Source organism: Ptychodera flava, chromosome 5 (assembly GCF_041260155.1).
Source record: "Ptychodera flava strain L36383 chromosome 5, AS_Pfla_20210202, whole genome shotgun sequence".
In the NCBI taxonomy this organism is placed as follows: domain Eukaryota; kingdom Metazoa; phylum Hemichordata; class Enteropneusta; family Ptychoderidae; genus Ptychodera; species Ptychodera flava.
In genome coordinates, this window is record NC_091932.1 from 11775441 (window position 1) to 11898602 (window position 123162).

The following is a 123162-nucleotide window of genomic DNA, read 5'->3' on the forward strand; positions in this document are numbered from 1 at the left end:
ACTAATCGCTGCACTGTCACTGTTTTCGGTGCCTCGGCAAGCCGACGTGATGTCCTTTTATGGCGCAACTTGGCTGTCGTTCTGTCTCTTATTCATGTTCTGAAAATCTCTCTCATTGAAAAAAATTGGTGAACTTGAAACGGTCAGCGGGGGATTACTGCCATATATTTCACCCGGGAATCTCAGTGCAGACGAGTTTCTCTCTCCCAAAACCTGTAATAAAACCTACAAATGTCAAAAAGTCAATAGATTTCGATTAAAAAGAGGTCTCTCGATTATTGTTTTATCTTCCGAATCTCCAGCAGGGCTAGATCAGTTGAATAAAAATCTTTCGGGAGCTATGTTATCGCTACGGTCATATTTATTTATTGGAATGAATTCGCTTCATTTCATGGCTAGATGCATTGAGGGGTATGCGGTAATACATCCACATCAAACTGCGAAATCTGATTAGCTGGGAGAAGTGACCCCGAGCGTTCTGATTGGTCGGCTGTCGTGACCCCAATCACATACCGGGAAAGCAAAAAGATGTGCTTGTTTGCCACCTCAATTGGGCTGGTTATGACGAAAACCATTCGGTGTTCTTTAATGATCAGCCTTACTCTAGGCAATATTGCTATTAACTGCATAAGGATGCAGCCTGACTTAACAAGCGCAATGAAAAAAATCCCCTTCGCCTTTCCGATGACGAGACGAGTGTTTCCGATACCAGCCGATGCAAGCCCTCTCCAAAAATATAATGTATTTGCATTAGAAAGATAGATGGCGCCCTCGCATCGAGTGTTTTATGTCTGATTCCTCGATAACAGCAGAGAAATGCGGCTTTCCTCAAAGCTGACAGACCCACAATCACATCATCTCCGTTTGGCCACCTGCTGTACTCCAATATCGAAATGCAGTGCGCGCGCCAAACAACAATAAACGGCGGCCTGCAGATCAAAAATATGAACCGTTTGGCCATCGTACAGGATTTACGTTTCGTATTAAAAGGGAGAAACGTAACGTCAAGTTCATGTTCACAAACGAAAATGAAATCAGATGTTTACAAGATCTCCATATCTTAAGGTCATGTCATCGACACTGGAGGGAAGTGGAGTGGGCATTTTAGCACAATTTCCGGTTGTGATTGCGATGTTGATTTTAGTTGGTATAAATCACTTGTCATGGTGTCTGTATGAAATAGATGCGCGCGCATACTATATATATATATATATATATATATATATATATATATATATATATTATATATATATATATATACATATATATATTATATATATAAACCGTGTTATTACGTTCAGTGATATAGATTCGTAGAGTAAGCTTTACGTAAGCTGTGATCACATTGTTTAAGTTCGTTTTTCGAAACGATGAGGACTTTTCAAAAGGACTGACACACGCCGTATAAGTTATTAATTTATAATTATTTTGTCCAGTTCAAGCTTGTGCTTGTCATTCTGTGACATCAACTTTTTTGACATATATATTTTAACCTCCGCCGCTTTAACTAGTCTTTCTTTCCTTCTTAACTTCATGTTAATGTCTTTTATAAAATTTGACACACATCTAGGAAATATCGATGTTGTCTGGCTCTTTAAGGTGGCGATAGTCTTTTGCCGCCAATATATGATGAGGTGTATCGTCGCTATGAAACGGTCCTTCGGATTTGAACGAGAAAAAAAAGACAATCTGGCGTAAATTAGCTGTCGCGATTTCCCTTCAAGACTGAAATGAAAGACCGCACTTAAATCGAAGCTATCATTAAAACAGTGAGCCCACCTCGTTCGCTTTTGATTTAAACAACACGGCACCAAAACAACGCCATTGTGACACCGCCACTTTTCAGTATTTTTTTTGCGGTCGATTCATTAAGGTATATAAAAAACGAGCATTCAGGGAAGGTAGAGCCACGTTTACCGCTTTTGTCGTACAATTATCTCGCAGTCGTTGATGAGTTTCTGGACGATCGGTGAACCCACTGGGAAAGCAGACAGCCAGGCGGGCATATCAGGCGTGAGCTATGGGCAGCGATTCGTCGCGCATGTAAATGAGAGACTGTCACGTCTCAACCGCCGACTTCTTCCTCAGACAGCAAGTCAATTCTACACGCTAATGACAACCGTTCTCAACGGGGGTCGTGCAAAGAGTTTCTGTGCTAAAGTGTCCAGAAAATCCTAGTGCTTAATATTTTTTTTTGTTTCTCAGGAACATGACGTCATGTGTCAGTTTCTGAGTGTTGTCGGTAATGGATTGTAGCGGCAATTCCTAATTGCTGGAAAAAGCGACGGAGACAGAGGAAAGCGATAACTTGTCTACAGTAACACTTGAGAAACGGGTAAATGTGATCTGTACTCTTTCTTTTAATTTCAAAGAGTGAAACCAATCGAATCTGACTTCACCAAGTTGAAAAAAGACACTTCCATAGCTAGGCCATTATCCGTGTGGCCCGCTTTGTTTTTCTATTCTCGTATTCTCTTTCACTGTTCACGTGTTTTCCCTCTTCCTAATTGTTTGCTGGTTGTTTCAGTTTAACAGCAATCAGCGTGCTATCACCATGGTGACATGCCAGCGCGCCGTGTAACGGTGATGCGTTGAGCCTGAAACCGTGAAATTCATCCTCATATTTGGAAATCACATTTCACGCAATTAAACCCACTCCCACCCGCCCTACCTATAACTAAAGCTTGTCTGATATCATATAGATATTGACAGAAACAGTCGCTGTGAAATAACTCTCACCGGCAACATTTTATAGTTTAACTACGTCACTTCCTGTGAAATGGGTATCTTTGAATTTCGTATTACAGCTCGTCTCCGGTATTTTTTTCGGTTTTATGATGTGAGCACTCGTCCTTATTTATCGTATTCATATTTGACTGTTCATATGTAGAAGAATGAAATAAATATAAAAAGCCTTGTCTAGCAAAATCAACAAAGTCCTGCACGAGAGGAAGCATAAATGTGAAAGTGTGCTTCAAGTGGCACTAATCAAACGCAGAAGAAAAAACATATTTTTGCAGTTCATTATGAGCTTATGCCAGGTTTTATAACTAAAATCGATTGAACAACTAAGGAGCCGACGCTAGGTTTCTAAATTCGCAACGGAACCTCAACATGGACAGAATAATATTAACATAGTGACGTCATGCCATTCAGGCGCAAGTCATCGCACTCTTGGGTTCGATAGGAAATATTGAGCCCTATGCAATCGCCGTGTTTTGGAAATCGCCGCAAAAACAGTCAAATTCTTTCAGGGCAAGTGTCAATTTCCAGTGCCACAACAGGGTTGGCGACAGTTTCAAAACGAAGATGGCGTAAGGCGGGAATATTGTCAGAATTCATCGAGATGGTCCCTGTTTGTCTTTCTCCGTGTATTTTGTACCGGAATAAACGGAGAACAGTGTAAGCATTTTGCTTTCGTGACAGAACCAATCAATGATATGACTCGGCAGTCTCTTTCAAAACACCTTGTATAAATGCACGATATTATTGATGTTCAAATGTGCTTTCCCGCCAAAACACTGCACTAGTAACTGCGTCAAAAGTCTCTTTCAGTCGGACAGCGTGCACTAATCATACACACGAAAAGCGCGCACTCTGTCCGCATAGGAAATAAATGTCAGCTGCAAAAAAGTCGTTCTGTTAAAAAAAAGTGTCATTGATACTCTCTTTCTGCGAAAATTTTCATTTGACTCCTACATTCTTGATTTGAAATGATCGACGCTATAAACTTTTCTTTCGTGACTTTAGTTCTGTTGATAAACACTGCAATAAACAGCGAAAAGGAGACGAACAGACACATGTTCCTACCGACCGCGTTTTGTGTGCAAGCTGCCGAAGTCGACCGACAATATTTATATATACTCTTTCCGGCAGGCCGTATTAATTTTGAAGCAGGTGCCTTACGCACCGATGATCTGATTTGTTCAAGCTTTGATAGGGTCAGCCACGCCAAGGAAAGAGTAACGTCCCGAGCGTTATTCAACGAGTGTGTGGTTTATTTTGGATAATAGCGTAAAGCTGTAGCAAAACTTACCGTAGAGGCATTACTTGAAATCAATTTCCCATGAGGAGGGCTTTGTTTTGTTTCAAATTACTACAATTAATCAATCTAAAAAGTTGATATGTTTGTGGTAAAGGATCATTCACGATCGTCCAATGGGAAATATCTCATTAGTACTGTTGTGTGATTGCTTGTATCGTACTATGTCAGTTGTTCTTCGACCTATTGAATGTCCGGTAGAGATTTCCAACATTTTAAATCGCATCGCATTCTACACGCATAGACAATGTGTTGACAGGACGAATTCCGTATAGGTGTTTTGACATGCATAAACTTGTGATTGACGTACAAAACAATATGGCGAAAAATCATCAAAAGTTATACTTTAGTTTGTAGTTCGATCCTTTGAGAACGAAAAACCCAGTCATACTGACATGCACACGTCCGTACACCCACACACACATTCGCCAATGCAAATATATAGATAGATCTATAGATAGACAGAGGGATACATATATAATACATATTATATCATACCAGTATATAGATGGCGCAAATGCAGTGACCTGATTGGTCGCGACGTGAAAAGAACCGTGGCACATATTCGCGATATACCACGGTTGGCAAATGCGCGAGCTACCGGCAAGAGCAAAAATCCTCTTTTGAAGTTCCATGCCAATATTTAAATATACTGGTATGCTATATAAGCAATAAATCACACCCATCGATGGTATACCACTCGATTTTGACCAGTTCATTCCATATATGCACTCGCTATCGGTCGGCATATATGTCGTGAACTGGTCAGAATCTCTGGTATACCATCGCTGGGTGTGCTCTATTGCTTAAATACATACATACATACATACATACATACATACATACATACATACATACATACATACATACATACATACATACATACATACATACATACATACATACATACATACATACATACATACATACATACATACATACATACATACATACATACATACATACATACATACATACATACATACATACATACATACATACATACATACATACATACATACATACATACATACATACATACATACATACATACATACATACATACATGCATACATGCATGCATGCATGCTTGCATGCATGAATGCATGCATGCATGCATGCATGCATGCATGCATACATACATACATACATACATACAGACAGACAGACAGACAGACAGACATACAGACAGACAGACATATATATATATATATATATATATATATATATATATATATATATATATATATATTCTCTGTCAGACAATGTATATCCCATTATCGTTATCAGGTCAGAATTAATTTAAGCGGACTTATAGTATAGCAATTAGACATTACAAACGAATAAAGGATGATGGCCAAGCAAAAGTTATCATTTGCCTGGGGCACTGCTGGCAAATGTTCCCGCCGGCAAGAAAGCACGGTGCCCGACATTCACGTCCCCTCATTAAATAGGCCAGTGCACTTAACTTGACAACTTAACGAGAGGAAGTTTTAGAGGGGTATCGACACCTTTTAAGAATTTCCTTTATGTTTCTTATCGATGAGGTAAACTCGCTTTCAAATTATACAAAGTTTAGCACACGAGTAGTCGTGCATTATTCGCCGCTGGGCCTGCGGCCAACGCTACAGAAATGCAGTTCCGGTTATTCGGGGGGGGGGGGGGTTGTCGTAGGGACCGCTACCTAGGAGACGGATAAGAATTGCCCGGATGTTAGGGCACAAAAAGCTAAAGACAATAAAATGGCACGATAGCAGCTATTAAAGTGTGAGATTTTGCATAATCGGTCATTGTTTTATGTGATGATTGTCGATCTAAAACTTTCATCAAATATAAAATATGTACGAGGAATAAAATGCACAGGATTATATTTAAAAATATACAGTGGAATACTTTTTAAAGTATTATTTTTGCATAAACTTCTGATATTTTTCACATACATTTCATATGAGGAATACTATTATATGATTTCTTATACGCTGTTGTTAACGTCTTTCTCTACCTGTAAGATCGTGTTGTGTATATCTGATATCACATGTCAGGGTACAAAGTAGAACACATTGCCGGACCTTATCGTATAATAACACAACTTACTTCAAGTACAAAGTCATAGTAATAATAACAATTAAAAAGAATATATATATATATATATATATATATATATATATATATATATATATATATATATATATATATATATATATATATATAAACGAGTAATCCTTAAAAAGGTTTAGGGATACTAGTGTATCTCGTCTCCTCTCGATTTTTTCACACTTGGCGATAACGAGTTCTGCTGAGAGTGGATATGTTAGCTGATAGGTTATAGTTTACACGTTTGGTGTGACGTAATCAATAGGAATCATTAGATGAGAAGGTTGGATAATTTATAGTGTACAAGCGTAATGAGTTATCAAGGGATAGATCCGTAACCCGAATAACAAACTTAAACAGACCGAGTGGTTATATAGGTGCATACAAGAATAACTCAATGTTTTTGGCATCGCATGGCATTTTACACCAGTCCTTAATCCAATGCCATTGGAAAGGCAAGATTGCTACCGCTGCAGTTAGAGGGGGGAGGGAATAATCTGGAACTTTTGGATTTGTTATGGCCATTTGACGCTATCAAGCCCAACATTTTTAATGTGTATCGGAAATAAAATGCATTGTACATTTATCGGGGGTTGCGTTCTTATATTGGAAGAAAAATCAGAGCATTTTTGCATGTATTGGAGTGGATGGGTTTAGATTTGTACCCGTCAGGCTATGGTTCTACTTTGGGTTAAAGAAGGTCACACGCAGGGCGGGAGAAGTATTGAGTTTACCCACAGTTCGGTGATACACCTATACCTATGTCTCGTTCTATACATCTATACCTATGTCTCGTTCTATACACTTATACCCACTGCTCGTTCTATACACCTATACCTATTGCTCATTCTATTAACTTATACCTATTTCTTGTTCTATACCTATTTCTCGTTCTATACACCTATAGCTATTACTCGTTCTATATGCCTCCCAAGAAGGAGTAAAGCTTATTCATGCCTGCACACTTCACCTTTTCTGTGAACGATATATACCACCAACGATGGCCAATCGAACGGCTGTTTTAGTTTGAGTTCTGCCTTCCAATTGTCATATTTGTAGGTTTTTTCCATTTTAGTTCGGCACAGATGTAAAAGTAATGCTCTTACCCGCCCAGTTCACGAAGCCAGGGCAGAGAGAAGGTTCAGGGTCGTATCGAAAAGAAAGTGCGCTGCAGAAATATTGATTTCGTGAGATACAGCTCGAAAACCCCCTTTCATAATTTAAAAGGAATGTACAATGTGTGCTGTCATACATGGTTAACGTGTGTCAGTCAGTACGGCTATATTGTTGACTTCGCTGTTGTTTGTTGTTTCTGTGTTTCCCTTTCGGGGGGAGATTGGTGTCGTCGACGGTAATAGAGGGGAAATAGCAACTGATGGGAGTTGCCGTGGTGGCTTTTGTTTTGCCGAGATAATTGCTAAATCGTAACCAGCCATTAAGTGTCTCCACCTGTTTGTCGATTGTGGACAATATAAAAAAGGTGTATTGATATGGTTAACCGTTTCCCCCGTCCCCCGCTTGTACCACCCGTGTAGCTATGATGGGTCAATCATTGCGCGTGATTGCACCCACTCTAAGAGGTGTTGCAATTTTAGCAGTGTGCAAACAACCCGGCGTTGTTCTGTCTGTCTTTTCAAAGTCGCCGTGTGATGGGTTAGACCGCCGTTGTCCACTCCTCGCCGCGAGATGTTTTCTCTGTTGAAACTGTACGCACATCACCGGCATTGAGTTTAAGGCGGTCGAAAAATAGACATAAGCCGCGTTGAGTGCACACTTTTTTGTGGTCATTCAAAAACGCTAATTAAGTCCAAACTCTACCGGGCCTTTTGTTTCTCAGTAAGTAGTAATAAGTCAATTATGTACAATTGAACTGTCTTTACCTTTAAGTGTTTTGTGTAAATCGCGAGAAAAATTGAGCATCGACGCTTTTTGGAAAGTTTATTGATTGGAATAACAGACGCGGCGAAAAATCAGTCTAGCACAAAACGCGATTTTTGTCCATTTCACTTTATTTTCTAGTCATCGCTTTTGTTCACTTTGTTGTCTGTTTCCTTCCACCGATGCAATTTCACGGGAAACTCGTTCGTTGCAGTCGATGGCGGTGGTTTTCTGGTCGCATAAAGGGCGCAATTATGTGAATATGGCTGAACAATGAGATTAAAGCTCTTTCTCGTCTCCTGCAAATTTGCCAGCCTTTTTTCCCTCAGTCATTGTACTGACGGCGAGAAAGCGCGAGCCGGCTGGGATTTCTTAGATGTGGCTCGTGGTGAAAAAAAAAACACTCCATGACTTTCGTTTCTTCTCCGCCATGAGCAAGCAGGTGCATTTGCTTGTTTGATTCTCTCCTTCCCTTTTTTTCACAGCGGCTGTCTTCGTGTCTTCCTTACACATCTTTTTATCATTAACCCTTCTTTCTTTCTCAGTGATATTTTAGGGAGAGAGATAGAAAGAAAGAAAAAAGCCTAACTAGCGACACAGTCGCCAGATAAAACAGCTCAAGGCAGCCCTTAACAAATACCTCAAAGCTACAAAGTCCATAGTTAATCTAAGATAAGGCCTTGTTCAATTGAGACTTCGCCGCTGTCGCATTAGTGCCCGTGTAAATAGTGTTTAAAGACATAACTGTCAGACAAAGATGGGAGTAGATAAAAGCATTTATCACAGGTTTCATCTCTTCTTCGCTCTCTGCCAAATATGCAAATGTCCTCTCCCCCGAAGCGTGTTGATGGTGCCGGGCGAAGGGTTGAGTTAAATAACAGTTGTGTACGCGCTGTCTTTCACACTTTTGACACGATTTGACTTTGGTTCGTTGTCAGCTCAAGTTACTGACGTTCACTTTTCTCCCCAGCTCTATCCCCTCGCGGAGGGAGAGAGGGGGACTGGGGGGATCTGTTTCCTAACCAAGCTTATTATGCTCACCTCAGCTTCTCCTCGGGCGAGATTCTACACCTGAGTTCAGATAGGGCAATTTAGAACAAAACGCCAGACTGAGTTATTTCACCTCTAGATGTGTAACAGTTCAAAGATCAAATTTGCGCCCTCCTCAATGAAGCAGCGTCGTAACTCAAAAATTACAATGGTACGGCGCCGAATATTTCAGGATGTCACCTGACGAGGAATCAATGGAATGTGTGTGATTCAATGAAAATGAGATGGGGGAATGGATACTGTGTAATTCACCTTATTCTGGCATATATAGTCATATTCGTTCATTTTCACTCATACGCCACTCGTTGCCAATCAGTTTACGGTAAAATTCGATAGGGGAGAGATATTCGAACTCTAAATTTTTATACAACTTTTTTGGTCTACCATTTGTGGAGACTCATTTTGAAGCTTATGGCACAAAAAAATTTGTCTCTGGTTTATTTTGTGAAAGGAAGGACAAATAATAATTATTTTCAGTTCTTTACTAAACAACCACAGGGGAAGAATTCCAAGTGTTTGTGAATATTTAGTAATTTATTTCTCCAGTATTGAATTTTGACACTTGATTTATATTCTTGATTTCACAAGTTTGAAAGTTTGGGTCTTTCAACTTCGGCGCGTTCTACCGCGTTCTACCGCGTTCTACCTGAAGAGACCTGATCAAGATAAATTTGCCAGTAGAAAGACTATGAGTGAGTCTTCCAGTAATGTTGCAAAAAAGCGGAAGTACATGTTCTTCTTAACTCATTTGCCGGCGAAGAAAACAACCCAAACAACGATCGCAGAGTCTGGAATTAGTACAGGTGGCTTTGAAAATGTGAGACGATCGCCATTTGACCTGCTCAAACAAAAAAAACTGCGAAATACAGTCGATACGACTTTTGAGAGTAAACTCTTTGAAAGATTCCTGATACCCCGGGCCAGTACACGTAACACTGAGGCATTAACTGTTTTTACATCGAAAATTAAAGGACAGTCAATATTTCCGCGAGTTAATGTTTAAGTTAGAAGTAACTCCGGTTTGAAGACGAGCAATATCATCGACATTAACAACCCCTCCCCGGTGCAGTAATAATGAACCAAGCCTTGATAAAAAGCTGGATCAACTTCGACTAAAATTCTAGAGAGCTGCGAGAACGGTACACGTTGACCGCGGCGTCTCTGAACGGCGAAGAGAAAGCAGTTTTAATTAATTGACAGCGGGCAGAAGGGAGACTGTGCGAAAAATTATTAGCCATATATATCATGGAGACCTTGAGATGGATTGTCGGCACCGAGACAGACGGAGATGCATCGGTCATGTTGATTGTTCTCGGTTCGGCTTTCTCAGCGACTGCAAGGACAACTGCTTCACCGAATACTCTTCCAGGATTATCAATGAACGCCCACGATAAACCGTTCAGCTCCTGTGCCCAAAGTGAGGCAGAAAATCTATAGGGACGAGGTGAAAAAAAACCCACCTAGGTCTTCAGTTATGAAAATACGTGATTTACTTTTTTCATAGATTTTTGGAACTCTGTGATTGCTGCAATTAATGAGAGCCAGGTTATGAGATCTTTATTTTATTTCCGTGTTACTTCTGGTGAAGTATTTCTGGCGATTCTCGCCGACTAACCACAAAACGTTACGGAACTCAACTTGGTTTGTCTTGTACTGTATTTCCGCTGCTCATTCCGAACACCCTCTAACGATAACTTCAAGTCATTTGTACACTTCTCAATAATGTCTTAAAGTAAATCAAAACACATTACTCGCAAATGCTACTTGTGACATAAGGGAGTCTGTTCAGGGTAAGATGACATTTCGATCACAGAGACAGTCTCAACCGTACAGCGCGAATCTGACTTAAACGCTGACGTTATACCTATACGCCGAACGTCATATTGTATGCGTTGGTGGCGTTGAAACCCACTTGTCAAACGCTGACAGGTAACATCAATATCTAGAATAAGGAAAAACGTAAAGTCGTGTGTTAATATAATATCTTCTACTTCATTAGTTTTATCAGCAAGATAGCAACCTAATAACAGGATATTGATAACGGCTAACAAGTGCTATGCAAATTTTACTGTCGCTGAGCTGGTCAGTTTCTGAATGCGCAAAATTCGCTGACTTTTTGATGTTAGATTGTCAAATAAATTGGAATCACGAATGTTATCGTCTCGATCAAACGAAAGCAATATGTACATTATATCCTTATGATCTGAGTGGAAACATTTCCTGTAAAACTTATCGCACTCTACGTCAAACCACATTGGGTTTCAGCGGAATTCTCATCAAACAACGCGGAGGCACAACGGCCTCTTTGCTAATTTTAATCAAATGTTTGCACACTGATGTCAAAAAAGACGAGAAAATTGACGTGTGATATTCATTAAACCGAAGCTGTCAAAGCCCGGACTTGCGAATGACTGGCGTGTTTAATCAACCATGAAATATATGCACGGTGGGAGTTTTTTGCTCCATTTTTCGCGCGCACGTGATCTCGCGCAAGCGCGCGCGTCTCCTTTGGTTGTTTGTTTCAATTTGCAGTGATTTTTGCGTGGTTATTTTTTGTTGGATTTCATTTGTTTCTTGATCGATTTTGCCGGGAAGAGCGAGCAAATGGCCAACAAAAAGTACGCCTCCAATTTGTTGTAGTATTAATGCCTCGATTTGTTACGTTGAATAATGATGAATTGGCAACTCTCTAGAGTGTATAGCCCCAAAACTCAGCAAATCGTTCACCGTTTGATCGCAGTTCGAGGTGCATCTGGCGAACTCACGGCCCGGGATATTGATTTTTGAAACCAATATTTAATCTTATATCTGCAAGGAGCAAGCCTGAAAAGATGTGCGCTAAGAACAATATTGGTTGTGCAACGGAAGTCAGTGAAACCGATCGAAATTCTGTGACCGAAAAAAAAAAATTCTTGGAAAAAAATTATATACTCACAGCTTAATTAAAGCGTGAATGAAAAGCACAACAAAGACGCATTCATGGATATTTACACTGTATGTATCAGCCCTATTACGTTGACTTGTTCGTGTAGATTGTTACCCAAACAAAGAAGGCTGAGAAACACACAGACCTGATTACAAATTTCACGCATTCAAGGGACATAAAAATAAATATGACACGTTCGCTAACTTTTACTTCGACAGACATGGTCTTGGTCAATAAATTTATCGCTAAATTTCTTACCAAATTTATATCTTCCTTTAAGGGTAAGTTATAACCATAAATTTTCCCCCAATCTCGACTGTAATTGAAGCAGCGGGAGTGTTCTTTTAATTTTTCCTGTGGCGAAAAAATCAGTTCAGTAATTCAGCGTCGGTGTGCGGATGGGAGTGAGTTATGTTGCAACCTTAGCTAAATTGCAGTTGTGGTCGCTACTCAACGGTGGAAAATAATTATTGTTTTAGCACAGCGCTATAGCGTATCAGGAGAATGCGTGTTACAGTCTCCAGGGCTACTTTCCCTAGGTAATTAGTCCTACGCAAGGTGTCAAGCATACCTGCGGGGCAAATTACAAGTATAAATTAAAGTATCGGGCCTTAATGAAGACATTCGCACGTTTCGAGAGGGCCCCATGTATTTAACTTACGCCTTTGTCACGTGATCTTGGGGAAAATAGGCCTTTAAGATGGAAGAATGGTATTTCCATTTTCACGCCGTAGCAAGGAGTTTCTTAAACTTTTGCCTTTTTTAAAGAATGATGAAGCGTGTTTTTCCTCCAATCTACGTACCACATAAAGGGGTCAACTGCGGCGGCGAAGGTGTCAGTTTCATCAGCGAACAATTACACGGCGCATCAATTTTTCACGTTCAATTAGCTCTACTAGCTTATGGAAGAACTATTGTTGCCACTTTTTGCTGGAGAGTGACTTCTAATTCTGAATATCTATTTTGGTAAATAAAATAACCAAAAACAAAAAGCAAAACACGAGCATGTAATTTCAAGAACATGACGGAGTGATGTAAGCTTCCACTGATTTATTAGAGTAAGGCAGACTGGAGTGATGTACAAAACAGGTGTTCGCAAAAATACCACACGTTCATGTGAAAGTGCTGCAAATTGAGTGTCATTCTCGGTTAGGGAAATCTATCTCTGCGAGAGCTAATTCGGCGATGTGTTGCAAGAGTGAACGTGGGGGCTGCTAAAAGCACAGGGAAACAGTTTTGACCGGCTACGATAAATAAATGGGAGAAAGTTGAAAAGGGTGACATGGATAGTGGATTACTACGAAAGCGATGAGGTGGAGAAAGATGTAAAAAATAAAGTAACTTTATCAGGATTTCGCTCAGGTGACTTGTAGGGTCGGGGGGTCACGTCCGGCCGGTCATTACCAACGGTGAAATATTTGGCGCAATCGTGTTAAGGACTTTAAGGAGATGGCATGACAAATAATACATGGGCAAACACAACGGTGTGCTCTACATCATCAAATCCCGTCAATTATTGACATTCGTTCTCAAAGTCGTTTGTACAGCTTTAAATTCAATAAATGCTTTCCCTCTCTCACCCGCGCAAAGGTAGGAGCTCCAAAGAGACCCGCCTCAAATCTCTGTGGGGCTCATTCCAACTTATTTACGATTGGCGCAGTGCTCCGCAGCAACCCATCAACAGTGACCTCGAGCTCGTAGCTCTGAACCCGGCCAGCTCCAACCTGTCAACCGGAGCCTCCTTGGGGATCTTGCTAATGTAGCGTTTAACATACTTCAGGAAGCAACATGAATATTAAACGTTTGCCCAAGACCAACATCTCAACTAGTGAGCACACATTCGCCGAGAGTGGATACTTTTGTGGACAAATATTTAGCGTTCACGCCTCTGTCATGTTTATTTCTCTCCATTGGACCGCTGTAGCTAGGCCCTTTCCTGTCCTCGCGCCGCTGTCCAAAAATAGATCAGTGGATGAAAGAAAGTATAAAGTTTGCTGAAGAATGTTGTTTATGGGGGGAGCGAAGACGGGCACACACAAGTGGAGGGTTATTACCCATATGAAGGGATTTGTGAAAAAATATACCCTACTTAAGTGTCGGGGAAACGCTATACCAAAAAAATTACAGAATGTAGAAGTGCATGCGACTATCATTGGCAATAGTTATCTTTTTTCCTAACCGACTTTTTTCCCTAAGTGTTCGTGTCAATACGGACCAATTGCTATGTAGGGCATTGTCTCGCTCCCTCAAACAAAAAATGCCCAATGCGGTAGTCAGAGTTTACTTTTCTCGGCTTGCTCACGAACTGTTTACCAAATTCTGTTTACTTGTTACATTAGCGCTCAGAGCTGCTCTTTGTGAAGACACTGTACAGCGTATCCAGCTTTCGTCCTCCTGAAAAAAAACTACATCTGCGCTAATTTGTCTTATGACGACGAGGAGAGAGCTGTGGAAAAAAAGGCGATCGTTTGCTGGAGTTCTCCATTCATTTGACGCGTATCATTGTTGCATGTAATACGCACACACATAAACACGTCAGTACTGGCTTATTCATTTCACCCATCACTGTGTTTGCATTTGTAGACTGATTTTTTCTAATTGAGGTGATTTTCTGCATTTCCTGCCCCGGAATACGGTTGAATCACAACAGCTTTTAAACAAATTTCTTCACAGCGTGTCACTCCATACGACTTTCATCGTGCATACATGTAACGCGGACTACCTGCAATCGAAGAGCCTTATCACACTCCCATAAGTAACTCGGGTAAATTTCTGAGGAAACCTGGTGTCGGAAAAGTCCACGCATATATAGTCTTACAAACCGGAGTGTGTATTCTTTCTCCCTGTCAAACAATGGTGTTTTCCAGTGGCGTTTTTATTCGATGATCCATTCATTAAAGCTGTATACGAACGCTGGGAAAACACCGGGCGCCATTGAGAGTGCATGGCGCTTTCAAACTGCGCTCGTTGCAGAGAAAATATTGCCGAGAAAGTCATTACACCAGAAAACACACAAAGATAAAAGGGCTGGGTTTCTCAAACCGTAGAATCCTTTAAATATGTGAGGCTTCAATTGTTGGCCAGTGTCTAGGGCTTTATGGCCAGCTTATTACTACAAGCTCGCCTGAATAGAACAATTAGTCTTCGTTTTGCTTGTCAATGCTAGAAGACCAATCCACGATTGTTTAGGTGTGTATTCACTGCATAATGGTTACCTCGCTTGTTAGTGTTTTTCTTTACTCGCCCTGTTCCATTTTACACGCTGTCCAATATCTATCTAGCCGCCGAACGCCACCACTGCCCCTGATTCGCGCTGTTCCCCGACAGAAAGGGGAAAGCGACACAGTGATATTGGACAGCAGGGTGGATTTCTGATAAAATATTTGTGTCGATTTCAAATCTGAAAAGCGCTGAACACCGACTCGGTCAAAGAAACGCATTCATTCTGTAACCCGCTGGATAAATCGTGAACACGTCATACCATCGCATGTTGAGAGAGTGAGTATCGATATATATTCCAAGACAAATTTGACTTTCTATATCTTCCCCTGTCGTCCTGCCTCAAATTCAAATGACACCGCAAGGACTCACTGACATCATCAAACGCTCTCATTTAACATTCTGAGGAAGAGGCAGTTAACTAAACACGGCGACATGTTCGCGAAATCAGCGGTGACTGTTTAATTAAAAGCTACCGCTCCCGGCCTGCTATCACGACAAGAAATTTGACTCTGTGGTTTTCTCAAAAAGGTGCCTCATCTCTTTCCCTTTCCCGTTTCTCATTTACGTTTGAACTCGCTCGTCAATATAACATTAGCAGTTGTTTTATCGAGATCGACCAGCAACTGGCATCCTTTAAAAACGCACGCACGCATTTACCGAGCGATTTCTATGGCGAACATATTTAACAAAATAATATGAGGCCAAATACAAAGAGTCTTTTCATATTAAGCGTTATAGCTACATCCTGAATTGGTACGAACGAGAGTGGATTGAGGAAAAGATACAGTATTTAGCCGATGTAGAAGACAGCGGGGTGCCCAATACATTTTATTCCGAGCTCGGTGGCAGTGATTGCCAAAAAGGATTGATCGTCAGTCGAAAAGCAACTAATAAAGCGCCATAATAGAGTAATAGGCAACAACACACCGCTGATCTGAATAAAAAAACCCTACCTGCTTTCTAATTGAGCCTTTATGCTACAGAACTATCTATTCCGCGGGAGTTAGTCTTCTGTGATGAATGAAATATGTTACTTAATACATTTCAAGCGATTTTTTAAAAAGAAAAGTGAAAAAGTCGCGGATATGAATGGTGTAGCCAGTTCACGTCTTTTAATTTTGCCTCAGTAAAAGAGTTGACGGACTCTAATTAAAATTATCAAAAAGCATCAATGCGAATGGGAAGCGTTTTTTATTACGCCACAAAGTGACGATAAAATTAATATGTCGGGCTTTGAGAAACGTACCTGGGTGAACGAGACCATTAAATGTACTCCACAGGATTTGGATATTGCCAATACTGCGGCAGAGCGCCAAAATGAGTGTCATCTTGGATTGATTTTTGATGCGCGCGTCTTTTGTGTATGTGCGCCAAAAAAAAAAACCTGTTTGCGTGCCCAGTGTTATAGAACGTGACGTTCACCGTTCGTTCCCTGAGAGCGACTCTGCCCTCCGCGCATCCGGGTCTAGTCGTTAGCTTCGGCGTGGCCCATAACGAGGCTAACTGTTATGAAAATAGGGCTGGATAAGCCACTAGCCAGAAAGACCACATCATTTGTGCTTCAGTTGTGTCGGTGAGGACTCGCGCACACTAGTGACTCAGACGCCGAAAGTAGGATTTTTTTTTTCGTGTTGTTTACCTCCAAGCAGCGTTACTCATGATTGACATGAAGGTATGGTAGACAGTTACTTATACGTGTTTTCTATACTTTAGGGTTTTTTGTAGCTTTTGAGATGAGAGCTCTGCTTGTTTATCATGCCCAGTATTGGTGCCCTTTTGCCCGTGGTTTTACCTTTAGTTTCATAGACAAATAGTACCATGGGCTGTGGTTCGGTGATCTTGTCGGTCGGGTTCAGTTGGCCGTATTCGCTAACGCCCCGCCCGCACCGCCTCGCCTGCCGTGTCTGTTGGTACAGTAAACCCCGAGACTGTAGAACACGCCAGGGTGTCGGTATACCATACATGTTTGTAACCGTCGGCGTAAGTTTGCGAAATGGAAAAGCACATAGGGATCAGGTGGAAAAGGCAAACTTTACCCGACCGATCAGTGCTCGATCTGTTTGCTCACGTCGCCGTTGGCGGTGCGCTATAGTCTGATAAAGTAAGTTCAGACAAATCGCTGAAGCTTATCTCTCATGGTGTACCAGTGTACTCTGAGCACCGTGTATAACAAAGTCCCTCTCGCAACTTACCCCACTGGGAACAGAGTCCCTCGACGCTATTTTGTTGTCGTGAAAACATCTCTAACCCATGATAGTGTATTTTTTAACACTATCCTTTCTGCTTGACGCACAAGCCGTTCGATGAAGAAATGGTTCCCCCCCCCCCCCCCGCTCGTCCGAACAGAGACCAAGCTATTGTGACCCTATCGATATTTGTATGCGGATGTGGAATTCATACGACAACGAGAAAGGAGGACGTAACTACCCGCCTGGAAAAAAAACGAGTCATTTTACAGACACAAACATCGAGCAAATCAATGCCTTTTTTCTACCAAGGATGCCCATGTTTTTCAAGAACAAAATTCTATTGAACGGTAATTCATGAAAAAACCCTCGCTGGTTTGTTATTCAGAATTTTGTTGACTTTACCAGAAATTTACATGAGAAACTATTTCCAAACGACAAATACGCGGGTTTTGTTTTTACAATCTACTATTTGAATAAAAACAGTCTTAACTAAGCAGCAAAGAAAACAACGGGGAAAAAGAAAGAGAGAGAGAGAAAAAAGACTAAACCAATGAATTTCATTTTCTTCCGGACCGAAGCAAGGCGCATTTAGTGTATGTCTAGCGTTTAATGAGCTCGGCATTTTTTGCCAAAATTTCTGATAATCTCTTCACAAACGACGGAAAAAACTGTGTTTTTTTTTCGGAAGATTTCTTACAGTCGGAAATCAGAACGTGGCAGCTGTTGAAAACTGAATTACATAACAATTTGGACAGGGTGAGTTTTTTTTTTTCCAAGCGAATGCTATTCATATCTATTATAGATTCCAGAAGACATAATTACCGATGGGCAACAGGTCAAAATGAAGCCATACATCTGCAGTGACTGATACGAATGTTATTGTGCAGCAATAATAATGAACTGCCGTTCGCATCCTGACTTCGGTGTACAGGGCTAGGTAAATTACGAGCCCCAGGTCAGAGGTCACCCGCAATATATATACTGCGGACGTTTATACTACCCGTTTCGCCTATGAAATAAGACATCACTTCACGAAATGTAAACATCAGTTACTCACTCATAAATATCATACAGAGCAGTAACCTTGATACCTGTCGTTATTGCGCCAATATGTTTTCTGTTTGGGACTCAACCAACACACCGAGGCTGTACCTAGTTGAGTGTCCCCGTAGCTCGTTTCTGATCACCCCTCTCTGAAAAGGTTCTCTATCGATATCCTTCTGTTCAGAACGTTTAAAGACGGTCCGGCTTTCCTGTGCACTTAAAGCAATGTTAAAAGATTCGTTATACTGGCACTGAGCAATTTGCCACATCTGTATGCACTCTGACAGAATTTAAGGTGTACAAAATCATGAACGATGCGTTTCGGGTTGGAGAGCTCTGCGGGTTTTGCATGAGTGCGAGAGGGCTGTAACGAAAAAACATGGAAAAACTGACGATTAACTGACTGAGTTTGAGTGTGTGCCAGCGCATAACTGTCCCTGACAATCTTTTGCGGACACTTCATCAAACGAGGTAAGAAAACAAAAACATCTCGCCAGTTCCGAGACAATTGGAAGACGCTTCAACCTGAGACAAAGGGGGTTTTAAAAACAGAAAAAAGGGTGGTGATTCTTAGTGGCAATGCTTTGACTAGGCAATGAAGCTTGGAACAAAGGCCGAATCGCCTCGCTTCAAGTCCTAAGTGAAAACCAGTGTCGAAATTAAAACACGGCTTTGCAATTAGCAGGTCGGCTGGCAACTGGAGCCGTGGATTTCACGTCCACTTCTAAGACGCCTTTCAGGTTAAATCCTTGGAACATGAAGAAGGAGATAGCTGAGTCGGCTTCCTGTGATTTTCAGGAGAATTGAAAAGACGGGGCGATTTTTTTTTCACTTTCAAATGTATTCCTTTGTTTTATTCTGGTTTCATTTGGGGATTTATATCCAATTTGTACTAAAACAATGGCTGATAATTAACGCACAATTGATGACTGTTTGAGTTGGCAAGTCAAACACATATCGGTTTCTCCGTACACAGAATAAAGTGGGATCACCCATCGGGATAATGGAAAACCATGTCAGGCAATTGAATGGAGCAAATAGTTGTCAACGCCGAAGAACTGCGATGTCCAAAGTGTCAAATGATCACATGTTGAAACTTGTAAGACTTTGCCTCCTCCTGGGTGGAAAAAAACGTCCCCACCCCAACCTCCTCATAAACGCTTGCTCCTCCTTCCCACCGTTAAGTTTTCATCCGCAACTTGCGCCGGCCACACATCGCAAACTTTGGCAAGAATGGTTTTTATTAGGGCCAAGTGTTTAGATAGGTCGCGCAGCCCATAATGTTCCCGTTGGCGAGCCTATTTGTCGTGTTAAATATCCCCTAATTACATTGTAAGTTTGTGCTAATTTGTAGGCACTGAGGCTGCTATTTGTATTCCGGCATTCGGTGTGGCAGTGATACAGCCACACAAAAAAACCCGAGTCCGTTGAATAGATTCTTTGATTCTACTGAACAGACCAACATGAGTAGCCCTTTATGAGTTTACATAACATGAATCATGCTGTACTGGACATCTATAGAAGTCAGTCTAAGAAAGAGAGCTTGAACAGGTAGCTCAAGACATCGCCGTGCTTTGTGAAAGAGCATGTTTAAAGTTTGCAATACTTTCCCTCAACCATCTCTGTCTGTCTGTCTGTCAGTCTGGCTGGCTGTACTTTTCCTTAACCATCTCCGCCTCTCTGTGTCTCTCTGTGTGTGTCTCTCTCTCTCTTTCTTCGTTTTTTGATAAACCCATCCGTGCGTTAAAACTCAATCAGTTATTGTCGAATGTCACGCGTACCATTGATTAAGCTAGTTCCTTTTCATCCATAAACTGTGAACAACTCCTCAATTAGGCCTTCTAACAATCTAATGACCGATTCCTTCAAATTGGCATCACGTGACATCCTGAGTCTTTCACTTCAAAACTGGGAAGATAATGCCTCACTTAAGGAAACAAAGCCCGTGCAGACACTGTAAGGCACCCATTCAACAAGAAAACAAGCAGTGTCTTGTGGTCTTGCAGATGAGACCATGTCTCAAATAAGAGCTTGTAAGAGATCTGAGAAGGGAAGAAAATAAAACTAAATTTACAAGTCTTAGATGTGTCTCCCACCAAACGCCCGAGCGTCCCTACGTAATCGCGTAAAGTAAGAAAAACGGCCCCGTTTTCAGAAACTTGGAATCTACGAACACAAAGCCCCGGCCATTAATTACCCGGGTTTTTAGTTAATCCGAACGCTAACCAAGTTTTATTGTTCCTCAGGGGCTGTGTATATTTCCAACAACAACTTCATATATTTATTTATTGCATTTCTCTGAGCGAGGAGTCCTCAAAACGACACAAGGTTTTTTTTATGATTCCTTGTAAAGACTCGTCCAAATTGTCAAATAAACGCAACATATTTTGAACGGCATAATCAATCAACGCGAAAGTCCAAAGGGTCAGCTAGCCTCTGACAAGCACATAAATTTTCGTGTAAAAAACCTGTCAATTTAAGTCGTGTCATTTATCTCTTCCCCTTAAACAGGCATTTGTGTGAGTTTTCAAGATCTAAGAAAAAAGGTAGATTGTAATCAGCAAGCTTGTTTGAAAATGCCGTGAACAGTTCTAAAAATCGATGACGTGTCTGAATTACCAGCTAGCTTTATTTTAAGGTTATTAAATGTGATATTTCAAAAATAAATGATGTGGTATAATACAGAATATTTATAATCATGCACATTCAATAAATGTTTCACATACACACACACACACACACACACACACACACACACACTATATATATATATATATATATATATATATATATATATATATATATATATATATATATATATATATATATATATAATTTGTAAGGGTAACGTTTATTCTTTTACGGCCACAGTGGACTCAATATGATAGCGAGCATGAGACACGAATATGGCGAAAATTGTATACCCATGAAATTGAAACGAGAATTAGAAAATAAATACCATAGAAAAACCTGGATTATGATTTTATCCGTAACATGGAAGGTGTCTGTTCCGAAAGGGATGCTGGGAGCATGACAGGGCTTAAAACAGTTGAGATAAGCCTTGAGCAATGTGTAGACTCATAGGCAACAAATTGTCTTTTCGATATTGCCCTGTTATATCGAGTTCCTGATTGTGTGTATTTACACTGAGCGATAAATCTTTCGACTCCAGCGAGATGGTTTGTCCGTTCGATTGGAAGTATTTTGTTTACTCCAGTGTTTCTCGCGTCTCCGGCAATCAATGCACGCGGCTTCGGTCCATTTTATCACAGACAGGGGAACATTTTTCGAATACTTTTATCGTGTGACTTGCTTTAAATTTTGGAAAACACGTGCAGTCTAAATTCGTTTCTATCAAAGGCAAAATGTAAGGAGGCGCGGGTTAAATTTTCCAAACTTTACTGGACGCTACTTAGATCTTTTATTAAAGGATTTGTGTGCGCTGAAAAAAAGGAAAACGAAAGAAAACACCGCGGTATTTGAACTTGGCGGCTGACGCAATTTTCTTCAAAAATTGCTGGCATAATTTCCAGTCATCATCAAAAGGTGCCGGGCTAGCGTTTCCTATTGCCTTATTTACTGGTTCATGGGAGACCAATGTTCCTCAAATCCCTTACAGAAAAATAGAGACCTAGATTAATTTAGAATTAATGATGTGAAGTGTGAGGGAATGCCGTCCGCGGCTGTATCATACCCCATCACTGAGTCACACTCAATATTGCGTCCAGTTGACTCTCAATGTAAAGAGGAGAGGGGGACATTAAGATAATGACAAATTGAGTTAAAGTTACTCAGTCATTTGTTCCTTCTTTCGGTTATCTTTGATAGCTAAGCAAGGAACGCCAACCGGTGAAGCAGGATCTAACTTTTTTGGGGGGATTCTTGCTTTTGCCTCTCTCGGCGTGAGCCCGCTTTCCATATGCGTGTGGTCCGTTCAATCCGCTTTTCGGAAGGCTTTGAAATGGATCACCCGTATGTGTCACTGCCCTTGCCTCATTTCATATCAAAATTCATTTTCTTGGCTAGATTTCGTACCAGCCCCGATGGGAATTTTCACCCTTCTAGCGTCCAGTGTTTCCAAAACAAGAAAAAGAAAAAGAAAACAAAAAAACCAAACAAGTCTGCAAACAAGAAGATTGACCATCTTCCTTAATTTCACTCGAAGTTGCCGATGTCTTCGGGGACTGAAAAGTCGATTTCAGCTTTCGCTCGACAGAGATAGGGATCTGTAATTCCTAAACGCAATCCAGCCGTTCAAATTTTAGTTGTGTTTAATTTCAATTAGCCGCAACCGTATGAGGAGACGTGATTGGTCGGCGTTTTGGCTTTGCTTATAAAACCTCACTCTGTTGTAGACATTGTTGCATATTTGTTCGCTTGAGCGTGTTCATTTCTCTGCTGCCCCTAAATCGTCGCAGCTGTTGGCAGAGTGCTACATTTAGTAAGCGCATACGTCATCCGTTTCTCAAAATCACCCGAACCCTTTTCATGTCCTCTCAACAGTTCGTCTACCGTGACCGCTTAAGAAAATCGCCGGAATTTAAGCCAGCCCTTGAATTCATAGGTCTTGACGGAATTAAGGAACATGAACTGGGAGATTCATTGTTGTCTCGTATTTGCTTTGTCACATCCATTACAAAAAATAAACGCTAAGTCTATTTTTGGTAAAAATACACGTTTCCACAGAATGGCTTATTATCCCAAACTTGAGATTAATAACAACAAATCTTCTGATGTGTTATAAAGTATTCTTTAATTACAGGGCTCACACAGTGTATCCCAAAAGTTTGCATCGCAAGATAACTTCTCTGTAACAAAAAAAACCCCGACTTTTAGACCTTGAAGAGTTGAAAAACAAACCTAGCAATTGGTCATCGATCGGTTTAAGACAGATGAAAAAAGTCCAAAAGTATGCTTTGATTCTTTCAGCTGCCCCTAAATGCTAGAATAATAGAAGCGACATGCAGCCACTCAGCCCGGGGTCACCCCCTTTTCATGGGCACACAACTCTAAGCCCCCCGAAGAGTGGCTGGAAAACTTCCATGCTGGCCGGTTTACCGAATTTTGACAGGGAAGTCTTCACGGAATCAAAAAAAGTAAGGTCAGTCGACGTAATGCCTTAAAAGGAGAACAGTAGTGTGTGTTCTCTCTCCCGGGGTCACCCATCTCACTGAGTCATGATACTGGCTCTTCCAAACCACTTCTTCAAAACAAAGCCCATTAAAACCAGCGCGTTTCAATTCTCATGGCGTCGCCACCACTCTTTTTTTCCATTCGTCTAACGCAACTATTAATCATCAGGTATGGTGTCCAAATTTATATCAGCGTAAAAAAATAAAATTATTGAAATTTACAATATTCAAAATTACAGTTGAATGTTGCCTGGGGTGACGAGTTAACACTGGCCATGTCAGGCGAACTTTTAGTTTCCCAGAGTGAGATTTTTGGGTTTATGATCCACGTTTTTTGTTTGATTGGTTAGTGTCGACCTGGTATTTAAAGATTTTGAGTTTGTAGCTGCAGACGTGGCAAGGACATTTCAATCGAAACTGGTTCTAGGATTGATCAAAGATTAAAAATTTGCTTCCATCTCTGTGTGAGATGAAAATTTCGTCAACATGTCATTAGTCTGGCTTTTGAATTTTTAATGAGTGTTAATTTGTCGTGCCATTTGATGTGCGAAAACAACTATGAAAGACGAGCTGACGGGTTGTAATTTCTCATTGCATATTTTTATTACAATTCTCCATTCCCAGGCAGCAATACAAACACACTTAACATGGATAGACGATTCTACCTTCTCTAGTGATAATATCAAAAAATACCGGACACAGAAATGTTGCTTTTTAAAGAGGTCAATTTCAATCACTGAAATGGACATCGGGAACGCGATATTGTTCAAACGAGGAGAAAGGGGAAAATAGACAGTAAAAAACCAATCTATTAGACCGTGGAAAAATGTCGCTTTGGTCGCTGCAACTTTTGCTCTACGTTTAAGATATCATGATCAGCAGCGAAATTTTCACATCATTCCACACTTTCCAGATCATCTGTATAGTGTTTGTGAGCGCCATTTCCTTAGATTTACACAAAAAGAATCGATATATTCCAAAATTCATCAGCAATCAGCCGAGGCTCACCGAGTCCAATTCAAAATAAAGAAGACCAATATTCCGCCATATTTTGCCGTCTGTCTTGTTGTACTGTAGAACACAAAACGGTTATCTCTGGGCCAGAGAAAGGGCAGTTTTCACCAATAGTGAAGGTGATATCTTCAACCATAGTTCTTCAAAGACAATGCTGTGTGAAAAATGAAGGTTGATTACCCTTGAATTTGGCGAAACATGCGCCGCAGAAGCACTGTTCTTATTTACCTCTCGCCTTCGTTATGGTGCGTGAATTTTTGCAATGGCGCTCCTGTCCAGCATGGAACCAATTATCCTCGTTAATGCAGGCATTTTTTACGATTACAGCGTAAGGAGCCAGAATACATGGCTCGAGTTGTTTGTTTTTGAAGTACTTTGTTTGTGGGCGAAGGGAGTTTGTTATTTAGTTTGATTTTCATATATAGTGGTAGAGTACTCGCCAAAGTTGTAGGGCCTTTTTATGCTTTTGGCTTAATAGTGTCACCCTTGCCGCACATTCTGTATGGTTGGTCGTAGCATTGTGGCAGCAACTGTATCGTTTTGTTGTGGTTTCTTCTCGTTTTGTTTTGTTTTGTTTTGTTGATGGTCATTCCTACCGGCGATTCTTGCTAAAAACGGTAGTTCATCATTTGGGAACGACGATTTTTTCCCGAAACTATGGACAGGCGGACGTAACGTGAAGGTAAAACGCACTAGGTAGCGACAACTTTAATAGCATAGTTTTCTTGATATAGTCATTTCCAAATTTTACTTCTGGTAATTATAACGTCACAACTATGCAAAAAATTGTCAGATTACCGTTCGAGAACCGAAAATTTCCATCTCGATCAATTTTGGTGAAACCAATTTTCCGAAATAGATTTTAGGTTTCAGTTTCAACGGCAGACAACCAAATGTGTTCTGATGGCGAAATGTAGAGGGTAGCAGAGTCCACCAGGAATTTTGAGTTTTTTGTGCATACGCTGAGCGTGTGTCAGTGTACATAATATGGACTATATTCTTGCCTCAGCTTATCCGCAAATACTTTGATATGTTAAAAACAAACACATAACCAGTGGGGGCTGGACAAATTTACCCACTGTGGCGTTGTCTGTCGCAGTCATTGTTCTCCATTCAGCTCCTTTCCTTAACGAATTCGCTATTTTTGTCCGTCCAAAGTTCTTTGTGCTGGACACATTTAGGAAAAAAAGTCCAATGCCACGACTGCCTTTTTGAAGACAAGGAAGCGATGTGCTGTTCAGAAACTTGAAGTGCGGCTAAAAGTTGATGCTTTTAACTGTGAGAGAGACACTTGAGACGGAGTACTTTGGACAAAAATATGGGATAGCAGAGGTGAAATCTACAACTTCTTGATATTTGGACTGATGACGATGTGGGTACTCAGTCTGTGTTGAAGTGGCCAATACCACCGATTCAACCCTCTGCCGAGACTAAGCAAAATCACATTGTTTAGACACCGCGCTAACGTTTCAGGAGAACCCAAATTACTTCTGAACATATAAACAAACTTCAAAAATCAACATTTTATTGGCTGGGAAAATAATCAAGCGTCGCTGGGGATGCGAGCGGTGTGTATTTGGGTTTGTTGGTCTCAATTGGAAAATGGAACTGTTGGCGCGTCTGAGGCTGTTCGGGCAAAAAATGTGGCCGGCATCTCCACCCCAGTAATTTGCCATCAAAACATCGTCGGAGTAATATTACGAAGTTCTTACAAAATGTACCCCACTTCTCTATCAACAACAAAGCCTCCAAAACACGCTTAATAATTTTTTGTTTGCCCGGAAGATCAAAGGAAAGTCCCTGGCCGTTTTCTCTGTGCAGTGACGGGAGAGGGCGGGAAAGTGCGATGAAGCGCGCCCTATTAGCGGAGACAGCATTGAGGGGGAACAGGCACACTTAGGCGTTTCGAAACACTCTCGCTTCGGTTGCCACCCAAAGGTAGAGACGGATCGTTTAATTCGCAACTTCTGATCGCTCGGCCGGACAGGGCTCCTCGTAAAGTTGAAAGTTATACCGATGCACAGGTGAAAAAGGGGTCTGTGGACGCCGCCTACCTCCCTTTACAGACTCTGTGAATTAATTAGTTCTTTTTGGACAGTAACTAAACGCGTTCCTTGAATGGCGTGTTTTTCAACTCAAACAAATAACCATGCATTGGGGAAAAATGGGGCAGGATGAAAAAGAAAGTGAGGGTAGCAAAGAAGGGGGAAAGGCGGGCAGAGAAAACAAGGGAAAGTTAAAAGTGCGGGAAATTCCTGGCCAATAGCAACAAAACCCTTCACTCCTAAAGAGCATTTTAGCGACAAAAGTTTCCAGTTAAATTGTTTCCACTTGTTACCATGGAAACCCAATTTAGAAATTAACTTACTTTTTTAGCGAAAGTCGAAACGGTTAATGCTTCTAGTTTTAATTTCATACATCTGAGATGCCTAGATCCACTCTCCCCTGTTGCGTATGCAAGTGTTAATGGAGTGCATTCAATATGTGTAAACGAAAGCAACGTAAAGGGAGTTTATTTGCAAGTTTTGTATCATCAAAGCTAAAAAATCTAGAGGTCTGGCGAAAAACTTTGCGTTTCAGAGGAGCTGAAACTAGCGTTGGAGAACTTTTCATCTTAGCGGAATTACATGTAGATATACAACGATGGCGATAGGTGATTTCTAGGGGCAGTTGAGATAAGGAAAAAACACTGTCGTGCATGACATTTGCTTTCAACACTTACGGTGGGATGGGCGCAACCGCATGGCTGTATCTTCGCTTCGCATCTCATCATTTGGCGAGGCACGACACCCGATATCGCTTCGGATCTCGCCGTTCATCGCGCTACAGTATCAAACGAAATCAGTTACACCACCGTGTGTAACCAGAGAAGACGTATAATTATTTAAAACAGGCATCGCAACTACATCGCAATTAGTTGGCTAGTAATTGCAGCGGCGCTGCCGACTCAGGCCATACATTCTCCCGTGAAGAAAGATGGATACTTGAGAAGGCAACGGTGAATCTGTACGTGGTTTCCAAACACCAACCGCACCCCAGCTCGCATTGCGGCATGGGGCGCGTCCCGGCGCTGAACTTCCCCGGAAGTTGTTGATTTTCTACGCAAATAGCGTACGTCACCTTAAAGTGGACAGTATGGGTTTTCGCAGGCCACTTTGCACCTTGTTGTAAAATACCCGCAATCAACAATTTAGTTTATTTTGTAATTTGCCCCGGACGCTATGGGTGTTAATATGATTTAGTAGCGTTAATTGCATGGCCTGTCTTTAGACAATAGTATGGGGTAGCCGAATTAGTCGCATCGCGACAAGACACCACGCCGAGAGAACTGTAACTTATCACACCCGGGTTCACAACACAAACCACCCGGCAGCTATCAACAAACAGTCCTTCAGACTCGAAACAATCTCCTACGCGCTGGGTGCAGAATCTGACCGAACGAGCTGCCACGGTAAGAAAAAAAGCGCCCTACTACAGCCGGTCCTCAAATCCGCGCTTGTCAAACTCGGGGTGTTACTGTGTTGAGTACAGGCAAGCCGAGAAAATGGGGGCTTGACTTGCCAATAGACAGCGTCTAAGTCACGCCCTCTGTGGAGAATAGCACTTGGTCATTGACGACTACCTTCACACAGTATTCCGAACAGACTATCAACTGCTCCGCCCTCCTATTTATTGTCAGCGAGCTATTGGGTGTGAGATGGCAAAACGAGAGAGGATTTGTTAAGTGGGAGGTGTCAATCATTTTAAACGCCCGTAATTTATTTACACACTATTTGTTAAACACTACCGAACCGGTGTCGGCCAATAAGAGCCCCTACGTAATTGCGGAATGATTTAGTACGCTAGACATCGAGTTAATTAAAATATGTCCCGCACGCCATTCACAACATCCCCGCGTAGTAAAAGGCCTCTGCAAAAAGGGGCTGGGCTATCGGCACCACAAACACACCGATCTGCGCTGGAGGAGATTTCACTCGTAGCAATACGTTGCATGCATCAGCCTAGTACTATATGCACCAAACCGGTTTATGTGACTCACCGTTCCTTCACAAAGACGAGTGAGCTCCGAGCCCGGCGTCTCTTTTTTTCTACGGCTATTATATCTGCTCGTCGCCTTGAGGCGGTATTTTGATTCGAATAGGACTCGATTCCGAACAGGCACTCCAGTTTGAATCAATCGACTATCACAAACGGGGAATTGACCTCCACAGACAGTCAGTTCAGTGTACACTGTGTGTTGTGTTTTTGTACTAATAGCGTGACTGTATACAGCCATTCGATTCACCAAGTCGACGGACTTCCACCACAATCACCCATGCTGCAACTTAAATGACCAAAAGCGGGTTTGCCAGACCCCGTCAACCAACCTCTCCAGCCGTCTGACTGACTGAGAGGTGCACCCATCCAGCATTTATTATGGCCCAGGTAGGAGCTTATTAACAGCAAGAGAGCTCCCTCCATCAGCCTGCATTAGCCAATAAGTATATAAACCCGAGCGAGTCGGCGGCGCACAACCACAGACGTTTCAGTCAGCCAAACAACTCAGTACACTGGTTTCCAGTCTCCCGGCGGCATGCCCTCAGTCCACGGCTTAATTGACTCAAGCTACGGCTCCGAGGTGCCTGCGCTTTTTCCACAATAATCCTAACGTTCTATTTATCCGCGTTCACTACTCCGCTGCCATTCATTCAGTGTGTCTGAGGGAAGTAGAGAAGCGGCGGCCGGAGTGACTGGACGCGGATATTATTCACTGCGGACCTTTTTCCTACCCTATTCTCGTTCAATGTGTCGTTATGCGGCCGGTGCGTCGCCACGGTGAAAAACGCGGACAGAAAATGTCCCCCCTTTCACTGTGATGTGATGTTACCAGCTCCGACGACGCACAAAATGTACGCACAGACTTAGATTTGCTGTTTTTAAAGACGCATCGAGGCGTTGATCGTTCCAAATTTCACTGCACGGGCCAGTTCATTATGTTTTAATAACAGAGCCATTGAAAACAGAGCTCAGAACACGAGAACCAACCACCAACAGTGTTACCCGTGATGACATTGCTTTTTGTATGACAACAAAAACAACAACACAATCTAAGACTCTCATTTGTGACATTTATTATCTGTGTCTGTTTTCAGGTTTTTTTTTGAAATTAAGTTAGTGAATGTTTAACCACATTTTGCTAATACGATCTTTCTTTCTCTGCCTTTTTTCCAGGAACGGACAGATCTTGTAACGGGCCATCGATCCGGGTTTACGGCAGGAACAGTTGGCAATTCATCGTCATCCTTTACGTCGGCACCCAGGCTCTCCCACACACCCACCACGGATTTCCAACCCCCATACTTCCCACCACCCTACAATATACCCCAGCAGCCCTCTCAACTGGACTTTCACCACCACGTGAACACAGACCCCTACTCACACCTCAACACCCTCCACCAACCCCAGCAACACTACCACCAACTCCAGGCCCAGCACAGGCCCCAGCATGTGCTACGACACAGGGAGGACGCCGACCCGCTGCACCTTCAGACGAACATGCACCCGGGCATGCCACAGCTATCGGCATTGGACGGGCGGCGGGACTACGGCGGGGTTCGTCGCCCTGACGTGTTAGTTCACGGCGGTCATCACGGACTCGGAACCCTGACACAGATCTTCTACTTCACGGCTCCGGACTAACCCATGGACTCGACTCGGAATCTCAGGTAAGACTGAACTTTTCGCCAGCTTCAGCAACTTTAGCTAAGCTGTTTTCTTTTTGATTTGATTTTTGTCATATTTCGGCGTCTCACTTAGGCCGCTGTGTCTGTGTAAAATATCCAAATTTATCCAAATCTGTCTCTCAAATATTGAAATTATGCTATTGTTGGAACAAATTATCGGTCGATATGACCTATTTTCTTGAGCATTATCCAAAAGCAACCGTTTTCGACTGAAATTGCACCGAAGCTTCGCAAAAAAAACCGCTCATCCTCTCTTTCATTGGTACAGCCTTGTCCGTGTGTCGAGCTAGAAAGCTGAAAGTCTCTTATTCTGATATTTCATAAACGTTGGTGTCCAGACTTAGGTTCGTATCTGTGGTGTCATATTTTTGGTAAACAACCACAACAACAAACAGGCTTCGTCTAACGCCACATCCGCATAACTGCATAGGTAATTCAAGCTGTCTTAATTTACAGAAGTTTGAACCGTCAACGTTTTCGAATCTGAGTCATACATCCCCGAACAGAGTGCAAGCAATCGCGGAAACCTTGTTTTCAGACTGGAAAACGTGGATGTAATTATAGGTGGGACAGCGGACGTCGAGGCTGGGTGGGGTTGCTTGATATTTTCAAGCGAATTAGACAAACGCGGTGGAATTCAGCGGGGCCGGGTTGCATATAATAGCATAAACGACGAACAGTTTGTCGGTAAATTGTTATCGATCTCGAGCTTAGCTTCGAAAACAGAAGGGAAAAAGGTCTCTAGCGAAGTGGAAACAAAACGAACGATCGAAGCGGTGTTGCGCTGCAAATTATGCATCTTGTCGCTTCATTTCAACTGGCTGCAGTTTTTTTAGTCGCGATATAGCCAGGGATGTTCTGTCGACTGTCGCCAACTGTCAGCGTCGACGTGAAGTTTTTTGAGATTTCGTTGCCCAGACGTTAGCTATATATAATTAGGGTCATACACAATATGGCTAGGTTGCTGCTATGTTTTGCGTGTGACAGTAAACGCTGTCAAACGACATCGACTGAAAAAAAGGACAACCGTTTCAACGCTGTCATCTTTGACGCGAAATGTTATCTGGGACGGCAGCCATGTGAACTGATATTTTCGACCGTCTTTGCAAACAGCTTTCGGCCGTTCTCGCTACATCGGCGTTTCGTCTCAGTCCTTGAGATTGCTAGCTCGATGAAAATAAGCATAATTATTCGACTTCACCCTTATGGCTTCATTTTTTTCCTTTGATTTTCAAGGGTGATCATTCGTAATAGGAGCTCCTATGTTCACAAGCGATACCATCAGGCGCTAGCAAAGCAACGGGTCCCCCGTCTGGTGAATAGACACACCAAGCAACCAAAACCGTCTCGACGTGCGCTAGTTTACTTTTTGATCCCGGCGATACCAGAACAGTATGGGCATAATCAGGCGACAACGGGGCACGGCGGGATAACCACTGGAAAAATTCAAATTAATAATATCAGACATCCCCCAATCGACAAAACTTGTTAGGGCCATTTTCACGTAGTAAGTGATGTCAGACCCAAATTATCCTGCACTAGGGAGTTATTTGGAACCGTTCTGTGCGCATCAACAATTCTGATACAACAGATAAACACTACAATTCACACCTCGTGAAAATATCTAGCAATTTGATCATTCGATTTCTACCCACTACTGTTTGACACTCTCATAGAATGTTTATAATTCTGTGGACAGATGTTGGCCGGTATTAAACGACTGTTCGGTTCATAACATTGGTTCAATCTATGTGCAAGTCCCCCCTTACACCATTGTTCCTATCCCCTAAATAAAAATGTACAGAGCGTTTAGACTCTCAAATATTGACTTATACTTAAGTTGTCATTTGTTCAAGTCTTCGGCGATCGCGTTTAATTGCCCCCTCCGACACGAACATCGAAACTAATCGCTTGAAACATCTATGTTATTAATTCTGGCTCGCCAAGGGTTACCTCCATTTTCGCTGTCAGTTTAGATTCGGTTGCGTTCGCCATTGCTTACCCCTTTTATCACTTGTCTAGCCGACAGCCGGCCGATTGGAGATTGTTTATTTGTATTTTGTTCGGGGAGTGAGTTTGTCGTCATAGTTTAAATCGCCAATATAAAACAAAATCAGTATTTTTTTGTTTTCGAGAACGGATCGCAGCTTTGGTTTAACTTGCCCTATCAGTTGAACGGCAACTATGCCACCATAGGGTGAGAGCGTAAACACACCACCCTGCACGAAATCTTCGCCTCTTCGAGTAGGTATTTGTCCCAGCGTCAGGTTTGCCTTTCGTTCCAATACAACCAACAGTGTTACGTCCTCTTCAAAGATCTATGCAAACCGTTTTGAGTTTGATTTCAACACGAGGCTGGATATATCAGCGAATCTTACAAGGATACCAGTTGTGGACGCTTTTTTCCGTGTGGAGCCAATTGACAGCTCTCTCCTATTGACAAAAAGTCGCTGTCGTTAATACGGACTAGTGCTGTCCCTTTCAAAGTACAGCCGCTCTCAGATAAACTGGAACGGCGAAAAACAATAGCGTTTGTGATGTCTTTCTTGTCATCTCTCGCTCGAACAAAGTAGTAAACGAGAAAAGCAATTTGGTTGGAAAATGCTGAACAAGACCATTCACAATTGGGATTCATTTAAGACTTCAGTCTTCTGCTGGGTATTTCATAATCGCCCTTCTGTGTACGTCCGCCCCAATTCTCAGTAAGGACTGAATGACACCGTGGTGTGACGGCAAAGGATTGCTACAATACCGCCAGAACTTTTCAATTATTGCTCACCGCAATTGCACTCAAAAATTTCGCTAGGTATTGTTCGAGGTATGCACTATCTTCCTAGTACCCCCTTCAAACAGTGACGACCGCCATTTTCCTTCTACGTGAGTCCCAGGACGCGAACACAAATACAGCGGGCAGTTTCCCTTATGCGTACTTTTCAGCCCCGATTTGAGACCTACAGCCACCTAAACAGATATACGGTTAGTTTATAAACGTTAGATTAGAAGTCTGAAACCTCTGTGTGTCCGGATTGACTTAGTTAAAATGTTCGGGAAGTGATAACGGGACGGGAGAAAGAACATTAAGAGAGTCAGCGAAAGGGGGTAAGGTTTGATCGAGGCGAAACTTCAGTCCAGACTAGATCAAGAATCGACTAGTGTGCAAATCATTTTGTATCCATTGATGTGTTGGGGGATTCTTTGAAATAGAAAGTACACAAGCAGACCTCTTAGTTCGTTTGTTCAACACAAAGAGCTACATTTAAAGAACATGCAAATATGAGTAACACTATGAGGTTTTGCTTCAAAGGAGAACGCGAACAAAAACAAGCCAGTTGCCGGCAGATTATCTTATTTCTACTCTTAAAGGTTTGTCGGGGAAAAAGGGAGAATAGACAGCAAATATGCATATTAGCAACTGACAATAGTGTCTAAAAGAGGGGATATTACAAGGCGAAGACACCCAACTGCCTGTGAAGTGTTTGGACGAGTAGCTATGTCTTGAAAGTGCATTGGTCAGAGGTGCGTTTCTTGGCCCAAGTTACTGTTGTTGGTCCTTTGAAATGTATCAATGAAGGCGGTAGATCTGTGAAGGTCAGGTATTTTCTAGTGAGAATTCAAGTGGGAAGATTCATCGAACCAATCCCCCTTGGAGAAATCCGAATCCCAAACTTTGTATTAGTATTATGCGAATTAGAGTGAGCAGACGACACCTTTCTTCACCTCGCTGAAATTTTCTTTCAAAAGTTGTGGTCTAGTGCGAGGTCAGCCCTTTATCTTATTTTTAAGAGGGGTAGTAGCAAAAACAATACGACAGAGAGAGGTCCAAAATGTGTTACCTCCGGAAGTCGAGCGATCAGTCGAGAAAAAAAAGGGTGAAGCCCAGAATAAGGCGTTGGGGTGACGTGAAAAGCAGCTACAGGCAGGGCAAGGAAGGTAGTTCTGTATGCTTGGTTGGGCCCGATGAAACATTGTTGGGTGACATTTGCAGACGGGTCACCTCGCGTTGGATACAAAAATTGTTGAATGCCCTGCCTAAATGCTTTATAGTGAATTTTTACACCTCATTTCAAACTCAAGATGCTGGCTGGCTTTTATATTGTATCGGCTGACGTCGCAAGCCGTACTACTCACAGTAGCCTAGCAAAGCCCACTATAGCATGCTCCCTCACAACAGGTCCGTTCAACTTCAGTTTACAGTTGTTCAAAACTCACCAAAATGTAGCATTTCTACCTCGCCGCTGTAATTACGCAATTATTTCCCGACCAAAAACCGGTAAATTTTGTCCACGAAACGTCCACAAAAATACAATTCACTGTTCTCTTGTAAATTGCAACGAATAAAGTACGAGTGTTTTGATTGGTCAGTGAAACCGTACTCTGAAATGTCTGGCGAAGCCAATACGTCATGGTACAGGGTAGCCCCTATATAAATATTAATATAAAAGTCTGCTTAATATATGAAATGTGCTTTTAGTTCGATAGCTTCATCTTTTCGATAAACGATCAATTTTTCGCGCATTTTCTTTTCAGCGTTTTGTCTTCCCGCAATGAATGTCATTAAGACGTATTGGCATCGTGTTATCTTTCTCATTGACGCATTCATTGTTGAATTGTCGACCCTTCGTCGTTCAGCCGCGATGTTTGTTTGTTCGTTCGTTTGTTTACTTACATCTCAACAATATGCAGGTCATAACTGACACGTAACGAATTCTGAAACGATTTGTCAGGTACAGCATTTTCATATAATCAGCGTGAATGTACTCTTTTAAAGTAATTAACATCCTCTGTTCATTATTTGAATTTTGATTATGCAAAATGACAAAAGATTTTTGTGAGCTTGTTTTTTTTTTTCATTCTAAGGTAGTAATTTAGATAATTAACTTCGAAAAACGTATGGGGGCCAATGTTTCCTGCTATGTACACTGGGTCACCGCTGCCCAAAGTCGATGAAGTTTTCATAAGGTATAGATTAAATTGCTAGAACTACTCGACTCTTTCAGCGATGATGTAAACAGACAACAGGTTCATAGATACCGTTTGCAAACTCGACACCATGGACGTCGATTTCCTCCACAATTTTGTTCTTAATTAAAAGCCATTTGATACCACGGGGTTGTAATCAGCGGCGTAAATAGGAAACAGGCGTCCCTTTCCACTCTGTGGAGAACACAGCGGTACTTGTCGCTACACGGGTGACGGATTAAAATATGGGCTTCTCTTTTTAATCGCAATAATATTTGTGATTACGACGTCAAAGCCAAGGGGGTAAGCCTACCTTGGTCACGTGGTCTGCCAGATATCAACAGTGATGACGCTATGGCAGTGTTCTCACTCGCTTGAAACCACGTGGGTTTGGATTTTCGGCACATTTTTGAATAGCTGCATCTAATTTGGCATCCGGCAAAGACAGAAAGATGTGTTTTAGATTTTTGTATTGGTTGTCACATAATTTGGCTTCTAAATTTAAAATGATTAGCAAATTGACTTAGTCCACTTGCGTTTTTTCTCAGACATGCTAGTTATCAGTTGTTATTTTTGTGTTAAGGGTACCATTGAAACAAACCATGGAAATTGCTGTGTTTGACGTTCGATTCGGGAATGAATGAAAATCAAGCGTTGACTTTTCTAAAACAGTATTTGCAAATCTTGATGTTCTTGAGTGAACGAGTTGAGAGACCTACTTTTTTACCCTCGGCTATTTTCTCCCCGCTGATGTAGTACCCTTGTTGGCTTTTAGAAACAGAGCTCAGCAACTTTCACAAGTAAACACGGTGACAAAAATCCACGAAACTTTTTCCGTTTTTGATTTTACAGCTAGCAGGCATTAAACAGTGTTAAGAATGATATGTTCAAAGTTCATATGAACCGGCAAGCTAGCACTATTGTTCCTGATTGCATCCCCCCTGGAACGTTCTGCTTTGAAGCGCGCGAAAGAGAATAAAAACAAAAAGCGCAATGACTTTTTTTACAAATTGATGAAATTTGACTTGATATCACCGTGAACAGACAACAGTGGGAGTGTGTTTTTACGTGCTTACAACTCAGGACGCCTTTATTTCTCAAATACTTGATTTAAAAACAAAATGAGAACTAATATGTGGCTGAATATGCTATAATTTTCCAACCCTATCCTAACATGGAAAGATTGCCACTCGTAAGAGACTCATGACAGGTACCCAATAATATGCAATATGCCATGAATCCGAAATTGGCACAATTTGTGGATATTTCAGTCCTTTCAAGGCCTACTGATCAAAGGCATCGAAAAGAGGGAAGCAGTACGCCATGCGTGGCAAGTGAAGACAGTCAATAGCCTTTCAAACACTGTGGATTCGAGACAAGAGCATGCAGTCAATATTGAGTCCATAATGGCCAAAATATTTGACAAAGACATTTGAATGGGAGAATTCCACAGAAATAAAAAAGTCCTTTCTCTTAGTCGCCATTGAAAGTAACACCGTGAAAAATTGACTTCAGTTTTTCAGAGAGCGTGGATTATTGTTCGCAGCTTTTTTTTCCGAGACACGGTTCGATTCCGATCCGCAAGGAGAATCTCTACAGCCGTGCCAACCGCTGCCAAATGTTCCCAGATCCGCTCACAGCCAAGCTAATTGCAGTCGATAAGAGTTTCGGTATTACCGGCAATTTTCAGAAATATATTCTAGAGAAAATGTCCTGATTATTTTTTTCGGGGTGGGGTAGAAGGGGGGGGGGATTAAATTGACCCGGATGAAAGGCAGGGCTAAAAAGTGAGAGGTTACAATAGACATGTGCAGAGTGGGGAGGCCTTGATCATTGTAATTGTAACCAGACCTCGCGAACTGTCAGTCGTGACAAATTTCGACAACGAGATTATTCAACAAGACGAGACAAAAAGAATCGAGAAAAAGATCATTAAAGCGATGGGTAATATTTATCCGAGCGGAGTTATGAATTCAGTGCATGTCGAGTGTCACAATGCGAGAAAAGAGATAGCTACTCCTGTAATATTGAAATAGTGAGTGTGTGCGATCAACACTGATCGGGTTGTAAATGTGTTTGTATTTCCAAGATTGAAAAGTAAATCCGCTTCATTCTTTATAACACTTTAAAATGCTTGTTATTATTAAATACCCTTTTTTTTTGCTCGACAAGACAAGAAAAGGACTCTTGTTTTCAGGACGAGCATCAACCCTAGAAGAAAAAAAAGGACGCCCTGTTCAATAACATGCAATGAAGCAATTCACAACGCATTCTCAATCACATATATTAGATTTTCAAAATCTGAACGCTAAATCGTGTGTGCTCTAAGGTCACGGCTTCTTCTCACTTAGATGGAGAAATTGCACAGACTGCTGGATTACCAAAACGGCTGACTATTTGTGAGTGCTCCGACACAAAAGCGTTTTCTCTTACAGCTGTCTTTGGTCTCTAAAAACGCATCGGTGTCGTTTTGAAAACCTCACAGTAACAAACACTTATCTGAACCTCCTACCCCGCACCCTGTAGCCTTTCTCGTGTATAAATTCGCAGTATTACTTTATACAAGAAAGGGGGAGAATTTCTGGTTGTGTAACTGAGTCGAGCAGCATTGACTGGCACAATGTGAAAAATAGATTCAGCGGAGAGGCGTATGAATAGAAGGTACAAACATGTCTGACCTGTACACGTTGTAAAACACCGCAATGCTTTTTTATCGACAATTGTTAAAATTTCGAAATATGTACATGTTCATTTCTTCGGTGAAACGAGCAGTGTCGATGTGTTTATTGCTCCCACGGATGCTAGCTAAAGGCTGCCCGCGCTTTTTGTGTTAGAGCACTTCAGATGATCAAATCACTTGTGAAAATGATTTGATTGGATTTTAAATCTTGAGATTTGAAGGATTTCAAAAGACAACTAAAAGCAGAGTCGACAAGAAGCCCTTTACCATTTCACGTCCACGTTATGGTTTCTCTGCGTCAATTTTTTTGAAATTCCAATAATCTTGAGACAGGGGCAATATTACGTTTGATGACACATTCGACATTCTGACGCGTGTTTGTATAGCTATTATCAACACAACTCGAACATAATTCTGCGATTTGAATGGAAAGGGGACTGCTGCGCATGACAGCGACACATCAATGTTTGACATATTCATCTCGACAGTTATAAGACTCAAACCGATCGAAGCCAGGCGACGGAAGTGTCTGCGGATCAGTACGGACAGAAACATTTCCCTGCTAAGTAATACGATTTTGAGAAAGACATCACGAGAGCAAAAAAGCAAGGCACACGGTGCAATGCCACGAGATGAACAGAAAGGAATCACTCACAGCGAAGACGAACTGCGAAAAAAAATCGCTGCCATGCCTTTCACTAGATTTCTATAAACGCCCCGAAACGAAGGAGGGAAACACAGTTACTTAGCAATTCAAAATAGAGTTAGTCAGCTCAAACAGCGAAGATTACGGGGCAGATTTGTTAGCTCAATCGAGATAGTAAGAAGTTGATTTCAAATAAATGGGGCGCCGATTTACACAGATATAAAACCCGGTAAACGAGCCGGTTAAGTCATGGACAGCCGGCGAGCTAACCACCAATTTTCATTGCTCTGATATCCTGCATCTGAAATTACACATTTTGCATTTTGATCTCAGTGAAATGGAAACATTTTTCTTTGACAATTGGCTGTGTTTTATATTTATGTTCGCGTTTTGAGACGTCGTTTGGAAGTCATTACGCGAGAGGCGAGGATCTGACTTAGTTCGGCCATTGAAAATGCTGCGTATTTCCATGGTAATCGCATTACTAAAATTTCGTTACATCTTAAAAAGGGGGGTGCTAATTCCATATGCAAGCCCTCGTCCACCGCGTTCTCAGATAAATGTCACCAATTTTGGTGCGGAATATAAGTCACAGACATTTTCCGTGTTCGCTAAAGAATTAGTGTGAGCCATTTTCACTCACGAGAAAAGCCTAAGCCTTACTGACTGTCATTTTGGAGTGAAGCACTTTCGACTGGAAATTACGTTGTCTTTAAACGGCAGTGTTGTCAGGAGTTCCTCGGGGATGCCGAGGTTGTCCCACTGCAAAACTCCCTAATCCATACCCGTCTTAAAAAAACGGGGGATTACCTTAGTAATTTAACAGATTAAATATGCATTTTTCTCCTCATCCGAGCCACTTAACTGATAATTCGGTGTTGGAGACTGTTGGATGCGCACAACACACACAGTCAATCTGTACCTGCTGCCAAAGCCCATAAAGGCTCCGTCACGTGCATACGTTGAGGGGAAAAACACAATTCGTGTTTCCTTATGTCTGGACGTCTAGATTGCGTACGTGGAAAGCGGAAGTGCATCCCCCTAGTAACTGAGATAAATAGCAAGCTAAACTTGGGATAATATCATCCCGAGCGTCTGGTATGGCGAATTGGAGCTAGAAACTCACTGTGTAACACCGTATCATGGTCAACCTATGAAGGCATGAGGGCCACTCTCTCCGGGCCCAACCACGATCTTTAGTATGACCCCTGACGGTGTTGTGTAGACAGACACGACTGTGGGGAGCGAATGACCGTGTCCCCGATATCAGTGGCTCTCCAAATCGTCGATATTCATCTTTGCGGTCGTGTGAAGGCTGTCGCCGCCTCAGCGCCAGCTTAGGCGCTGCCCGCTGAGGAAGATTCCGTATTCCCACAAGTCTGCACAGAGTCAACGCTGGGACTCTCCCATGCATACTTGGCAATGTTTGCAGTGAAATGCAATATGGAAGACTGTGATTCCAAAAATGTATAGCCCATGAGGCGTTGCCAGTACAACGTCTATAGAGCGCTTTCTTTGACATGCGCGGATTTTTTTTGTAACAAGCCACATGCTATCCAAGCAGTTATTGTGTGAATTGAAGTAACATAAAGGTAAACATACGACACAACACGAGCTCGTAAGCTCGGTTTTCAAACAGGAGGTACGAAAACCGAAGTATCAATATAGATTTACAATTCAATTCATAAATCAATTTCTGTGATAGCAATTTAATAGCACGAAGTTTTTCGTTCTGATTGCGGCATTTCTGGAGAGCTTTTGAAGGTCATCCGTGCAGTTACTTAATTCAAAGGAACATTGTTTTGTTTGGAAGGATTTCTAAAAAACCTTGGCCTTTCCTATTTAAAGAAGAAACAGGGGATGTCGATTTCTTTGCATGACATACGCATCAGTAAAGTTCGACTAGATAGCGCGAAGAAGACGACGAGACAACTGTACACAATGGCAAAACCCTTCCCCAACACATCACCATCAGAAATCGATCGGAGAATATCGACGATGTAAGAAATACCGATGTCTGGTCGACAAGTCGGAAGTGTTGTGGCGAAACGACGATAAACCACCGCCGATTCCGATTTCACTAATCCTACGCGCGGCAGCTGCGCTGTGAGTCGGCCCGTCGGTACTGAGTGGTCGAACGGAGGATGGGGGTCTTTCGACTAAACTCAGCCTCCCAGCATTTTTGACATTAAAAAAAATACACAGTGCGTCTTCAAAAAACCAAACAAGCCGTGTCCGCCGAAGTCGGGTCTCGAATTTCTTCACATTTCGGCTCATTAGTGTAAATAGATATAGTCGCAATATAGAGACCTGATAAGCAAACTGGTTTTCGATTTCACCGCGTGTTTTAATTTCGAGAAGGGTGGTACAGATCCGCGTTGTCAGGCAAAGTTCATTACTTTTTTATTCCACTTAGATAACGTCACTTGCAATATGGGAAAGCCCCCGAACCAGAAGAAAATAAAGCCATTCTGAAAATCACAGTTTCATTAGGGAAGGCCAAGTGTTGTTTTCAAGACATTTCTATTCGTAATATCCACATTTACTAATAAATTAAGACCTAGTAGAGACGATTTCTCATATTCTTAATGATCCCATTTATCGCAGCGATGTTGCGGGACTATTAGTGACAAGTGTACCGTAATGGTCGCCGAGCACGCTGCCCCGGACTCCTCTCCTCCGTAATATGCTTCAATCGAAATGCTGTCTTCCCCGGAGTATGGCGTGTTGCTTACATAGTTCTCGTCGTAAGAAACAAACAGCAAAACCTTGATTCCAGCTCAAGATGTGTCCGGCCGATTCCTTGTCAAGTCAGACAGGATAGAAGCATTACCAAAGCTCCCTAAAATTGCTAAAACGGGTCAAAATTGGCTTCATCAGTAGAAACAAACAGTGATCAACAGTAAAAGTGTGTAAACGACGGCTTCAACGTTACTTGATGGACTTGAGCCTTTGAGTACTGTAATTTGAATAATTAAATAACTTTCCAGCTCAAGGGGGGTTTTGGTTGCCGTGTTATTTTTGTGGTTCATTTGAGAAACGGGAAGAAAAAAAGAGAAATAAAGAGAAACGGTATCCTTTCTTTCAAATCGACCGTCACCTTTCAATTGCATTCTCAAAAGCCCACGACTAAATACTCTTGTATACATACGTCGACAATTCGAGAGAAGGGTTTATACTGATTTAAATGCGCTCGGATCTGGTGATTCCGGTTCCCGCTCTGAGTTTTTCTTGTGTGTTATTTTCCTTCTGAGGTGGTCGGAGCTGGAAGTTGCCCGGGGTGTCGAAGCGTGGTCACCGTGTGGTCAGTAATGGCGTTAGATTGCCTCTGCTGTTGTTGTTAGTTTTCCTGCATGCTGTCTGGTCCAGCAACGTCCAGCGTGGTTCCATAATTACAGTCCATGCACCCCAGAATATTTCTTTTGTCAGCCCAGCTCGCGACAGAGCACGTTCTCCCCGTATCTTTTACTTCCAAATTTCACATAATTGCGTGTTATTGAACATCAGTTCACCATAATTGCCTCAAAGTTAACTGTTCAATAATTGATCTGTTTTGTTAGTATTTTATATCTGTGCCTTGCCCTCCGACGTCGCAGAACAACAAACTTCCATTGCTGTCTATGCTTCACTACTTTTTTCACCCTTGTTCAGCTTGTCAATAAGTCTCTTTTGAAGCCTTTGCGGGGTTTCATTCACCCCGTACAATATGGCTTCCTGTTGCTCAAGATGTCGTCTGTTAGTAAGAGCACATGGCGAGGAGCCCCCTCACAAAAAGGTGCATGAATACCCCAAAATGTGTCCTTTGTTGTCGCGTCGTCCGCAGCTTGGCATGTCAGTTATTAGTGTGTGCTACCTATCTCATAGTTTGGTCGTTCGATTTTCTTGTGTAAACAATGAGGCCGTTCCTTATAGAATCGTTCGCCGAGTCCGATAGCCCCTTAAGAGCACTTGAGCCAGTTGACTTACACAGTGAATTCCCCTTAATGAGTGTAGTAGCTCCAGAACCCAATCCTAAAAGCTTCTGTATCGGTGGACTAGTAGTAGTACTCTCCTTTAAGATCGAGGGAACACAAGCCGCGCCGTGTCACATTGTTTCGCCTGCCAAATATAGACCGCCGATCTCTCTTCGATGTACTCCAACCATGCATTTCTTTTCAGAAGGGTACTAAACTTATTGCCTGCTCATAAATTGTCTCTCTAGAACGTGCTGGCAAAGGTCACTGCTTCTGGTCCCCTGCGCAGAAATGCACCTTAAATGTCCTTTTGTACATATTATGAATATTTTCCGTGTTCATCGCTCAGCTACAACTTAACAATACAAGTGTGTGTGTGTGTTTGTTATGGTATCTGGTAGTAGAGATTTCTGCTGTTGTTCACATTTCAATTCAACGCTGTCCGCAAGAAAAATGACGCGACTTAACGCGGGAATCGACCAGACGACAAAAAATCTCTTTTTTTCGAAAACATCTTGTTCAATCAAGGAAAAGTAGCCATGCGGTGCATTTTCAGGCGGAAACCAAATTTCTGCGGTCAAAACTTTTCACGATTTGTTTTTTCGTAAAATAATTAGACTAGCCGTGAAGAAAATTATAGAACAAAAAACTGACTAGTTTTACTTAACTGTTGTTTACACAGACGAGCAACGAGAGTTGGCTGAAATGGAAGGGGCATTACAACTATTACGACGCGGCTGTGCAGTGGATGCGATATAGCGGAGACCACAATGTTAGTACAAAAACAATTACATAATCTAAACTCCCCACTTTTGATTTTAAGATTTTTCGTCAGGATTTTTTGAAGGAAAATTGTCAGACAGACACAATTACTTTCCTGATTCACACACCATTTTGAGTTAAAATAAACACGTGTGGGGTTTTTTTGAAAGTTATTGATTGCTTGTTGTGTGTGGGCTGTTGCACTACCTTCTTTTATGGACCAACATAGAAAGGTGTCCAGACGATAGTAGGTTCTTTTTTTCTGACCGACTTCTTAATTTTGCCAGGTATTTGGCGAAATCGTCGCAGAATCAGAAGTATTGACTTCTGTAATAGCCCACGGCAATGCAGGATATTTTAATGGGGTTCATCATGCATGACGTATAAAGAGTCCAGAATTTGTTATTCATAACGCCGTATTTACATACAACATCAAAATTACGTGTAATGACCAATATCTAACCGAGAACGAGGCTGTCCTATTGTCTTTGCCATGTACCTCTCCCTTTGTGCTTTCTTTGTACTTGGGGTAATTGTTAGTGTAATGATTGACTGAAAATCGTTATCCGTGTCGAGCAAAATTTCAATAAACCCGCTGCCTTCTCACATTTTGTTTTCATTCTGCATTGTCGTCGAAAGTGATAGAAAAAGACGCTCACGCCAATGAAAGATATTTTAAGTAGCGTATTAAACCTAATAAAATCTAACACCTACACAATGTATCAATTTGTATGCATTCCATATATATAAAAACCTTGTTTTTGAAACACAGACACAGCGGACAGAACAGTTCTTTGTTGTTTTGCAGAATCTCTCTTATTAACCCAAGCCCGTGCTCTAGTTCTTCGCAAAATTGTCATCGCCTTTGGCTGTTTTACTTCAATTCAGATATAGTTCACAATGTGTGTCTCTTTCTTCTCATTCGCGCAGCAAACGGGTGACGAGACTGGCACGTTTATCCCCGGCGAGCACAACTCCGTCATCAGAAAGGGTAAGTCTTGAGAATTTTTCACGCACTTTTTGCTATACTGTTTCTCTTGAAAAAATATTATCACTATTTTCAAAGATTTTGTTCAGGAATCTGGAGGAAAAATGCATCCACGCCTTTGCTGTTAGAGATATCATGTGTTGAGATTGTCTAGTAGCTCAGTTGTATTGTCTCGTCCCGACCGTGCAGTTTGTAGTATTGCTTTTTTGCTGCTGTTTTCCTAGTACAAATAGTTCATGTTTGTGAACGATTGTCCGCGTTCCCCGCGGTCTCTCAAATTCTGCCGGTACATTCAATCCCTCACGCTTAAGTACACGGGATTTGAGAGCTACTTGCCGCCAAACTGTGAACAGTTATTGTAGCGATGGAAGCTAATCCTAAAAATATATACAGAAACATATTTATCGTTCACGTCGTGATGATTACAACAAACGCGCCAATCTTACAACCTGTTAACTGGATGATTATCGTCTACAAATTTTACATTAGGTATTTATAAAAACAGACCGCAGCAATTTTTTTGTTTACATTTCGACTGGTTCTTTCTAAACACTACCAAATGTTTTTGAGAGGATTAAAATGGGCATCAGTTCCGATCAAAATTCATGTGCAGACGACAATTTTTGCCGCAAAATACTCAAAGCGCCGAAATGGGTCGTGGGCGAAGACTCGTTGAACTCGACAGGATTGTTATCGGTGTGTGTTCAGTGAAGTTTAATACATAGCAAAAAGGCTTCATTAAGTACTCCGTAACCCGATATGCTACTCATTTTCGCCCACCAGTGCGTCTTGGTGCAACCACACAATCTTCCCCAGCAGTGAAGAAACAACTTGCTGTGGATTTTTGCATTATAGTATAAGCATATGCAATTATCGTTAAATATATGCGCATTATATATAAATGGTCTAGAATTGGAAACGGCTTCTCATTTCAGACACATTGTCCAATCTCAGAACCGACCCAAGAGAAGCACGGTTCCTCCTCAGTCAATTCATCTGACGATTTTATTATTCCCAGATTTTTTTTTCAACCAAAAAAAAACAAAACTAAAGCTGAACCGCTCCGTCTTTTCCTTTTGTTTGCCTTCATTGGAGGGAGGCTTGCTAGAGAGAATGGCCCACAATGGCGGGAGGGTGGACAGGAGGTTGTACGTCGAGGTGCGTGGACTTTTGAGTCCGTTCCGTTGACAGATTCAAAGAGAAAACCCCTTGATGTCGTGATCCCATGAATGCACAAAAATGAGCGAAGTATAGTATAGGTATCAGGGTCAACATGTTTACTGGTATATTATGGGCACGAACAATAGTTAAAAGGTACACAAAACACAAAATGAGCACAGTTAATGAATACACGGGCAAGCGGTTGCTCTCTCATTGGCAAGAAAAACGCCAAGAAAAGCTCCGAAATGCCCCATTGAGGAAGTCACAATGCCTCTATTGTGACCGAGTGTTTGTCTCGTTCAATCACTGTGTACATGAGCATATCGCGGAGGGTCCCCGGTACGAGAGAAAAAAAATGCATTGGAAATTCCTGTATGATCTGGACAAGTTGACGATCAGCCCTTGTTTTGGTGAGATTGTAATTTTTATTTATTCAGCTCTTCATCGATGGTTAAGGGGTTACAACAAGAATAGCGTTACCATGGCAACGGGTAAAAGAGCTGGTAGGGGCAGACATAAGACTACTAGAAAACTGAAATTGTCATTTGGAGATCTCATCGAGTAAGTGGTGAAAGAGCGTGGAATCTTTTGCCTGTTTCATTGAAGTAACCCGCGAACAGAAGCCTAAATTTACTACACAGCAAAATGTCCACGTGCCCATAAGTAAATCATTGCCTCCAAGTTCTGTCGGCAGGGAAAACGTTTTCAACCCTTGCAAGCAGTTAGTAATGTAGACAGCACCGAGGGGGGAACTTCTCGGCTGCTCAGTTGGCCCGTTTGTAAGGCAAACACGAGCTGACAACGAAGGCCGTGCCGTGCGACGCAAATTAAATGCTGTGTTGGGAAAAAGGGCAGCGGGTGTTGCCGCGGCTCTTTAAGACAGACCGAACACAGAAGAGGCTGTCAAACAAAATATTGCATGAGAAATTCATATTGTGAATTCATTATTCATGCTGTTTCTTTCACGAGATGTGAAAAGACACTTGACTCTCTGCCAATGTGCCATTTCACGGGCGGCGCAGAGAAGCCGCCTGCATCCTTGTCACGACCAATTTCGACAAACAATCACGTCAACGCAATCCTTCTGCCATCGAGAATTACCAAACACTGGAAGTCAATGCAGGCGGACAAACAAAAATTGTAATATTCCATTTTCCAATTGGTATGCGGGTTTTTCTTAAGAGGGGTCACCCTCAAAAGGTGTCGATTGCCTTATGAAATTTGCACGGGGGAATGACCCATCGGAAATCCCCGGATACGTGTTAACACTTTGGATCAAGTTGGCTTTCCAAAACTGACTATGTCTTACAGAGCTATGCGATGAAATGACGTTTTAAACTGTTCTCGTTTAGTTTTTAGGTAAAATATTAAAACGAGTCACTTCTCATGAATGCGCACAGGGTCATAAATACATCTACAGCTTGTCACTGTTGTTCTGATGGCTTAATCTCCTCTCCTTAAACTATACATTTTCCTCTCCTGGGTCAGATTGCCATCAAAACTTTCCTTGGAACAATTTTCTGTCAGACAAATGCTATTTGAATTAGCCAATTTACCGAAGGACTGTTTCGTTTGTTATTTTAGGAAAGATGGGGTATTTAAAAGCGCTAAGCACAAAAGTTACACAATTCACATGTAATAATGACAGTAATTTTTAAACCACTCCATTTAATGAACATCCCCCTCAATGTTTTTAAACATTCTCAATCAGAGTGTCTTACTCATCTTTTTTAATGTTTTGTGATATTGTTAAGGGCAAGTTTTTTGTTTCGTAATTTGTTACCCTAATTATGTTGTGTTGTTAGCGGCTGTCAGACGAGAAGGAACTTTTAGCTTACTAGTTTTAATTTAGTTCTCAAACCGTTTAAGAAAACGTAATGACAGTGTCTAAAGATTTATAGAGTTGAGCATTATTCCTTCTAAATTACAAAAATAAAAAGTTCATAAGGAATTTCTCCTATTTGAATATCTGTACTTTGAATTTTGAAGTTTGTATAATGAAGAGCATGTTTCTGTGAGCTAAATGTAGGCGAGGTAGTACCGCCATTATTTCGGTAACACTGTTGACAAAATACAAAATAACGTTGATTTCATACTCTGGTACTTCCGTTTGTCCATTTTTTGAGATGTCAAAGGCTCGGCTCCATAAAGACATGATGTTTTAAAACCGTGAAGTTTACGACCCAGAAATCAAAAATTGTTCATTTCATAAAACATATTTATGTCATCAAAATGCGCAGATGTGTAAGATGTCTATAATTATACGGATCTGTGTTGAAATGGACATGTACTTTATAGATCCGAACATTTTAACCCGAATGAGGTGACTTAGACGCTCAGCATCCAAAAATAAACACCCATTACTTTTTATGTAAGTTTTTGTTTCATGTCAGATAAATCAAAACGAACAAAAAACTAGGATGGAATCGAAAGGAAGCGCGGAAAGGAACTAAAACGAACGTTACAGAGTATATGGGTTGACAGTTTTGAATTGAGGGGAGCGACCCATTTTTTCACCGCTCCTTCATCTGTATTGATCGAACTCATCACTTCACTGTAATTTCATTTGATCTGATTGGGCTTGAGAACAATCGCAGGGGCTTAATTGAGAGATCAGTCATCATACAAAATACGGGGCGAATCGAGCTGGAAATAAAGCTTTGCATAAAGGCGAATTACCAAGCCTAGTCGGCAGTTAAGTAGGATAGGTGAGCCAATGCAAACAAACATGAACTCGTTATGGCCAAGCGTAACAAATAAACAAATATTGAGTTAAAACGTCGTCACAGCTTCCCCAATGATTTGACCGTAACAGATGCCTATCCACTGAAATAATTATCTCAAGGAGAATGTGGATACATCTTGGCTACAAAACAGGGAGAGACAGGGGTAGAGAGAAGAGAGAGAAGGGTGTATGTGATAATTGATTGTCAAAACAACGACAGGCGTAGAAAAAGAAACATTTTCAACAATTTGAGAGAAGAATTTCTTGTGTGTTTAATCCAAATCTAAAAGACGGAGAAAGTGCATCCAGTTTCACAACCGTCGACGGAAGTGGTGCACCTCAAAGGGTGAGTACCATCACTCGCAGTGTATACGTTAAAACAAATTGACATCCCTGGAATTCCACAGAGAATATGAACCAGCATAAAACGCCCGAGAAATGTGCAGGGGTTCTTATACAGTGCCAAGTAATATGGTTGTTCTGTGACAGGGCAAAGTGTGTCATAAATTGAATAGCGTAAGAATTGATAATTCGCGATGTCCCCCCATGATATACATTAACCATCAAAGTAATAAATTGGTTCTGTTTGTCGCGCTTGGGATGATAATGGATTTATTTATTTTATGTGTTGATGACAGTCATTAAACATCCTGCATCGAGTCCCTGCAAAGTTTCCGGACAAAGTCATTTGAAAAACTTCCAAATTAATTTGCTCGAATCACATAAAGCGATATCATCCCTGATTGAACATTAATCAAAGATTCAGATGATGTTACTGTCGGTCAACCATAAATCTTTCCAAATTAGAAAAAAGTGTCTTAACTTATGTCGACATTGTTCAGAATCCACACCTTCAAAGGTTGACGTGACTGTTCCGCATCCTCCGAATGTTAACCTCGTTCGCGCGGGGCTCAACCTCGTTCGCATGGACTAAAATGCATGTGTATCAGCAATAGTTAATGGAGAGACTAATCATATATTTTTTGTTGCTTTGAGGAGGTATATAAAGCACAACTAGGGAATATTAAGATCGCCCAATGCGAGATCTTTCCCGAAAAAACAGAATCGATGACCTGTTTCTGTGATTTGAGATGAAAACCACGAGCACAGTAAGAGTGCCAAGCTTTTTTGAGAATTAAATGATTTCGCGCCTTTTTACATGTATATCCGACTCGCTGAAGATTATGTGCAGGGAGGCATTTAATCTCACATTTTGCTCTCTCTGTTTCTAACAATTTAACATATTGAACATTGAACAACGGCAGGCAAATACTAAGTGTGCATTTTCACCTCATTTAAAATTCGAAAAAATAATCGGACTAAATTTAGCGACTGGAGGCATATCTCAAAATTACAACTTCAGTGCATTGTTGATTCTTGGGATTCTTTTCTGGTTGTAAGTTAAGAAAAGTGAGGATTGAACGAAATGTTCAGACACGCGTGAAGAATTTGAAACTTTAGGGCCTCGTTATGAATAAATGAATAAATTATGACGCATTCTGCTAAAATGTGTGACGTAAGCAGATATTGTGCTTGCACTTTCTGTCACTCGTCTCTTCCTGTCAGATATAGGTCCTTTAAGTTATTGCGGTATCTTGGCCTGACGGAGTGCTTCGGAATTGCCCTCCAGACTCGACAAACTGTACATTCATAATGTCTGTTGACTCTGGCAATCCTACTCTTTTGTTATGATTTCTTGCGAATGAAAGGAGAATTGCAACTTCTACTGAGAAAGTCGCTCCACCGATAAGTGCAAATTAAGACGTTGTCGACGCAAAGAAAATTCAGGTAACCTTGTAACATGGCGTTGTTTCGATTCAAGCACTGCTCATCCAATTAGGGTCTTTCTTCTGAACTTAAACTTGAAGTAAACGTCCTATAATCCAGTTTTACGCCCTTTTTCAACTGAGAGAGGTATGTATGCCCAGACAGTCAAGTAGTAACAAACTGAAATAGCAAACTATTCGTAATGCACAGTCGAGATATTTTGCATTGTGTCTTTGCTCATATATATATATATATATATATATATATATATATATATATATATATATATATATATATACACACAAAATGTATATATATATATATATATATAAAACACTCCCCTTTTCAGGAGTTCTCAGATATCTTTATATGCATCAAGATTATTTGGTTGCATTTGCTCACGACGAAAAATAGCTTTTCTTTCCAACTTAGAAATTGCAGAAATTGATTTGTGATGTTATATGATGTCCGGTTTTCATATCAAAGGATTATTCTCGTTGTCCAAACATTAAATCGTGGGGCGCATACATGAATTCTAGATGTGTATTTGACCATAGACGTGGCGCTTCTCGGTCTTTTGTTTGACTTCGGTCTTTTTCTCTCATTCCTTCGGTTTTGGCAACGATTAGGATGATGTGGGGAGGTTTTTACAAGGCGATTACAGGTTCCGCTTTTAGGATCGAAAATTACCGAGTAATATGCTTACATGAGTTTTAAAGCCCGTGATAAGTTTTAAGGCGATCTGTTCATTCAATGACCGACAGTCAATGCGACTTACGAGACAAAATCCACTCTTTGTGTTGATAGACCCTGACGACAAAAAAACTGTAAAGTTACACGTTTCATAAACTGACTGTGCTTTTGTGAAAGATACTGTTCACGTCCGCGGTGTAATTATGGGCTTGGCATCCGGCGTTCTGTTCTGGTACTCCCTTTGTATTCCAGCTGATAGTCCTCGTGGACGGTGTGGAATTAGCCCAATCTGATTGGCTAAACTCCATTCGTGCCAAAGTTTCGTCGCGTTTCCAATAGGAAATGCAATTGGCCGCCGCCCTGCTGGCCATTTGCAGGATAATGAATACATTGCTGCGATTGGTTGATGCAACAGGTGATTTACAGTGACTATATTCATAGTGTCGTTGTTTTCCTTATTAATGAGATTATGGCTCCTATTCCATTGATGTTTTACATGTTTCAAAGTCAGGCCTCGGTTAGTTTCATTTTCTGCTGAGGGGTGTGGCCATTTACAGGGACGAAACGTTTGAAGAGCCCAGATCAACGACCCTGTGCTTGATGTAATAATAGTGTTTCGAGCCAGTCATTCAATCCGGTTCTGTTGGATTAGAATTTGGTTATGTCCGCCTTTTTTGTTCCCGGTGCCAGTTTACATCCCCCACAGCCCACTAAACTCAAAAGCATCTACCCTCCTGCCATGGGGACTCTGAGAAATGCCGCGCATAAGAAGGTCTCCTCCTGGTGCACTTCAGACGATGGGCCGCTGTCGGATTAAGCTACGCTTCTCGCTTTAAGTTTTGCCGCCTTTTCATGCTAATGCTGGAATTCAGCTCGCCGAGCGGCTGACATTGTTACTAGGGTATTTAACAAAGGCTTGACTAACGAACGCCAGCCAACACTATAGCTGCATAAAAGCCCCAGTATTAGATCCATTCACCACGAATTTAATAGTGCCTTTTTACACGCCAGATTCAGAAAACGGCTTTAGGACCATCCACTTCTGTTACCGGATTGAAACTTTTTATTAATTAGTTATTAATAAAAAACCCAGTCTCTAAGAAACCACACCGGTCCATTCATTACATAAATACTTCTATTGAAGCTGTTAATGTAACCGATTTGACTGAAGCAGCGACGCGATTAATCCAAATCACTAGCCCACCAAGAACCCGGCTGATACTTGTTTACGTGTTTTGTTGTGCTTTATTCACAGCCCATTCAGATCGATATCCAGCGACCTTGGAGGTCGTCGTTCAATGATGAAAAGCCCGCCAAAAATAATCACGACAAGGGGAAATGTTTAACTTTGTTACAGATTTTCAATGCGATGGACGTGATTTTTTCCCCCAAACAAATATAATCTTGAAACGTTTGTTATAACCCCCTTCGCGGTTTTCCGGCAAGAAATGCCGTGCCTCTGCATCGGGTTTAAGAAAACTGAACAGTGAAAAAAAAAGAGTTTTGAGGTCAAAGGTTGAACTGTCATAGGCCCAACCAATCAGTAGTTTTCTATAAGTGTGATCGCGTATCCCACATAAAGTGGTAACACTTACCGGATAATTTGATCTTAGCCTCTTCAATGTTGACCCCTTTCAAACCTAATTTTCTTCGACAAAAATTCTCGCGTTTAGCAAATTTTTATGTGGATATTAACTTTACTTGAAACAAATATAGGAAGACATCTTATCGATTTATGTACTTTTTTCTAAAGTTTTATACACTGAACGAAGATGTGTACATGTATGTATGTATGTATGTATGTATGTATGTATGTATGTATGTATGTATGTATGTATGTATGTATGTATGTATGTATGTATGTATGTATGTATGTATGTATGTATGTATGTATGAACAAATGCACACACACAAACAAACATATATATATATATATATATATATTATATATATATATATATATATATATATATATATATATATATATATATGTATGTATATATATATATAATTATTCTTTGCGACTGTCAATCTGTATGTGTTTGTCTGTGAGTGGGTGTGTCTGTGTGTCTAAAGGATATCAACCTTGAAAGAGACAATGAATTTTGCCAAAGTGGCGCAAGGGACTCACAGAAAAATAAACACAATATAGAGCATACTTGAGAATACTTAAAGCAAAAAATAATCAGCCCTTCCGTAAGATGTGTTTTTAAAGGAATATAGTAAATGAATGTTTAATATTTTATTATTTCAAGTAATTCAGCATTTCCTACTAAGCTCTTAATTTTGGAAAGTGTCGTGTTCATATCAGAGACGTTATAGTGAAATATCCTTGCATAACATCCTTGTACTGATCCTGTCACGGTAAACTCAAGTTTCTGTGAGTACAGAAAAAACTGCCTTCCACAGACGTAAAATTTGAAATATTAGAAAACATTGTGTGATGTTTCATTGATCAAGCTTGGAACTTTCGCTGAACATACAATTGGAAAAACGTGTAAAAATTACATTAGGAAACAGTCGTCAAAACGTTAATGTCGACGTGAAGGTCACCTGCAAAAAGGGTACACTCATGAAAAATGTAATTTCTCCTTCAAATTTTCTTTTTTTCCATTCGATATAGAACAAGTCAAAAAAATTTCCATGGAAAATGCTTTGTGCGTCTGGGTGACTAAAGTAAATAATATGTCAAACTAGCAAAACATTAAATATAGCTCTGTATATATATTTGTAATTTGTCGAGGGTAATATCATTAATATTGATTGTCGTTCGTAGATAACTGCCAAAGGCGAAAAAAGTTCATTTCTAGCTTGCCTGGAATCTCCTTCTCAAGGGTGCAAAACTGACGCGGCAATCCCTTTTTATATATTGCAACATTTCTCTAGGAATTCATTTGAATATGGATTGCTTTATCAGGCTGACGTATTTCGATAAGTTCATGTCCACAAAATTGTCCCCGATGGAAAAAAATTCTCAGCCATGGCATTGAATCGCTTGTGTATTTACCGCTGTTGCATAGTGTAGGTGGAATTACAATATTTGTCGATAGTAGTCAGATGCGGGTCCAATATTCAGACAGGGCAACGGTAAGAAAGCAAACACCTTGCCCGCTTGAGATTTAAGACAATTTTCAGGGGTTAGACCAAGTGTAAACTACAATTTTTATCATCCGTCGGCTGGAATTAATCCCGTTTTCAGTGCTTTGCCGGGCAGCGTCAGTCGTAACTGCGCTTTACGTCTCTCTCCCTCACATCACTTTTACTGTTCCCTTTCTCCAAAACACCATTTTTCACGATAAATTATGACACACCTCTCGGAGGACCCAAGTGTCGTGTCGAAGCAATTCTTATAAATTCAGCCATAAAATGTGACACCTTATTCTCTCTCACGATCTTCAATTAATTACGTTTTAGGTTGATAAAACACCCAAAAACTGACAACATGACTAAACGGGTCTCATGACAACGATAGCAATTTTGGCTGATGACTCCAGTCCCGGGAGGACAGACGATCCCGCACGTTGTTTTCCTTACTGATTATCTCTCTTATTTCCCTGGTTTTTACTCTAAAAAACCACTCCTTTGGCGTCACAAATTTCAAAGCTCGATATTTTATTTTTTTTCGAAATCGACCCGTGCAGACGATCAAAGCTTTGTTTCTTTGTGTATGAATACAGCCTGGGGCCAATATTTGAAGGCTTGCCCGTCCCTCTATGATCCCATTTTTTTAGCTTTCAGTTTTGTCATTTGAGTTGTTCCACAAAGGCAGTGTCGTTATCCGTACACGCTCTCGAAGCACGCCATGCCCCGTGCCTCGTTCTCATTGCCTCCCGGACTAATCTAAGTCATGGTCTTGATCAGAGAGTTTTCCCCGTTTTTCTGCTGTCTCTTTCTTTCCTAGTAAATTTGGCGTGTTTTTGGCAGTGCGATTGCTTTTGTCCTCGGCATAATAGGCTACTTGTTGTAATGGTTTTTTCATGGACTCGCTGGCAGGCAAAACGTCTTCGGCTATTGTGATCTGACAAGTTACAAAACAAATGCAAGGCTTGCCTAGTAACAGGTGTTAGGGGGGACTCGAGCCTCTTAACGTCCACTGATTGTCGTACATTCTGGTGATTTGTGAGCCGTTCTCACACGCGACAATTTAAACGATCTACCCAAATGTCTCGCTTTTGGCCTAATGGCTCAATTTACCTTGCCTTTACATTATTCTTACCATGTCGCTAACCCTCGGCTCCCAGGCTCACATCCCGCAGTCTCCCCCCTTGCCGTATCCGTTTGACACTAGTTTGTGTCACTCCCTGTGTATCTCTTGCTATAACTCTATTCCCTGTCCCTAACCCATCTCTATCCATTCTCCCCATTTCCCTCGCTATTTTCCACTTCTGTAATCCGTCCCTCTCTCTCTCTCTCTCTCTCTCTCTCTCTCTCTCTCTCTCTCTCTCTCTCTCTCTCTCTCTCTCTCTCTCTCTCTCTCTCTTCTCTCTCTCTCTCAAATATTTTCAAAAGGTTTTAGATTTCACATGTTTATTCATATGTTTGCAGTAATCTGTGTATGCACCACCGGTCTTTTGTACATGCTTTGACAGTTAAGGGGAGAAATCGTGTAACGGTATCGCCATTTTAAACATTTGCTCACAACACACAGAGAGCGAGACCGGTCCATCGGTAGCAGGGGTATTTGAATACGGAGGTGTTTGTGCACCCGATCATGGTCGCACAGTTATACGCAGTGCTATCAAGCTAGCTTTGGGAGTGACTAGTACCCTAAGGGGATCAAGCTATCGGGGAAAAACGAAAGAAACACAGACATTTCCCAGCATTCTCAGAGAATCATTTTGGCCATAAATAAAATTTTCCAGTGGGATTACGTTATTTATTCTTATCATAGAACCGTGCCTTAAAAATTTGACCCTTTTTGGTGGGATTTCCGTTCACTGCCGTCCTTGTATCTTTGTCGAGCAATAAACCAGTCATGAAAAAAATTGACAGTGGTGTTTTGATCAGTACAGACGGAAGCTCCAAAAGTATTCCAGATTTATATAAGCTTTCTGTATTTGCCAAGTGCGCTAGGCAAGTGAGCGAGAAACACAGCGATAAGACAAATTAGTCGAATCACTCATATAATTAGTTCATCGAGTATTGATGACAATACCCTAGCTCTTGACGTACGCCATCATTATAGCACCCTGCACGAATTACGCTTTAGATATTTCTATTTTTCTATTTGTTATTTGTTTTTCATGTAATGTGATTCTTTTGCATCCATAGGACAATTCGTCATAAACATGCTGGCATTATTTTCCCCCATCCATAAATATATTTCAGACACGCCTGCGCATGCGCGCGGGTGCGTGTCGGCCAACGCCAGGTTGCCGGTGTGCGTGTTGACGAAGCCAAACGGGTCTCGTCATAAAAATGTTGCTATCTATCGGGCTATTGTGTCACTATTGGGCGAAATCGTTGAAGAATACAAACACCTAAGTGGATTATATTTTTGTCAAGGATATCATCTAGTGTAACAGATGCAACGGATTGTCGCGTGCCTGGTCCTTTCAAATTCGTAATCTCTGCGATATTTTCCCAGTCGCATCCAACCACACATTTCTTTTTACCTACAAATCCGAGCAAACTTCGACTTTAATATGTATGGATTATGAAATGTTAAAGTCAAAAATTTAAATTAAATTGAATTGAAAGTCAGTTTAAAACAAACGGAATGTGTTTTTAAGCGAGTGAACGACACTATTCAATGGATGTACCTCGCCATAATTTTGGCAAGAAATTCTACTCGGACGAGGGGTTGATAAATCCATCGTTGGATAAAACCTGGAACATATTAAAGCGAAATACTCTTAATTGAACGAGGAAAGCATCTTAATGCAAATCTAAAACCGTGAAACCCGCAATCGTTAAGACCCTCTTCACTGGCCTAGACTTCGATATTTTTATGAAGTTTTAGTGTGTATGAAATTGTAATTAATTGTAAATTGAGAGACATGGCGTAACCATGGCAACTGTTGATTTATATCTGCCCCGGCGCGTTAAATTTATGTCAGCCATTCGTTTGGACCCGCGGAGTTTCACCTGTGTGCAGTTCGCTTTACTTTGCCCATAGTCATCAGCTGTAGCATTTGACAGATACCTGTGCCCGGAAACCTTGCACATCAGAACGAAAACAAATGTCGTCTGCCAGTTTTCCCGCCATTTTCACTTCAAAGTTTCACTCATTGCACGACATGTTTCTAGCCACAGTAAATGCGGGGGAAAGTGACTAATCTACCACACGCAGATACTCTGATACGCTACGAATAGCACAAATTAGGTGTTTTATCAAAAATAAGTCTTTTTATCAAAATTTACCCAGATAAACGTCATCCAATGCGGAGATGTTCTGTGGCCATACAGATGTAATCCCCAATTTTCGATAGCATTTACTTAATCATTTGCTTTCGTTTTCACCTGCTAATGTCCATACTAAATCTTATCTTCTAATAGAACTTGGTCGGCTCTTTTTGAAGCCGACAGATTACAGAACTCATCCAACCAATCTCGTTTTATTCTTGTCTGCTTGTAATCCGTTACCTCTGAGAAAAGTTTTTCTTAAGTGGGGGAAACTGTTAAAAACCGCCGTAGGACAAGCGAACGGTCGAGATAACTTAATGTACACTTTATCTAGATGCGTACACCGCGAACCGTTAGGCGAATTTCGAGATGTGCGATACCCTCCTTAAGGGGAAGTCATGAATTTTTCATTGAAACGTCGAGGAAGTACCGAAAAAAACCCTCCCCTGTTGGTGTCACGTCTTCCAAGATCACAATCTAAGGTGGCGAGATCGGCAACCCAAATTTCATTTCTGCGTGCGATTGCGATCTCAAATTGCCGAGTGCGTGGTCGTTGCATCTCGCAATCTCCCCAGAACTTAACACGAGATTTATCACACGAGAGAGCACCCGACCTAGCACCTTATACGGATGAAAGGATACCGAAATTTGGTCGTTGCTTATCAGAACAAAGAGCTGGACAAATTTCTTGATTAAAACGCACTTTGCACCTGGTTTAGCCGAGCCGAAGACAAAAAAAAAGTCGGCCGTCATCGAAATAATGAAAGTGTGTTTATATGATATTTTCATTTCCGAATTTATTTCGCCAAAACCAGATTAGTTTTACCGCGCAAAAGTGAGACATCGGCAGAAACAAAAGTCGCCGATCAGGAAGGTTATTCTTGAGGAGCGTCTTCACTTTATTTGAGATCGCCGAAAACAACACAAGCCACTTCGTTATAGCTCTGGGTTTTTTTTTTCTTCCTCTCTTTATCTCCGTGACTTGAAAGCCACGCACTGTCCGCATTTTCCGGGGTGCCGGATCGTCATCTTTGTGATCAGTTCGTTTAATTCGCCTCTGTTGCATCGGTAGTCCTTTGAAGTTGAGCTCCGCGGATTCTTTTTCACTAGTTCACTCAAAGCAAAAACCCATGCGTTTTATCCATTTCTCTGTACACGCTTTATTCATGTCACAGCTAATGGCTCGAGAAAATACTGCCTCTCTCTCGCCATCGCTTCCCTCCCCCCTTTTTTCCACGTGCTCTTGTGTTTCTCACCACTCTCAGAAAAATTGATTTTATTTCCCCCGAAGTTGACTGCCTGCTTATTTTTTTCATTATCGGCTTCTACATCTTTTTTTTTTCTTCTTTGATTTCCGGCGTTGACAAGATGTACCCAGCATCTCTCTATGTGAAAACTGTTTGTTACGTATCAGCGGTGCACATCTCACGCAAATGTTGCACGGCCCATGGAGACTTGATTTTCCCCCCTTTTCTGTACGCTCACTACTAATTCCGACTTACATTAGGGAGTCCTTTCCCGGCTTTTGATTGGAACGGCACGCTTTTGTCAAGATCCCGGTCCTAATGTGAAAAATCGAAGTTGAGAATTGCCTGAGTCAATCAAGAGACAAAGTATATGTACTTAGCCGTGTCTGAAGTAATAGTATGAGCTGTTATATATATATATATATATATATATATATATATATATATATATATATATATATATGTAATGTAATATCACACATATATCACAAATATATATATATATGTATATAAAAATATATATATTTATAAATGTCTGTACATGTGTGTAAATGTCCATTTGTGTACTTTTAAAAACATGTAGTTATGATTATGTGTATATATATGTATATATATATATATATATATATATATATATATATATATATATATATATATGTATATATTTTAAATTCTGTTCATAGGAAGATATATGGCTTACAAAATTAATGATTCTTTGAAAAAATCCTCACTCTGTCACTTTTTGATACGGAATAAGAGGACCCGTTGGTTCCTTGGGAAAATCTCGTTTTAGGAGGGAGTTTGGAAATCGCCGGTACACTCGGTAGGAAGATATAACTCCAGGGGCTGCAGTTTCGACCCGGGCATCCTCGTACAACAAATATCTTGTGTATCTTTATTGACTTAGAGCACTCCCCTAAACAAAGACATTATCGAGAGTCGGCTGTTGTCGGCTTCTACAGTCGGGGGGAAAGACTTAGTGCTTCGCTTCACACCTGTCAATATATGATTGGAACACTTCACAGCGATAGAGTGATTTCGGTTTGGTCTTCATGCTCAGCCATTTCCGAGAGCCTTTTTTTGTTTCTCTTTGTCGAGAACCAGGGTTGCATTCCGCAAACAGCGCCACGGAAGTGGTCGCTCTGCAGTGCTTCCCACAATAACACAAAAACTGTAGAAACAAGAAAAAACCCCTGATGTAGTTTTTGTCTCTCTGTACACTTGGTATTAACAGCTAGAGTTTCCTGGCAAATACACGGTAGCATGCAAATTTCCAGGGAAACGAAGCGTTTGGTTTTCTCAGAGGAGATGTAAAAATGTTGTGCCCCTTTGTGCATACCCTGTCAGCTTGTCTTTTAAGTGTGTGTATTATGAGTAAGATCTGGGTAATAAAAATGTGAGTTACTAAACAAAATTGTGAGTTAAGATGAAACTATTAAAATCATCGCTTTGAACAACTATTACCAAAGAGATATAAATAATAGGTCCATCAGTTTTTATGTTCATTGTCGATAATTGATGCTTTTTGGGGGGCATGAAAACGTTGTCGGGCCCTCGCAAAATATTGTGTCGGTGTTTGCGCCTTAGATCGATGCATGACTGTGCGTGCTCGGGCAATAGGCGATGATGCCGACGAAGGGAAACCTAAGACGAATGGACGCTCTCTTCTGAGGTATGATGGATCGTTCCTTTTGGGAGAAATCCAAGAAGGCGAATTCATAAGTCGGAGGACGGGAGTGACTGGAAATTGAAAATTTAATAGCCGTGTTTTTATTGAAATTGAGACGTTTGCCAAAGATTTGGATCGGGCGTCATCCCGGCCGGTGTGATGGAAGTTCACAGCCAAAGTTCGCGCGCGCTGAAAAGCGAGACTCTCTCGGCGAAGCCTTGTCCGACTTAAGTAACGATTTTTTTAGAACTAAAAATAAATAACGGTGTATGTCCTTGAAATATTGGCCCAGCTTAACGGGGATCGTCGCGATGGATGACGTCACACTTAAACACTAGTGCGACACTTACCAGAGTTTACACGTGCTTTCAGCTTCCTTGCCGTGGGTATTTAATATGAGAATTTCAGGGAGTTCAACAAAAATGCGTGTAAGATGTCGCATTCGCTTTCCGTCAAAAATAAAACTAGGGTCCCGCAATCGTTTTGAATGGAAATATGATGTTAACAGTACACGATCTAAAATATTCTTCAACTTTTGTGTTTATTTTTGATATAATACCGCAAGTTGTGTCAATCACCACATTTTCCGAGGAAGGAGTGCAAAGGATCAGGTAAATTTGTAGGTTTTCGGTTGATTTCTTGACTTTTATTTTGAAATCTGACTGGCGGACGGAATTAATGACAAGAGTAATGGCGGAGGGTGTTTTATATTTACCATGCTGTGTGCGATGAATCGCGTGTGTACTGTAAATTATAGCACAAATACATACAATTTAACAAGACGGTCGGGCTCTGTGAGCTCATCGTTTGCGTGCGTTCGTTGAGGAATTAGGGTCTGGGCAGATCACCATACGATGCAGAACCGGGGATTGGTTTTGATTTAAGAAAGTTTGAACTGTTTGTCGGCCTTAAGAACGCCCCTGGCCAAAGCGCCCGAATCACAGAAGAGATCCCCCAGCACGGCAGAAGCCCTTGTCGTCACGAAGAGGTAGCATAGCACCCTAAAGAGAACGCACACACCATTCGGTTTTTGGTCAAAGGTTTATCCCCCATGCATGATTTTTATCTTTTATTTGTTTCGCCCTGAAAATTGAATACAACTTTTAAAATTCCAGCGATAAACATCGTAATAGGTCGCTTCTTTTAAGGAAGCTAATGGTGTCACATACGCGTGTGAAAACCGAAACCTGTGATGATCGTATTAAAAATTGAAAGTCAAACAAAACGATAAGTCATATATGATGGTAGGATTTCAAAAGCAATCAAAACTTGAACTAGAGCAAGTCTTTTACGATTAGACAATTCATTTGTTTTCGATTCGTGTTTGGGGTAGTCATAACTCCCGTCGGAGAGGAAAGCACTATTAGAACAAATATGAGGCTGTCTGTCCAGCAAAAAATGCACATATTTATTCTGAATCGGCCACATGTTAGGTGCGACTGTTTAGAATTCATATTTTGCGAGCCGTAATCTCAACAATACGGTGTTAAATTACTCCATAAAATACACCAAACTACAGTTTCCCGGTTCTCCATAAGCTCAACCAGCTTTCCCCATGTTTTGTGGAATTTTCGTTTATTTATAGAGAGAGAATAGCGCAATTTCCGCAGAAAGAAAAAGCTAGTCGATTTCGCCGAGAGGACTGGGTAGCCGAAACATGACAATATATACGGCTTCACTCATTTTTGAAATCAACTGATGTCTATTTCAACCTCCTGCGATCATTTTCTTCAAATTTCAATATCAGTTTCCTAAAAATGCCTCCAAATATTTCGTAGAATAATTCTATTTTCCCAGGCAATTATTTCGGTAGACAGAGTGAGCCAATATTATTAATTTTAAACCCAACACACTTTTTCAAAAGCACACTGGCCTCACTGTTTTTTAAATACTCTATTTTATCCAATAAGAAATGTCTTCAATATTGGATACAATTAATCACATAGGTGGTTCATCCATTGCTCTTCCACACGCATAAAAATTAAACCAATTTCTGATAAATTGGGTGTGTATCACTTTAACTTAATAACATCATTTCTATTCCTTTTCCCTTCATAGCCGGCATTAGGCCGAAGAACGACAACAGCAAAGACGGTCTGGTGTCTGGTTTGGCGTCACCAACCGATGTGTTCTGCTCTGTTCCTGGTCGCCTTTCCCTGCTAAGTTCAACTTCAAAGTATAAGGTCACTGTTGCTGAAGTTCAGCGCCGTCTTTCGCCCCCTGAATGTCTCAACGCGTCCCTGCTCGGAGGTGTGCTCAGAAGGTCGGTAGACAAACCGCAGACAACTTCTTTACTTTTCCTAGTACATATATATATAATGCCGTTTCTTACAGGAGTGGGCCGCAGCGAGTAGACATAGGTGGTCTGTTTTTTCCGCCGGTCGATATTAAACATTTGTCTGCAACACCGGGACATCACAAAGACCGCAAAATTCGTTTGTTTTGTTTCAGTATCGATTGTATAAACGTGCTTTTAGCCGTTCGCGTAACTTCGGACATTTCCCTTTCTCTAAAACAAATGAAGCGATTTAGAATGGCGAACGAAAACACGATCAGAAGGGGGACGCAGTTGTGAATCGCTCGGTCTCTCAACTTACACGAGAGAAACGCAATTTCAAAACTACAATGTATTGTTATGGTCGCTTGCAATGATCGAATCGATGTATAGTCAAACCGTCTCAAAACCTAGGCGTGTACAAACAATTTCTTAAATTAACATATCTGTCTGTTGGTCAAAAATCAACAACTATTTTAAAAACAGCATCGCTTTCGAACACAAGTTCTGCTACAGCCCTTTCAATTGTATACACACCCAGGAATCTAAAATACATTTAGTCCGTCTATAAAAAGCTAGATGAATCTGTCCATTGAAGAAACAAGGATATTTTTGTCCAAGAAAGGGATCGATGGAAACTCATTCTTTTCAAGAGAACAAAAACACGACTTTGGACGTTCGAATTTTGGCGGGACTGTTTAGTTGTAAATGTTCCCTGTTTTTCTGTAAGCGTGTATGTCCAGGGCAGGCACTATTGTCTTCTGTTCTATCACATTCCACCTCATTCATCTTTCTGGGTTTCAAATGTCTCACGTTTCTATACATCACCGTTTAATATACTTTCTCAGTCTCTTTATATGATGTTGTTGTGTACCGAGACAAGGTCCATCTTTGTGCAATCCGTACTGGTATTCATTGTTTCTCAGATCCACACTGCCTTTACAATGTTTTTTTTTTCTCTCCCCGTCTCATTATTCCGTCGCCCTACGCCCCTGCTTTTTTGTCGCGTTGTTCTTAAGTCACGTGTTTTTTTCTCAGATGTTCTTGTATTTGTGTCTAAAATGTATAATTTGCTTGGTGTCAATTTAATTTGAGAGGAAGGCAAAAAAGAGCGCTGTGCATCAATATTTTGTGGTCCTCTAATACCGAAATAGTAATCTCATTGTTTTTCCTCATTCTTTCGTGAGTTTTATTTTATTTTTATTTTTTGCTTAAACCGCTATTTTAATAACCTAAATATGATACACCATAACGATTTCGGAATTTTTCTCAGTTTTGAGACGTTCCTGTTTATTTTCCAGTCTTTCGCGATGCTTAAAAATGAATGAAAAATTGACAAAAACAGCAGAGATTAGGGACCACGAAAGTCTTTGTAGTGGAGTACACACAATTCTGTCAGTGAGCTGATGTATTTCGATAACAGCCGAAGCCGGCGGCGATTTTCTTACGCGCGTCCAACCAAGGCAACATCAAACCTTCCCCTGTGCGGGGTTACAAGTAGCAAAGGTCATAACCTTTGACCTTCATGTTCCCTGCTCCACCGTTTCAGGGTGAAACTGAAGTTAAAAATTTCTAATCTATCGGCAGGCGACAAGTTTTCGGTCTTGTATCTGCCGAAGCTCGATTCAGCGGCCACCTCTAAACATTAAAACATTTGCTTGTTGAATATTGTCTGTTGTTGTTTTTTTTAATTGAATGTGGAAGACTCGTGCATGCAAATTAGCGTTTAGGTGAATTCGAAGATGGAGCGTCTTAGATTCAATTTTGTTTTCTGTGAAAATAGGAGACACTGGGAATGTCGTGTGAGGTCGTCTCTGCGAGTGCAATTTGTCAGCAACAGGTTCAACATCCTGGTATCCCCAATGAATTACCCGTGTCAGCCCACGTCTGTCCCCTTTCCTTTGCCACCCTCCTTGTCGCTGACTCTCAGAATTTCCTCAATTAATTCAATTTCCCCTATCAGAGTAACTCAAGAATGTCCCACGTCTCGAAAGCTACCCTGGCCACCTTCAAGTAGGCAGAAGACGTTTCTGCATTTCTTAGGCCACTTAATATCCCCATCTCAAGGACACGATATTTTTTGAACCTTTTCTTGTGTCTAATCACATATGTCATACCACCGCGACTTTTTTGAAAAGTCATAATTCATAAAAAATAATGATGATTTTTTTCTTTTCACCGCGAGACGGTTTCTCGTCACGACCCTTCCTTTACCGCCCATTGCATTTTTTGGTACGGTGTTCTCTTCCTCGTCAGAGAAAGTGAACATTTGTATGGTTCCATTTATCGGCGAGATTAGGATGACCACGTATTGTGTGGAGCTTTTCATTCCCATTTTAAACTATAGCGTAAGTAACTCTTGCAGTTCTCGGTTTTATTGAATTTCCGTGGGACCTTACAAAAAGGTATGCTCAATTTGATTGCAATGGTTACCCCGTTGCTGATTGCACACAACACAAAGCCTTGCTGCGCAGCAAATGCCCATTGCCAAGCCGGGCCCATTCACGTCGGAGCTCCACTGAAGCAACTCAGTCCACTGTGCTCTCCCCCACTTCATTTATTCCAGACCAGTAGATCTTGTGAGCGCCTAAGAAAAGACCCTGAAATTTCACTTTAACGTGGATAACATCTGCATAGTCTACCATAGAAACATCCAGAGAGAACCAACAATCCACGTATACACGGACCGCTGCACTCAAATGCATGCAACAGTGACAAAGTTAGCATATCTAGACCAGGGTCTTTGTGAGTTTGATTTTAACCGACTGAAAGACTAACTCGGCGTTAGTAATTATAAAATAGATCGTGTGTAATTGACGCCTTTGTTTCCAAATTATAAAAATCCTTTTTATATATAAAACGTTTTCTGGGGACAACAAAGTCGCGGTATGTACATTTCATCGGTGAAATCGACATATTTCACTTTGAAGTGACGCAGTGCAGTGTTTTTCTTTGGGTGATAAAAAAGCAAAATATAGGCTGGTCCCAAAATGTCAACATCATTTCGGTACTGTCCCATCGCCTGTCGATTTTCCATCCTGTACCTACACGAAGAGAGAGTATTTCCTTGCGCTGTGTTCGTAAAAGCTTTTGTCGGTTATAGGGAATGATAAAAAAACCGTGTGAAATGTACAACTGGAAAATGATAATCAGATTTTTGGGGGGAATTGGGGAGGGAGGTTGCGTTGTGGTAAGGACAGCGACGGGACGGGATGGTGATAAGTGGCGTGTGGCAACACAATGCTCTCTTGACACAGTTCATCTAAAACGACGACTTTCTGATCGGTTTCCCATTCACCGAAAAAACACAGCCACAAACTCCTTTTGACGGCACACATTCCAAAGCCCGTGTTCGTTTCGCCCGGTAAATGACATAACGTGGACGTGTCAGTGCTCCTTTATTTTCGGATGAAAATGATCTCAACATGTTTATTGTCGGGCCCTTGTGTAATTTTGTTGTTCGAACGGGATCCCATGCAGGCTACAGAGTTATCGCCATACCACTCAGAGTGCGTCGCGAAGTTACGTGTACCGAAATGATGCTGTCCCTAACGACTGCATCACAACTCGATATTTCATTCCGAACTCTGATATGAGAGCAGATTTAAAAACAATATTGTCTCAATAAAGCAATGTCTAAAGATCAACGAATAGTTTGAATTCATAATCGAACGGTAATCCGGGGTTTTTGCTGTCTGAATTAATTTGGCTCTCCCTGAATTTGTGTATCTCTGTGTCTCTCTGTGTGTCTGTATGTATATGACTGCTTATAGGTGTGTATGCTGATGCACGTTTTCATTTTCTCGGGGTTTCGTGATAAGACTAACGTATCACACTTTCCTGTGCAAAAGAAGAATGCTCAAATACATGACTTTTCAAGGGAAATGTCTTGATGTGAGGTTTTTGAAAAACCCAGCAAGGATAAAAGCCAGACCTTTGAGGGCTGGTATTCTGTGGACCGTGCGTCCACAATACGAATAAATCTCGTTACGGATATTCGGTTTGGGGTCTGGGCGCTCTCACAGTTTTGTGATGACGGCTAATTCATTTTTTCAACATTAATCTTCATCGCTTTTAACACGACTCTTAGCACATCTGTGTCGATGCACTTTTCCCTTCTCCTCTTTGTGTTTGAAATACAGCCACGCAAGATACTCTCATTCTGACGGGATCAGTGTCTGGCCAATAACCCCCCCCCCACCCCCCCCACCCCCAGCGTCTGAATTATCCATGGCAGTCAGACAGTTCAACGACTAGTTGGTTTATTTATTTTTTTGGTTTCGCGAATTTTCTTTTTTCTTCCTTTGGAGCATTTCATGTAGCGCTTAAGGGGAAAGACGGCCCGCACCAGCATCGAAACACCGACTTGGCATACGGTAGTCGATAAGCCATATGTCACGGACTAGCGCAGGGCTCACAATACGATACGCATGAAATGCAACGTAAGATTCGGGGCTTCTGTTTTCTAATTTATGTGGCGCAATTCCGGGAGATTAATGTGGGCAAAACAAGTATAGGTGTTGCACTGGCTGAAACACACGCCCTAAATTTCAGACTATTACCCTTCTAGGGGAAGTCATACTCTGTGTTTTCTAAAGTAACACGTTAATATTTATTAATCATACTTTAGCTGGCTATCTCCTTATGATGGAGCAAATTGCACGGAAAACGACATAAAAATGAAAGTTTACAGTAAATGTGATACAGTAAGTGTACTTCAGAAAGGGCTGAGATCGAAGTACAACTGCAAATATACATCAGGAAAATGGTTTGCTGCCAAAGACGGTGTTATTGGAGTATTTAGAAGACAAATAAATGTTTTTGTCGGTATTTCATGTCATATAGATGACAATGGATGAAAGGGCTCCGGGCGAAATTGAAACATTGGATTGCATGCTGGAACAAAAGTGTAATTATGGGATTTGCTCTGTCCGTCCCGCCGTTCTGTGCCGTGTCGATTCCTTGGAATCAACTCCTACTGGGTTGCTGATGTGAGATGGGGCGACACTGGTTTCCTTCTGTTTGGGGAGCTAGCTTAAGCGACGATACGATACTAGTGACATATTCTGTTTCTCCAAACTTTTGTTCATCATATCGTTTTCCGCGCTATGCGCATTCCCAGCATCAGATTCGCTCAGTCGGTCAGTCAGTCAGTCTGTCTCTCTGTCTGTCTCTCTGTCTGTGTGTGCTGTCGATATCAGCAAGAAAGTGAAATCGAAACATGTCGATCGATAGGGGCTGTAAATCAGGACCTTGAATCCACAGTGACTAGCAACACGGGCTGTGAAAAGATGATCATATCATCACCATTTCCGAATATAGTGTGCACATGGAACGCAAGTATCGTCTACGATTTCGGAAGAAATATCCAATAATGACGAGTTTTCTGTAAATCGGAACAAACCTTTATATCAGAGAAATCATTTTTTGTAATATTAGACGGTTTACGAGCGTGTTGGCTTAGCTTTCCCAGTGGCCTACGCATTTCCCAGCACGGGATTTCTCTCTGCAAGCTTTACCCACAACTTTTATCTCGCGAAGAATTATAGCACGGTGTTGTCCACTTGACCAGCCAGGGAGACACATAACACGGGCGTTGACGTGTACATTTCACTCTTCAAGCATTGATGGAAAACGGACCGGTCAGGTGCGATACCGATTGTTATTCTGCTCGTTCGGTAGCTTCCATTGTTAAGGCCGATCAAAACTGTGCTCTATATGGGTTAAAATAAATACAATTTGCATCACAGTTAAGCGAAACATTTTATTTGTTTTAATGTGTCAACAAACATAGGGCCCTGGAAATTAAAAACAAGCCACGTGCGTCTCACCAAGGATACGATATTAGGAATCAGCGGAAGGGGATCTGGAGGTGTCTCAACGAATTCTTTGGTTGTCGCAACACCCCAGTGACTGGTTAAACTGAGTAAAAAAGGAACCTCGATTTCGTTGGAAAGACTCGCCATTCCAATGGTAAAATTTGGCACTTACAATCCAACTTCACTCCTGTTTTTTTGACTCCAGTATTTGAGAATCCGTTGAAAGATATTCGCCCAGCGCATATCTAAGAAACAGACAATTGTAGAGTTGTTGATTTCGTAGGCCAAGACAATTGAGGTTGAAAATGATGGATTGATGTTATAGTTGTGGCTCTTTCAGTGGCTACAATAGACCAACGGTTTGTTTTGCCTCTCCATTTTACCCCCATACAAAACGAGAATGCAAAAATTCCCTGCACCTGTCGGGCGTGGACAATATTACGAGCCCCGGTCCTCTCGGCCAATTCGGTGGGATTTTTCAATTGAGAGAGCAAACTGTGCGCGGGTACACAGTCAATGATGCATATCAGCATGTTGATTTCTCGGCTGGCTTTTCTTTTGCTTTGCCTTTGTCCAAACCGGTTCTAGCATCTCTAAGAACGACTGGATACGACCATTTGAAAAAAACACACACACACACACACACACGAAAAATAGGGTCTTTGAATGATTACAGAGACGGTACTGATATACCTCTCGCTCCGAAGCAATTATTAATAATGTCGAGAAAACGCGGCCTGTTTTGTTCGTTATCTCTGTTTTCCAACCGAAGCGTAGGTGTCGAAGTGCCAAAAAAAGTTTTGCCCGTTCACATTTCTGGGTCCTTTTTTATGAGTACGATTGTCACAAATATTTTATGGCTTGTTCCTGGTTCACTCGGCAAGGTCATACAGGAGTCGCCTGTCACTGCAGCTACTTTGTGTAAATGTCACACAAGACACCGTCTATTTTCCAAAGATGCCTATAAACTGCTCTAAATTGTCGGTTTCAAACAAGAAATTAGGAACAAGAGCCCTGACGTGTGTACTTGATCATTGCCACTTTCAGCTCCCTAGCCGACTCTCAAAGAAGCTGCTGATGGCGGTTTGCGAGTGTGGAGACCAGGAGACAGGGGAATTGCCGTGTGACTGAAGTGAAAGGCCGCCAGTACGGCGTGTCCTCTTCCTTTGATTCCTAGTCTTATTCTCTGGCGAATGTCAAACTGGTTTGGGTAAAGACCATGGAGCAATGGTGTGGCGCGCTTCCAGGCTGCTGTTCCGTTGGCCATGTCTGGAGCTCACATAGGCGGTGGGATATTCATTCAAATCAAATACCTAGCAGTACATTAACAGGACAGATTAATTGAGAAATTGCTTAGAGTTGAACAAGGTAATCTTTGAACAATGCCAATAAAAGCTTATCGTGGATTGGGGATCTTCTTGTTGCTCTTTTGCGTTGTCAAGGCAGCGTGAACAAATAGAAAGAAAATCCATGATTTTTTTCGGATATCCTTGCTAGATTTCAACCCCTCAAAATATGATAACCTCAGTGAGACCATCACTCCTGGGAAATCACGTCTATAGATGCACACTTTCGGCAAAAGGAATATGGCGGCGACATTCTCCTCCAGCGGGCTTGTGGTGTAAAAATAAAATTCTTCACTCGAGTCGGCCATCTTTTTTGTGTGTAACAAACGGGGCTGGGCAATAACCGTTCCTGAGTGGGGGAGCCATGAATAGACACGCACCTCTCGCAGCCCCTCGTGCATTCATTTTGTTCAATCAAAAAAGTAGCCATTTAGCAGGCCCTTTCTGCGCCTTAAGCTGGTTGCATGTTGCTCCCCGATACTTTTCCGTGCGAGTGGAGCGGCAAGAAACGCCGAGCCGGCGCAGCATTGTTCGAGGTATTTGATTGTGGTCTATCCTTTTGGGCATGTGCAGTCGGCGTAATAAACTATCTGTGAGAAGCCTAATACCCATCCAGGAGCGAAGAATACCAACAAACGGACTGTGTGCACACTTTGAAAGCAAAGGTTAGAAAGAGAAACACGGGTTCGATAGTATGTACTCGAGTTTAACAATTCTATTGCGACTCCGTGTCAGCTGGGTCAGGCGTCGGCTTTGCCGCTCACTCCTTTGCGTTTTGCCGCGCCTTCTTTTTATCCATTGACGTTTCCCTGGGCTTTAGTCTTGGCAAAGTCGATATCTGACAGGGCCGAAAGTGCCCTCGGACAACAATGCAGCGGAGAGTTTTTTATTCGGAATCGCAGCCGACAAAAAGTTAATCAAACGCTTCGCAGAGAATTTTCTTGAATTGTTATTGAATTATGAAGTGTCATATTTTATTGCATTGAGATTGCAGGTACCAGCGAGTGGGGGTGACAACTTCTATAGGAGGTTAAAAAGTCCCTGTAGGCTTTGAGTTGCTGTATTCTTTCCGAACCTGCCTACATTTATTTTCTTCGACCGAGAGCAGTGTCTGCTTTAGACTTTAAGAACAGGGGGTACCTTCACGTGCGAGGTCCTCCTAACACCTGTCATACCGGTATAAATCACCCCAAACGGCCCTTTGTCGTCTGACAGTGCAAATGCCAGGTGAAAATATGGTGTGTCATCTCCCCGACCCCAGTCTTGGGTTACTTGGGCGTCTTCCGTCGCTGCCGGGCCTATGTCTTTTGTGTTCGACTCTCATGAGCAGACTGGCGAGACCATTGAATAGTTGGTAGGGGTACTTCATCATGGCTGTCTACAGCAGAATGCAACGTGGCAATAATTAAAAAGCCGCGCCAATGTCTCAATTATATTGATAAACAGCTCTTCTTTATTCCCAGTGAATTAGAAATGACAATCAAGGCATGACCCATCGCCCGACGGTACGGGTTAATTCCTCCAGATCTTTTATGGCGCTGACGTTTAGGCGTCCTCAATCAAACGTATTGAGTTGTGAGTGTTGCCGTTCGGTGCTTGCATACGTACGTGGGCCGACGACAGGTCAACTGTGAAAAAAATATATAAAATCAAATGGCCAACGCTTTTGAAAGGTTCAAGCGCTGTTTAACTCATCACGACGACACCGACCAAGGTCGCATGTTGTCGTTCTGGTACCAGATTCCACCGGATTCAACCATACTTTTTTATGGTTTCCAAAAATACGTCACAGTGACCCGAAAGGACAAGCCGAGTTGACCGACAGGTTCAATGTGAGGTAAAACAGAGATGCAAATAGCTTTTTGAAAGTGTCCATGGGTTTTTGCAATACCACAGGAAACTACAAAACTTGCGGTTTTTGGATGGATCATTGTAAGTGCGCATGTCACAGAGAACGTACATTTGCAGCATTGGTCACCTGGCAGTCCCTCTGCCTCTTTGTATATATTTGTGCTGGGTTCAAAGGTCATCTCGACCAGGTGACCATGGATTCGCAATTTCCGGATGTTATTTGGTTGGAGTCGGGTTTCGTTTTCTGGTGGCCACGATGAATTACTTGGGAAGATGTACGCTGGAAATTGTAGAAAAAAATTCTAGTCTAACATGGTCGCTGTGGCATCCAATGTTTTTTTTCTTTGTCGGGTCAAAGTGCAAGTACCAGGATGCAGGGTTGGGTGGGTTGTTCATATTGTTTTGTGATGGGAAATACTTATCTACCGTCAGATGCTTTTCCGTGATTAGACGTTAGGGGGAAAGGTAACCGGTGGAAAGTGTGCAAGTGATGTAAAAGTTATTAATGGTTAACATAAACAGACCGCATCATCACGCAATATATCTAAGCTATGAAAGATAAGATGTATTAGTTTTGTTTCAAGCAAAAGTGTCAGACCTGCGTAACTGAACGTGCTCACCAAATACTGCACATTTCGTAATAAATGCAACAATCTAAATGACTTTGCTTGGAAAAAAAACACACTCTACTGTATTATTATATTTTCAACGTTTTTTGTCACAGTTAAGTAGAGCGATATTTTTTGAACGATCAATTCAAGCGCCCTGGGGTCCCTGACAGTGAAAACTACCAGGAGCGGCAGAATCAGTTTTGTCAAATCCAACATTTGATCAGCAGATAGGCGAAAGATTAATGACACTTTCTGAACCCTTCAGCATGTTGCATTTTAGTCATTCGTTTATTGGTTTTTGTCAGGAATCAGGTCCTTTGTCATTAATAAACGCTAAGAAGAAAAAAAGCCAAACGAGACTCCAGCTGAAATCGACACACTTTTTAACACAAAGCTATTGGTAACAATGCTTGGCCCTGGCAAGCAGCCGACAAGTTGAAGTGAACTTTTTTTTTTGTCTTATTCGATTCCCTGCTCCATCCCCCAGGGATTGCATACAACCACACGGACGTGCTTGGCTGACAACATAACCTTCAGGAATTAAGTGTTCACTGAATGAAACGGTTAAGTTAAATTAACAGCGTCGCTGAAATGTACAATTTGCGTGAAATCAACAGCAAAATCGAAGTTTACGACAATGGCTAACGACTGGTCGTTGTGTTTCCCGGGAGTTTTGACGGGGTTAACATATGATTACTCAACTTATTCCGTATTGTTAGTTTAATTTACATTCATAAAATCCCTATAAAATCCGCTTTTTCCATCATCAAACCAACCTAGCCAACGGGCGTTGGGAGGGCAGAGATGATGCCTCGGCCCGGAGTTTCCGGGATTTTACATTGCGTTACTGGTTTTGTGCTCACATGCTTCCCGGTCGGTTTCTGGGCAACGCGATGTCCAAGCATCAATCACCCCTGGCATTCGTATCTGCATCGTCTGTCATACGGGGAGCAGACCGTATGCTGGATACCCGCGCAAAGCCCCTCTTATGATTCTCAGACAATAGCAAACAGGGCCATCAATTCGTGAACTCCATGGTATCCCCACTCCATGACGTAGAAATTGCGATGCTCCGGTTGTTACCCGAAAGTTTGACTGAAGACCCTGGTCTGTCGCGGGAAATCAAATATGTTTACCGTGACTGTTTGAGCAACCCCGTTTGACGCGACCCGCTCGCCACGAGGCGAATTCAAAGAGCCAATCACACAAACTTAACACCTCGTCTTTTTTACTTCCTAACTCAAATACGTTGTCAATACCTATTATCCAATAAAAAAACCATAACCCAGTCTTTGTTTCACAGGTATATATTACTAACCAGCTTTCATGTGATTGCTTCATTTTCTTTTCCCGAGAATCACAGGCTTAGTAATATTCCCAGTTGTAAGGTAGCGACCCAAACTCTGCCAACCTTTATTGCCCCTGGGCAAAAAATCGTAATGGCCCGTCTGAAGTTTCTATAACTTGAATATATGAAGCTCGTAAATGAAATCGCGGTGCAGCACTGACGAAAATACCTCGCTCCAACTGGAGTTGAAAATGATGTGCTAATTTTGCCTGGAGAATAAGGTGTTCCAAACGTGTCGACTGGTCATAATCAAAGCTACCGTTGCCATATTTTAAAGGTTATTTACCGGAATCACTTTAACACGGAGGGTTTTCAGATTAAGGCCGATGCCAGGTCCCCTTTTAATTGACTTTATCAATCACACGGCAGGTTGGTGAGTCGAGATCTGACGTATGGCAAAATTAGGCCGGTATCAAATTGCTATTTGGCTTTGCAATTTCCAAAATCGTTTAAGAAAGTACTCGGTAATTAGTCAGCATCACAACGATGGACATGCTGCGTCATTAGCGGCCTGTCAAAATATCGCCCATTTCTCGCCAAAATGATTGGCTCCATATATCATTCTGATATATCTATCAGAATCTGAAACGTTGCCATGACTTCGGGCGATTGATCAATCTCGACCCGTGTCTGATTTCTCTTTAACGCCCCAAAAAATCCATTTCCATAATTTTGTGACGTCACGCAACTTTGATTAAGATTTATTGTCGCTGTCGCGCTCCATGTGCAAGGGTTGCCGTGATTGGTCAAAGTTTTGAGCGGCTGAGCTCCCGGATGTTGAGTGACAATGGCGAGCGCTCCGGATGCCGACATTAATCGCCGGCCCGAACCGTCATCTGTAGGCTTGCCCTCCGAATGACAGAGACTGCGCAGTGAGAGCCGTGAGGTGATAAATTGATGCAATTATTATGGTCATTTCTTCGCACGTTTTCAACACTTCAGATTTTAAACCATCGGGGATATCGACCAGAGTAAACAACGCCGAGAGCCTGTTGGTCCGGACAAGCCAACCATGCGCCTCCGACTGAGAATTAGAACGGCAAGTCATTCTCACAAGCAGCCAAATGCCCTGTGAATTTTATCTTCAGTCTGTACAAAGAAGCAGTTTAGATGCAGTCAAACACGAGAGATTGTATTGCTCTTTTTAGAACCGTCCCGCTATGACGCTGAAATTTACACGGAGTTTAATATCACAAGAACCCTAATTATTTTCATAACCCGCTATAGGAAGACGGGACAGGAAAAAGATATCCTTCCTTTGTTTGTGTGATTGAATAAAGCAGTTACAGTATTTTATCTGTCGTGGGCGAAGAGAGAAGGGAAAGGAACTGCATTTGTTGTCTTTTAAGGCTTCAAAATACACATCCATTTTGATGATATACGATGGCTTGACTTTCAGTGACGGTGCTCCCCGCTGTGTCTTGCAGACTGGGTTGTACAATATCACTGAGTCCAATCCATTATCGACAAGTAGGAAAACACACGGCGTGTTTTAAACTTAGAAAAGTCGACTGCACTGTGTGACCTGCATATGCATGGACATAGAAGGGAAAAGAGTTAGGCAATAACATGATACCTGTAGATGCAAAAATCATTTTGAAATACATGAAAAAAGGTTTCAATGTATGACTGCATTGCCGTAATGGCCTTTACGAATTTGTGACTTTCTAGTGTTGTAGAAAGAACTACGATCTTTGAACATCGGTCTTTGCTAAAATAATTGCGCAGATATAAATGGACAAACGCAGAAACATAAATTGAGATAAAGCGACACAAAGATACATACATACATACATACATACATACATACATACATACATACATACATACATACATACTGAAATACATACTGAAATACATACTGAAATACATACACACATACTAAAATACATAGAATATGCCATATCATATAATTCATTGTGTAATAATCGACGCATCCGGTCTGGATATTTGAATTGACCAAATTTATTACGTCTTAATTTCTTCTGTAAATTTCACAAATTGGTCAAGAAAATGTGGATTTTACGCACTATTGCTATCAAAGCACCAATTTCGCGCTTTCCAAGTTACGCATGCGATTGTAGAGCCCCCGGCGGAGTGATACATGAAAGACACCTGGGGCGTAGGGACTTCTGCAAGGGGTCCAGTGCGCCGCACGATGATGAATGCAACTAACTATGAACGAACTATGGAGATTGGTGATGTGTCAAGGTGGCAAGCTCGATCCACTTTATCTATGCTAACTTACTTGACTTGCCTTGTACCCGGGCGCGTAGTTATTCCGTTTATGTAAATAGTAACTCGAGGTGACTCAAACGATCACCAGCGACTTTTTTTATTTGTCGAAGCGGCGAGAAACAATCATTTTTCTCTGTCAAAAGTCTGTCTGTTCGACCCTATGCACGACCATAACCCCCATGTATCTGCTGTATTCCTTTGTTTGAGCGACCCGGTTGCACTTTATTAGAATAAGAGCGGGGCCGTACCCTGAACTGCTCACCACCTAACACACGCAAGAATAAAATGATCGAGAGTTAGACACGTTACAGACTTAAAAGGATAACCGTTTTTAACAAAAATTGCATCTGTATACGCGTGCGCCGCAGACCAGTAACGCTGCCAACGCCAAGCGAATTACCACGGCTGGCACTTCGCACGAATAATATGGCCCATTTTCAGATATTACAATTCTTCGCCCAGGGCTGCATATTTGTCTTCGTTTTTGAGGTGACGCAACGATGGTGGCGTCTCTCTCCAGGGAATTCAGCGAGAAAAATTCTCCGGTAACACGTTTACAGCCCTGAAAATCGTGCGACTAAGCAAATGGAGTTGGGGCCAATCTCGGCAAATATATCACATTCGGGGCGATGAAATGGGCAATAAAAATCAGCGATGTGTGTGGGTTGTTCCTTTCCTCACATTCCAACTAATGTTTATTTCGATATTAATTGGGGTTTTTCAGTTCGCTTGAAACGTGTAGGGGATTGCACGACTAGCAGAACTACGCTATGAAATGGAACTTATTTCGTTTCACACTTTCACCAAAATTTACGACTTCTCTTTCTTTCTTCTTCAATGTGTATTAATATTTAGTTCAGAACAGTATTGGAGCCAATATTATGCAAATTAATGTAAGATTCACTGGTGAAGGCACTTTTGTCCATGTTGATGACGTTTGTTGTACTGCGGGATGCAGTGATAAAATGTCGTGATGTTTATTAGCATGCCGTGATAGCTAACATAATGTTGCAGCTCAGCTCGAGCAATGTAACGAAACGTGTCGCAGTCAACGTATGGTTCGTGTCCGGTATTGAAATAACTGTCTGTTCAGGGATTTATGGAAAATAGAGGTTGCGTATTATTATAATTATATAATCACATTTTCTCATAAAAACCCATAACGTGCACAAGTCAAACCACATCGTTCGAAAGTTGCTGGTATTTTCCTGTCATTGACAACGCTGGAAAAGATTAATATACAAGTGTAGGGAACTGGTGGGCGTTAAACATTGACGTAGTCTCGGTGAACTCTCCCTCACTGGTTTTGTCAATACGTTGTCTACACACAGGAGAAACATGGCGGCCTAGTAGGCTTAATGACGTGACTTTTGCAGCTGTTTATCGATGAGCTTGTTTGTTTTCTAGCCGCAACAAGTAAATGTCTGGTTTCTATTTCACGGGTACGTGACATTGGCCTAGTGAGCATCACTCAGTATTAAAAAAGCTGGCGCGTATGTTTTTTTGTGGAGTGTGTTTCTTGCGGGACAAGTGCAAGCCAAGCGCGTGTTTGTTTCTTATTTTGTACTCGGCCAATCAGAGGAAAAGTAGGAAAATACAGCTTCACCTCGACACATGATATTTACTCTAACTTGGTTCACCCTATTAAAGCTTTGATATTGTAAATGTCGGACGGGAAACGCCTGTTTTGCCGGTTTTGTAAAACCAAACAAAACGTAAGAAGAGTTTCCTTGCAATGTTTAACTCATTAAGAATTTTCTATGCAAAAGGTGTGCTAAAGGGTCACTTTCGATTATTTTTTCACTTTTTTGTTTTAAATGTCAAGTACAGTTCTACTCTTCAAAGTACGTTGACATACACAGTATTCGGCTTGTCAACTCGGCCTCTACATGTATAGACCGCATTTTTACTGTTGAGAAGTGAAGTTTAGTCCCGGGTAGAATTCAAATGCAAACAATAGTGGGTGTTCCAACGTTCTTTAGAACAAGAACTTGCACTTGACATAGAAAATGAAAAAAGTGAAATAATAATCAAACGTTACAGCTGCTGGCCCTTTAATGTAAGTATATCCCAACTTTCGTCAATGTTAATTTCATTTGGGCGTTTTTTGTGATTTCTCTAGTTCAAAACAGGTTATAACGAGGCTGGCATTGACAGAAACACCCATCGACTGCTTTTGTTTCGGCGACTGACATAGCTAGTCGCTTGGATCAGGATGCTTGACGCAGCATGGAGCTCTCGCTAATATATTTGATTCTGGCAATTATCGACCAGTAACATTTTCTAATTAGTTAATTATGTCCTCATTAAATAATCAGCGTGACTATTTAAATTAATCCCATTGGGTCGTGCCAAGGCGATAGTTTATCACAACTTGGTCGGCTCATAGTCTCCCTGGAGGAGGTGTACTCGACTCTGAGCCAAGTGTCATACACAATAGCGCAATTGACACACATACACATATATACATTTAACACTCAGTTGAAAGGGTTCATTTTCAAAGCTATCTGCTTTCCCTCCCCTCTCGCTATTCACTTGCCAAACCGCCGGATTGCAACGAGCCTTCAGCGCATGAAAGTTATTCTTTTTTATGATCCTTCCTAATATCTCTTTTAATTGGTCGGTAGTGGTCGTTAAAGTACACGGGAATTCAACTGTAAACCTGAGATGCTCGTAAATTGTTGTTACTGCCGATGTCTTTCTCGCTCAAAAGGGAAAAAAGGGGACACGCTGAAGGTATACATACTCCCGTTCAGGACATGCAGAACTGAACAGCGAGTGTTGTAACCGAATTGGCTGTAGAGTTACGACAGCAATAAAAACCTAGAGATGTGGTCGTTTCGGCGCTAAATCGCCTTAGATGATAAATCTGAAGTCTTTTTCTGTCGAGATCACGTTCAAGGGTTGATACTTGAATTTTGAACATGCTGTTTGGTCTCTTTTCAAGTGTGGTCAGAGAACAAGATAACGATATTGAATTAAAAAATGAAATGCTCGGTAGGTGTAAGTTTTGATTATTTTTTGGCAGTTTTTGTTTTGTATGTCAATTGTGACTTCTTGTTCTATCCCTAATTATTTTGAATCATCCACTATTTAGATTACCAACACAGCGTCTATATGTGTAAAATGTACTGTCATTGTTTACGTTTGAATTCTTATCTGGACCAGTATTCACTTATCAGCAATAACACATTGCAGTCTACAAAATGAACAGTCAGAGTTGACAAGCTCAACATCTAAACATGCTTTTGGGAGGTAGGATAAGAAACTGTAGTTGAAATTAAAAACGAAAAACACAGTGAAAAAAATCATTTAGAGTTATGGCTACTGGCCCTCTATAAGCAATCCATGACAATATCGCCTTTTATCATGACTAGAGATAAGGTTTTCATAGCGCTGTTAGCTGTACCTTTTCACGTATTTTCCAGCGTTACTGATCTGTATGCAAAACAACAATTCCCATTGCTACTCTCAAAGTCACGTTGAATAGTCATGTGTCAAACTTGTCAATAAAGCCTGTGCGTTATTTCGTATGCTATTGTTGACGACAGAAAATCAGTCGAGACAGACTAGAATTCAATTGTGAACAATAACATTGAATTATTTGTACAATACATGTTTCTAGCAAGGTTAATGTACTTTTAGTGAGAAGAATCAGACAATGTGATTGTTTTATAGAACAGAAAGATGAATTTGTTTTACAGTACAAAAGAGAAAATATTGCCAAAGGTAACAGCTATTATCCTTCTAAAAGATTTTTGATTATTCATAATGGCTCACGCTGTTCTTTGTACTACCTGTTCTTTTTCAAAAGAATCGTCATTTCTCTGAGTGACAGTTTCCCGCAAATTTGCAACGAAAAGTACATATTTTTGACCTTTTTCTTCGCATTGTGACACACTTAGTTGCCAGATCACGATTCCAAAACAGTTGGTTTTTCGGTTCAGTCTTTTTAAGGGTTTTTTAACTTGCCGTTGCCGACTTTAACACCGTAGGTTGGACCATAGCAAACACCAATATCCTAAACTGACCTGTCTCCGTATTTGTCTTGGTGAAAGAGCACCAAGGTTGCTTTGCGTCTGTGATAAAAAAAAAACTCGATCGAAGTTTATTTATCGCGAGCCGGGTAATGTGTAATGTTATTTTTTCAGGAGCCCTGATGCCAGTTGTACTGGCGAGATATAACAGTATCTCTGCATCAGTTCCGTTATGCGTTGTAACCTGTCAGGGGACGAACTGCAGAACTCTGTGATGTTTGTGTTTCTACTTAGAGGAGGGAGGGCAAGTGGGCACAGCATTGAGTGAACGGGCTGACAACAGACAGATTTCGTCAAGTCACTGCCCCACCTCGTTGTACAAGACTCGCTAATAGTATGGTTGTTTTCTTAAGAAACCGAATCTTGCCTCCCAGATGACCCTGAGTTTAACCATAATGCACAAGATGCGATGAAATACACTGCACAGACAAGATGGCGGGGCAGGGAAGTTTCAACCGAGTGCACGTCGCGAGGAATCCCCTGGTGTATTTCACTCGCCGGAGAACCATACCCTATAACCGGAAATTCTGAGTCTTCGAAGCAAAATTTCGGATTTGCTGGTACCCCAGAAGACTGTCAACAACTTTTCCCCAGATTCTGAGCTTTTCCGTAAATTTCAATGCACAGTATAGAAAAAAAACACGGTTGCTCGCGTGTATCACGTTTTCGGCCTATCAAGTTTTTTTACTACGTCGATTTTTACAGCTTGTTGATGCATCGAGACCCCTCAGTCGCGATAATCCGACAGTTATGATTGCAGGGTTGGATTTTACGCCAAGTGAAACGGAAATATACGAGTTTTTTTGCGCCTTGACGTTGTACGCATTGGCGGGAGTAAAACATGCGTCTGGAGCCGTCGAGTAATGAGTTTTGCTGGAGGCGAAAAAAACAGTTGCTACCCATGAACTACACGAGCGCGCAGAAGGGATTTTTATTGTTCCTGGATGTATTTTTGGTCGTTGGAAATGTCGTTACATATATGTGTGTGTGATCATACTAAAGGAACATATTCTCGTCTGTTGTGAGTGATAGCGCGCAGACGACAGGAACTTGGGAGACTGGAGACAAGAATTTTTTCCCCCTTGTCGAGTGCCATGGCGAATAAATACACAAACATTGAAATGCTTCAACGCTGCAGTGAGAAGTGAAATAACACGATGCATAAACGTGATTCAATTTACACCCCATAGTCGCTTCAATTTTCCCAGCGCTCGCGCCACTTAAAACAACATACAGTGTCTGAGCTCGGACTAACACGTGGTATGTGTAAATGTAGAGATAAGAAAACTCACGACATACACATAGCAGGGATGTGCTGACAGCTCCCAATGATGGATTGTGGGAAAAATCCACCCGTGAGCTGAATCCACGCCGCTCAGTTGACTTTCGACTGCTGTATAGTACACCAGTCGGGTTTGTTTTAGCTTTTCAAACTATTGATTCGCTTTAAAAAGCTCTCCAGTGCAAGAAGAGAGCAAGAAATTAAACAGTTTGTATTTTGGGCACGTTTAATGACGGTCAATCGTTCGGGTTCCTGTTTTAATTTGCTTAGGCTATTCTGTTGCTTTCTCTCTTTCAATATTACTGTTACACTCGGCAGACGAAAATTGTCAAATCTGCGCAATCGATCGTCCTTTTAATACTGGTACAGAAACCAGTGAACGGTGAGCTTGATTTTAGGGACTATTTCCATATTAATCTGGAGTGAGCACACTTTAGTTCGAACACACGTAGGCCCCGCTTTTTGAACGGTGATATGTTAACCCAATCGCTTTAACGTAATTTGCATAATGCCCATCAATATCACTGGTTTAACGTTAATGTTTATTGTAATTACGACAGGTGTTGAAAAGCCTCCCACAAATCAAATTAAAAACATTTTGTTAAGGACAGCAGATTTTATTGGTGTCTATCGGTTCATTCAACTTTCGGCACATATACAGTGATATGTGTGTATTTTTTTCCCGCCTTTCTTGTCCATCTCCCCCTTCGAGTCGGTTGATGTGGTCGGACAGTTGTATTATGTATACCTGTGTTTATTATGGACAGAGCAAACCGTGCCGAGATATCAGTAGTTTACGAAACACACAGATGAGACAGAAAGATAAGAAAATACTGGGGGAAAATCAATCCAAATGCGACCACGCATAGTATTGTGAGAAAAGATAGTCATCACCATACATATTCATATATATAATGCCCCAATTTTCATCAGATCAAAGCGCAAATAGGAAATTACAGTATCGAGTCTCCGATTTTTTTTAATGTTCAGGCGCAAGTGCGACGTCTTGTTGCTATGGGTTACAGTAGGCGTATGTTTCGAATCTTAGAGTACCGCTAGTCGCATCTTCAATGTGATGTTGCGATCAATGGTCTGGTCGCACGCCGGTGAGCGGCAAATGTGGGTTGTTGAAAGGATATCTGCATCGTAGATGTTGTCTTTCATTCCCCTTTTTTTTTCGGTGCATCGTGTGAAGGACCCCACGATTGCTCAGAGCTCTCGCCGCCGCCTGACAAACACCCTAATCCGATCGCTGAAACCAATTAATGGGGGAAAATTGGCGGTGACGGAATCGATGGAGCACGCGGGTTTTACCAACACAGCATCCGCTGAAATAAGTGAAACCCGACGAAAAAGAAAAACCACACGTGACATAGCCCGATTGATGCTAATTGAGAACGAATTAGAAGGGCTTTACCGATCTTCCGCCATAGAGTCAACGCGAAGCAGATAATTACGGCGTTTGTGTGATTTTTTTCCGAGAGAGACAGAGAGAGTGATATGCCTGAACATGTGTAAATGTTTGGTACCAGATCCGCGGCTTCAGCTCAACAACATCGCGATCAATAAACCTGAAAGCACCCTGTGAATGCAATCAGGAAGGGAGCGAGTAATTACGCGTCGGGTACATGGTCCCCTTTCTCACGGCCATCTCCCCTCTTTTCTGTTCACCCATAACAGTTCCAAAAGAGAGCTTCCCTCTCGTCTTTCATAATGAGTGAGTTTGTTATCGACAAAAGTAAAGTGTGTAACCTTTACAGGTTAACGTGTTCAGAAGTTAACATGCTCGGTGACTAATCACACGGCATCGTAAGGCTACCATCTTCCTTTTACCGCGTACGTTGGCGTGTTTTCAAACAATGCTCTAATACCGTATTGCATTGCGAACTGGACGATAGCGAGCTAAATCAGCTGTACGCAAAACGAATTGTTGGAAGTTGTTTAGCAAGAAACAATAACATGAAATATAAAGTCATGAAATTACCCATAATTCCTTCGACCTATTGCAAGAGAGCTAGAAACAAATTTATAGTTTTGTGGGATTTTTCAATCGAAAGATGTTACTATTATTGAAAACAAATCCAAACTGGTACTTTTGTTTATTCATGGGGAGCATTTTTGAAATATTTTTACATTGGGTAAATAAAGTGATCATAGACTACAACCTCAGTAACTTGGCGGGAAAAAAAGCAGTTGACCCGTGCGCAGTTATAGGCCGTCGACTGAACGACAACCGATATCAATCGTTAGTAACATCCGGGTACTTTGCAGCGAGGGAATCCGGGGGGAAAAGTCTCCAAAAAGGTAGAAATTCGTCACGTAGAACAAAGGACTTTGATTTTTGTCGCTGCAAGTCGAAAGTATCAGATTAACCTCATTTTTTAAAAAAAACGCACATTAGGAGTATGATAAAAAGTCAGATGGTTTTTAGCATTATATTCATCGCATCTCCCAATTTTTTTTTCTTGGCTGTGATAGCGTGCTCATTACCCTTTGCCGCGCGAAAAATCTAGACAACACGTCAAAACAGAGGCGGCTAATTTGGTGAAAAATACACCGATCAGGTGTAAAATCGGACTCAATTTGAAGAACGGGAAATGAATATGGAAGGAGTTTGTGCATCGAAGGCCGGTGTTTGTGCGCGTCGGCAGACTGCAAAGGACCGTATTACCAGGGCTAGATGTCGTCTACTTATTACAGGTTTTGCGTAGATGCTTCGATCTGCCGCGTGGTTTGGGTTCATTGTCGATGTATTAACCAGTGTTTTAGGCCATGCCGCAATATCCTAACCACATTTTAATTAACGTTCGCTGTGCCGAATTTCCACTGTATTAAACACGTTAGCCGGTCGTCCGTAGCGGTGAGCCTGCCATCACAAAGCACTGGGCTGCCAGGGATGTGACCTCTCTCTCTATGGGAGGCCGACGAAAAAAATGCCGAGCCCAATGCAGCGTAAGAGACACTTTCCTCGATTTTGATGAAGCGAGGGCCCGTGAGGGACGAGTTGTGGCCCGGAAAAAATCAGAACGAACCTGTTGAAAAGGCTTGGGTGTTGTTATGCTGACCCCTGACCCCAAACCATTCCTCCCCCACGTACATTCTGCACCCTGTGAGAACATTCAAAGGAAAACGCCAAATCGCCGCCACCGTGATAAACATGGTCTATATTCTCAAACATCAAATTGTAACTTTTTTGACGGAAATTGCTTGGCGAAGCCACTTTACTTTTCCATTGTGCTCTGATCTCGTTTTTTGTCGTGGCGGTTATTTATGCTCAGACACACAACCGAGAAAATTGCTAATCGATTTCGTTTGAAGTAATTAATTACAAATCGATTTACGCGTATATGGCTCGAGAAAGGCTTCACCAGTGCGCGGGCTGCATTTTTATTAGACCCCTCCCCTTTCAGTAGATGATCATGCCTTCTATCATACATGTTTACACATTCCCTTTTTTTCCAGACGCTTACTTTTCAAAAGTCCGGTTTTTCCGAGTATCTTGTACTTAGGCAGATGCTTTCCTTATGACTGACTTTTGATTTGGCAACATCGTGGTACAATACATACATACACAAGTTGACTTTTAGCTTTCCTATTATCATCTTTGGTCGGGATAACCCTCCATTTAGGCCGATCTACCGGTTAAGGCCATTGTATCTCCTAATCGGGTTTCACTCGCATTTTCTGCTTCACGGTCCATTCTCGGAGGTATTTTCACAGCCTCCGTACCGTTTCATATGGACTTCTAAACCCATTAAAAGCAACGGAGGATGTGATCGCCGCCTCTTTTTGCGGTGTGACTCGCCGACAACGTCGTTCTCTCGCTCAATTGGCTCGACCGCTTTGTCTTGGGGTATTACACCTAATGGTTTTACCGCCAAGTATATTAAAAATATGAATTGAAAATCGGGAAATGGGTCTACGCTAAAATAAGTCGGTGTATTAAGCGATAGTTGACTGCTCTCTCCCTCCCCACAACACATCACGTTTAGGGTAATCCGGCAAGGGGGAGGGGAATAGCGAATTTTTGGCTTGGAAAGAAGGCGCAAATTGCCACGCGATCGAAGTTAGGGGGGAAGCCGTCTGAAAAAACTTAATGGATATTAAAAATCAGAGAACATAGAAAAACTGCAGCGAATACCTACCCGTTCCAAGCATTTCATTCCTGTGTCTTCTTAATGGGTTGGCGTGGCTGATGCATTTGGCTCTTACAGCTTTGTAACCATATGTTTTTTCTCACATTTTCTGTGACATTATTTTAAGAAGATTAACATCACCAATAGAGCGAGTAAAATAATCAACCGAAAGTTTTTTTTTTACCCGTCTTCCGATAAATCCTAAAAGTCGGCTTTTCTATCACAACTCAGGGTGAACGATTAATTCTAACTGGATTAAAAACCCGGTGAAGTGGTAGAAACCAGCCACCGGTTTTACGGATTTGCCAACACGGTTGCAGAAACAGTAGCTGTAACTTTCGAAAATATTTTTGTTGTTTCTTTGTTCTGTAAAACTAGTACATTTCCCCCTTCTTTCCCCAAAGGCCCGTTGAAATAGAAATCACTGGCCTTACCAAAAAAACGCACTATGTGCAATATGTGGTGTTTTTGTTAACAAATGAATTCTTGTGCGGACTTGGGTTCAGATGCCACCAATGAAATTCCACATCACACGCATACAGACTGTGCTGACAAGTTGACCGTTTGCCATTTCGATATGGTTTTTGAGTAGAGCAAGAAAAGTATATTTTACTTAAATAGAAAAAAGCCTGGAAAACACATCAAAACTTACAGCTAAATTAGTTTAAAATAATATTTAAAACATCGAAATAGAGGGTCTGATTTGATATTCACAATCATTCTTACAATCTTTTCATATTTATAAGATCCCGTCAATGTTTTTGCGATGTTTCTAGTTTATTTTTGGGGAGTTGAAATAGTCCTATCTTGTTTTTACGTGTCAGGATATTTCGACAGCCCCATCATGTGTGTTGACAGTGTTCGAGTCAGTCGACTGGAAATTTATTTTTGCTCTTTGCTCTCAGTGCGTTCTTAATGGACACGTTTGTTCGGCCGTCCCTTCTCTAAGAAAGTAGTCCAAAACAAATGTACAATGTCTGCACGAGACCGTATTATCTGTTCGTGATTTTTACCCTGTTCCTGGCAAATCGTCTGTCTCTGCCAGTAGAAGGTGGTACATTGTGCTTCTTTCCCGTCATGCCCCGCCACCGTTACCGGGACAACGCGACTGCAACGCCGGTAATTGCTTCTATGATTGTTTTGCTAGTGAATGTATCGAATGGTAAAGAATACTTAATGCATACAACTATTTCTTCATGGCTGAACTGCGTTTCCCAGGTTTCAGCATTCACTACTTTCAACCAGGGAATATAAGCTTTTTATGTGCGTGTGTGTTCACGGAATCAGCTTGAGCGATGACCTTTCACCCCAGATGTACGCACATAGCGACAAAGCTCAACGGCTATACTGTAAAACCTTCTGCAGAAGAACTACAAATGCATCCCCCATCTTTAGTTTTTTCGGCCTTTAATTAAAACTTCCTGCCAGTAAACATCGCCAGGTGTCGAGAGAAAAGAAAACACACGACATTTTCAACCCCCCTGTCTGATGACCTGGTCGTTTGTTCTAAACAGTCGACAACAATAGTGTGTACCTATACAAGATGAAGATTTATGACTACGGTGGCCCTAGCGTGTCAGATGTTGAGACAACGCTGGTGGAATTTATTGAACTTACGTTTAGGCCCGACACAGTGGCGACTTCACCGCCCCGTGTCTTCAGTTACCGGCTTACACTCGCACGTGTCGACCTACAGAAAGCCGGTAATGTAGTTTTATCCGATCGCGCTATATTTTTTTGATGTCCTATTGTCACCAGTTGTTCTATGAATCGAAATAAGTTGATAAAAAGTCCGTTTCGCACGCAGCACCGTAACCGGCGCACCCTCCCGTCGTTGGTGATTTGAAATCGGCACTCGCGCAATTACGATCGACGGACAGCACCTCGGAGGAAACACAATGAAAACACGACATAAGGGCTCTTTCAATAAAATCACAGCTCACTGACGGCAAGACAAGCCAAAACAACACAGGGCACGCATGAGCGCTCCAAAACTTTCATGAAATCACATATTCATATTGAACGGTGGAAATCTCGAGGAGAACGACCTTTGCTGGAAACGGCACGAGCAGATGCTACCGTCACTAAAGGAAGGCCTAACGCTGTTTGTGCTCGGGCTATTTAACGTGCGAAACAGAATAAACATCGATTTCTACCGTCAGATGTTTTTTTCAAAAGTGATGTAAATTTATTTAGTTCTTGTCACCGGGTCCTTGCTATGGGGGGAAGGAAATCATTATCTCACCTAGACACGTCATACATATGCGACTATGAACGGTCTGTCCATTTCAAGCTATGTTCACCACAGTGTACCACTTCGTCCGCTCCATTTCACTCGAGCCATTATTCCAAATTATGTCTAGTTTTTTTGGGTTTTTTTTGCATGTCTGTCTTTGCTCTGTTTGTTTTGATGCTGTGTTTTTGTTTTTGTTCTGATTGCCGGCGGGTTCTTGAAAGCATCGCCAAAAAACTCTCGCCTTGTAATCTGTCAGTTACGTCATGTGCGTTTTTCCGCTGTCTTCTTTATTTCGGTACCTGCACAAGGGGGAAAAAACAACGCATTCTCAAAAATTTTCCTAAAATTATCGATTGTTGTTTTCATTGCAGGGCAAAGTCAAAGAATGGAGGTCGACTTCTACGTGAGAAGTTAGAGAAAATAGGTCTAAGTCTGCCGGCGGGGCGTCGAAAGACGGCAACCGTAACTCTCTTCACTTCTTTAGTTGAAGGTAAGCAACCAACATGAGACCCTTTACGAGTTCAAACAAAACGGTCAATCGTGCCCACTGTTTGGAAAATTGAATCTATTATAATTGGAAGTGAAAAAATGTTCTTAAAAGAACATTCGACATTTGATCCATATTTTGTTTTGAGTTTGTTTTGTGAGTGTTATAGGTGTCATTATACGTTACTTCAACTCTGAAATCGAGGTTTGGACGTTCTTTGAACAAAAAGATAAAATGGATTGCTTGAGGAATGATGGTACGGACAATGAAATCTAGGAGGATATATAGTGTGCCATGAGTTCTAGATCTACCGAAGAACATCTGAACATGTTTGATATATTACACTTAAAAATGGGTGCACCGTTTGTAAATGAAGCAAACATAACCAAGGGAAATGCGGTCATAAATTGAACACATGGGCAAAATACCCGGATGTTTGGGCGTGAGAAGTTTCTGAAGTATGCATGTCTATTTTGAACTTGATAATTTGAAAGCCATCGAAGGTGTTGGTTTTTAGAGTCATTGAGCGACCCAGAGAGCTCCTACGAGTTTGTATGTAATGGGAACGAGGATGGCCGAAGCTGTGTGCATAACAGTGGGGATTGAAATAACGAGCGAATAAGTGTGATGCAGAGAATGGGTTCGTGTATGAGTTAACAAGCCCCCTCGATTGAATTGAATGTATAAAAAAGCATGCACTGCTCCTCGGCGAAACGGTCCGGTCATATAGTGATCGCACAATTGCCAGACGGGAAAACACGCTGTGCAGTTTGAAAGTCAAAATCTGGGGCGTTTATTGGCACGTGTCACTAACCCGGCCCAGTCGTGCCAACCTGTTAGTTTCAAATAGTCGATCTCACTCTCGATACCGTGTAATTACACATCCAAATAACAGCGAGGGACCATGCCGCCGACATAGCCAATTTTTGTCTCCGTTGCAAGACAGGAGTTTGCCAATTAGAAGAAGGCGACTCGAGAGCGTAACAAAACGGCGTCCCCGCTGTGAGACGAACAAACGAAACGGACTTGTATCGGCAAATATCTTTAACTTCACCCGTTGTTCCTAGGGTGAGGATGACTTAATATATGGGAAACAGAGATCTCTGTGGCACTTATATATTCCAAACAGACGCCCTGTGTACATTTCATAACCGTCTCCTGCAGGGTCAAATGGCATTTGCTCCATGAGCAATATGGAAATGAAAGTTGCAAATAATTTCTACTGAGCGTTACACTGATTTTTCCAATGGGCCCGTTTCCCCCAGTAAACCCAAATTGAATATGCCAGGGGCTAAGATGGCTCTTTGATTGATTTCCAAGGCTTAAATTATTTATGGTGTCTTATCTAAGGCCGAAAAGAAAGTAAAGCGTGTTATTTTTTCTTGCGGTCAAAACGGAATCGGGAAATATTCGGAAATATTCATACAGCCTCTATGGTTGCACCAATCGACTGGAATCACTGGAAAAATTTGATTAGTTGTTATTTTAAGATGTAAGCGTTGTTTTACGTCGCTTCTTTTTATCTCCGGAGTTTAATTATTTCGGGTTAGATTAGCAAAAAGAGTTTAAGAGGTTTTGTCTTGCTTCGGGGTACAGCATATAAGGGTATAATTAAACCTAGTGGCGTGTGGAGAAAGAAATAATTGATATGTAACAGCAGCGCGCGGACGATATTCCCAAGTCCGCACCCGAGGCAAGAGCTGGTTCTCCCAGTGTGGCGACCACTGTCCACTTAACATCTATATGCAGAGATAAAAATCACCAGGAAAATCACTTTTTCAATTATAACCTTCTATAGTCCATTTCCACACGCCAGAGTCACTTCGATAAGCAAGCAGTTAAAGAATATATAATTGAATTCCCCTGGTTTGCGCCCGTGTTTCCACCAAGATGTCGCTTTTCGACAACTTTTTGCGTGTGTCCATTTCATCTCGACATCTCCTCAGAGGTAATTAGCGGCAAACAAAGGATGTGTCTTCTTTTTACTGTGCTGTGAACGACGGGCGTGATTGTTGAAGCTGTCAATTACAACTGAAATCGACCATGTACGTCAATTCCAAGGTGCGTCGTCAAATTCGGCCATCTTTCCCGCCAGGGAATCATTAAGATGATATGCGTATCGAACAACAATGAAAGTCATAAAAAGTCGTATTTTGCGAAAGAATGCGTCGAACCATCGCTTTTTCAAAGAAAAGGTGAAAAATTTAGGGTCACAGTGGAATACCCAGTATGTTGTAGCAAATTGGCAATAGTTTAGCTGGGCCTAAATCGAGAGGTCATTACCTTAGTTGACACCATGGGATAAATAAATCGTTTGTTTTCCGCAACAACGAGAGGCAAACCGCTCTATTATGTCTTTAAAGCCACTACACAACAAATGAGCAATGGTGAATTTGAAGAAATGATATTTTTCTGGAAACAGCCTTCCAGACAATTCCTGCCTTTCTCGGGTGAATTCGAACAGTAGTCATCGGGGCATTATCAAGATGTGTGTCCGTGACACCACGTGACATTCAAATCCACAATTGCCAACTAAGGTTTGGAAACAGTAATAGTAAAAAAACGGTTGCATTGATTTCACGTCGAGCAAAACCCCCCAAAAATACCACGTCAGTGAGACAAGTTAGTATGCCTCGCTGAGGACGCAACGATTCTAAAACCCGCCAGTTTTGAGCGGAATCAACAATGTCAGACTTACTATTCCCAGGGAAACGGACAAGCCCATGTCAATTTCGTCTGAAATCAGGAAGGCATTGTCGTTGGCACGGAGTCCCGCCAAGGTCGACTCAATGTCCCCAGTGATTATAAAAGTCACTAAATTGGATTGTAGGGTGATGTCCCAATTGTCGTTAATGTCTAGCGCACACTCGAAGAGAAAATTACTCTGATGAAAACGGGACCAATTTAGCTGCGCTCCACGGTGAAAGACGCGTCCCCTTCAAGTTTGTTCTATTATTTAGCGTTTTGGTACACGTCGATTTGCAGAAGGGTTTTCTTAGCCAGAGGGCCCATGTTTATAGATAATCATCACGGACAGGTACGCTTTCATTATACGCCTCGTCTCATTCCGATAGTTTGGCGGGTGCATTGTCTGCGGTGCCGTTGAAGACAAGTAGCCAGGGCGGCAGGTGTTGTGTCCATTCTGACATGCCTTCCAGTGTTTAGGATTTTTATGTTAAAATTTTTCGTTCTCTGCAAGCAGAGCCAGACAGTTATGCAGCCAAGGCATTGTTACTGTATTACCGCTCATGTAGAAAAAAAGTCGAAAGGAGGAAAAGTTTTGTTGTTGGCCATTGAAAGGTGTCCTTTCTACCGAAAGTAGTTGCATAAACAGTTGTCTTTAACGTCTTGGGCTAATTTTGAAATGTGTGAAAGCAGGCTTTTATCTGAAAATAAAAAAAAACTGATCGTCGAAGAATTGGAATCCGGAAATACGCGGTTTGGATGTTACAAGGAGAGACAAATGATAGTTTTTTCCCTGAAGCGAGGTCTGGCTTAGATGGCCTGCCCTGTCACTTTTGCTTCTGCCGCGTCGTGGGTTTTTGATACAATGCAATTCATTTCCGATCGGATCACCTGTACAAGCCAGCCAGTGACCTGTCAACAGCTCAATGTCAAGTTCATTTGTACCCCAAACGCAGGAAATTGAATCATACTCCGCAGTGCCTTGGATGCACGGCTGTTTCGCTACATGCGTGCGCACGCACTTGAGTGAGTAGATGGTATGAACGCACAGAAAAGATGCTTATTATTTTTTTAAGATTGAAACGGTTGTTGTTTTTCCCTCTTCCGATCTATTTCTGTCTCCTTCTTAATTCAGTATCCGCGAAAGATCATCCAGAATGGTCAATGTTAGCAGTTCAGAAAACCACCTGTCTCGTTTTTTATGAGGTATAAATTCCAAAGCATAATATATGAGACCCAGTATACGTCATCCGAAATGAGATGAACTCCTTGACCCAAATTAAAAGAAAAAATCGTGATTTCATTCTATTTCTTTTCACTTTGACTGGCCCTGGCCAACCTTTGCGAAGCATACTTCGTCGTTAAAATATGTTTGTAGAGCTGCAGTGGGGTAACTTTGGATCAGAGGGGATCATAAATTTTATAGTCTCTTGCGACCTGTTTTCGCGCGCGGTGTTTTGCACGTGCGGCGTTCTTTCGTCTGCAGCACTTGCGGCAAGATTTAACGCTACACACCTGGGTAACTCGTTCCAAGTACGTCAATTGGACTCGCTGAAACGCGGCGAAGTCTCCTTCCCCCCGAGGGCTCTCAACAGTCCGCAAGAAAATTGTCAGCCCCCGAGCGCTCCGAGCAATATGAGTGAAGACTATTGTATTGCGGTAACTATCGAAAACTGGGCAGAATGACTTAAATTGTCTGTGAGTTGGAGACGTGTAGAAATCGTTTAAAGTTTCATTGGTGTTCAGGGGAAATGGTTGACAATGAGCGTTTTGGTGTCTTGCTGTGTGGGCTCGGCCTTCGGGCATTGTGAAGCAAAAACTGGCCCAAAGACATCAGGCCAATTACTTAATAGGGGCATCGGTAATTTCTGCATGGGCTCTGATTCTTTCACATGTGCTCCCGACGAGCAAGAAAAAAAAAACACTCAGCTTGCTAATAGTACCCCGATCTTTATCTGACAGGGAGCGCACATTTTTACACATCGAAAGATTTGTAAGTTTTTGATGGTTCTGCGCCCTGCGGCCAGCTCGATTTTCTATTACACTTCGCCCGCCCATCTCACTAGGGCAGGGATGCCCACATCGCTATGCCTTCAAGAAGTCAATCACGGGGACACGCGAATACCGCCCTTTAAAAGGCACTGTCGTTTTCAAAATGGCGATCGAAAAGCGGAAACGCGTACAGACCCTTCGGGGCTTGTAGATTTTTGTTGTGTTGATTATACCCTACGCTTCTGTGTCAGAAGTCAGTACGCTGAGAGCCGAGACGTCATATCAATACGGCAGCTATCGTTTGAGTCGGGGTAAAAGCGAAAATCTCGGCAATTTTACTATAATTTCATCAAGGCGAGCCCTTCAGTCGGCTGAGTCCCCAGCGGCCGGCCATGTCAAAAAATCGAGATACTCTTCGCCAAGTTTTATTATTCACCCCCGTTTGCTCAAACAAGTGTCAGAAACGGACGGCGGTGTGTACAGAACAACGCGTTAAGAGAGCTGAGAGGGAGAGGCCAGGCGCAATCGCCCTAAACGCTCGCCTGATTTACATAGAATTGCACATCGTTTGTCGGGCGGGCACTCAGGCATGCATGTATGCCAAGCTGTATGGAAACACCCGTTTTTCAGACATGGTGCGCAAACTCCAAGGTTAATGATCCTGCCGTAATTCAAGTTGCAGCTTCTAAAATAATGATGAGTTTACACGGCATAACACCAACTAAAATATCACACTCAATACTGTAGGCATGCAAAAAATGAATTAAATTCCCTGGGTGCAGGACCTCGACAGGCCAAAACATCATCGACATTTTTGAAGAGTTTAGTTTTAGAGAAAAACGACCCCTGTCCTGCAAGAGCTTGACCCCCGCCCCGGTCCTATTATTTTGTGATTCAAGTCAAAATGAACCGTTTTTCAACAGAAAAAGGAATGGTCAGGTGGTTCATCTTTCTGCTTTTCTCTCCCTCCATTCAACTGAAAGGAGCTTTTGTTGGCGCGGTCTGTGTATCTGGCTGGTCCCAAGAGAGTCAGCTCCAAACCACGACTTTGGATTCCCGGCCCCGCATTGTCATTCAGTGTGCGTTCAGCGCCGGGCATCTGTTTCGTCGCCTGTTTATGTTGTTATCCTTCGTCACGCTTGTGACTACGAGAGCCGTCAAAGAAAAAAAAACACCCGAAAAAAACGGCTGTGAAAATTCTTCCCCCCATTTTGGAGTCCCCGTTATTCCCGAAATCGTCCGCGGCAGAGCCGAGAGCGCGCTGTCTCGTTATTGGTAGATCGAAGTTGAACAAAATTTGTCAGGAAATTCGGGTCTTGAGTTAATAGGCATTAAGCCCATTCATTTGGAATGTTTTGTTGTATGTGATATGTTGCCAACTATAAGATAGGTTTACACCACTTAGGCTCCCATAATTTATTATTTCAAGTAGCGTTGGGCGACCCTTCACCTTCGGACTGTTTTCAACAGCCCCGGCCCATTGTTCGCTGGTGTATTCAGAACCACTGCAAAAGAGACGTAAATTCTGGCTGCCCGACCATTTGAAAGCTTCGAGCTTCATTATAACCAATCCGGGCTTTTCAAACCCGGCAATCAAGTGATATTACAATAAGTAAACTGGAGTGGAGACAACAGAAATTGCTAAATCAAATGATAGCTCGTGATTTGTATGCCTTGAGGGGGTTGCCGACGGCTTTGGGAGCTGGGTTGGTTGGTAGGGTGCCTGCGCGCACCTGTAAATCGGTTTGTTTTGAGCGATTTTAAGCAACATTGGACGGGGAATTTTTAAGCTTTTCCAATTAGAATGCGAACCGGCACACCTAAGCGGAAACCTAGTGAGAGTTACTTTGACAAGAAGTCACCAGCTGAGAGCGCAGCCATTGTATATTTCCCTTTTTTAAACTCTTTCTCTTTCAATAGGTCTGTCTCGATCTTCCAGCGTCATCCGGAGAATAAATTATTACCCCCTTGTGTAACTTAAGAGGCAAAAAACCAACAGATTGGTTGTATGACCAGTAGTATCTCAAAGCAACGCCACTTGATAGCATGAAAAGTTATTGACAAAAGAGATTTTTTGTTGACACATCCAAATTGACGTGATCTTGATGACGGCAAACGTCACTGGCGAGGTTCACCGCGATGACGATGCCGACTCTGTGAAGCCGTTCCCCGTTACGGGCAATCGGCAAACCAATGCATGCTAGGCGGACATCGTTTGCCCTAAAGCGGTGGCATTAACGTGATTGCTTCACACTACCACGTGCTTTGATTAGGCGTCTTTTATCCCCGTATTGCCTTAAGTCTTGATGAACTTCCTAGCTCTCCGGGGATAGCCGAATGAATGGACTTTCTCCGCTGACTCGGCATCACACGCGAGTCGCCGTATCGGCCCCCGCCATCAGCTCCCCGAGTGTGTGGTTAGGGCTTTGCATCATGATTGCTAAAAAAATATCGCGCCATTTTTTCATGCTTCGCACAACATCAAAAGTGAGAGACAAGCCCCTTGGATCATACCCGTATTATCACCCTCCCACCAGACAGTGCAGCATACCTGTATTGTCACAGTCAAGTTCAAGTTTGAAGTGTAAAACGAGACTAGATCAAGATTGTTTCACTTTGAACACATGCTAGAAATTCGAACGCGCAACGCGTCTCGTTTCTCATACCTGTGAAAGATATATTTAATGTTCGATGGCAATACCATATTCTGTAGCGAAAATTAAATATACAAGTTCATTACAGTCCTCGAGTAGACAGAGTATTCAACTTTCCCAATACATTTGAAATTCGCTCAAACATTCTCTGTCCTAATAAAAAAGCAAAGGATGGTCATGATAGAATACGATTTGTGAACATTTTGAGCCAACATCGTTCCCTGAATATTGACGTGGAGTGTCCTTATTGATTCGTTAATTCCCCGCGTGATCTCGCGATATTTTGATTTCTGATTCGGTCGCGCACGGTTTTGTTACTTGGATGCTAGTGTTATGAAGAGATTGCCGTTCCCCTCCAAGCGATTTTACGCCACACTCTATCAGCTGTCTAGCATTTCACGGTCACTAAAGTGTGCACGGAACCTCAGAGCCAATACCAGGGCGTTAGTTAACTCTGACCGAAGGTGAAAAAACAAAAAACACAAAGCGGATACTTTAATCCATAGTATTCGCCATTTGAACTATTTTGAAAGCCATTAAAATATACGGAACGACGACTCTTCAGATTATTTAGTGACGGAGTAGACATAATTCAAGTTGTGATAGTTTTTCGAGCAATTATTCAACGTTTAACAGGTAGTAGAAGAAATACCAGCCATTCGGAAAAAAAGACCGGTCCCCGAAGTTTACAGAATAGAGTCTGACCTTAGAATATAAATGGGAGCCGCAAAACCATTTCTTGGTTTAACTTGACGTTGTTGGGAAAAAGAAACCCACTAAGTGGGCAATAAATCAGCGACCCTTCTTTGTGTGACGCTCTCTTTTTCTACTTTTAATGAATCGATCTCAGAGTTCTTTGTTGGAGGTTTTTCTGTGGCCCCAAATGAGGTTACAGTTGTTTTCTCGAGATTTATGCTCCGCTGAGACTTCCAAAATCAAGGCAAAATGGGGGTACGGTCACCGTTTATGACGAACGTCCATCACGAATATGGCACGAGTTACGACAATATGGCAGTCCGGGCGCGACATGCCATGCCCCTTAACCTCCTTCAAACTCGTGAACTGTGTTTGTTGGATGCGACGTGTTACATGTACCTGTCGTGTGATGTGGCGGGGTTGAACAGTGGAAAGGAAATTGCCATCGACAGTTTCCAAGAACGCTAATCCGTTCACCCCTTCCTATCTATTTGATATGTATGTCTGTCTGTCTGTCTGTCTGTCTGTCTGTCTGTATGTATGTATGTATGTATGTATGTATGTATGTATGTATGTATGTATTATATAAGATGATATACATATAAAGGGAAACGGGGGTAGATGCTGGGTAGATAGTCGATAGACAGGTCGACAGACAGGCAGATGGATATCTAGCTATCTAACTTGCTAGCTATTGAGCTAGTTAACTAGCTAGATAACTAGCTAGCTAGCTAGCTAGATAGATAGATAGATAGATAGATAGATAGATAGATAGATAGATAGATAGATAGATAGATAGATAGATATTTATAACGATAGATCGGTAGGTAGGTAGATAAAATACATTGGGATAACATTTGGGTTTAACAATTATTTTTGACAAGTATCGTTAGTCGGATATACCCAGGAACTGCAGAGTGAAAGCTAAGTACTTAGAATAATTTATTTAAAGGACCACCATTAAAGTTCAGGATAAAACAGTTTCCAGCGTAAGTAGCAACGCCGGATATAAGATGAAGTATTGTAGTGATTGTTATTTAACCCCAGTCACCCCCATTCCCTGCGCAACATTGAATGATCCCATTAGTACTGTGTACAGCAGGTCAGTACATTTTACTGTGAACCGGGGGTGGAGGCAATTAATCTTCGGCTCGGGACCGGCTTATAATATTTCATGTTGTCGGTGGTCGTGTTCAAGAGCGTTTGTTCAATCATGGACCAGGTAAAAGGGGGAGGAGAGAATAATAGTTTTGAGGGGGGGGGAAATATGACATTATTATCCCTTCACATTAACGGCTGAGAAACCGACATGAGCATCCACCTCCCCCTCGGCCCGCTCAGCGGGCTTTTTATTCATTCATAATTCTGTGATGGCAGAAATGTTGAAATTGATTGTATATTGCCTCCTTTTTGACTGGGACTCGCTCACAGCGATAATACGTCAGGCTGACAGCAAGCAACATTTTGCGCGACAAGGGAACCGATTAACGACAGCGAGCGGAATGCGAACAACAGAAACAATGGGGACAGTTCATAAAAAAAAGGAAAGAAATATTGTTTCTTCGGGGCGAGTGTTTGGTTGAGTGGGCAGTTGTACCTGCCTCCTTTAACGAACTAATCGACACTATGGGGAGTGTACGGACTTCGCTTGCCGGGTCAAACGTTCTGCCACCCCTTCTCAATACCAATATTCATGGCACTCCGGGCAAAACTTACCGTGCACCGCCGAAAGAAGCAGCAGGCTTGGAATGACTCAAGATACTTCTTTGCCCATCTCAGCGCAGCTACGTCCCCTCCCCGACTTCTCGACATCGGGGCGTGAATCCCCCGTCCATCAACAGCCCGTCCATCGAGACAAAAACCCCCAGAAGCGCTTCTATTTTGGGCCAAATGCAGCAAAACACCCATGATGGATCATTTTCAACGGCGGATCCAAATGTCATCTCCCTGGCAACATGGGCGGGAAACCGGGCGCGTGGATGGCAACATCCGACAGTAAAATCCCTCCCGCAACCACCCTCCCCTATCCCCGGAAAATGTCAGGTATAAATGAAAATTAAAATTACCTCCCAACTACAACGATAAAAAACCCAAAATAATACGAATATTTAAGCGTGATAAAGTTTATTCAGGTCTTTGACACTTGTATCAATTGAGCGATATCCTAAACGACAGATTTTTTATTTATATCCATGTCATAAAAATATTAGAAAATATGCTAATATCGAAGAATGCGCTTGGAGCATTTTGCGAATTGTGTCCATGTACTTGCCATAAACCCCATTCATCCTCTTATACTTAAATATCTCATAACAAAATGGCTTATGGCAATATTTATTTTAGTGATCATAAACCCTGATGTTCAATAAAAACAACAAATTACCCGCTGAATTTTGAGCAAATTTTATCGTCTGAGCCCAATTTCGCGCGCTAGTATTAATTGTAACACTTGACTAATTGGGGAAAAAATTCAACCGTCCCCCTGTGACCGTGACGAATCGAACCCTTTTTGTTGCTGTTGACCGCGCCGCATATTTTTCTCCTCTTTCCTCCACTTCTTATACACACAAAAATTGGAGACGCTTTTTAACATCCTTGTATCGCATGACATTTAATATTTGCTTTGTTGTCATCATGATCGATGCGCTCGACGTTACAGAGACTCAGTCGTAGACATTTGTGGAAATGCGGGTTGATATTAGCCAACGCTGTAAATCAACGGATAAGGTAACAGTTGTTTAATATGACGTTGTCAGTATTTGTGGTCAGAAATGTTCTTTGTTTTTAATTTGAGGATATGTTCTCCTACTTTTTCAAAACAAATTTCATCGTTCGTTAAAATCAACTGTACGAAAGAATTATGTACTGTCCATCCACAAGTTATTTGCAATTTTACAGATTCCTCGCACGAAATGCTCTTACAAATACAAGCAAACAAACTTTGATGAGTCCTAAACGATTTCCAACCCCTTTACTTCCTCCTATCAACCCCTCCCTTCAAAATACCCTCCTAAATGCTCACCGGGGCGCATGTCAATTTCTCATATGAAACCTGAGCAGACCCACCTCCCTGATATTTGCCAAACTTGTTAATTAAAAGATAACCCCATTTATAATTAATACAAAGTAGTTGAACCCTGAAGTGAGTGTTCAATGTAGAGATCGGTATCTCAACTTCTCATCTTCGGTCGGCAGCAGATTGCCGTCTCCATCTGTGGCTCTCGATAACCGACAGGTCTTCGCTCCCCTTCTACACTTTTGAGAAAGAAACGCAAGTCTAGTGAGTTTTCATTTCGACTGTCTCGTCACCTAGCAAACGTTTCTTGCTCAAAATCGATCTGCATCGTTCACAGGCGGATTATGCAAGCGCCCGATACCCTCTCCAATTCACTCCCCTGACCGTGTCTTGTCACCTGCGCTGGACAAATAATGAGGGAGCTAGGGAGTTCCGAAAGATCGATGTGCAAGCACCCGGGTCGGCAGCGGAGCAAAAAGACATGATTTGGGCAGCGGGTCAAACCACCTAATGAACAGCGTCCAACTTGTTCTGTATCTTGTCGACAAAACGTCGGATTGGGTTACATGTCAACGGAATATTTATTCGGCAATTTCAGCAGTGCGGCAGCTCATTTTCCTGGTAATTTCGTTGGCGCACCCGCCGAGGAAATCGACCTGTCCCATTTTATAGCATCACTCATGCGTTGGCTAGTCTGTAATGTGTGTCGTATTTCATGGCAAACACACATGTACACCCCAAAAAAACACAAGATCCAGATAGACTCTTTTTATGCAAGCATATTTATAAGCATATATTTATACTTGTACAAACCCAAATTGCCCAATGCAAACCCCTTACTAATATCACTAGTCTCTTTACCTTGTTCGACAGACAAAACTACACTTTATCATAACATCGAAAACAATAACGTTCAAGCGCTTGCCCTGGAGAAACAGACGGGTTCCGGATGGATGGTTTTCGTTTCTGTTGTTCCACATTTCCTCTCGAAAAAAAAAACTCCACTGAAAGACTGGAGTCCGAGTTTTATGTGAAAGGAGCGTAAGCTTCACAACCTCTCACTTATTTTCCCGCCACTTCTGGGCATAAACGGCCGTCTTTGTTAATCAATTGCACCAAGATTCCCCGGAGATCAGAGCCTGGCAAGAAATGGACGCTTTGATGTGATTTTTTGAATTTTCGTTTTTTCTTCATATACCTTCGCCATTTTTAAACCAGCGAGCTGACATATTCAAATCCTGGCCGGTGGCGAAAAGTAAGACAAATTGGTTTCATACGGCAGCTATTTTTACCCGATTCCTCTTAGCCTTTTGTTTTCTTTCTTAATCCGGGCGCGGATTATATTTCACTATTGTCTGACGTTGGATTGAATTTGCAAATTTGTTTCCTTTATTTTGGACTAAATCAAGAGTATTATTTTCCTACCAGTGTCCCCGTGGGTAGGCAAGAATGATAATTGTCCTCAAACACAGAAAAGCTTGATTAATTTACAGTAGCCCTGGCGAATATTTTGCATGTTGAGTGATATTTCGTGTAAAATAAGCACTGACATGGGAAGCAGCACGGGAAAACCATTCCAGAAATTTATTTCTTGAGGGTTTCTATGAAAAAAGGGAGAGTAAAACAATAATGTGGAATTCTTCAGGACAATGCAGACGCCACGGGCGGTAGATTTGTTATTTTTGATGTGATAAATTTTCGGATGCTTACGTCATGTCGAGTGCTGTGTTTTTTTTCACTCGAAAAGATTTTTCATTTCTACAATAACATATTCAACAATGGGTATTAATGACTGGTACATGCTTTAGCACAAAAAGGGGGAACAGTAACAATGGCAAAATGACATGCGTGTTCTTTTTTGTTACGGTGTGTGTGTATGAAATGCGATCTAATGTCAAGCGAAACTACCAACTTGTGAAATGCGAACAAAATGGCGACCGGGACCTTCCAACCGCGCTATAAACTTCAACTTGAATGAATAATGGCCACAAACAAAGAGATAAGACCTTTGCAATGAGCAGCTGGTATTTGAAACAAAATTCGATTCTAGCTATTGAAAAGAACAACTGAGAAAAACTGATGCGCGATTATGTGGCAGACGACAAGTGAGAACGAGGCAAACAGGCTAGGTTATGTATCCTTCATGTTTTTGTTACCAGGGGGCGGCGATAGAGGCAAAACCAATACACCCACGCCAGAACTGGTACCACTGCATGAAAAAGTCATTAAAAGATGTACCATTTAATACTAGTACGATAAATCAGTTGTGATTTTAAAAAGGAAAAAGAAATCTGGGCCCATTCTTTCTTGTACGGTTGACAAGAACTTGCAAATTTGGTCGCTGAAGCAAGATGATGGATGGTCGTACCACATTGCTCTATTATATTTTCCGGCAGTTTGGTCACCAGTAGTTTCTTTCTCCATTGTGAAGGGTCTCACGTTTGGCGATTTCAGCCTGTCGTCGGGTGACGGCCATCGGTCCCGACACCTTTGCAGTTTACGGGGCCCGGACCAATACTCCTTCGAACACCGACGCGTTCCGATTGCCTCTTTTATTTTTCTTTCTTCTTTCCTCGCCGATGCTTTTCGGTTACTGCGCTTCTGCCAGCTGACCTCCCCTGCTCGTAATTTCTTTACGCAACATTACGCTTTCAACAGTCTGTCACCGGCCGTGTACGGAGTTATCGTCAAATACATATGGGGTGACTATTGTAGGAGAGGAATGCACGTCCCTTTGCTGTGAACCCATCCTGTTGTACAATTTTCTCCCTTCGCACTCTGTATCAATCAAGATGCTACGTTTCAGTCGCCCATACTCAATCACTGACTGGAATCCCAACCGACAATACACTAGAAAGCGTCATCAACCCAGTTTTGTCATGTATACTGCAATTGAGAGACACCGATTCCTCCTAACTCAATATAAAGCTAATTTTGAGACGGTAGTTAGTATTGTGTTGGGAAAGGGAAGCAATTTTCGATAGCTTTTCAATAAGCGAGGACGTAACCGGGTTGGATGTTTCTCTTTAACTGGGTTCCAATCCCCCTCTACCATTGGACTATTATCGCGGCTTTCAGACAACAGACCTGCTCTGCTATTGTTCAAACGCCATCTGCTTGTTTCAATATTCGTGGCGTTTTTTCGACCGCTTCGTATCGTTCCACAATGTGCAAAACAGTCCTCTCCTGTCTGCGCAAGCTCTAGTTTTAAAAAAAATCGCGTTTCAAGAGCGCTTATCGATGCTAAACACTCATCCTAAGCCTTGAGAGGGGAAGTAGGAAATCTTTCTGATTTTTAAGACATGAGCACTAAAAGCAAGGGCACCCCAAATTTGGTAGGGTTCTGCCAACCAAGATAGTAGCCTAAATTTCGGTGTGGAGCTCAGGCCAAACGCGCCAGTAATGGGCCTTCTAATTACCCCTTCGAGGCAGTGAAAGCACCAGACCTGACGTACCAATCGAACTTTTAGTGTAGTAATTTCTGTCGATTATAGGCAAGTACTAGTATTAAGCATTTAAGTGGACTAACTTCGCGTCATGGCTTATCGGCCCAGTCGACGTCACCATTGCATCGTCTCCGAGCCCCGTCGCAAAGTACCCTATTAATCATCATGGCACCCCAAAGTTTCCGTCATAACTGACGATCGTTTTCGCTGATACAATAAATAACCATTAAACCTCGCCCTCAGTTAATCGATAGCAAACAAAAATTGATATGAACCAAAAAGTTTACCCTCGTTTACTTATTTATTTATTTTATTTTTTATCTTTTTTGCACCAAAGAAGTGGTAAAGTATTAATTGCACTCTGAAGTGCGCCCTCGACGTCGACCTGCGACCTGACCCCATCTTGTCATTTAATATCACATAAATTTGATAAAACTAACACTCTAATTTGATTGTGGTTGTGAAAAACAAACCTTTCCGTAAACTGCAGAGAAATTTGTCATAATTCTACCCTTTGAGATGCATACAGACAATGTGGCGACTGGGTAATCACGCGCTGCCGCTACATTATCGCTTCACGACCCACAACAAAAATTTTATGTTTGAAAACATAAAAGCGAGATTTCGCCAATAAACTGGCTTCACAGCGGTGTGGGCATAAAAACAGTTGGAAAGTGCATACAGATGTTAACATGTAGGAAGTTATTACCATATTTCATCCGAAGTCATAAAGACCACATGTAAAATAAGAGAAAATGAACGCGACTCCAATTGCAAGTGCTCGCAAACGAAACATTAATAAACTGTCCTCTGTGACGGGTTACTACCCTTTTACGACATTTTAGAACTTTTTTCGTATTAAAATTAGAAAAGGAAAATATGAACTTAATAGGTTTTTTCTTTCGTAACACAATCTTCTCGCTTGACAGCCTTATGAGCATAAACTACAGTGTCGACATGACGTGGTCTTGATCTATTTGCGAGCTTTTGTCAGGTACAATCTCTGAAACGTTCGACTGTGTATTTATTTTTCTTACGAAACCGTCCCAAACCATCGTGTGATAGTAATATCACTATCAGGACGAAAGAATTCCGTGTTGTGAGCAATGTGAAAAATATGTTAGCTTGTGCTGGTATCAAGTGAGGTTGGACTGTTATTTCATGCGGAGGTCATATTTGATGAACCCAGCCTGCACCTTTGGAGAACCAATTGATTCAAGATACATTTCTCGCTATTTAAAGGTACAGATTTCTCTTCCCACGTCCCAATTAAATCGACGTTTGGACCGCTAGTTTTGAATGGGTTGTCATGGGCCAAAACTTGAGATTTCCAGTCAATTAAAATAAATATATCTGTTCAATTTTATCGATTTGAAATTTCCTTTACATGTCGAGAGCTGCAATTAGTTCGGAGAGGTTCCATCTCAGAATTTTAGAAGCAGAACACATGTACATGTAAATGGTTGAGGTTTGATTTTAGATCGACGTTTCATTAAAAAACTGGTAATATTTTATTACTCTGTTTGGCGGGAAACCCGGGCAGACGACATTTGGCGAAGCGCGCCTTTTGTGTTCATTAGTGCACTGGGTTCTCTTCATGCGTGTCGACTTCATATATCATTTCATCAATCGTTTCAAGACAATTTGTAAACTTTCTTCACATCATTGAACCCTGTCTCTAGAGTGGTAGTGGACTTGACATCGATATTGCTTTTAAAGGTGGTCATTAATTGTCTTTGTTATTGCGAGTAAACGCTAGCTGCGCAAGGGGGCACAGTGGAAAGCATTTATGATGTATGATATGACAAAATGACACTTAAATGATAAACACGTATTTTGAAAACTACTGACATAGTCTTCATTCATTTTATCCACATAGCGGTCTCCCTAACTTGCTCGAAATTTCCAAAACTGCAAGCAATATCATTGTTTATTATGTAACATAATATAAAGTAGATGTCCCCATACTTGAAGATCTGTTCCGCTCGACATCTTGTCCAATCAAAATCTTCCAAGGGCTGTTTCCTTTCATCGTTACAACTGCAAGTTTAACAAGTTGAAAATCTCTCTAAAATTACGTTGACGTGCTAGGGAGTTAAATCGGTAGAATTCATTGGACATTTTGACACGTCTCATAATTTCATCAGCACGTGTTCGAACACTTTTGTTTCATTATCTTTACAATCAGATCAAGAATTAACAGCAGCAGTGGAAAGAAAAGTGTCAATTTTCTCCTGAAATCGACCCAATAGATCGTTTTGTTGTGAACGGCAAGCAACGAGACGCCTGCACTGACAGTAATACTCAGTGAAATATTGGCATAGCCACGCCTATGGAACTACCTTAATCCATCATGGCGGCCGGTCGAATCGGGGTCTCGCGATATGTCCATGAATATTTAATATTAGCAAATATCGCCCCATTCCTATGGGCATATTTAGAGCAATTATGGCAAGTTTTGTTGAAAATATAAATCACGCTCATACAAATGTTGAACTGACAGCTCATTGGTTGCTTTACCGCCATTTGTCTTTTATGCCCAACAGGACATCACCGTTAAATGTGCAAAGTTTGTCGGCCAATAAAAAAGGCGCGAAGAGTATTCAAACTTCAAGAGTGATACAAAACGACAACATATCAATAATGCTGAGCAAAGTGGCGCTGATTATGCTATAATTTTGTCAATTCAAACAATTTGATTTAGAAGTCAGCCAAGCGAAAGATATTATACACACGTGACGAGAAAGCTAATTTTCCGAGATAGCATGAATGATGCATTGTGGATGAAAAGTTGTCTCTGTTACGAGTCTACACAACTGCGAAAGCTTGTCTAATCGTTTATCTAGAATATAAATATCGCACGTAAGACTGTTTTCCTTTTACAAATATTTTGCACAATTTCGGACTTCCAAATTCTTATTAAGAAACGGCGAATGTGTGCAATTCTCCCTGTGATCTATTTGGTGTTCTTTTAGGCTTTAACGTTGGACTATTGAATTCATACTTGCTTCGGCTTTGAAAAGGCGCACTTCGTCCGCTTGAGTGTCGATTCAAGTACGAGCTCTTTAAAATACATTGAAATTGGAAGTACATTTCATAAACATGTTAAGGATGGTCTTGAGGTGAATTGGCTTAACCTCTGACCTCTATACTTATTTATATGCAAAACAGCGAGTATGAAATGAAATATAAAAACGTTTGCCCTTAACTGTCGAGATGTACCTTATTTAGAGTCTTGTGAAGTTGAGCCGAAAGCCGCGCTTAGATAACAAAATCAATTTTCACTGGCATTAGATTTGAAACTACACGGACTTGTAGAATATACGAGGAGAGGAGTATAATGTCCTTTTTGGAGGAAATTGCGTGGAAATAATGGTTAAGTTTACATAGATAATTATATATATTTACATACACTCTCAAATTGAACTGCATCTGGAGAATTGAGTATGAACTGAAATAGACGATTTGACATGTCTAGCCTGCACTTTCGTGTTCAGAGTGCCACTTACGCAATTAGATTATTTCTTATTAAATAATTGTTATGACTGCTCTCTGGGTGGATTTGTTGAAAATTTGGGAAAAACCCTACAATCGTCGTCATTTTTAAAGAAATTTTGCACGCATAATCGATCGCAAAAAATGTCATTTCTCCTTGTGGTTGACGATGACGTCGGGTTGAGTGAAATTGACACACGCAGAAGTGGGAAAGGGCGGGCAGGTAATCGAGCCGTCTACACACTTTGTGTCTGAGAGAAAAGGGACTCGACCTGGTGAGGGCATGGCTACATGTCTACGTGGACCGCAATAGGAATTAAATTTTCAATGCGTGAAAATTTTCATCCACGCACGCAAATTGGTTTCAATAAAAATTGGCAGTTGTGAGTTGGGTAAGGAATAGCTTCCCGCCAGCTGGATATCGGCTTATTCATCGAAATTTTATCGAATTAACGCCTAGTCCATCCACCAGGGACGAGACGAGTCAGCTCTCGGTATGCGTGACACGCTGTCGATTTTAGCAAGTGAGAATTGTCTTTAATTGTGGTGTGAAGGAGATCGCTCCCCCAGTATAGCGAAGTTAATTGGCTATTTGCCGAGAGAAAACGGCGCGAAAGAACATTAAGATATCTGACTAGTCGGTCGGTGCACGCTGCCACCGGAGACGGCTGGAAATCTCGCACATGGGGAAACGAACTTTTATAGAATTCAACGAGTGAAAGTATGATAACACTGGCGAGATTAATGGAGTGGCTATATTTATGCCCTGTGTTGATTAGAAGGGATTTTAAGCCATAGCATGGGAATTTTGTCCACAAGGATTTGCAAATACTAGAAGGTTATGTTGTAAGTGCGTATTTTTTCGTAGGAGAAGATTAGGTTTCTTCAATTGGACTTGCAATTTCTCTTACATGAAAATAACAAATTTACAGATTGCCGAAAGTAAAATACACAACAATATACGCAATCCTGATGTGATAAATTTTGTGAAAAACTGAAATGTGTATTAATATAATTTCACTGAGCACACGAGCATTTTGAGAGTACTGTATATAATATACATGTTAATCAGTGGATTGCGCACAGGGGAGCGTATGTAGCACTATGTATGTATGTATGTATGTATGTATGTATGTATGTATGTATGTATGTATGTATGTATGTTGTGGGGATTCCATTCAACCTAAGGCTTCTTTCATAACTGTCTCATAAAAATTGTTTTATAGGATGCGGACGTAACACAGGACAGCTATTCTACAGGAAATGCTCTAATTGAGATTTTGTCCGTTTTCGTCTTTCAGGGGAAGCTGTGCATTTAGCGCGAGATTTTGGTTACGTCAGTGAGACAGAGTTTCCCGCCAGACAACTAGCCGAATACACAGCCAGGCAACACTCGGATCCCACCGAACAACAAACCAGAAGAAATATGGTCTTAGCTGCAAAGTAAGTCAGTGAGCACATCCCAACCTTTGCCGCCCCTCCCCCGGTTTGCCGGCTTGTCGTCATGTCTTTCAGTCCGTCCCTCGGTATTTTTCTGCCTCTGTCTCTTAGCTCTGAATTCTAAGTTGGCAAACCTATCTTTGCCAATTTAAACATCTATATTCCACTTGAATTTACAGTACTGACGGTTTTTGTATGTAAATGATAGCTCTGCGATAATTTTGAGCACACGCAACGTTTGGGCCGTAAGTTTCATCGGATGGCTAGTCCTTGGCTGGTTCTAAATACAAAACGTCAGGTGGTTTAGAATTATCTTCTCTTTGAATTGTATAAGTTGACATAAATGCTCTTTCGGGAGATGTCTTGACAGTTGAAATCAGGTCGCTTGTCAGTCACTTTATTTTTTTTTTCTCATTTTCTTCGCAGACAAGTCTGTAAAGAACTTCAAGATATGCTGAGTCAAGATCGCTCACCTCTAGGTAACACTAGGCCACAAGTGATTCTAGACCCGGCTATACAGCGCTGTCTCACCCATTTTAGTTTGATTAGCCACGGCTTCGGGACTCCGGCGATGTGTGCCGCCCTAACCGCTATTCAAAATTACTTCACAGAGATGTTGAAATACCAGGAAAAAGCCTTTCCCAGCGTCACCGCACAGCATTCATCAACCGGTGCTAAATTGGACTCCAACTCCAATAAGAACAGTAGCGAGAAGACATCTTCGGAAGAAAGTAGAAAAGACGTCGTATAAAAAAGTCTCTTCGCGTTTCTAAAAAAACAGGAGAGAAAACTGTGTTGTATGAGTGTTGTATACCAACCGACACTTTTGGGTAGGGCAACTATGCACTGTACTCGGGTGTCATCGAGATACTCCGTCTATAGTACGATGTCTGCCGAAGATTTCCGACGGCTGTGATGTTCGGATATTCGGAATAACTATATATAGGAATGCACGCGCACTGATGGCAAGACTGGCTGAAATTCTGCTGTAACGCTTATTTATCATTATCCACGGACGGGTTGTGTTATTTCCTTCATGGTTGGAGCCTGGGTTCAAAACTACATCCATGACATTTGTTGCTATGACAATCATTTTCGAAGGAGTTCTTCAGCGCTGCCAAGTGTATTTGCGGACTTTGGAATTCGCACCTTTTTTGGCAGTTATAGTTGTAGTAGTTAGTCAACGTTTTTATGAAAAGTGTTTTGTTTGCGTAAAAGCTATTTGGATTTTTGAAATCCACAGAAATGCTGTCTGTATTATTTTATATTCTCTGGTGATGCATTTGTAAGATTAGTACATGTTTGTGTAAACAACTCATTTGATGATACCGACGTTCGATCAGGACGCTAGAGTGCGCTGTTTATGTCTCAAACTCACTTTATTCCTGGATAAGTGCGCCTCTGGGGGCTTGGAGGGAAGGGGTGGGGAGAAAGCGTCGCTCTGTAGCAAACACTCAGATGGACTGCAGGCTTCGCGACGTATTTATCAGATGCTGCATGAGACGAATGCTGTAGCTGTAGATTTGTGACAGCGCCTTGCATGCTGGGAAATGGTAGTGGTGGTAGACTTGAGAGAGAAGACAAACATGCCAAAACTTTTGTTGACATTAATACTAGTGCCAGTAGCACCTGTGTGCATGCCTTGGGTACGTATACAAGCGAAAATACGATCCGGTCTATACGAGTAAAATCCGTCCGTACCTACAATATCCTTCGACGCACTCTCAAGGTTATATTGAAGCTGGCCGTCATGGTACAGCATGTATCTACATCAATCGGCACAAATTGGCGGGCTCGGCCTGCGCGAGCGACAAAATATCTTATCTGCCATGCATTTCTGGGGGGGGGGGAACGAAAATTGTCCTGAATGAACTAATCTGTCTTTACCAGACAGTACAAATCCTCAGTCATATCAAATTACCTTTGGCAGATGTGAGTTTAAAAAGCTACGGAAGATGGATTTTTTATGTAGAAAGAGGGGTCGTGACTTCTGGCCCACGCTTTTCGGCCATTGAATATACATGTGTATTCAGTGAGTCTGTGCATTAATACGTTGTGAGCGCAGCGCCGACGTCTCGCCAGTCTGTGCGTTCTATTACTTCATCAGTCGCTTACAGGTTGCGGTGATTGTTGGCGTGGTCTAGTTCTACGTACTCTGCCCGCGTTCATTGCTTTGGTCACCTTTTTGTTTTATAGTACTTGTACGGAAACGAGATGGAAAAAAGCTTTATTGATGTTTTCTGCCGTTTAAACCGAGCACCAAATCATCTGAATTTGTCCAATTGACAGTGTTGAAATTCAGTAGTCCAGGGAGAAATTCATCTCCATGAGCTCTGTAAAAATTACAGGCCAAAGAAAGCTTCAGAGAGGGCGTCAATATTAACCCCGTTGTTCGCTATGTATTTGCCTGCTATGGTCATTTGACCGATATTTCCGCTCTCTCAAATCGGAAATGAAATTGCCAGCCAGGCAGAGTACGTTGTCTTGACAACGATCCGACCAATCACCGCTGGCCTCTTCTCATGGACGCGTCATGATCAGCCAACCGAATCGGTAGATCAAAATATATCGTAAGTTTTGCATACTGTCGCTACTAGTGTGGAAATTTGCAATTTTGCAATAGTTTTGGTGAACATGGTGACGGGCTCAAAAGGAAGTAACAATAATATTTGGAAATATTTATGAATACTGCACTTTTGGGCTGACATTTTATTGAGGTAGTCATTGCTTTGTTTGAGATGTAGGAGCGACGGTATTCGTTATAATTTTTTTTAAGTTTAGACAATCAACATTTTTCGTTGAACTTTTACCATGACATTAGAAGCTCAATGCTAAAATATAATTTTGAGCATTTTTGTTCGTATTTAAGGCTATGAGAAGTAGTTCAAGGCTCTACCAAGTTGTCTGTTATGAATAATCACAACAATTTCAACACTGGGTGTCCAGGAATAATCTGTATTGTCAATATGCCATCACTTGAATCATGACTTTGCCTCGGGTGCCGAAGGATAGTGGAGTATTTTCTCGTGCGGAGCGAGATACTGCGAGATTCTGGAATAGCTCGTCTTGCTGTCATTGCGCATGTGCAACATTTCAGCATTTTTTCCTCCTTTATTGTTTTGCATTCCAGTTCGTTGTGTGGAAAGACTAACTGTGAGAAATCAAAAAAAAGACGTTGACGACTCATTTTTGTTTTGATTTCGTTTTATCTGTGCAAACATGACAGACATGTTGGCAATAATTTAATATTCATAAAATATAAGTATATATAAACTCAATTGGTGTGATTGCTATGTTTTGTGTCGGCAAGATATTTGTAGGTTTTTTCGTATTTTACTTTTCTTCATTTATGTTCTGTTTCGTTTTCCTTCATTCGTTAAACCGATTTGTTTGGATGGTAACATTTATGAAGGATGCGAATTCATCAGATTTGTTTTACTCTGCCTCCGACAGTGTACAGTATGCCCCGAAAATATATCCGTTATAACCCCAAAAATATTTCAATTTTTATTAACTTTTAGGGGGAAAATTATGAAAATGCAATTTGCAACGAAACGTTGGACTTTCTCGATGTTCTAGGGTGTCTGTGAACAAAAAAAAACGAAATGTACGATTTTTGCGAGTGACGTCATGATTTTTTATTGTTGTCATTGGTGTGTGTCGCCATATTGTTTGTAAAACTTTGAAAAGCAGTTGGGAGGATATGATATTGTAAACTTTGTGAAACCTGTTCTTGTGACCTTTGAACCCTGTTCCTGTGACCTTTAGCTGCACGGTTGCAACACACGGCGCATGCTCAATCAGTATTTCAATGTGGAATCGGGTAGTTTCTTAGATACATTTTGTACATATTCACGCTGTATCGGTCACCTTGACAATCAGTCACGTGGTCAAGATACTTAATATATTAACATATAAAAGTTGGTTGGTTGATACCCCTTGATCAAAATAAACAAAAACCTTGCATCGTGAACAAAAAAACACACAATTTCACTGTCTCAACCACTGAGAAAGAGTTGCTTGACAGGTGCCCGTTTGTAATACAATTTTAACGAGTTCGTAAGTGTTGGTACTGAGTGTTCTTTTTATTTTGTTTTTGTGACATCTAGTTTTCGATATGCCTCAAACAGGCCGACAACTGTATAGAATATGTAGAGATAGTCCGTCTCTCTCGCAGATATTTGATTCGTAATCTATCAGAACTTGACGAACCAATCCAAAAAAAGCGCTGTCTTCTGGTCGTTGTGTCCTGAAAACACAGCGCCGCTCTTTCATTACATCTTTTTTATGCAGAAATATATATTCTGTAGCAGTTAGGTCTAGCACTGTAGCTGTCTTGAAAATCTTTTCTCGCTATTTGAAATATTAATTTATTGACTGAACCCCACTGCTTTAGGGGCGGACAAGTGCCCTGATCACGCGCAGTGCGTTCGATCACAATCGAGCTACGCATAAAAAGATGTGCAGCTCGAAATTGGTCGGATTTTTTTTACAGCACGCGCCATCATAGGCATCTTGTAAAATCCCCCTCTTCGGCTCGGTTTTTGCCAAGTGCTCTCCGACGATACGGAAACGCCCCTGCCAGGGAGACGGACTGACGTTGTAGATCAGACGGCAGCGTGTGAGACACGCTTGCCGTGGTCAAGTGTAGCAAGCGATCAAATCGTGCCACCATCCAAACTGGCATCCTATTTTCTGTACTGGGCATGACGTATTAGCTGTTAATTAACAATTTGCAAACAGAGTACAGAGTCTATAATAAAACAAGAAAATGTTGATTATAAAATTCGATGGTGTCCTGCTTTGTTCATCTTCATCCTGAGCCTTTTGTTGCAAGTGTTTCATGTGTGAAATTGAAGTTTTTGTCCAGCTACGTTAAGAATGTTCTATCCTGGTCGCCACCTTCCACCCACACGCCCTCTTTTCATTGCGAATTCCAAGGGTAGCATTGTCTCCTGTCCATCGATAGAATGGACGCGGTGATTATGACACGCATTGTCAGTTGAACAAGTACCAATCAAAAGAATGTCTACATAACCGTTACGCGTCTACATCCACCGTTTTTGTGCGATGTTCCCACTTTGTGTAACGCCTAAGTGATACAACAAAGATTCTTGGCGCTTCATGTGTGGCGGACGGGTGCATTCCATGCATGTCTGGACAGGAGTTCGGATGGAATTTTCTGATCGCCTCCCCCGCCTATCATCACGCCCTCTGATGAAAACGGTAGTATCAAAGGTTGTATAGCCAACAAAACAAAACAAAAATCCACATTTTGTTGAATCTATCGTCTTTGAGGTGAAAATAAAAGCTTTTGGATAGTTCTCGGTATGGAGTCAATGGAAGGAGGCTCCCCAAAACCAACAATAAGTACCTGCTTGTCTCGTCGAAAAAAAAAAGATAGAGGATGGAATGGGGCTTGAAGATATTGGGGGCTTCCATCACTTATTATAGGGTATGAATAGACACGTGGACGTTTGACACTGTGTACAAGCTTTAAAGTAATCTTCTACCATGGAGCATGGAAACAATGCCACCGATCTAATTGTAATCATATCCCAGATACTTGGAAACACTTCACCTTCTTTGCCATGGGTGACAAAAGTGCGACTACCAAAGCGGCAATGTCTGGTTACCAAGTGGGGGCGATTATTCACTTACTTATAAGTTCTTGAAGATGAAACGGGCTCGAATGACCCATTCTGACACATCTCAAGCTCCGCCAGCTGTGACTTTCGACGTTTTTTGCATGATATTTTGCTTTGCTTGTAAATTATGATGTGTTTGTTCACTCCAAAAAGCATGTCGGAATGCCCAATGGTCAACTTATTGACATAATCTATACGTGTGCTATGTCCAATCTTACCGTTGACAGCTGAATTTTAACACTGAATGCGCTGTGTCGGCAGTACTCCTGATATTTTGCAGTTCAACAAACTTGTGGGAGAAGACTGAAGCACGAAAAATATTTGTTCAATAACAGAGATAATTAAAATCTTGTCAAAAGTTACACTTTTCGGATTTTGAACAAATTTAATTCATAGTATATACAATGATCTCATGATGAAGTCTTCACTGTGCAAAATAAAACGCAATTTCAAAATGTGACTTAGACATGCAGGAATCAAAGCTCGTGATGTCTGTGGCTTGGTCGGCAATTAATCCTGACTTCCAGACTACAACAACACTGACTGAAACATGGAAATTTTGCCGTTAACCCAGGATACCTATAGCATTCAAGGCTATATCCCAGGACATGTAGGGATTGTGTTGATATATTATTCAGAATGGGACAAACATATCGCCACCCTTCAGGTCTGTCACATGTCTTCTAATGACACGTAGAGTCAAAACGACAGGACTTTCTCTGTTGACAAGGGGTCTTGTCCTCTTTCGACTCAAGACAACATCAAACATGACAAAACAAGACAAGATTACACGGACTCTCAGTAAGCTAAATCCATTTCTTGGTCAATTAGACTAGTGCATACTGCGGTGAATAAGGCGAATTAGCATAGTCCTGGTTTACTGAGAGTGTGAACATGTTGCTTTATTGAACATTACATGTTATAATTATCATTAATTGGTGATGTTTAGAATCCCTGCCAAAATATTATGTTTTATCAAATTAACTGGAGATACAGTGCTAAATTAGTCCGATATAAATGTGCGGGATTGAAATCTAAAATATATATACACACACACACCACACAAATGTTTTTTTTTATATATACATGTACATTACATGTACATACATACATACATACATACATTACATGTACATACATACATACATACATACATACATACATACATACATACATACATACATACATACATACATACATACATACATACATATGTATATATATATATATATATATATATATTATATATACACAAAATGTATACAATGTGCCCTCCCGGTTATCACCATAATGGCTTTATGGCAACCTCTGAACTTGGGCACAGAGAGTACATAATATATATATATATATATAATGATATTTATTGTGTATTTGTACAAGTTGCTATCACTTTTAATTGCAGTTGTTACGTTTTTGTGCAGTCTTCAATTGTCTAGTTTCCTTTCCTTGAAAACTTTTTCAGGACTCGTTTGTGGATGTAAAGCTACATCATGCTTGTCGTGGTGCTATGGTGAACATGTCTCCATTTCTTTCTTTTATTCCCTTACATGTAAAACTTAAGCTTGTCGAGCCCGAGAGAGCGTGATAAACTTCGCTGTTGTTGATTCGGATATCAAGATTGTTTGATGAGTCAATTCCAGCTTCATATTCACATTTCACCACGGTGTGGTCGCACAGTATAAATCTTCACGAACCTCTAAGTCATGTTTAAATCCTACATACCAATATCGTCGTATGAGTTGGAAGGAAGCAACCGATGTCGGCGTGGTATTCCTGTATAACTTGTAATCTCTATTGATAGGCAAGAATTACGTTTGGTAAAACCTAGATTTTGATATTTCCGGCTGTCACAATGTTGACATCAGGCGGTTAATACCGACAAACGCAACATCGTACAGGATTATGGCAGATTTTGCCACCTTAGCCTTGGTGTGCAGAAGTTGTTATTTTTCATTGGTGTGTGTGTTTGCACCCTAAGCCTTCTTATACGCGTTATTACTGCAGATGAAGTGGTCAGCGTATGTTATTACAAAGTGATAATACGGGATAAGGACAAATAAGATACCAACACAAGGGACGAGATTACCGCGGATTGTGTACCACGCAATTCGTCGCTTGACGGAGTGCGTCAGCGATTCTAGACTCGATGTTGTAATACTGAAACCAGTGCAGTCCTGTCGTTCCAGAGTCGCGTTAAATCTCCATTAGCTGTAAATTTGGATTGATTTGCGCATTTTATTCTGTTCATAAACAACGGTGTCTTGCTTTACTCCCAAAGTCATGTCTCACTGCCGACTGTTCAACTTGATAGCAAAACTGTATGAGTGTAATATTTAGTACGACGGAATTCATTAGTCCGGGCGGAATTCATTAGTCAACAGTAGAATTTCATATTGCACTGTGTTTGCACATCTAATATTTGTATTTCAACATTGTCATGGTAAAATGTTCTTGCCCTAGAACAAAAATAATGAAATCATAATGAGAAATTACCGCTATATTGTCTCTTTAAACTTGCGTCACATCACTAGACGTTAGCTTTCTTCCTCACATTTCTCAAAAAAGCTGGCGTCTTCTGTAGACTTACTTCTAGCTGGGCAATTCACGATTAAAATCGCGATGTGTGACGCCATTTCGAGACTCGCCAAACCAGGCCAGCCAAAACGCGGGGAATAATTATTGTCGTTTGCAAAGTTAGAGGGAAAAACCTTCGACGCAAAGTCATTCATATCTAGGCAGGTAACATCCATGGTGTTTATAGGATCCATATGACGTTCTCCGCTACCTCTGTACCAAATATTGAGGGGGGGAATCAAAATTTCTGTGAAAACAAAAGGGTCCTGCGAAAGTGTAAACGAACAGGTTTTCAACGTTTCCACCTGCAAACCTTTGTATGCAGAAAAAGAAACAGGCTTGACAATTCACGGCATTTTGGCCCCATTGCATCCTGGGAGACGAGTAATTCAACCAATCCTTGCAGTGATGTGAAAGGAACTGTATCTGTTACATAAGTTGGTCACGGTAACTGACAACATAATGGGAATTGCTGCCGGGGCCTTCTCCCCCCTCCCCGTGCCAATCTTTTTCTCGTAAATCGCGAGACTTTGATTTTCAATTTTCATTCTTCATACCTCTTAATGATTGCGATATGCGACTGCCCACGGCGATCGTTATCCTAAATAATCGATTATATGCTGATAAGTTCATGCTCAAGATAAGCGAATGGTTAGTATACATTCTATCCCTACATTTTGGCCCTGGAGGCTTTCGATCAAAAATCAAATGACTGCATCTTGTTGTAAGTTGGCGCTTTAAAACAGCGAACGGAGCAATAATATATATTATCTTCCCGTCGCAGACCTTGAAAGTCCGAAAAAATGTTGTCTCAAATAATTTCCTAGAATTTCTGTCTGTAGAATGGGAAGAAAAATTATCGAAAAAAATCAAGGGGTGTGCCCAGGGAACGATATTTGCAGGGAAATCGATATCACAGAAGCACCTGAACCTACGGTTTCTTCAGTATGGGTATCTACCGGCGATACCAAATGACGTCACTTCTTCTCTGAAGTCATTTTCAGATTGTATTTATTTAACTGATGCATTGTTTTTGTGTTGACATCAAAAGTTGTTCATGGAGGAAGAAAAAATGTCACAAAACAGTAAAGTAACTGAATGTTAAGCATGCCTTTATCCTACCATCTTAGTTTGTTTGTGCGCGATTGTCAAGACATATCAACTATGTAATTCAAAGAAGTTTTAGAAACTTGCCATCGACAAAGGAGTGAGAATTCGGAGAGTTTCCGTTGTAATGTAAAAGAAGTTTTACGATTATATGCTACCTCTAACGTCGCGATAACAGCCTGGGATTTTTTGTATATGCGGCCATTTTCCTTATGATATATCATATCCTGTGGGCACACTTTGCAGAAATAAAAATGATCTATATATCATATTTGCCATTATGAGCCACGGACGTGCCGTAAAACCTTCAAATAATCATTCACATTCGACTCGTAACAGTTCATTTTGAATTCGCGTCGGCGCATTAACAATAAATAATCGACATTGAACTTGATAAATGCGTGGAAGATTGGCACAGGGAAAATTAGCTTTCTTGGGTATGGTATGGAGTGGAGGTTGAAGGAGAGTTTATGATTAGTTGGGGGTCAGTCGATGTTGAGGAACGAGCGGCAAAGTTTCCCGCTAGAATTCTTGAAACTGACGTCACTGGAGCATGTTAACCAGCCGCTACACACGCCTACCGTTATTTCTAAAAGTTTAAATCTCTTGAGATCTCTTACGCGTGATCATTACAGCGCCTTCTCTTCTGTACATATATAAGGAACAGAAGCTGTAAATTTTCTTCAAGAAAACAAGTACATTTCTTATGTTTATCCGTAAAGTGTGTTGAAACATAAAATGTTAGCCCTGCCGATACGCAGTATCGAGTTCGATTGTAATGTTAACAAATGAATTCTGGGATGGTTTGAAATTCAGTTGTGAATATAAAAATTGGACATAATACACACAGGTTGGGGAAAACTGCATTTCCATTGTGCTTATGGGAGCAGAACAAGGACCTCTACCGTGCAAATAGAACAAAAACACTTGGAAACGTCTCAAACGTTAGAGCTAAAGTTTCGATTTTGGCGAACACCAGTTGTTAAGGTAGAACGCGCCTCGGGGTTGAAATTCGGGCTTTCAAATTTCATCAGTTCTCTTCTGATCTACGACTTGTCGGGGCTAATTTCAAAGCTCTTGGAAAACTTTTCACCGTCTTAGTTTTTCGAAAATCGAAAATTTGATTTTCCCCCATAGGGTTAATCCAGGGATAGCGGCCATTTTGAATTTCAAATATCGGAAAATCTCAGGTACTTTGTCTCTCTAGAACCAAATTTTGCACCAAATTTTGACCCCCTGAATTTTATTCTTGCTTCGGTAAGAGAACGGTCGAAAGTTTCATTGAGGAAAGTTTGAGCAAAAGTCTTTCACTTTCAGGGTGCATATTACCTCAAGCTACGTTCAGATTTTATTATAACGTATCACATCGGTGTTCTTGCGTCTTAAAACCAGGTATACGGAAGGACTAATTAAGACGACAGGCAATTTATCGCAGGAGTAAAGCATAACAGTAACTGCTCTAGAATAATGCCAAAGTGAACGCGGTTTTGAAACTTCACTAACTCTAACGTATGATGCATTAAATTTCGTTATTCTGCACTGTTTGTGAAATAATTTCTTGTTCTACACATTGATCGTGTCATAACCCCTATGCTCATTTTGCAAGGCTGAGCGGAGCCGTGTTTAACATTCAATGTTGTTGTTCAAAACTAAATTTTAGTCTGGTCTAGACTAAAATTGATTTACCAACAGTACCATTGCTAATCGTACACGTGTTGCGTTGGCAGAGTTAATACTTCGCATTTCAAAACACTTTAGAGGGAAAATAAGAAAATCTCTTTGTTCTACAGAAGTTCCGGCTATTATCCTGTAAATATGTGAGATGTTTCTTGTGGAATAAAAACATCCAACGCAGTGCTTTGTCGCAACATATTTATTCGGTAGGAGAATATATATCAAAACATGGTGATGAAGATACACTTTTTTCTCTAATTCTGTTTCTGCTACTGTCTGTACTGCCAGTCCCTATCTGTCTGTTTCTGTCTGTCCGTCTCTGCCTGTCTCTGCCTGTCTGTCTGTCAGTCTGTCTCTGTCTGTCTGTCTGTCTGTCTGTCTGTCTCTGTCTGTCTGTCTGTCTGTCTGTCTGTCTGTCTGTCTGTCTGTCTCTCTCTCTCTCTCTCTCTCTCTCTCTCTCTCTCTCTCTCTCTCTCTCTCTCTCTCTCTCTCTCTCTCTCTCTCTCTCTCTCTCTCTCTCTCTCTCTCTCTCTCTCTCTCTCTCTCTCTCTCTCTCTCTCTCTCTCTCTAACACTTCTTTTTATCCAGTCTATGTGTGGGAATGAACTAGCGTAGGCTCGAATATAACAAGTGATTGTCGATCGGTTTAATACAAGGTAATTGTGGGGAAAACCACCACAAAAAATCGAAGGCCGTGGAAAAGTGACAGATTTTGGTATTTGAATAATACCAATCAGGAATTTCTTGTGTGATTGGTAACTTGTATATTTTTGTACAAGGGAAATCACAACCATCGTTGGCTGTGTGAGATCAGTATCTATACTGTCACAACGAAATACCGTGTCACATGTTATTCACAGCATTTCCACTGCATGTCACCCGATGAAGGCGGCACCCCTAGTCGGAGAAAAAGAGAGCTACTTTGAGACCCCTTATTTCTTCCGTATTTTTTAATAGAAGCCAATATACAGAGTGTCTATTGTATCAGCTCTGTAAATTGACAAGAATAACTCAATTCAAGGCAATGTTATTACTACAAATTGCACCGTAGAGAGTGAAAAGAAAGAATACTGGTTCAGAGACAGCGTGAAGTAGAAAAATACATCTGCCATTTGATAAATTCCTAAATTAACCACGCTCGCCCCCTCTGTCATGGCAATTTCAGTGATCTGCTTGAATCTTGTCTAATCACTGTAAGCACCACTTTCGATAACACGGGAATGAATGAGATAGGAGAAAAGCGCCCTCTCTACCGTATCATGCCCTGTATGTTCCTCACACACCAGTTCCTCCAATACCACTGCGCTCACAACAACGATCGATGACACACAGCGCAAAGTTACAGCGCCCTCTAAACGATGAAGCAGGACATATTGTTAGCAGGGCGTTGGCAGGACACTTATAAATGTTGCAAATCATCGTGAAAAATTTACAAGCTGTGAGTATCAATTATGATCAATCACAGTCCCTCTATCAGGGACTGTGGGTCAATGAATAAAAATAACTTTTCGGTTATTCTTAGATCTGAATTTACTTGTCCGGACTCTTATTTCGTGCGCAGACGTGGTACAACTTCAACTCACAAATGACTCATGGCTTGAAATTAACTGTAGTCCCTGGTTCAAGGACAACCAAACCTTGCCTTGGGACTACTAATTTCTGAAAATGGTTGTCCCACGGGACTACCATTTATTGTCATGGGTCAAGTAGTAACCGCAGTGAACAGCTGAACAGAGTGCGTTGACGCTAAGCTGGCTTGCAGACTTTGCCCAGCTACAGTCAGTGATGTTTCTGAACCTGGTGGGATTTTAACATTCGTCTTGTATCTATTTGTTTTATGTCGTTTGATTAACTTACATGGAAAGATAATCAGTTATTGTGTAGTGTAGTATTTTTACAACATTTTACAACATCTCGGATTGAAATTGCTGTCACACACCGTGATACCTGACAGAGAGAATAAAAAAAAAATAAAATTACTTGCGAGATGATATTATAGTATGACATCGACTTGCTTGTCTGATTTTCAGAAAGTGTATTCATGTAATTTAAATTTGGCCAAATGGCTCGGGTGAAAGCGGACTACCAGATGTGTTCTCGGGATTACTACCTTTCTTTAACGGTTGTTCACTTGGACTACCACGTAAAATTAATTTCGAACCCTGGTAGCAGGTCCAGGATCTAAATACTTCAAATTAATGCTTGTATCGTTGAGGGGGGAACCGGTGAATAGTGTCTTATCTGGAGCCTACTCTGTGAAGATGAAAACTCCCAAACTCAGTTCTAATCCACGAATGAAGATACTACGGCTCCTAATGACAGTGACCGAGATTTACGAATAACCAGCCGAATATAGTTATAGCTATCATAGCTGTAGAGAAGACGAGTGCAGCTTCTATGTAAATACATAACAACTATTAGCTACCCCTATGAATATCTCTTCCTTTCTTTCTTTCTTTTAACAGAGATGCAGGTTTTTCAGTTTTCTACAAAAGTGAACATAAGTTCTTTATCTGCAATTATGGCAATATCTATTTCGTTGTTGACTTTCAACGTTTAACGGGGCGTCAGAGAAATAAGGTTTTGTACTCCCCGTGGTTAAGTCATAGACCCTCGAGAAAAAGTGTCTGTAGGCTATGGTCAAGTTACACATGCAATTATTTCAGCGATTGATTCGTTGGTACAGTTCTCGCTTAAAAAAACTCCCGTCCACAAGGTTTCAAAACTTCATATTTTACACATACATCAGGAGATATGGCAGCTGTTGATGACTACAAGTAGGCCCTTCTGTGTGTATTTGCGTATCATCATTCAACGCTTTGGTTGGGGATTATGACTGGCACTTTGGTACCACATGGTGAGAGATACACTTGCTGCACATTTAAAATGTTTGAAGTGTATTCAGGCATACTGCACTCGACCTCGGGAAAAAACCGTTTCATCTGTCGATGAATTTTCAAAGAACCTTGCGAATGCACTTGAACAAGATGCAACCGTCCAAGCACACCAATAACATGTTACTTCAGTCCAGCGTATATGTTGTCACTGGGAAATAAGAAATCACCGATATGTTTTCTACAGCGAATAAAGCTGAAAGGTGTTTTATCTGTTCTTGTTTATGTCGTTGTTGTTTCATTACGGTTGTTGTTGTTGCCAGAGCATGCAATGTTGGTCTTCCTCAACTTTGCCTCTGTAGCCGAGTTAGGGCTGTGACATCCCTAGCCCTATTAAACACTAATACTCACCATAATTTGGGAGCGGGAAATCGGAGTACCCTTCAGAGTTCGCCTGAAACGAGAATCCACTTTTAAACTAACATTACACGACCTAATGACTGAACTAGCCACAGTCCCTTGACATTCGTACGCAGAAGTGGCTCGCCAATCGTCTCGCGATCACCCGACAACAATTTACGCAACTGCCTGCTGAAGTTTATTCTCTGAGTTTGTTATGATTTAACAACAGTCCCTCCACTGGGGACTGTGATTTAAATAAACCCACAGACTTGGGGCACGTCAACCTTTGGACGTCAGGACTTGTATTCCTTTTGACACTTTTGTGGTTTGTGCATGGCATAGTTTGGGACCGTCTACAACATTTCCGTCATGGAGTCACAGAGCGCCTACTACTCCACGGCCACTTGTACGCTTTTGATGTAAAAAAACCCCGAATGATCACACCGACTTGAAAACTATGACCAGAGAAGGCTATAGTTACACCAAAACATTGCTTTTTTTGAAGGCTGTTTGGTTTACTTAAGTTTCTACTCCTCTAGCTGCAATTATAGCTCAGGACGGCAGTACTCAACGGGTAAAGGCTTTATATAGTATGTGTGTATGTGTGTGTACGTCTCCGACGGCTACCATCTAGCGAAAATTATATTAGATGAAGTCTGCCTTTAAAAATCGAGAAAAGGTGGTAGGATTGTTTTCAGTGCCGTTACGTAGGGATATATCTTGAATCTCTCCTGACATGCACGGAAATGAAACAAGACTCCTCCATTGCGAAAACTGAACAATAGGTTCAATTTGCCATGGTGAGAAGAGCGCCGCACATGATGACCAGCTTCGGTTTTCTTTGGTACTTTCTCCGATCACACTGCCTCCACCTCGGAAGGACTGTATCTGATAACGAAATCGGCTGAAAATCTGTAAGTAATTAGCATTACGAGTTTTAGTTTATTTTGAAATGGCCGGACAAATTGAGCCACAGATTATCATTCCTGGGTAACTGGATCTGTAAGCAAAACAGTCCCTAATTCTAAAGACGTTTTTCCAAATAAACCATTTTCAGGTCAGTTGAAGATTAGAATGTTCTCACGTCGGGAAGATATCATCAAAAAATTACTCCCCCATTGCGCCCGCCTCTCCATAATTATGGTAGTTACGCTGACGCTGTGTGATCCCGGCTAGGCGAGTATCGCGGGATATCATGAAAGCGCGACAGAGATGTGTGGTTAATATTCTCCCGACAAACGCTGTTATACTGAAGTTACAAGTTATACTGAATTACATCTTATGTATGTCTCATATATTGAAGAGACAAGCGATTAAGTTCGAAACAAAGAATCAAAGTTAATCGCTGTATCTTTTGACGCCTTTTCGAGTATTTTTGTTCAGTCTTCTTGTTCTTCTCAAAATCATGTCGCGATGTCTCGTTTATACCTCGACACAGCCTGTGGTGTGCCATGTACGATACAATCGTTGACAACTGTATTAGCCTGGGATTTGTCCTTTTGATGACATTGCATATTATTCACAAATTGCCTGTATAGGCGTCGCGAGGTTCAGTACTGTATATGTCAACACCTGTTTGTGTGAAGATGATGTACTTGATTGAGTAGAAAAAAAGTAACGAATACAAAAATTAAAGCTATCATCCATTTGAAGAAAGATTCTTTTCGAACCGTATTACGAAAAATTTAATATTTGATGTGCCATGTATACTGGGTTGTATGTACGTTGTACTGTAACTGCCTTGACTGTGCGCAGACGACGTCGCTCATCAGGGGTGAAATTTCCGATCCTGACATTTCAATCTCCATATTCATGACGTGACTGTATCATTGTAGGACTCCCCTTTATCTAGCACCTCTTCATTGTTCTGGTGTGATACTCGAAATTTAGTTTCAAAAGTATCATACAAAATGGACGGAAAGAT

General features: G+C 41.5%; 1 protein-coding gene across 1 annotated transcript; it reads left to right on the plus strand.

Moving 5' to 3' along the window:
- Window positions 1–28472: 28472 nt before the first annotated feature.
- On the plus strand, window positions 28473–111785 carry LOC139133019 (transcription factor AP-2-epsilon-like). The gene is given in 8 exon segments (XM_070699402.1): window positions 28473–29016; window positions 29803–30226; window positions 30229–30296; window positions 44245–44305; window positions 61968–62172; window positions 87460–87578; window positions 106861–107002; window positions 107426–111785. Coding segments are annotated over 8 exon segments (1353 nt in total). The 5' UTR covers window positions 28473–29007; the 3' UTR covers window positions 107751–111785.
- Window positions 111786–123162: the final 11377 nt, after the last annotated feature.